This window comes from Rosa rugosa, chromosome 5 (assembly GCF_958449725.1).
Source record: "Rosa rugosa chromosome 5, drRosRugo1.1, whole genome shotgun sequence".
Classification (NCBI taxonomy): Eukaryota; Viridiplantae; Streptophyta; class Magnoliopsida; order Rosales; family Rosaceae; genus Rosa; species Rosa rugosa.
In genome coordinates this window covers 13,376,489-13,512,896 of record NC_084824.1, presented here as the reverse complement: position 1 = coordinate 13,512,896, position 136,408 = coordinate 13,376,489, and the positions used below count along the sequence as shown (strand labels likewise).

Below are 136,408 nucleotides of genomic sequence, written 5' to 3'. Positions count from 1 at the left end.
GTGATTTCGCTCTGCTCAATCTGCAATATTGAGTATCGACTTGTGAACAAGAAGAAACTTCAGCAAAGTCCTCACCACGAGGCACAAAGAATCCCACGACGAGGTTGGTGCTCTCCTCGTCTACAATCGCTTGATAGAAGTCAGGTCAAGGGACACCCCGACGACCGCACCCGAACGGTGCTGGCACGCCCGCGCAAGAAAAGAGACTGTTGACCAGCTGCAGCAAAATTGGAGCCAAACAGGTGTATCAAAATTTGTAGGGTAAAAATTCCTCCTGTGAGAACTTGTAGGAAAAGAACAAAGATACTTCTCGTTGAAGAATTTGGAGGAATTTGGCTCGTGAGAGGGTATTCTTGCCCCCCAAGTATCTTTGTTGGTTGACTAGGCATGATCTTCAATTGCAATTGAGGAGATGAAGATGTTTCAAGATCGGCTTTGTCGCCAACTACCATGTCATAGAACATGGTGTCTTCAGGATTAGCCACAGATTGGCCATTATAGACAACCACTTGCTGGTCTGAATTCTCCACATCAAGAGCTTCACTTGCTGGATAATTGTAAACAAGAGTTAACTTGTATTGATGATACTCAAATTTACAGTTGCGAAGGACAACTTGGCCACTAGAATAATTGTTCTGGCCATTCATGCAACGTGGGTTGTAGATGTGCCCTCCACATATATCAAAGCCACCGCTTGGCCTTGAAGAATATATGAAGAACTTCAAGTTGAATTGATTAATAAAGCCACAAATTGGCTTCTGTAGACCACAACTTAATTGATAATTAAGTTGGCTCTGATTTTGATCACCTTCACCAAGACGTCCAGTAGCAGAGTCACAATTAAGTTGGCTCTTGAGCGACCGATCCGCATGAAAATGAATTTATAATATGGGGTGGTTATTGCCACCCTACTGACTACTTTTTTCACCCTACAAGTTGCTGATTTATTTAAAGATTAAAATGCCCTAATATACAACTACAATAATAAAAGGACAATATCTTATTAAAAATTGCAATTTGTTTCTCTTATTACACCTTACAAACATTCTTAATCTCTTCATTCACCATTAAACCTTATGCTTTCTTAGCATTCATCATCTTCAATTGTTCTCATGTTATGCTTGTTTGGCTCCAATTTTGCTGCAGCTGATCAACAGTCTCTTTTCTTGCGCGGGCGTGCCAGCACCGTTCGGGTGCGGTCGTCGGGGATGTCCCTTGACCTGACTTCTTTTCAAGCGATTGTAGACGAGGAGAGCACCAACCTCGTCGTGGGATTCTTTGTGCCTCGTGGTGAGGACTTTGCTGAAGTTTCTTCTTGTTAACACAATCGATACTCAATATTGTAGATCGAGCAGAGCGACATCACTGGGAAATGTTGAGATCTTGCTAAAGCGTGACTTTAGCTTGGCTGGGTTGCTAGGGCTTTACCCTTGCTTGGCTGGTTCTGTAACCGTTGTGGTCGCGGCACTACCGTCGGCTCCCGAGGAGACTAGGACCGAAGCACGTTGACAGAGGGTTTGGTGGCACTGAAAGTCGGCTTCTGAGAAGACTAGGACTAGGAGTGTGATCACCGCTAAGAGAAAGAGAAGGAGAGGAGTTGCTCTTAGAGAGGTTTGCTCTAGAGAGAACTTAGATCATCTTAGAGATGTTTTGATGTTGTGAATGTGTGTTTTAGAATGAGAGGAGAAGGTGTTTATATAGGGAAGAAAAAGAAGAGCGAAATGATGAGTGGAAGAAAAATAATGAAAGTAGATCTAAGTTCACTTGTAAAATATGGAAAAGATAGAGAAAAGATGAAATGAAAGCAAAGCATGAAGGTGCAGCAACATGGAAGTGGTGATGATCTATTAAAGAGATTGTAGAAGAAAAATATATCCAAGGAAAAAGAGAAAAGCATCTAGCTTTCTTCATGTGGGTAGGAAACATGAACATGTGAATATTGAGCTGGTTTTAGGTCAGTTTCTGCCCCTTTATTCCTTCAATTATTTCTCCAACAAGACTTCATTATATGCCTTCAACTTCTTCATATGAAATGTTCCACTATGAGTGTAGATCATCCTGACAAATTTTCAGATTTTTATTCCATGTGGTTGGACCGAAAATGTTGCTGGACCTCTTACAGGTCCAGTTTTCCAGTTTTGCTTCTGTAGAAAATTGGGCTGATTGTTTGAAGGTCTTCCACTCAAAACAAGCTCTTGCACTCTTCATAAGAAATGATCCTTGGGCTGTCTAGAATGGATCTGGAAAGTTTCAGCACATTTCGATTTCATTTGGTTAGTCTGCCACCCCTCCTTCCTTGTCTAGCTCGGTTTTTCCTAGCCGAAGTAGGAAAATATGCTAAAGTTGACTTGTCATACTTCCATAGTAGGCTTTATTTAGCCTCTAAATATATATTTCGAGCTTGTCGACAATATATAGCTTGAGCCACTGATATTGGCTCAATTTCTCCAAGACGTGCCTTGTCAGGCCAAAATGTTCATTTTGGGTCCAAACAATGCTAACAAAAAAAGAATTCAAGACGCGGAGGAGGCCAGATAGAAAAAGAATTCGAGTTAACCCTTATATTAGAAAAAGGTATTTTAGATATTGTAAATGGGTTAACTAAGTAAACTTAAAATTACAAAAATATATATAGAGTGAGAAGAGAATATAGGGTGAACAGAGTAGTTAGTAGGGTAGCAATCGCCACACATTTTATAATATTGACAAAGTCTAGCATACAGGAGTCGTAGCACGTGGTTGGCACGGGTATCCAATCAAAACTTATGAAATTTGACTGTATTATGAAATTACTCCTACTTTATTAGAGTGAAATATTAAAAATACTACTTGCATGTGCACTGATTAATGAGCCGTATCAGATTTGGAAGAACTTCTCCAGAATAGTAATGCTGTTTGGCTCCAATTTTGCTGCAGCTGGTCAACAGTCTCTTTTCTGCGCGGGCGTGCCAGCACCGTTCGGGTGCGGTCGTCGGGGGTGTCCCTTGACCTGACTTCTATCAAGCGATTGTGGACGAGGAGAGCACTAACCTCGTCGTGGGATTCTTTGTGCCTCGTGGCGAGGACTTTTGCTGAGCTTCTTGAAAATCACAATTGATACTCGATGTTTGTTAATGCTCAAAGTCTGGCGGTAGCCAAACTTCCGTTTAACGCGGGTCCAACTGGCGGACCGCTACTCTGTATGCTTGATAATTCCTGCTAGCTGCCAAGTGAAAGACAGGGCGTCAGAGGGAGACCGCGTTGGGCGGTCTTCACTTCTCCGATGCCTAAGTCAGTTGATATATAGGCAGCATAGTAATAAATGAGAGTTAATGCGTAATTTAATGAAGGGAGAAGAGAGGACCTTTTATAGGTGAGGAGAGGTCTGATCTTCTCCTTGTTTTCGATGTGGGACTGAAGTGCTTCAGTTCCCAGTTTCAGTAGCTTCTGATGCCGTCTTGGCAGAGTGCGTGGCGGCGCGTCAGCGGTGATCCTGGGGAACGCTTGTGCTCAGGCCGTGGTCCGCCTGGCTGCCTATCTGTGGGTTACTCCTTTGACGATAGTTGGTACCTCTGGCGGTACGATGAGTGTGTCTGATTATAGCTAATTATGCTTTGCAACGTACATGTAGGTACAAGTCCCCCAAGTCCCCAGTCAAGGAGGGCAATCTTGGTTGGGGAGTTGACCGGCGGTATGAAGTGTTTTCTTCCGCTAGACCTTTGCAAAAGCATAATTAGCGTCAGTGCGTTGTCAACCATGGATATTACTGAGCAAACGCTTTATACCCTTTCGGGTGGGCCCCTGCTAGGCCCCCCAGGGAGTCCCCCACTCCCCGGCTAAGATGGACCTCCGGATGGTCGCAAAATTTGTTTGGTGAGGGGGAGCTGCACGGAGCAGAGGGTGTTGGGTAGCGAACCCAATCTTTAGGACCCGAGTGACGGGGGTCAACGTACCTGATCAGGGTCGTCGTAGACTGTTGACTAGTCCCCGTGTCCCGTAGGGACAATCTGACTGTAATGCCGCGTGGCGGTCATTTGTCAGAATGAGGCGTGGCCTCGGGATCCGCCGCTGGCGTGAGTCCTCCCGCTGGTTCACAGCAGTAAACAGCGTCCTGTGGACGTGTTTGGCGTTAATTTGTTGAGCGGTACCGCGCTGAACAAAGTACGCGACTTGCCAGATAAAAGAGGTTTCCGCTAGAGGTGTGTAGCGGAAGGTGCCCCGTTTGTATGATGACAAGGGAGAAGTTCCGCGGTTGGGAGACTTCGTGAATAACAGCGAGTGAAAAAGTTCCGCTGGCGAGGTTCCGCTCAGCGGAGATGGTCACTTGGAGAGAAGTTCCGCTGGCGGGGTTTCGCTCAGCGGAGACTCACTAAGAGAGGACAAGGGAGAAGTTCCGCTGGCGGGGTTTCGCTCAGCGGAGACTCACTTGGAGAGGACAAGTGAGAAGTTCCGCTGGCGGGGTTTCGCTCAGCGTAGACTCACTTGGAGAGGACAAGTGAGAAGTTCCGCTGGCGGGGTTTCGCTCAGCGTAGACTCACTTGGAGAGGACAAGTGAGAAGTTCCGCTGGCGGGGTTTCGCTCAGCGGAGACTCACTTGGAGAGGACAAGTGAGAAGTTCCGCTGGCGGGGTTTCGCTCAGCGGAGACTCACTTGGAGAGGACAAGTGAGAAGTTCCGCTGGCGGGGTTTCGCTCAGCGGAGACTCACTTGGAGAAGGGCGTACCCTGGATTGCTTTCGTGATACGCCTTGACACGTGGCAAATACTTAGAGGGTTAGCGTGTGGAGACGCGTCTCCTCAGTCCGGCCGTCTTCTCGTCATTAATGCGAGTAATGATGGATTTCGTAACCGAGGCGACGCCTCGGTTAACCCGGAGGGTTAGCGCGGACAGGGGACACGTGTACGGCTGGGGTGTGATGTCGTTTTCTAGCGGACGGCCCAAAAGCTTCTGACGTTGACATAAAAGGGGGGGAACGTATGGACAAAGGAGATCAGAAAATCCATTCGAACTGTTTGTCGTCTTCAAGCTCTGCCCAGCCGAGATTTGCAGAGAGTGCCGTGCGGTGGTGGAGTTGTCGTGGTCGGAGAGACGAAAAAGTTCCGTTGTCGGGGCACAGCGAGTAACAGCACGCCAGAGAGTTCACGACCGAGGTGAGTGTTCTGGTTATCCTTCTCTTTGGTTTCGTGCTTTTGTCGATTTATGGGTTTGGTGTTTGTGTCTGGGATTGGTGTTTGAACTGGGTTTCTTGATGCCCGTCGGGGGTGTAAGATGAAATTTGAGGGTAGGGGACGGTGTTTAACAGAGTTGTCAGTTAGGGTTTTGCTAGATGGTTGAATCTGGGTTGAGGGGGGTTTGTTCATGTTTTGGTAATTTCTGGGTAGTTGTTCGTGGTGTTTCTGATATAGGGGTAGGTTAGATCCTTCTGTGGGCTAACTGATTTGGGTTTTAGGGTTTGGGATGGCCAACGTCGTAGAGATCTCGAGCAGTGAGGACTCCGGGTCTGACGTGTCAATCAGTGCGGCGGATAGGGTTTTTATTGACTCGTTGCGTCCGTCTGCCCGTGCAGGAACCTCACTGCCGGAGCCGTTAGACATCGAGCCGCTGCAAACCATACCCTGGGAAGTTGTCATGGGCCGTACGTCGCGACCGGAGAGTTCTAGGGCGGGTGAGGAAGCTGCCGCGCAGGAGAGGAGTGAGGAGCGGCTAGCAAGTAATAGTGCCGCCAGTGGCTCCGCTGGCGGGGGAAACGTGACGGGGGAGGAAACAGAGTCAGCGTGGGTTCTCCACGATGGGACCCCCGTCGACGAGGCGGGAGGGCGGATGACTGCCGCCGCGGTCAACCGGCTGAAGCGGACATACCGTTTGCCGGGAGTGGTGAAACTTCGTCAACCGACGGCGGAAGAGAAGGCCTCTATCCTTCCAGCGGGGTTCGCCGCCGTTCACGAGGCAATATTCCGCCAGGGGGTGACGTTGCCGCTAGTGCCCAACCTGCAGATCCTGGTGTGTGAGTTCGGCCTCGCGTTTGGGCAGATCTGTCCCAACATGTGGCGGTTGATGCTGGCGATGAACTCCTTGTGGCGGCTATCCGGGTGCGAGGGGCCGACGGTGGCGGAGGTTTTGCACTTCTACGAACTGGTGTACGTTAAGTGCCAAGGTTGTAGGGGGCAAGTAAACTTGAGCCTCCGGCAGGGAGCGCCCAAGCTGATAGAAAATTTGAGGGACTCGATGTCCTACTGGCGGGGGACGTTTTGCGTGGCAACGACGGGGTGGGAGTATCAAGCGGAGTCCAACCAGGGGGAGCCGACGTTTAGGATTAAGTCGGAGTTTCAGCCAATCCGAGGTTGTCCGTCGATCTCCGCTGAACATAGTTGGCGGTTTAATGTAGATATGTTGCAATCGTTTGACTGACACCTTCTGTTGTTTTACAGCGGGACTGCGCTACAATCTGACGCGAGAGGAAGAGTGCCGGGTTGCGCGCATCAAAGGTTGTTGGAAGAACCGCAATTTGTTGGACTTCCGTCTCCTCACCGGCTGGGAGCTGTTGGTCGATCAGCAGCTGACGCGCGCTATCGGTAAGAGATTTCCGCCACCTTGTATCGCTTGATAACTTGGTTAAAGCTAACGGTTGTTTGCATGTTCTCAGAGACTCCGCCAGGCAACAAAGCGAGCCGTGACGCCTTTGACAAAGCCATGGACCGTGCGGAGATAGAAAATTTCCTGGAGACAATGTATGCTTCAGGCGAGGCGGCCCAGATGACAGTGGTGAACCCCGAGACGCTGGAGGTGAGCGCATCCGAGGTTCCGGTGACGCTGCCCATGCCGCACCACTCGCACCTAGGGGCCGACGGTCTGCCCAGCGTGCAGGTGGATGGGCAAGCGGGCGGGGGGAAAAAGGGATCCTCTGCCGGGCCGCAGAAGGAAAGAGTGGTTGCCACTCGACGCGGGCCACAGAAAGAAAAGGTCGTGGCTCCAGTGGGGGCTGCTGCCGCTGCGGTGGGGAGACAACCGCCGAAGGGGACCAGGGCTGCGCCCACTGGAGATACCCGGTCGATCCTGCGGAGGCGGCGGCAGTGTGATACGGACGGGGAGGAGGATGAGGACGAGACCCTCGAGGTCCACAGGCAAAAGAGGAGCCGACAAGACCCGTCGAAGGCTCCTGTGACGGCCGAGAGAGAGAGACCCGTGAGCGATCTGGACTCGTTCGCTGCCTTCACCGAGTTCATGACCGACAGCGAGCGGGAGTTTCTCTACCACTTGTGCGAGCGGCTGTCGTTCGGCGGTCTGGCAGGGATGACGCGGCCAACGGCGATCGAGCAGTCGCCCTTCAGCTCAGCCTTTGGGCATCTGGCGGTTGGGCTGCATGAAATGTTCTCGGCGGCCTACAAGCAACAGCGCATTGAGGGACAGCTCCGAGAGGAGGTGAAGAGGCTGGAGAGGGAGCTGGCGGAGGCCAAGGACAGGCTGGTGGATGTGGAGCGACGCCTGATGAAGGCAGACTGTGACGCGGCGGACGCTCGAGGCAAGCTAGACGTCGCCATCCAGCGGGACATAGAACGGAATGATCAAGTCTCTCAGCTGGAGCAAGACAAGGCCTTGCTGCAAGAGCGTGTGACCGCCAAGGAGAAGAAAATTGACATCCTGCAGCGGGAGTCTGCCGCCAGGCAAGGGGAAGTGAAGAGATTGGAGGGAGAGTTGACCCGGCTGAGGGATGACGGAAGCCGAGTCGCCGCCGCCGCTGTGGAGAATTTTAAGCAGTCGGCGGAATATAAAGACGCGCTGAATGAAGCGGCGAAGGCTGGCGCCCTGGCGAATGTCGAGCTGTTGCGAGCAATGGGTGCAATTGATTGGGCCAAGGCGTCCCTGCCCAAGGCGCCGCATGCAAAAAATGTAGCGCCGGCGAAGAGACCCCTGCCAGTACCCAGTCCCCCCGCAGGAGGTGGCAGCTCAGGCAGTGGGTATCAGACTCCGGCGGATGGGATCATTCAGACGCCAAGTCCCACCGCTCGAGGGACCGACCAAGCAAGCCGTGAACAGCCGTCGCAGGCCGAAGTAGGCGACACCGCGGCCAACCCCTGACATGCCGGACGTGCCCTGTTTTGACCGTGTAGCCGCTGAGGCTTTTCATATATGTACTTGTGTTTTTTTTTTTTTTTGAATGTAAGGAACAATTTTTTGGGTGGGGAGTCCCAGCCCCGAATATATGAAATATGGAACTTTTGACGCTGTGTGATGACATGTCTATACCGCTAGAGTTTGACTTAGGATTTTCTTTTGCAATCAATGAAAAATTAAAGGAATTAAGATTGGTCCAAGTGCACAACGTAGCGGACGAGGTCCGCTGACGATTGCCGGCGTTGCCAGCTGCCCTCAGTGCTAGACTTGGTAACAATGGTTTGAATAATTCCTCATTTCATTGATAACTGACTGGTCAGCGTTAACAAAAGTGGGGATGTACCCGTTGGGTAGCTTCCCTTAGCTAAATATTAAACAAAAATTTAGCTAAGTCAAGATGCTCCTGGGTAGGGACACGACTATTTGTAGTAATACCGAAGGTGTTCGGTGTTCCAAGGGTGGGTCGTAGTGACGCCATCCTTGTCCATTAAGTAGAAGGTGCCTGGGCTAACGACTTCTACTATTTTATACGGACCTTCCCAAGTTGGGCGGAGTTTTGTTGGTGCTGGAATGACTTCCTTCATTACCCAGTCCCCCAGTTGGAGGTTCCGGGCTTTGACTCTGGCGTTGTAGAAACGCGAAACTCGTTGTTTGTTTTGCAGGTTTTGCAAATGGGCCCTGTGTCGTTTTTCCTCGAGGAGGTCCAAGTCCAGGTTGATGCCATCGCCGTTAGTCTCTGGGTGGTAGCACTCGACCCGGGCGGTGGGTTGAGCTACCTCGACAGGCAGAACGGCCTCAGTTCCGAACGTCATACAAAAGGGGGTTTCACCAGTGGCGGAAGATGGAGTCGTCCTGATGGCCCAGAGTACTTCTGGAAGCTTTTCCGCCCACAAGCCCTTGGCAGTGTCGAGTTTCTTTTTTAGCAGCTTCTTGATGATCTTGTTTGCCGCCTCGACCTGGCCGTTAGTTTGTGGGTGGGCGACAGAGGCAAAGCTCATCCTGGTGCCCAGATTGGCGGTGAATGAAATGAGTTCCTCATTGTTGAACTGTGTGCCGTTGTCTGTAATGATTGTGTGTGGGACACCATAGCGGCAGTAAATGTTTTTCCAGAGGAAGTGAATGACTTTGGCGGTAGTGATGGCCGTCAGTGGCTCGGCCTCTATCCACTTGCTGTTGTAGTCGATAGCGACAATGATGTACTTGAACTGTCCCTTGGCGGTTGGGAATTTTCCCATCAAGTCGAGTCCCCATGTAGAGTGGACCCATGGACCGATGATGACTGAAAGTGGTTCAGCCGGCGCATGTGGGAGATCGGCGAACTGCTGGCATTTGTGGCAAGATTTTGACACTTGCCGGGCGTCCTCGCCAAGCGTAGGCCAAAAGTAGCCCTGTCGCATTGTACGATTGGCCAGGGATCTGGCGCCCGAGTGGTTTCCGCACTCCCCGCCGTGAATTCCTGCCAGTACGAGCTTTCCCTCCTCCGGGGTCAAACAGCGGAGGTTGGGGTGAGTGAACCCCTGGCGGTAAAGCTTGCCATTCTGGATATTGTAGCGGGTTGCTCTCCGCTGGATTTGGCGTGCCTTGACTTTATCCTCTGGTAGTGTGCCGTTGCGCTTGTATGCAGTGATTTCGTCCATCCAGCTGGGGTTGATTTCAATGTTGAAGATCTCCGCTAGGGTTTTCGTGATGCTTGGCTTATCCAGGCATTCCACCCTTGTGTCCGCTGGACTTTGATGTGGTTGGGCGGTTGCCAGTCTTGCCAGGGAATCAGCCTTGGCGTTCTTTTCCCTGGGGATTTGTGTGATGGTGTGAAAGTTGAACTTTTTGAGCAACGTTTTGACATATCCCAAGTATGCCGCCAGCTGCTGGTCCTTTGCCTGGAAGCTGTCGTTGACCTGGTTAACGACTAATTGAGAGTCGCTGAATATGTTGACGCTGTCAGCCCCCGAGTCAATGGCGAGAAGTAGACCGGCGATCAGTGCCTCGTACTCCGCCACATTGTTTGAAGCTTTGAAGTTGAATTTCAACGCGTACTCCGCGTTCAGTCCCCCGGGTCCTGTTAGGATGACTCCGGCGCCGCTGGCCTTGGTGCTGGCGGATCCGTCCACATGTAGGCTCCAATCTGACTGGAGGGGACTCGCCTCCCCGACGGTTACCACTTTCGCTCCAGGTACCATCTCTACACCGGGTTCAGGCTGACGATCGGTGAGTTCAGCGATGAAGTCCGCCACTGCCTGGCCCTTTATGGCGGTTCTTGGTTTGTATTCTATGTCGAACTCGCTGAGCTCGATGGCCCACTTGCTGAGGCGCCCCGAGTGTTCAGGGTTCTGCATTACTTGTCTCAGCGGTTGATTTGTTAACACATGGATTGTGTGGGCCTGGAAGTACTGGCGGAGGCGCCTGGCGGCAACGATAAGTGCAAGGGCCAGTTGCTCCAAGGGGGGATACCTTGTTTCTGCTCCGTTCATGCCTCTGCCGGCGTAGAACACCGGGAGCTCATCCTGGTCTTCCCTTCTAACAATTGCGCAACTTACCGCTGATGCAGATACCGCTAGATATATGAATAGGGTTTCTCCTTGGACAGGGACGGAGAGGAGAGGGACTGCCGCCAGATATTCCTTCAGGCCCTGGAACGCCGCCTGACATTCCGGATTCCAGTCGATGACCTTCTTGTGCGTTGTTTTGAGGAGTTTGAAGAATGGGGCACACTTGTCAGTGAGTCGAGAGATGAATCGAGAAAGGGCGGTTAACTTGCCCTGGAGGCACTGGACGTGCTTCTTGTATTCTGGGTCCGCCAGGTCAAGGATGGCCTGGACCTTGTCTGGGTTAGCCTCGATGCCCCGCTCGCTGACAATGTATCCCAGGAATTTGCTAGCGGTGACTGCAAAGAAACATTTTTCCGGGTTGAGGCGCATGCCGTAGGCCAGGAGAATGGTTACTATGATCCTGAGGTTTGCCACATGTCCGCCGGCCTTTATGCTCTTAACTAGCATGTCGTCCACGTAGACCTCGATGATTTTTCCCAAATGCTCCGCAAACATGGCGTTCATCAACCGCTGGTAGGTGGCACCGGCGTTCTTCAGACCGAAAGGCATGACATTGTAGCAGTAGAGGCCTTTGTCGGTCGTGAAGGTTGTGCATTCCTGGTCGCTGGGGTGCATTTTGATCTGATTGTATCCGGAGAAAGCGTCCATCATGCTGAGGAGCTCATGTCCGGCAGTGGAATCGACCAGCTGATCGATTCGGGGTAGCGGGAAACTATCCTTTGGGCACGCCTTGTTGAGGTTTTTGAAGTCAACACACATCCGCCACTTGCCGCTGGGCTTTTTGACCATTACCAAATTTGAGATCCACTGGGGATAGACGACTTGGCGGATGAATCCAATGTCCTGGAGCTTGGCGACCTCTTCTCCGATTGCCCGATATTTTTCCTCATCGAAGGCCCTCCGCTTCTGCTTGATGGGATAAAAAGAGGGTTTGATGGTCAGTTTATGAGTGATAATCTCAGGGGAGATACCTGGCATGTCCGCGTAGGACCATGCAAAGACGGAGGCGTTATGACGTAGGAATTGAATGAGCTCTGCTTCAACTTCTGGATCTAGTTGGGCGCCTATACGGACCGTCCGCTCAGGGTGCTCGTCCGAGATGCAGACAACCTTCAAGGATGTGTCTGGGTTGACTGGCTCCTTCCTCACATACTTCTCCTCCTCATCCCTAGGGTCCTCGAAGATATTTGGTGGCGGTGCCTGGTTTCCCACCGTTAGGACATCATGGCGGCGTGTTGACCGTGCCATGGTCGTTGAATAACACTCGCGCGCCAACTGCTGGCTTCCCCTCACACTGCCTGTGCCGTTAGGCGTGGGGAACTTCAGGAGAAGCATGTACCCGGCGATAATGCACTTAAGCTTGTTGAGCGCCGGTCGTCCGAGGATGGCATTATATGAGCTGAGACAATCAACGATTATAAATTCTGTATGTACCTCCGCCATACACGGACTAGTGCCAATAGTCAACCGCATGTAGTCAGAACCGAGCGGCTGTGTGACGTCACCAGAGAAGCTGAGCAGTGGCTCATGATCCTGGAGCAACTTGTTATTCCGCTTGAGATGGCTGTAGCAACCACTGAAGATGACGTTGACAGCGGACCCGCTATCTACCAATATTCTCCCTACTGAGAACCTACCAAGAATGGCATCGACCAAGAAGGGGTCATCATGGGGTAGATGCACCCCGCGCTCTTCTTCCTCAGAGAATGTGATAGGTTCCCAACCAACCTTTGGGACCTTGGCGGATCTCTCGTAACGGATGTTGCAGACTTCCTTTGGGTGATTAACGCGTGCGTAACGCTTTCTGGCCCTGTGAGACAAGCCCGTGATTGGAGCACCGCCGTCGATTGTGTTAATGCGGCCCAACGTCTCTACGTTGGCGATCACTGGTGGCGGTTGGCGCACCTTGAACTATTCCATCTTGCCTTCACGGTACAAGGTCTCAATTGCCGTCTTGAGTGCGTTGCAGCTGTTGGTATTGTGGCCGCTGTCCTCGTGGTATTTGCACCATCTGCCGGTGTTTTTGGGTTTGCCCGTCTTTGGGTATTTTGCTGGAGGAGGTGGCGGGATTTGATCCTTGCACTGATTGTATATTTCCTCATACGAGGTTGTGAGGACCGTGAAGACTGCATACCGCTGAGAAGACTCCGTTTGCTTGTTGCGGTTATCCTCCTGGGTTGGGCGGTTGCCCTTGTGGTATTGATCCTTCTGCCGCTTGTTCTGGTAGTGGCCCTGTGGCCATTCCCTCTTCTTGTCGGTTGGTGATGCGGCAGGTGCTTTGTTAACGGTTTCATGCTGACTGGAGGTGGGCTGTGTTGCCTTTGCTGGCGTTGCCGGTGGCGGTGGGACTTCTCCATATGTAATGAATTCCGCCTGGGCGTGAATGACCGCCTCACTCATGATATGGTCATATGCCGCATTTGGGTGATTGTAGTTGAGGTGATAGAGGAATGGTCCCTTGAGGAGTCCTTGCTTGAAGGCCGCCGATGCCATCGACTTGTCCAGATCGCGGCACTGAGATGCCGCCGCTCGCCACCTTGTGACGAATGCCTTGAGTGACTCATTCTCTCCCTGTTTGACGCTGAACAGCTGACTCGTGTTATGATGTCCGGCGGAGAGTAAGATGAACCGAGAGAGGAAGGTATGTGACAGTGCGTTGAATGAATCGATGGATCCTGGCGGACATTCGAAGAACCAATTCATTGCCTCTCCGTCCAATGTTTCGCTGAACAAGTGGCACAGAGTGGGGTCGTCAAATCCCTTATTGTTGGTGACCTTCTTGAAGGTGTCCATGTGGACGAAGGGGTCGGTTGCACCGCTGTAGTGCGACATCTTTGGAGTTTTGGCGTACGCGGGCCTGATAGCTTGTAGGATTTCAGCGGTGAAGGGTCCCGGTCTGGACGTGAAAAGTGGACTTTGAGTTGACGGCGCGGCGCCCGACTCCGCCCGGACCAGCCTTTGTTCCAACTGCTGCATCCTCTCCAGAATTTGGGCTGTTGCGTCGCCAGTGGGTCCGGCATATACACTCCGCTGGGTCTGCCTATGCCTTGGCGCAGGCGGACCACCCTCAGTTCTTGCCCTAATTTCCGAGCAGTTGGTGCGTGGTACCGACTCTGCTTCCTGCTCCAACATGAGTTGGGGAATGGGCGGTGGTCCCATCCCTAGTAGTTCAGGGGGGTCCAGCGGGACCTGCATCTGTACAACCGGTTCCGGTCCCAATGTACCAGCGTTGGGATGACTACGCCTTGTACTATGCGAATGCTCGCTCTGTACCGGGTTGGCGGTTCTTTCTAACGTCCTCTTCAGGTCGTCGAAACGTGACATCAGCGCGGCCACCTGTTTTTGGGCCTCGGACTTCTCTCTGCGCTCCTCTTCACGTTCTCTGTTTGCCTTGTGAAGGTCTGCCAGTGCCAACTCGTACATGGCGGCGAGGTCCTGGCCTGGTGGGCGGCTGCCGCCTGGATCCGTCTCACCGCCGGGGTTGGTTGGGGTATTGAATAGTGCGCGGTTAACCCCTACCGCTGGATTGGATGGTTGGGGGATGACGGACTGGTCTGCCTGCTCATCAGCGTTTCCCCCGCTACCGCTAGTCATGGTAGTTGTGATGGGATGACCTCTTGTTCAAGGGTTCCCACAGACGGCGCCAATGTTAATGCTCAAAGTCTGGCGGTAGCCAAACTTCCGTTTAACGCGGGTCCGACTGGCGGACCGCTACTCTGTATGCTTGATAATTCCTGCTAGCTGCCAAGTGAAAGACAGGGCGTCAGAGGGAGACCGCGTTGGGCGGTCTTCACTTCTCCGATGCCTAAGTCAGTTGATATATAGGCAGCATAGTAATAAATGAGAGTTAATGCGTAATTTAATGAAGGGAGAAGAGAGGACATTTTATAGGTGAGGAGAGGTCTGATCTTCTCCTTGTTTTCGATGTGGGACTGAAGTGCTTCAGTTCCCAGTTTCAGTAGCTTCTGATGCCGTCTTGGCAGAGTGCGTGGCGGCGCGTCAGCGGTGATCCTGGGGAACGCTTGTGCTCAGGCCGTGGTCCGCCTGGCTGCCTATCTGTGGGTTACTCCTTTGACGATAGTTGGTACCTCTGGCGGTACGATGAGTGTGTCTGATTATAGCTAATTATGCTTTGCAACGTACATGTAGGTACAATGTTGTAGATCGAGCAGAGCGAGAACCACTGGGAAGTGAGGAGAACTTACTAAAGCGTGACTTTAGCTTGGCTGGGTTGCTAGGGCGTTACCCTTGCTTGGCTGGTTCTGTAACCGTTGTGGTCGCGGCACTACCGTCGGCTCCCGAGGAGACTAGGACCGAAGTACGTTGACAGAGGGTTTGGTGGCACTGAAAGTCTGCTTCTGAGAAGACTAGGACTAGGAGTGTGATCACCGCTAAGAGAAAGAGAAGGAGAGGAGTTGCTCTTAGAGAGGTTTGCTCTAGAGAGAACTTAGATCATCTTAGAGATGTTGTTGTTGTATGTGAATGGGTGTGTTTTAGAATGAGAGGAGAAGGTGTTTATATAGGGAAGAAAAAGAAGAGTGAAATGATGAGTGGAAGAAAAATAATGAAAGTGGAGCATGAAAGTGATTTGTAAAATATGGAAAAGATAGAGAAATGATGAAATGAAAGCAAAGCATGAAGGTGCAAAAACATGGAAGTGATGATGATCTATTAAATAGATTGTAGTAGGAAAATATATCCAAGGAAAAAAAGAAAAGCATCTAGCTTTCTTCATGTGGGTAGGAAACATGAACATGTGAATATTGAGCTGGTTTTAGGTCAGTTTCTGCCCCTTTATTCCTTCAATTATTTCTCCAACAAGACTTCAGAATGAGCCTTCGACTTCTTCATAAAAAATGTTCCACTATGAGTGTAGATCATCCTGACAAATTTTCAGAGCTTTATTCCATGCGGTTAGGCTGGAAATGCTGCTGGACCTCTTACAGGTCCAGTTTTCCAGTTTTGCTTCTGTAGAAAATTGGACTGATTGTTTGAAGGCCTTCCACTCTGAAAAATCTCTGGAACTCTTCATAAGAAATGATCCTTGGGCTGTCTAGAATGGATCTGCAGAGTTTCAGCTCATTTCAAGTTCATTTGGTCAGGCGGCCGCCCCTCCTTCCTTGTTTAGCTCGGTTTCTCCTAGCCGAAGTAGGAAAATGTGCTAAAGTTGACTTTTCATGCTTCCATGCTTCCACAGTAGGCTTGCTTTAGCCTCTAAATATATATTTCGAACTTGTCGACAATATATAGCCTGAGCCAGTAAGATTGGCTCAATTTCTCCAACACATGCCTTGTTAGGCCAAAATGTTCATTTTGGGTCCAAACAAATGCCTCATATGGTTCGTGAAGTAGAAATTTTGTTGGCAGTGCAGACATGATCGAATGAAGTTGAAGTTAAACGACCTACAAGTCTACAACTTTTACAAAGATGATTTTTTTGTGATCAATTCAGGAAATTTGATAAGAAAAAAGCAACGGGGGCCAAACAGCTGAACCGCACATACCAGCTTTGGCCAAGTTGAAAATAACCCGACCTGCAGGGAGCAGTGTGTAATTAAGCACCCTCGAGCCTGCTCCCAAAACGACGCCGCTGCCCGGCTCTTCTTCAAGTTGCTGCTGCCCTTGTTCGACTTCGAGTTCGAGCTTCAGCAAAGCAAAGCAAGCCAAGATGGACGCAATCAGCCAATTACAAGAACAGGTGAACAAAATCGCGACCATTGCTTTCACCACCATCGGAACCCTACAGAGGGACGCCCCACCCGTCCGAATCTCCCCCAATTACCCCGAATCCGAGTCAGCACCACCACCCAACCCAAACCCGAACCCGAATCCGACTGACGATGCCACCGATTTCGCGATGCAGCCCAAGCTCATGAGCGCGGATCTAGTCAAAGCAGCCAAGCAGGTCCTCAACCTTTAATTAATTGGATTTGGGTGACATGCAAAATTTTTTTTTTTTTTTTTTTTTCAAAATTAGTTTAAATTGATTTCCCATGGTTGATTTGGTGCAGTTTGATGCATTGGTTTCGGCACTTCCGCTGTCGGAGGGAGGCGAGGAAGCTCAGATGAAGAGGATTGCGGAGCTTCAGGCCGAAAACAGCCTTGTAGGCCAACAACTTGAGAAGCAACTTGAAGCTGCAGGTCAGTGTTCGAGCCTAAATATGCAAATAGAAGCACATTTTGATTTTACATTGCAAAATTAGCTCCCTTTTGATGTGGGATGAGTCCTAATTTACAATCTTTTGGGAGGTTTTACGCGAAAATTTGGAACTCAGGCTTTACGTAAGGCTTTTTTTTTGTGTAATGCCATTTCCAAGCACTGTTTGCCATTTTTGATTCATAAATGTGCTAGTTTTGAAATGTCAAATTGGAAAGGTGCTACTAGCTTATTGTTTGTTTGTTCATTTGGTGTGATCATTGTATTTAGTATTTCAGCTAAATGGTATTCTCGAGCTAACTGTTTCAGTGATTTTGGACTTGATGGTGACAGAGAGAGAACTGGAAGAGGTCAGAGAGTTGTTTGGCCAAGCAGCAGATCACTGTTTGAACCTGAAGAAACCAGAATGAAGATGGTTACTAGCTAGCATTCCTAATGAACCGAGGAGACTCTAATTGGTAGAAAAGATCAGTGTATTCATAACATAGATCTTGTGTAATTCTGTGACTAATAGATTTCGTCCAATCAATTTGCGGAGGATGATATCAGAATATGGACCACGGTTTCAACTTCAACATCATCATTTAGTTAATCCTTTTGGGAAATGTATAATGCAGAATTCTATTTTTGTCAAAGATATGCTTGCTATCCTGTTACTACTAAATCACCTTTCATTTGCGCCACCTACAGTTTTATCCAAGAGATTATAGCTGAAACACCTAAACACTTCTTGTAAATGAGCTTTGGGGATACTCTCAAGAGTTCTTTTCGTCAATCCAATTAGCCCTTGAAGCAGGATGATCTAAACTCTGCTTTCAAAACCAGGGTACTGCACTTCCAACCTCCTTCAGATTGAAGCACATTGGCAAAACCTTGAACAATCTGATACTAATCATCGCTACCACACAAGAAACAATTCTTGCATGGCCAGACTAAGATCCTTTCACAAGGTCAACAATATCATTCAAAAAAGTCAAGTGGTAGTCAGTCACTCCTCTAATCTTGTCTTGGTGAACACAAAAAGTGGATAAAACAGTATCAGTAACTTCCCAGTTCAAGGGAAATGTTCTAGACAAACCAAATAAATCATCCTTGAACAAATAAGACATGTAGTCCATGTATTTCCAACATAAACTAGCTGTACCATCTGAATGTCTAAGCTGACAAAAGTGAACACATGAAAACTAGGATCTTATTCAATGGATCCTATCTCTTTTTCTTCCCATGCTTCCCAGATTTGGAAGGCCCAGCAGTAGACGTTGATGCTGGCTCCTGCTTCTTGGTCCTACCAGGATGTCTAGGAACCAACTCAGCAACTCGAAGCATCAGCTGTTTCCCTAAAATACAGTCACAATGAAAACCAAATGTGAATAGATGAAACAAAAAGCACGTGACGTTTAAACTAAAAAATAAGAAAGTTCGAGTCCAAAACTGTGGCAACATGCTTTCCAGGATTAATGAGACAGTCGGACAATAACAGACAGTTCTATGAAGTAAGACTTACTAGTAGCAATGGCTGGATTAAATGGAGTTCCATCTTCCTTTTTGAGCAATACCCTCACTCGCCCTCTTTGAAAGAAATCACGTGGATAAGCCTTATCTATCTACGACACCCAAACACAAAACCAATAGATCAGTACAACTCACACCCACTAGTAGGCTCAATCTGCACAAAGCATGACACAAAAATAGTTGAATAGTAATACTAACAAACCTCAATAGCAAATGGAACTTTGAAATGGCTGCAGCAATCCCCAATCTCAGCACAAGTCGGATTCTCACATGCTTTCTCAAGAGCTATTCTCCTCCCTTCAGCCACAGTTTTCTTAGAATTGATGTAAACTGGATACAGCACAACCCATTTCTTGATACTGGGGAGGTCTTTGTCCATCTCTCAAATACGAAAAAAAAAATCCTACAAAACATAATTCAACAATCCAAAACCAACCCATTACATTGCTTGTCATCTTAAACAAAATCTATGAGTACAACAAACAATCCCAAACAAACTGCAATACCGATAAATTAACAAACTTTACAGACATAACCCTACATATTCTGTTCAATGCCCAAGAATTCAGATCAAAATCAAAGTGAGCATCCAAGGAGATAAAATTAAAACCCAATTGACACCCTAATCGCTCTACATCACCCACAAAAATAACCAAAGATGCAAAATTTCTTCGATTTTATAGATCATAGAAAACCCTAAACCAACAAAATTCAGATTCAGAGAGATGAAAATAGAAAGATATACGAATTAGAAAAGCAATTCGAGCTGTGAAAATTGAAAGTGTGATCTGAAATTACCAGGGGCTTCAGAAAGTGACTAGTCTGAGCGTCCGAGGCTGCAAATCTAGCTTTTGAGTTTAGACGACGAAGATTGAGTTTTGAGCCTTCAACTCGGGTCGGAGGAGGTAAGGCCCAAACTTTCAAGCCCACGTATGTTTTACATTATGGGGAGGGTAGGGTAAGGGGAAGTCACCATCCCCATCCCCTTGCCCGCCCCAATCCCCGTAATAAGATACTGGGGATTCCCCGTCCCCATCTCCATTGAGGATTAGGTCCCTGTACCCGCCCCAATCCTCGTTAATAATATTACTAATTTATTATATAAAAATTTATACAAATAATTATGGATTGTAAAATACGAAGTTAAAATCAAACATCAAAATAAAATAAATTTCTTATTTCAATCAAGAAAAATTGACATGTTGATAAAGATCTTTTATCAAAAGAATCTTCCTTTTTTTTGAACATATTTATTAACAGAATTTAAATATTGACAAAAAGATGAAGTTTACATAAATATTTATTTATAAATAATATCAAAAATATATATATATATATATATATATAATAAATAATATATATATATATATATATATATATATATATATTTCATATAATTCTTATTGGGTCGGTATAGGGATGAGAATCAAAATACCATCCTCGCCCCGTACCTGATTTCATAATTCGAATACTGGCGTTTGGACCCAAAATGAACATTTTGGCCTGACAAGGCGTGTCTTGGAGAAATTGAGCCAATGTCAGTGGCTCAAGCTATATATTGTCGACAAGTTCGAAATATATATTTAGAGGCTAAATAAAGCCTACTATGAAAGCATGGAAGCATGGAAACATGAAAAGTCAACTTTAGCACATTTTTCTACTTCGGCTAGGAGAAACCGAGCTAAACAAGGAAGGAGGGGCGGCAGACTGACCAAATGAACTTGAGATGAGCTGAAACTCTGCAGATCCATTCTAGACAGCCCAAGGATCATTTCTTATGAAGAGTGCCAGAGCTTTTTTTGAGTGGAAGGCCTTCAAACAATCAGCCCAAATTTCTACAGAAGCAAAACTGGAAAACTGGACCTGTAAGAGGTCCAGCAGCATTTCCAGCCCAACCGCATGGAATAAAGCTCTGAAAATTTGTCACGATGATCTACACTCATAGTGGAACATTTTTTATGAAGAAGTCGAAGGCTCATTCTGAAGGCTTGTTGGAGAAATAATTGAAGGAATAAAGGGGCAGAAACTGACCTAAAACCAGCTCAATATTCACATGTTCATGTTTCCTACCCACATGAAGAAAGCTAGATGCTTTTCTCTTTTTCCTTGGATATATTTTTCTTCTACAATCTCTTTAATAGATCATCACCACTTCCATGTTGCTGCACCTTCATGCTTTGCTTTCATTTCATCTTTTCTCTATCTTTTCCATATTTTACAAGTGAACTTAGATCTACTTTCATTATTTTTCTTCCACTCATCATTTCACTCTTCTTTTTCTTCCCTATATAAACACCTTCTCTTCTCATTCTAATTCACACATTCACATTCAACAACAACATCTCTAAGATGATCAAAGTTCTCTCTAGAGCAAACCTCTCTAAGAGTAACTCCTCTCCTTCTCTTTCTCTTACCGGTGATCATACTCCTAGTCCTAGTCTTCTCAGAAGCCGACTTTCAGTGCCACCAAACCCTCTGTCAACGTGCTTCGGTCCTAGTCTCCTCGGGAGCCGACGGTAGTGCCGCGACCACAACGGTTACAGAACCAGCCAAGCAAGGGTAACGCCCTAGCAACCCAGCCAAGCTAAAGTCACGCTTTAGCAAGTTCTCTCTACTTCCCGGTGGTTCTCGCTCTGCTCGATCTACAACATCGAGTATCGATTTGGTGACGCAAGAAGATTAGCAAAAGTCCTCACCACGAGGCACAAAGAATCCCACGACGAGGTTGGTGCTCTCCTCGTCCACAATTGCTTGAAAGAAGTCAGGTCAAGGGACACCCCCGACGACCGCACCCGAACGGTGCTGGCACGCCCGCGCAGAAAAGAGACTGTTGACCAGCTGCAACAAAATTGGAGCCAAACAACTGGGGATCCCCATCCCCGTTACCCGATTCCCCTGAATTTCTCTCCATTAGGATCGAATACCCGATGGGTACCCTACCCGATGGGGATTTTTGTCATCCCTAGTTTTGCAAGGGTGAGGCTATTTCCAGTTTTCCACTTTATTACTTTCTCATTCCACCCTACATTTGAATTTTTATTCAAAATTTCCACTTTTATCCTCATATTAAATTTAAAGAAAAAACAATCTGAATAGGAGGAAAAAAAGAAAGAAAAAGAAAATGTGAGAGAGAGTCCGCCTCAAACTACCGCATCAATGGTTCAATATATGCCCACCAAACCATAACTAACTTAGAGCAACCTGCACATGGCGACATATAAAAGATCCGTGAGCAATAAATGAATTCGTTTCGATTAAATCAATTGATATTAAGGCGGATCAACATAATTAAATCAATTGACTTGAGTAAAATCAAGTATTAAATGTTGTCTACTAATTAGATATCAATTGAGTTAAATTAATTGGTCAAATTCAGACATTAAATTACTTGATCAAATTCCTTAATAGTTATGATTAAATCAATTAATTAAGGCTGATTGACTAAATTATATTACGAAGGAAATACAATTAATATTGTGTCATCAATGCATTTGAAATTAGGAGAGGGGACTACAGTCAAAGAGAATAAATCACTCCTAAAATCAGAAGTCTTCAAGCTCGTGAAGAACCCTAAAGCTGCAAAATATAGTTGGTCCCTCACCAACCTCAAGTCAAAACACTCATCACGTGTCAACCCTCGTGACCATCGCGCGACTCAAGATCAAGCGTCAATCGCCTTTGAGTTAAACATACCATCAAAGATAGAATTAAAGGATTACTAAAAAATTGTAACTTGCACTTAAATTATTAATAAATTATTATATTTTTGTACACGTATCTGCATTCTATTTGTTTTTAGATTTTCGTGTTTACACTTCTCTTTCTCTTCTTCTCTTTTTCATTCGTCTCTTTGTTTTCTTCTCTCTTGTAGTGATGGAGATGAGAAACAGGATTGCATCATGCTCGGAGGAAATTTCAATTCAAGTTTAGAGAGAAAAAAGTGAGATTGACTTCTTATTGAGATTTTATCATTTTAGAGCAAGTCCACCGGTGTAGTTTTGACCGGGCACCAGCAAGGATTAATGAGGTGTAGATCGGGCAAAGAGAAAATCATCCCTCCACCGGCCCAAACTTGCCCAGCCAAGGTTTGCCTTTTCATGATCGAGGCCAAGAAAAAAGGCAAAACCTTGACATATTTCCTGACCCAGGCTCGCTGGCTGCCAGCTCGGTAGGTACCTATCGTGGCTGACGTCAGCGTGTTGTGTGGAGAGAGAGAGACGCGACGAAGGACGATGATCGGATTGGGTCTGATTTGCTCTGCCTGGGGTTGCTTCGATCTCGGCCTAGGGGCAACGGATGGGCGGGCTGACGCCACGGAACGGCTGGGCCACCTCGGGGGCGCCGGGACCGTGGCCGGAAGACGCCGGAGGAGGGAGAAAAATCCGGGTCGGGTCAGAAGAGCCGGGTCTGGGGGAGCGCGAGAGAGAGAGAGAGAGAACCAAGGGGGGAATGAAAAAAAGAAAAAATTTCGTCCTTTGAAACAAAAGGGAATTTTTTTTTGGGCTATTTATAGAAAATTTCCAGATTTCAAAAATTCATAATAAATTCATACGAACTCCGAATATTGCGTTCCATATATGAACGAGATCGTATTGACGAGCTCTACAACTTTGATGAAGAAAGTTTTCCTAAATTCCGAACGTATAAAAATTCAATTTTCACGACCTCCTAAATAACGTTTGTTTCGAAAATAAAAATCGATTAGAAACCGAATTTCTCGTACAACAACTAAATAACGTTGTATTGTACTTATTCCTAGTTTTTCATTTATGTAAGAAAAAATCGATGAACAGTTATGAACAGTCTTGACTGGTCAAGAAAAAAAACGGGTGGAAACCCATGTCCAGTGGCAGTGAACAGTTACTTGACTGGTCGACGCCTTGACTTTTTGACCTTGACATTTCTTGACTACGGGTGAACTTGCTCTTAGTAGCGGGGACCTATTCAAGATAGCCGCCGGTCATGGAGAAGTGCAGTTATTGTCGACAGGGATGCTGCAGTCACAGTTGGATTGCTGGGGTATTTTTGTTATTTTTCTTTTCCTATCTTTTAAATTTTTTTTTTTCTTTATAAGGACCCTAAAACCGAACATTTAAGGGTGAAAAATTGAATTAAAGTGCAACATGAGAAATTCGTAGGGCGACAATAACGTCCTCCTCCCTTTTACAATTTGGGCTTGAATGGAGGTTCTGTGTTGCATCTTCCTTGTAGTTCCCGCCATGGAATGCACCTACCACGGCTGGTGAGAGACACGTGGCATGACATGCGGCACAATGATAGATTCTGGGCCAATGGGCCAGCGCGTGTGGGGGTCCCGAATTGTAAATGCGCGTGCGGGCCACCGTCTAATACTCTAATCCAATAACCCCAGAGTAGGCGAGGTTGATGCTACTATATGCCAGCACACGCTACTGTCAACTATATCGTCAATCCTAATCGACTTTCATCACCACCAGCCAGAGATCAGACCCGACCCGAGTCAGAGGAAGCGTGATCGGAGGGGCCCGAAATGGCGCGGAAGAAGATCAGAGAGTACGATTCGAAGAGACTGCTGAAGCAGCACTTGAAGCGAGTAGCCGGAATTGACCTCCAGATCAACTCGGCTCAGGTGACGGAGGCGACCGACTTCACCGAATTGGCCAACAACGAGACATGGCTTTCGTCGACCAGACTCGTCGTCAAGCCGGACATGCTTTTCGGGAAGCGCGGGAAGAGTGGCCTCGTCGCGCTCAATTTGGACATGGCTCAGGTCGCCGACTTCGTCAAGCAGCGTCTCGGTAAGGAGGTAAATCATCATCATCATCTATTGATCCGATCAATTTTTCGTTTCGCGGTGAATTTGAACTTTGGAATTTGGAATTCGGAATTGAATTTTTTGTGCGTGTTGTGTTGTGGGAGAAAGGTTGAGATGGGAGGGTGTAAGGCGCCTATAACGACGTTTATAGTGGAGCCGTTTATGCCTCATGATCAAGAGTTTTACCTCTCGATTGTATCCGAAAGGCTCGGGAGCACGATAAGCTTTTCGGAGTGTGGAGGTATTGAGATTGAAGAGAATTGGGACAAGGTATTGCATTTCTGTTTGCTCAATTTGTTCTATTTTTTTTTTTTTTGGTTTGGATGTTACTGTGTAGGTGTTAATTGGTGATTGTTTGTATGTTTTTGATGTTTTGTAGGTCAAGACTATTTTTCTTCCATCCGAGAAGTCTCTCACGAATGAGGCTTGTGCTCCGCTGATTGCTACTCTTCCACTGGAGGTGTGTCTCTCATTGTTAAGCTTGAAATTCTGTTGTAAAATGAGTTAGTGATCATACTAGAATGTGGACTGTTGAGTGTCAAGGCCAAACCAAAACCGTACTGCTTCAAATTTTACCTTTTGCACAGTCTTTTAATTAAGATATCGTTTTATGTTGAAGTCTAATAGAGTAAAGCACCGAAATTTTTAGGTATATTGCTTGTTCTTTCATCATGTTAGTGTATTTCTCTCTGATATCAGCATTTTATTTCCCCCATACATTGTCTGAATCAAACTTTTTGGTTGTTATTAAGACATCTGCCTAACGTATACTGCTGGTACAGGTCAAGGAGAAAATTGGAGATTTCATAAAAGCCGTATTTGCTGTATTTCAGGGTATGCGATGTCTAGAGATAGAAATTGATTGGTTTCATTCAGTGTAATACTATGCTTATTTCAGGGTAATGTGCCGGCACTCCCGATTTTCTGATTTTCTTTTTGTTCTCTCTGCAGATTTGGATTTTAGCTTCCTGGAAATGAACCCGTTTACCTTGGTTAATGGTGAACCTTTTCCATTAGATATGAGGGGGGAGCTAGATGACACTGCGGCTTTCAAGAACTTCAACAAGTATGCTTCTGTAGAAGATTTTAAAATCATTTAATTCTACCTGTTTCTAGTTACTATTTTTCGTTACTATGCTTTGTGTTTTGACTATTTTTCTTACACATGTGTAATGCTTTTTCAGATGGGGTAATGTGGAGTTTCCACTGCCTTTTGGCAGAGTTTTAAGTCCAACAGAAACATTTATTCATACTTTGGATGAAAAGGTGCAAGTTTGATATGTCTTTGGATGAGAATTTTTGCTGCATTAGATATTATGATCTGGTTCAATTTTCACTGTAAGCGTTATGTGCTACTAATGCTAGGTCGCACATATATATTGCAGACAAGTGCGTCCTTAAAATTCACAGTGCTGAATCCAAAAGGACGCATCTGGACCATGGTAGCTGGAGGTGGTGCAAGCGTTATTTATGCTGATACTGTGAGTAGCTTGTTATGCTTTAGAGTGTGATTTCTGAATGAAAGGATGAACTCATCACTCATGGCTCTTTCTTACATCTGTTATTTGAAATTTTGAATATTGGGAACCATTGTGCTTATCTCGTAGTCCTAACCTAATATTCTGGTTTTATATCTTAATTAGGTTGGAGATTTGGGTTATGCATCAGAACTTGGAAACTATGCAGAGTATAGTGGAGCTCCAAATGAAGAAGAGGTGTTGCAATATGCAAGAGTAGTGATTGATGTGAGAAGCTCTCTCTCTCTCTCAACTTGATGAGTTGCAACCATTATATGCATTATGTCACATATTTGCTAACTGGCAATTTAATTCTCTTGTATTGCAGTGTGCAACAGCAAATCCAGATGGTCGTAAAAGAGCTCTTCTGATTGGAGGTGGTATAGCTAATTTCACAGATGTTGCTGCTACATTTAATGGAATTATTAGAGCGCTGAGGGAGAAGGTAATGGCACATTTATATATCAAAGATCTATTTTGTTGGTTTCATTTTATTCAGTATATGAGTATATGCCTAGATCTCAGTTTATCTCTATTTCTGACATCAAAGGAATCCAAGCTCAAAGCGTCGAGAATGCATATTTATGTAAGAAGGGGTGGTCCAAACTATCAAACTGGTTTGGCAAAGATGCGTGCATTAGGAGATGAACTTGGTGTTCCTCTTGAGGTATGCGATGGGCTTCTGGTTTCGGCATAGGATATCACTTCTAATATTAATATCTTTATTTGGTGAAGTGATGATAATTTACAAGCTCTCAACTGCAAGCATGATATTGTTTCTGAATGAGCAGCTAAACGGACGTTTCTTTTTTCTTAATGCAGGTTTATGGGCCTGAGGCAACTATGACAGGAATTTGTAAGGAAGCAATTGATTGCATCATGAGTGAATCATAAGAAGCTTCTTTTGTGAATCTTTGTAAGAAAATTGTGTATTGTGGTTGGGAAAAAATAAAAATTGTGTGTTCTGAGTTTGTCTTGGAATATGGGACTGCAAGTGAATAATCTCAACTTTCCAAGACATGCATTTCACAGATTTCCTTATGCTACTTTCATTATTTGAGGATCAAGACTCAGAAAATTGCACAAGCAGTCAATTACCATGTTTTAAATGTATTGTTTGAATAAATGGTTGCATTCCCACTCCCTCTAGTATTTCATGAAGTGCGAGTGTCACTAATTGGCTAAACCAATTCCGGTCCCGTTCCCCTGGGATTATTTGCTCAACAACCGTCCGATTTCAATCGGACGGTTGACATGTATTTAAATTTTTTAGAGATGATACATGTCAACCGTCCGATTGAAATCGGACGGTTGTTGAGCAAATAATCCCTGGTCAGCAGCTGACCAGGGGAACATCACTGAACCAATTCTATGGTTAAATTTAATTTTTTTTTTACTTTGTGGTGGCGCCGCACAAGTATCAGATCTGAAGCTTGTTGTCCCACGTTGGAGTGTGACTTTGCTAGAGTGTATAGGGGTTTGATCAGCATTTTCACCTATATTGCTAATTTTTTTAGGTGGGATGCCTAAATTTCTTCATCATATCATTGATTACATTTAGGCCATGTTTGGTTCGCGGAATCAGAGCCTTGGGAAAGGAAAGCCGTTCATTTTCTTTGTTTGGGACAGCAAAGAAACGGAAAATGGTTCCCAAAGGAAAGGAAAATAGGGGGAAAATGGTTCCCCCCACCCACCCTAGGATTCACTTTCCCTCCCAGTTTCCTGTATTTATTACGAAAATATATGATCATATTCCTGCCATTTCCAAAGTTCATAATCAAATTGAAAACGGTCTCTCTCTCTTTCGAGAACACTAAGCTTGCGGCGGCAGAGGCAGCTCTGGCCAGCCCTCGTCCGGTGGCTCTCCGGCGTCGCCTTGATGTCGTGGTGATGCTGCCGGACGGGCGACACATGGTGTAGCCCTTTGGGATCTTTGCTTATGGTTTTGATAGGTAGTTGGGCCTATTCAGATTGAGACAGCTTGGGGCTGGATGTTTCGTGCGGCGGCGGCTGGGTTTCATCATGGCGGCAGCTGGGTTTCGATCCGGAAGGCAGCGGCTGGGTTTCGCTCCAAATGGCAGTGAGTGTGCGACCCATACCGGGTTAGGGTTAAGTTCAATCTGTGGTGCGGATCGTCCCTTTCTTTTGGGTTGGGCGCGAGATCGGAGGCGGTGGCGGCGAGGCGAGGCGGGGTCACGGCGGCGTTCTGGAGCTTGAAGGCTTGGGGCTGTGGAGAGAAGATGGGTTGGGCTTCGCTGTTGGGCCTTGGCAGGATATCCTTTAGGGCTGCTGTTTATTGCCCTGGGCCTTCACTTTGTCTTTTTGGGCTAAGTGTTTGGACCTAGGGCTATAGATTGTTAGTAGTCTTTGCTTTCAATTACCCTTTTCTAGGGACTATGCTTGTTAGTTTTTCTTTCGGGAGCTAATGAGTATAGTTTTACTCGGTCTATTACTATGTCCTAGGTTATCGTAGTAATAGGCTTGCTTTTATAAGTGAGCACTGGTTGTCTAATGAATGGTCTAGTCCCTATGTACCATGTGGTACCCCCACAACCTCTTGTCTATCTGCAAATGGTAGCGGAGGGGTATGTAATGGCCATTCTGGCCTGAGATTTATTAATGACAATCATTTATCGATTGATTAAAAAAAAAAAAAATTTCCTGCCATTTCCAAACATTGGAAAGGAAAATTGATGGGAATTGCAATTTCCCATGCCCGTGTGAAAAGAACAAGGAATTGATTTTTTTTTTCCTTTTTTTTCCGCGAACCAAACGAGGCCTTAGAGTATGAATGACAAAAGACACACATTTGTCCACGAATAAAAGACTCCCATAGATATACATCTTCGCCAGTATATATATGTTGTTTTTTCTCGGTTACTTGGGCTTAAATTAAGTCCAATCATATCTGGTTACTTGTTAATCAAGAAACCTCATTAGGACTCCCTTACTGTTCCAAATCTTCCTAGCTTTATTCTATTTGAAAACTTTCAGTTAGGTTTCATTTATTCTCTCTGATTTTTTTAAAGCTTTTTCCGGCCGAGTTCCAGTCCTGCAATGGCTTCCTCGAAGGTTGTTTCAAGGTTATCGTCCCGATCATCACAAAGCCTCGGGCACAATCTTATCAAGACATAGACGGACTCCTCCAAATTCTCTTCACTCAAATCGAGCTTTCACTCGGAGGCATGCTCTACAGTTCGACCTGTTGCTCCCACCTCAAGGTTATCGATCTCCTTCTCTTTCACATGAATTCACATCTTTTGTATATCCAAGAAGGATTAGGAAACGTTTTTGATGTTATATCTTTTATTTTATTTTATTTTATTTTAGGGTTTATCATTTGTCTTAACTGATTAGGTTACCAGTAGAACTGAGCAGCATAAGATCAATGATGCCATTACAAAGTTCTGCGGCTCTGGCACGATGGATAAGTTTTTGCAGTGACAGCAGGGAATTAGTTCCTCAAGGTGAGCAGCTAGAAATGCAGGCAATGTTTGAGATTTTTTTTTGTTCCCCTTTGATCTTGTGTTGTCTTGATTCACTTGCAGGCCCGCTAGTTTCACGCTCATCTTCGGCTAACCCTCCAAAACACTTCAGTATGAAAGTAGAGTCGTTTTCGTTACTACAGAAAACAATGGATAGATATGAATCAAAGGAGTTTGAGGCTGGAGGATACAAGTGGTAACTAATATAAATTTAAGCATGAAAACAGTGACCTATTTTCTGTGCATATATACTTTTCCAAATAGTCATTTCACAAACTATCAAAATTAAAAAAAAAAGGAAAAATAGTTCTCAATCAATTTTATTTTTTGGGGAAATGTTTTGAATCAAAATTTGATGTATCAAGTTAAACACAGGAAACTAGTGCTCTTCCCAAATGGAAACAGGGTGAGAAATGGGAAAGACCATATTTCCCTCTACCTTGAAATGGCTGGATTAGAGGCAATTAAGGCCACACTGCATGTATTGGTTGATTTCAAGTTCTTTTTGCTTAATCAGTATAAGAAGAACTACTTGGTTCTTGAAGGTACTAAATATATATATATACACACACTCTCTTGATCCTCTCTCTATATATGTGTGTGTGTGAGAGCGCGCGCACGCAAATTAATCAACTAAGGCACACATATCATGTCTTATTAATACAATACTTATAATTAACATTTTATTGATTGCTTCATTTAGAGGAGAAAAAAAAAGGAGAGGTACTGTTTCTATCGGACGATTGTTGGTGGTATGGCCGGTTTTGATCAACTTATCTCTTTGAAAGATTTTACAAATGGTTATCTCTATGATGACACATGTGAGTTTCGAGTGGAGGTCTTTGTTTCTGAAGAAACAAGAAGAGATAGATTAGGGCTTGTATCCATGTTCGATAATGGTGTTATGTACAAGCATGTTTGGAAAATTCCTAACTTTTCCAAATTAGATGGTCCATGTCATTCTTCAGAACCGTTCCCTGCTGGAGATCAGAAATATTGCGCGTGGTACTATACTACATCTTAAACTATATATACACATATATGCCTTCTTAGTACATCTTAAATTTCTCTTGAAGATAAACCCATCAAAGTACCTTTATCAAGCTATATAAAGGAGGTAACTAATTAAATAATATTAATTGGTTTTATATGTTGGTTAATGTTGCAGGAAACTAATGCTGTATCCCAAGGGTACTAGCACCAGTAGTGATTATCTTTCTCTGTTCTTGGTATTGGATAATCCAGCTGTCCTTCCTCCTGGCTCTGAAGTATTTGCAGAGTTTACATTGCGAATTCTAGATCTGAACTGCGGCAAACATCATTCTCTTAAAAGTAAAGTTGTCCTATAGCTAGTTCTGAGATCGATCAGCTATAATACTATTTAGGATGGCATTTCTTTCTTTGTTTTCTCAATGAATTGGCATTAACTGATAACTGCTACTTTTGTTCCGGTTGATGTAGGTGAACAGTGGTTCAGTGCCTCGAGTTGGTCTTGGGGATGGGATGAGTTCCTTACACAGAGGGCCAAGTTTTTCAAGAAAGATCAATGCATTGTGGAGGCAGAAATCACTATTAAAGGAATTTCTAGTTAACCCAGCTAGATATATAGATTTGAAGCCGTTGGCAACTTGGCATAACTTTCACTGCGTCTCATAATAATTTCGACTTGTGGTTTACTGGAAGCTTTCTGGTGTTATAATTTAGTTCCAACCTCTCGTTCTAATCAGTCTCTCCTCTTTTAAGATGAAAAATTCACTAAACTAAACTCAGATTTCTCTATGAAAGTTGCATGTAATTAATGTATTTCCTGTTGTAATTTTTTCTGTGGTTAATTTGGACTTTGGAGTTGTGTCTAAGACATATTTATATATCTAGGTTGACTTGGGTGGATGATAGCGTGGGATAAATTAGAATTTGGTAGAAATTTCTCAACGGCGGTCTGTAGCTTTTCCTTTCACGTTTTCCTCAAGTTAAACAGATGTAAGTAAATGAAGAATTTGTTAAGGAATTTTGTCTTGTAGTTTCATTGTTGTAAGTTGTTTATTGAAAAAAAAAAAAAAAAGAGAGTATAAGAATGACAATAATGCGACACATGCACTAATTGGGTTGGTTAAGTTGGTATGTGTTTATGGTTAAAGCCCTAATTTAAGTTCGATCTCGACTGTTAGCAGTCCTGTTTTGAGTACGTGTCCTACGTCAATCCTTTAGAAAATCTTGAAAACAAGTTGAAGGCCAAAGTGAACATTTGGTAAAAATGTAAAAGTGTGGACTGTAATTAGCAATTACTTGGGTCTTTTTTTCTCTTTTTCACCTTAGTAAACTCAGTCTTTTACCTATCGATCAAAGGCTATGGAGCAGTGCACTGGTAACAGCAAAAGCTCCAAAGCAATGAAACCCAAAATTGAAATCTTGAAATTGAAGAACTGAAGAAGAAGCTCAAAAATGGCGCACCAAATGTGCTTCGACTGCCTCCAGCGCCGGATTGAGTCGGAGTTCTCCGGCAAACTCGTCTTCATCCACGGACTCTCCGATTCCGCTTTTCCGTTCGGCTCAAACGCCGTCGTTCAGGTCCAAGTTCAATTCTTTACCCCTCTCTCTCTCTCTCTCTCATCCCTGTGCATTAAGTACCTTCAAAAGTTGAGTGCTTTTTTGATTTGTTGAGAAAGTTGAGCACTCAAATTTACTTGGGTCTTTGCAGTTGTCTAGTTCAAGTGGAGAAGCTGCTTCAGCTCCTCAATTCTTGCTCAAGTATCTACCCAGTCATCACCAGGATTGCTTGACCAAATTTGTGTAAGACCCTCATCAATTTTTCAGCTTTAATCTCATTTTAACTGTTCAATTTCTAAAACAATTTTAGAATAATAGTGTTTAAGATGACGTTGCTACCACATTGCTTGTGCATAGTTGTGAATGAAATTCTTTGTCTAGTATTAGATGTTTAAGGATGAGAACCGATTTGGATTTTCGGATTTTTGCCGTTTTCTTTTCAGGGATGAGTATATACTGGATGATGCTGGTGTAAATCGAGATGGAGAAGAAGTCAGTTCTGAAATATGCACTGATGAAAAGCCGAAATTGGGTTCTTTACCGACTGAGTCGCGGTGTTTATCAAATGGTGGGAAAGCATTGCCACAGAGTTCTAATTGTAACCATTCGACTAGGTTTTCTTGCTCAAGGGTAATCAGTGCGTTGGCACCGGTTACTGAAGTTGGCCTTTCTTCAGACTCCATCGAAGAGCTTGCTTCCAGCTTTTTGTCTGGGTCTATGGAAGATCACATATTGAACTCATTTAGTCTCTTCATTGAAGGGAAAGCTTCGGGAAGAGATAGTGTCAACTTTCTTAATTTACTTGGGGTACCATCATTTGATGAGAATCCGTTTCCTGGCTCCTTGAGGCATCCGAATATCGCTCCCATACTCGGGATGGGTAAGACATCTGGTTATATTGATGTAGTTCTTCCCAAAGCTCCATACACCTTGGAAAACATTCTCCATTATAGCCCTGATGCCCTAAAGTCTGATTGGCATATAAGGTTTCTAGTGTATCAGTTGCTCTCAGCTCTAGCTTATATTCATGGTTTAGGGGTTGCTCATGGCAATATATGTCCGTCCAGTGTAATGCTTTCTGAGTCATGCTGGTCTTGGCTGTGTGTATGTGATAAGCCTGGGTTAGGGTTTAATTCAAGTTCAAGAGGTAATGGGAATACAATTACTGCACCTGAAAAGGTTGGTTGCTCTGTACCAGGTTGTCCTTCTCAAGGTCTTTATGCTGATTTGAAGCTTTCCCCGTCTATAGACTGGCATTGGGACTTCAATCAGTGGTGGAGGGGTGAGATTAGTAATTTTGAATATCTACTCATCTTGAATAGATTAGCTGGGAGAAGGTGGGGTGATCACACATTTCATACAGTGATGCCATGGGTAATAGATTTTAGTACAAAACCTGATGAGAATTCTGACGCAGGGTGGCGGGATTTGAGTAAGAGTAAATGGAGGTTGGCTAAAGGTGATGAGCAGTTGGACTTCACCTATTCAACCTCAGAATTCCCACATCATGTTTCTGATGAATGTCTTTCTGAATTGGCTGTCTGCAGCTATAAAGCAAGGAGGTTGCCTTTGAGTGTTCTACGTATGGCTGTTCGCTCAGTCTATGAACCTAATGAATATCCTTCTACAATGCAAAGACTCTATCAATGGACCCCTGATGAATGCATTCCGGAGTTTTACTGCGATCCCCAAGTTTTCAATTCACTTCATGCTGGTATGACCGACTTAGCTGTACCTTCATGGGCAGGTGGTCCTGAGGAATTCATCAAATTGCATCGTGAAGCATTAGAAAGCGATCGGGTTTCCCGCCAACTTCATCACTGGATTGATATCACCTTTGGTTACAAGATGTCAGGTCAGGCAGCTGTTGCAGCAAAGAATGTAATGCTCCCTTCTTCAGAGTCCATGATGCCAAGGTCAGTGGGACGCCGTCAGCTTTTTACTGAACCTCATCCTATGCGTCGATGTGCAATATGGAAGCCATGTGATAGCACCAATGAGTCAGCTTCATATCAAGGAGAAATGAATGAATTAAGGAGCGAAAGTTTTGTCCTATCTGACATGGCTTATTTGCAACTATTAGAAGATGCATCAGCCTTTTGCGAACATGCTATGGAATTGAGTGCCCTCTATGGGTACCATCTCGAATTTGGCAAGGACATTGCTCCTGTAGAAGAACAATCGAGTGAGAATGTTAAGAAAAGCATACCTCGATCATCTGACACTAAGAAACACCAGTGGTTGCCATTACAAATTGATACAAACGATCTTCTTGAGCATATTAAGGTGGAGGATGAAGGCTCCACTGGATATCAAGAGCTATTGCTTTGGAAGCAGAAATCATCTTGTTTGAAGACATTTACTGAAGATGTTGCAAGGGACATATTTTCTATTGGTTGTCTCTTAGCAGAACTTTATTTGAGGAGGCCACTTTTCGATCCAGCCTCACTGACCATGTACTTGGACAGTGGTCTCTTACCTGGACTAATGCATGAACTTCCTCCTCACACCAAATTACTGGTTGAAGCATGCATTCAAAAGGATTGCATGAGGTATTAGTTCTCATTTGTCTGTTTCAAATATGATAAAATATATTACTCGGAATTGTGAATACAAAGTATCGGGCTCATACTCTATTTGTCTGTGATTATATTAGGAGGCCATCAGCGAAGTCTCTTTTGGAATCACCTTACTTTCCTTCTACAGTCAAGGCATCCTACTTGTTTCTTGCCCCACTCCATCTTCGGGCTAAAGATGGATCCTGCCTCCATTATGCTGCAAACTATGCAAAGCAAGGAGTCCTCAAGGCAATGGGAACATTTGCAGCTGAAATGTGTGCTCCTTTTTGCTTATCACTTGTGGTGATTCCTTTGTCAGATACTGAAGCAGAATGGGCTTATACACTACTAAAAGAATTTATTAAAAGTTTGACACCTAAAGCAGTAAAGACAATAGTCTTGCCTGCTATCCAGAGGATTTTACAGGCTAGTTTTTGAGCTTTATTTTGTTCACTTTTGTGGAACTTTCTTTTTAAACTTCTTGTTGCTTATGGAGGTCTTTGTTTCAGACTACAGGTTATTCACATCTAAAGGTTTCTATTCTGCAAGACTCATTTGTACAAGAGATATGGAATCGGGTTGGCAAACAAGCATATCTCGAAACCGTACATCCTCTAGTAATAGTGAACTTGAATGCTGCTGCTCATAAGAGTTCAGCAGCTGCTGCTTCCGTGCTGCTGCTCGGCTCAAGTGAAGAGCTTGGTATTCCTATTACTATTCATCAGGTTAAACTTCATCCCAGAATTTGTGTGTTGTGACTTAATAGAATAAACATTAAAATTTCCCATGCATCTGTCTTAACACAGACAAACAAACACTTCAGAAAAGTATTTTTCGCTGGGATTATCATGCTAACCATCAGTCTTTCCCCAGACAATCTTACCATTGATCCAGTGCTTTGGGAAAGGTCTAAGTACTGATGGAATTGATGTGCTGATCCGAATCGGTATGCTTATTCAATATAATATGATATGACGTTTCCTGGAATTCATGTTCTTCTTGTAAGCCTTTTATGTTTTCAAAATTCAGGTGGTCTATTGGGGGAAAGCTTCATAGTCAGACAAATGCTACCATTGCTAAAACATGTAGTTCGTTCGTGCATTGACATTTCACGTATGAATAAGCCTGAGCCTGTCCACAGCTGGAGTGCTTTCGCTCTTATTGATTCTTTAATGACAATAGATGGCCTGGTTGCATTCTTGCCAAGGGAGGTGGTTGTAAAGGAGCTAATTGAAGTATGGAATTTGATTCTTGTATAAATTTAATTTGCAAACATAGGGGTGTTCTCCGAAATAATAGAATCTTGTATTATGCAGGATAGAAGTTGCCTGCATGTTCTGGTTCTTATGCAAACAAGTTTGGAATATAAAGTGGTTCAGGTGATGCACGTGCATGCAAACACAGTTATTTCAAAACATAACCCCCTCCAAATTTACCCTCCATGCATCACATATTAGCTAGTTTGTTTTAATTTCCAATTACGCTAATAGGTCTCTATTTTTTAGGTTGCTGCCACAACCCTTATGGTTGTTTGTCAGCGGATAGGACCAGATTTGACGGCATTACATGTTTTGCCACAACTGAAGGAGCTATTCGATGAGCTTGCTTTCTCACCAGAAACTGCTAATACATCTACTTCCCCCGGCAGAAGGTCGAAGATTTCAAAGCTAAAAGACGGGGCTCTGATTGAAAGTCGTATGGACCTTGCGTGAGTGCCTTTCACCGTTCATGTCACCTTGTTAATAACCAATGCTGGAATTTAAGTCGTAAATTCTTGTCTTCCTTAAATATATGTTGAACTTGTGAGGATGTTGACAGGTTGCTTCTGTATCCTTCTTTTGCATCCCTTCTTGGGATAGAGAAGCTTCGTCAGTGTTGTGCAACATGGTTATTACTTGAGCGATATCTTCTACAATTTCATAATTGGAAGGTACTCTAGGATTATGCTCTTAACTATGGTGTTTAGTATTTACAGTTTTTCTTTCCCATGTATTCTCTCTCTTCCTTCTCTCTCAACTTCCTCCCAACAGACACAGATACACACACAGACACTGACATATAAGCACCCGACACAATACCCACACCTTTTGGACTTCATATTCTGAACCTGTCATGATTCAGTGGGAACACACAGGAGAATTGTCGCGAAGTGGTTCAGACACTATACTCAATAAAAGAGCATACAGAAAGGGCTCAACTCCTGAATACAGTCCTGCTAAGCTGTTGCTTAATGGGGTTGGATGGTCAATTCCGCAATCTCAAGGAACTAGAGGTGCCAAAAACTTGATGCCTCAGAAACGGTTTCATGCAGTGCATCAGAGTCCAACAGAAATGCATGCAGCAGCAGCATCAAATTATAAATATGAGCCCTGGTTTTGGTTCCCTAGTCCAGCTGCTAGCTGGGATGGACCTGATTTTCTTGGGCGTGCTGGGGGTGTGAAAGATGAACATCCATGGAAGATCAGAGCATCTGTTATACACTCCGTCCGTGCTCATCCTGGAGCCTTAAGATATTTAGCCATCTGTCCGGATGAATCCACGGTTTTTACTGCAGGGATTGGTGCAGGCTTCAGAGGAACTGTTCAGAAGTGGGAGCTGAGTAGAATTAATTGTGTATCTGGATACTACGGCCATGAAGAGGTTTGCTTATCCTATTATTTTACACTTTGTTGTCTTATTTTTATTATTTTTTTAATTTTTAATTTTTCTTTTTTGCTGTTGCACTTAAATTGAAAGTTTGAAACCTTCTGACTGTATGATTACTAGTATTCACACTGAAAATTGTTCTCTTGCCATGGCACTATCAGGTTCTGAAGTGCATGATTAAGACCCGAGTTCTTTTAAGGCTTTGGATACTTGGGGTTATTCTCAAGTCTATTATCCTTTTTTCTTTTTGAATTTTTTTTTTGTGTGTGACTCTTAGGTTGTGAACGATATTTGCATCTTGTCGTCTAGTGGAAGAGTTGCTTCCTGTGACGGAACAATACATGTCTGGAATAGCCGAACAGGGAAATTAATTTCAGTATTTTCCGAACCATCAGTGGATTCTGCACATATTGCAAGCCCTCCATCTTCTTCTTCTAGGGCCAGTGTTGACCAGAGTAATATTCTCAGTCCCAATACAATGTCCAGTGGAATATTGACTGGTGCATTTGATGGGAGCCTGTATACTTGTATGCATCAAACTGAATTTGGTGAAACGCTTGTTGCTGGCACTGGAGATGGTTCTCTGAGGTAGATACATAGTGTTGCACCGTTATCCCATTACATGCTGATGTAGATGAGAAAATGTTAATGCAGTTTGGGTTTCTAATGTTTTCCTGAATCATACAGGTTCATTGATGTTGTCCGAGGGGAAAAGCTGCATCTTTGGAAGGGGAATTATCTGGAGTCAGGCTTTCCTTCTATTGTTTCTACCTTATGCTCTTGTGGGTCTGACAAAATGCAACCAGATGGAGCTTCTTCACCATCTTGGATTGCAGCTGGAATGAGTTCTGGCCATTGTAGGTTATTTGATGCAAGGAGTGGAAATGTTATTGCCTCTTGGCGGGCTCATGATGGATATGTTACAAAGGTATTTCAAAAACACTGGAAAAAAGCTTCGCTTCTGCTTAAAAGTACTCGATACTAATATACCATATATTTTTTCAGTTGGCTGCACCAGAAGACTATTTGCTTGTATCGAGCTCTCTTGACAAGACTTTAAGGATTTGGGACTTGAGGAGGTATTTGCAGAAATTTCTTTACTATAATAGCTTATTTGTTGATACAACATTTTGGTCATACTAGTCGCATTATCCAGCTTCCCGGAAATGCTATTGCAATCAAGGTCTGATTGAACTTACGAATGCCTTGTGCAGGAATGTGCCGTCTCAGCCCACAATTCTTAGAGGTCATACAGATGGTGTATCTGCTTTCTCTGTATGGGGCCAAGATGTTATTTCAATTGCCAGAAATAAAATTGGACTGTCTTCTTTATCTAAATCCCCTGATGATGTAAACAACAGCAAACTCATCACCATTTCATTCAAATTATATTCCTCTTTTCACTTGCAAGTACTCACTTCCATTTCAACAGGATGGACAGCAGGCCGTTACATGTCAAAGGCTCTACATGGCAGACGACGGAGCAAGAAGCTTTTCAGTGTTATCAAGCATAAGCATTTTACCCTTCTCGAGGTTGTTCCTTGTTGGGACAGAAGATGGTTACCTAAGAATATGTTGTTAATCCCACTTTGCCAAAGATGACCTTTGATATTATCCAAAAAAAAAAAAAAAAAAAGATGACCTTTGATATTATTAAAAACTATACTGTAAATTCTCTATCCATTGTATTGATTCATTGTGATTTTGCTTCCTAGGTGGGAGTGAGTGAAGGGGTGAGGGAATCTAGAACACTAGATACACATTGTAAATTTGTAACTCATCGATTGTAGTTAGAAACCGGGAAGTAATTCTTTATGTATACTTCCTCCAAAGCCAAGTTTTATAAATCTAATTGAGATTTAGTTCATTGGTATTTACCTCTATCAATCCTGTTTCACGGCTTCTTTTTTGCCCTCAGAGTTTGTTTGAGATTGCTTCGATCCAAAAGCGCTTTTGAAGTCATTAACAAACAAAAGAATTTGCAAAGAAATAGAATATTTGTTGAGTGAGTTTCATGAACCATCCCAAATATATGCAGCAAGTAATTTTTAAAGAAATGTAAAGAAAATAGGAGACTAAACGACTTGAGCATAAAAAACTGGTGTAATTATGGCAATGTCTGCCAAATGAGTGTTGGTTAGATGGTAAGTTGGTAATTGGTATAACAAACACTATTCGGGGCAGGTACGGGTATGGAGAATCCCAAATAGAATATATCGGGGAGAATGACTTCGGAGACGGGAATGGTATTTTGATCCCTAGCCCCTACCCTCCTCATTGTCATCTCAGGTTGGGGAAAAAAAAAAAAAAAAAAAATTGATGCAAAACGACGTCGTGGCACGCGAAATCATTGAAAAACAAAAAACCCTTTAAAAGGGTAGGGTAGGAGTCTGAGTCGAGAAGAAGGCCCCAATCAACTGTAACTAGTAATGGCTCACGGAGATTCGAGCCTGGGTGCTTTAAGCTCTTCTCAAATTTCCAAAGAAAAACAACCCACTGATCCCACCTACAGCAATGGAGACGACGACGCTGGTGGCGTGCAGATCACGTGCTTCACTGAGCTTGTCCATGATTCTACTACCCTCCACTTCCAAATCATCCGCCTTCCAAAGCAGGTAGTTGCTTCTTCTGCTTCAATTTCTTTTTCTTTTCTTTTTTTTACATCGAAATTGGATATCTGCCCAAGTCAAATTTAGGCAATTTAGATGATCAAGTTGTTGACTTTATTGACTAGGAATTGCAAAACTAATGTGTGTGAAGTTCTGGGTCAAGAAAAAAATCAAGGAAATTTTGCAGTTATGGTGAAATTTTCTCATTGTTTTTGAGTGTAGATATATGCATGGATTGGTTGCAGCTCTGGAAAATTGGGGCATTTGTATGCAGCAGCACCCACTCGACCTGTAAGTTGGTAATTTTGTTACATATATTTTACCGTTTCGGACCAAACTTTTTACTGTAAGTAATTAGTAATCATTGTCTTGCTGATTGATGACCTGCACAACAACAGAGTACAGTGAGTGTGACATCCATACTCGGTGGGAGTTCTGATAATACAGGGTCGGGCATTGCTCGGAGATTGGGTAAGTTATCGATCTAAGATAAAGTTGGGTTTGATTTTTTATAACTTTTTATCCCGGCTACAAGGGCCTGACAGTCCGAGTTCTTTTTTCGCAGTGTCGAGGACTGGACTAAACATAATTCTGGCTTGCAACATTCCTAAGAATAATCCCATGATTGAGGTTTGTGCCCTTTCTATCTCACACACATTCAGAAACACATTTGAGCATGAGACTATCTGTGTGTGTTTTATTTGTCCATCTGCACATATGCAAGACTAGACTATTTACGATACGCTTTGCTGTATTTGTTTAACTGGATCAGTTTTGCCCTTCTTTTTGGGATTTCAGTTGGATGCTGAGAAGTTGTTGGTTCAGAAGCTACTCAATCTTGGGTACATAAGACCAAAGTCACAAGGATTGTAAACCTGTACGGATGCTATTGTAAACCGACTATTTGCAGAGTAATGTTGTCCTTGAACAAGTACTAGTTAAGGATCAAATTTTTTGTTGCTAATAGATAAGTGTTTCAGCCAAATAGTATGGCATTGTGATATCTACCAGGAATGCAATGATGCACACAGTTTTGCAATATTTGGTGATTTGGTTCTGAAGTTGTAGATTCTTATCTTGATTGCAAGGTATTTGAGAAAGCAAGTCAACTTGTGAGACTTTGATCATTTGCGATTGGATACTGGTTGTTTGGGATTTGTCTTGGTTGCAAATTATATTCAGGAACCCTATTCCTACAAGGGCTTTAGCTCCTATATAATACACGCTCGCTATAACCCTTCTTCGATTGCTTCAAACTTTCAACCCAGAGAGAACTAATTCTTGGTGCCACCGTTGGTGTTACTGCCGAAAGATTGAAACCCTTCTTCGATTGTTTCAACCTAGCTAGATCGAGAGAACAAAGTCTTGGTGCCACCATTGGTGGTACTGCTGAAAGCCCTCAAAAACTAGTTAAAGGTAATGCAGGGTTTTAGCTTATAGAACCCGTAAATGTTTATGGAGATGTAGTTGTTGTAAATCACGTAATCATGAGAGTTAGGCTCGAAAAATTCGATCTCCGTAAAAATACCTCTAATTCTTATAATGTCAGGTTACTTGGTAATCAAGAATTCTCATTAGAGGAACTCCTAACTCTATAGTGATTCTAAGATTATTTATTTTTCACCTGCAGGTATCTATATATTTTCCTCTATAAAAATACATACCTCTCGAGTCTCCATACCTAAAATTCTTTTCAGGGTTTGTTCTTTGTTTTACTATATATATTCCAAGAGTCATTGGTCGGCACCGCCATTATTTGAGACCTTCGAGTTTTAACCACAGACCCTTCGAGTTCTCGATCGTTTCTTGCCATGGCTATCGTAGTCTCTGACCAAGATGCAGGTAAGATACTCTCTCAACCTAAAGGAAATTTTATGACTACGGAGTGTACGTAAGGGTCAACTCCGCAGACTTAAACGCCATATATGAAATTTTAGAGTATCACTCCGTAGTCATAAAAATTTTACTCTAGTTAAATCTGATCAGGTAAGATACTCTCTCACCTAAAGGAAATTTTAGATGCAGGAGTTTTCAGATCGTTTTCAGAATCAACACCATTTAGTTACATTCTAAAGGTAGAGTCCTTTTCATTGCTGGCGGATGATTCAATTGCGGAGACAAATGTTAAATGTGAATCAGGGGTCTTCGGAGCCGGAGGATACAATTGGTAATTATATATATTCTATCAATTATTGTACTATCGCTTCTCCCTGTCTCTCAAGACCATATGTCGAGAACAATACTATGTATATTATAGAAGTTAAGTACTTACGAATAAACAGTTGAATTAAATTGCTCGGTGGTCGGAAAGGTGGAAGTTGGTAAAATTTAATAGAGCTAAAATCATTTACTATCTTAAACTTTACACTTAAAATCCGTTGTGCCCTCAAACTTCTAATTTGATCGCATGTGTCCTTATATTTTCCAATTTGATCTATTATAACCAATCCTTCACTAATCCATCAATTTATTCATAGGATTAATTTCAGTTTACATACTCCAACTTTAGGCCAATTTTCATGTTAGTCCCTATTTTTCTAATTTTATCAAGACTACCCCTGTGCTCTCAATTTTAATCAGCCGTGTCCAATTCTCGAAACTCATCCAAATCTTCCGTCAAGTGATGACATGGCAAGTGATGACGGCGGGATAAGCCTGGACTTCCCAACTTTAGATTGCGCTGATCTGTTTTCTTGGTCTGTTATTTTTTCTTGTTGATTAGATGCGTTGAGGAGTTGGCGTAATTATCTTCCCTCCTCTTTTGTTGTATTTTCTACTACTGCCTTTTAAAAAAAATTGGGGTTTGGGGAAGCTTGCTGCTCTCACCCATCTTCCCGTTTTCATCAAAAAAAAAAAAAAAAAAACACTTTGATGGTGTTTACTTAATTATTTCCTTTTTATATGCTTGCGGCACACAGGAAACTTGTGTTCTACCCAAATGGAAACAAGAAGAAGAATGTAAAAGACCACATCTCTCTCTACTTGGTAATGGCGGGGGAGAACTCACTCCAGCCTGGTGAGGAAGTATATGTTGATTTCAGGTTATTTTTGCTTGATCAGATAAAGAGCAAGTACTTGGTTGTTGAAGGTATGTATGAATCATATATTATACTTTAGTTACACATGTTAACTTTCATGATGCAAAGTGCATAGCTTATATATGTTCAATTTATTTATTGATCTTTTTGTGTTGCAATCCTCAGATGCTTTTACAAGGAACTTTTGCTTTCAAAGGGAGATGTCTGGTGCGGTCGGTTTTGATAAACTTGTCTCTCTAAGGGACTTTACTGATGCCTCCAGTGGTTATCTAATTGATGATAAATGTGTGTTTGGAGCTGAGGTCTTTGTTTGTAATGGAAGAAGACCCGTACCCCAAGCAGATTGTCTATCAATAAGGAAGACTACTTCACAGAAGTACAAGCATACTTGGAAGGTTAGGAACTTTTCAAGCTTAGCCGCTCAATGCTATGAAGAACGATTTACGGCTGGAGGCCAGAAATGGTACTTATTATTAATACCCTTCTCTCTCTTTCTTTCTTCTTTTGTGTGACAATTCAATAAATACTTCTCTTACTCTTATTTAGTTAGTGAAGCTTATGATAAGAAAAGAAAAAAAAAAAAAACCAAAGGAGCTAGCTAGTGTGTCTTAAGGTTTGATGTCACGTTACATGTTCTTCGATCCATGAGCGCAATAAAATTTTCCAAGTTAATACTTGTTAAAAGTTCACTTCAAATGCTCTTGTTCATGTGTACGTTACTTGTTGCAGGAAGATAACTCTCTATCCCGCGGGGAATGGTGGTGGAGCGGGTACTCATCTCAGTCTTTTTCTGGCATTAGCTGATCCAGAAAATCTTCCTGATGGCACCAAAATATCTACCAATTATTGCCTGCGCGTTGTAGATCAAATACATGGGCCTTGTATTAAACATAGTGCGTAAGCTTTGGTCGTTATTTCTATTGATAATATATATATATATCAATCAAATGCTTGCTTACGAAAATAAAATCATTCCCCCTCTCCTGCTTGTAGGTGTAAGTGGTCGTATTTTCAGTGGCACTGATAAGAGTTGGGGTTGGCAACATTTCATTACACTGGACCATTTCAGACGGGAAGACAAAGGGTTTTTGAGGAGGGATACTTGCATAGTGGAGGCAGAGCTCACGATCAATGGAACTGCTATGGTACTACGTACCTCAGGCGAAAATGACACTAACAATCGGAAAGATGTCAATGTCGAAAGATTTGCTGAGGGATCACGCACTTTGTGTAAAAAGAAAACTCTTATGAACTACATTTTAACTTGGTTCAATCAGATGTAAATAGTATAAAATGGATGTGGCAACTTTATTGCTATTGTACTAAATTTGGTTAAATTATATTGCAATTTTGGTTCAGTTAGATGTAAAATGAATGTATGATAAACATCACACTACTATAGACAACCCAATCAAATCTACTCTCCCTCCCCCATATCTATTTAGGTGCAGATCTGTGCTAACTATATGAGTGAAAAACTAAATATATGAGTCAAAAACAATCATACTCTATTAGGTTACCTAATAGTCAAGAAATAATTCATGATTTTTTTTTTTTTGGATCTAATCGAGATTACACAGTTCCTCAAAGGCTTCCTAGACCAAGAGACTAATCCATGCGGGGGGATCATGTCAGAACACTTCCCCTGGCCACTAAGAATAGATTGGGATTTTAACTCCAATCAGCATTGGCGGGATTCGAACCCGGGTGTGGGAGTTCCACACCACCCCCACACTTAGAGGCTATAGAAACATGGAATCTATTGCCAGTTTTCAAAAGTTTTGTTAGCTGATTTTCTTTTGCTCTATTTTGATTTGCAGAAAAAAAAAAACACTCCTAACCCTAGAGAGCCAAAAGAAAAAGAAAGGAAGAATCCTTCGGCGGCGCGCACTCCCTTGTGGCGTCGTCGTCGGACGGGTTAAGGTGGACCTAATGTCTAGTGTTGATTGTTCATGGAATAAGCACAGTCCGAGTGGAGGATGCGTGCATGGTGGCTTCGTTGTCGAAAACAAGAGGAGGTTCTGCCGAGGAAGATCATAGCAGGTTCAGCGGTTGGTGGGTGGGGCTGGGATAGATCTCACAGCACGCGGTAGGTGGACAGCGAGAGTTGACATCTGGGGTTACCCGAGTTGGTTTGGGTCTTTTGAAGTCGCATTGTGGAGTGAGGGTGGCGGTGATGCGTGTTGGGGAGGGCGGAGAGATGGGGGGACAGCCTGAGGTTGCTCGGTGTAGTGGGTTGGCCGCCGGTGGGTGGACGGCGTCGCTTTGGGTGCCAGCAGCAGCCTACTCTATTGGATTGGGCTAAATGGGTTTTGGGCCTGGGCTTGGGCTCTGGGCCCAAGCTCCATTTATTTTATGCTTTATTGTTTTTTATTGTTATTTGTTAAATGTGCCTTTATGCCGGCAATAAGTTCTTACCACTCTATGGTAGGGCGACGTGGGCTTGGTCCTAGTATGCACACTTTGTGTGCCTTGTCTGGCCTAGCGATGCGACGAGCTGTTTGTTTGATTAAATGGACTTAACCTCCAGTGGCAGAATGAAATTGAGTGCCGCCAGATTTATTTTTGTGTGGCAACATAGTGGGAAAGATGTGCTATTTATAATGATGTTTCTTCGTTATAGAGTTATCTTTCCGGTATGTCACCGCTATATCAAAGCAAATGGAGTAGTCATTCGTGCACTCTTTGCTAATTGGTGCTTGATAAAATACATAGATTTTGTAGAGAATTTTGGTATTATTTCAGGATGTTCTCTTTATGCTTATTGTAATATGGGGTTCAGGCTCTACGTACCCCCCCCCCCAAAATGTATTATGTAATTTCATTAATCAAGGCTTGAGAGCAGCCGCACTAGCCCCATTTCAAAAAAATAAAAATAATAATAATAATCTTTTCTCTCATGATTTATGAATAATCAATGTGTCATTCTTTCCGAGCTGAAATCTTGCCATTAAGAAGTTTCTAGTATACAATCCCCTCCTTGGCTTCCTTGGCTTTCATTCTCAGCCATTGATTAATTAAAAGTCTAATGGTGCAATTGACTATTAAATATTCAAATAATGCCTTTTACAACCTAACGCCGTTTAACTTCCTTCCAAATTTGATGTTAACACTAAAAAACGACGATACCGCAGGCCGAATCCTATTGTCGTCCTATGACCTTCCATCTCTTCTGGCGGCCTCTTCTCCTTCTCTGTTTCACGATCTGAGATCGGCACACAGTGGGTGGCGGAAGAGAACGACCAGATCCATTCACCAGCGTCAGCAAGAACATGATTGATACAATCAAGAAGTACAAATTGGTGGGCAGCATGTGGTAATTCTCAACTTGCAGCATTGAGTCATTAGCAAATAACAAACCATAGAATGAAAAACAGAGCAATTTCTATGGTGATGGGCATGAATAAAATTGCCAAAACAATTCTCAGTACTTTCATATTCTATGCTTTGCAATTTTCATAAACAATTGATAAAAAGAGACATCTATCAAGTGGGTGATTGTCTAATCCTGTAAGAGAATTAAGGCCGTGCGATTTTGTCTATAAATTGTAGTTTTGCTGCAAACGGGTTTTGAGGAGTGATCACTGGTCATAGAAAAGGTATTTGATGGGATTTCAGTCCTTATTTGAGGAGTGATCACTGGACATATATAGAAAAGGTGGGATTTCAATCCTTAGTGAAGGCAGAAATTGGTCTTCGAATACTCTCATGGGTTTTTAGTACTGAGAATTAGTCTTTGGCATATATTCTCATGTCGGTGCTGTCAGAGCTAAATCAAATGGGTTGAATGATGGTTTTTTCTCTGGGTATTCGATTCGCTGTACCAGGGTATGGGTTGAAAACTGAATGTGGAGCTTGCAAGCCCGAGGAAGATGGTGGGGAAAGAAAGGAGGAGATTTATTTGTAAATGGCGTTTATGTGTTGTTAACAGTAGAATTCTAAGTTAAATGCATTTAATGTCTGTTTTGCTGATGTGGAGTTTTACTGGCCTTTGGATTATTATGTAATCTACGGTTGAGGTTGAAAGTCAAGTCAATTATGCATTGACTCTTCCATCACTTTTTTTTTTCCCCGGCATCAACACCTTGAAGGCTTGACGGAGCCAATACGTCGTCCTGTTCCAAACCAAAACCAACTCCAATGAATTTGCAACCTGTATCAGTTCTTCTACAAAGCTGGAAGCCTCCAATGACGTACGGCTCGCCGTTTATGCCTAGGTCATCGTCCCAATTGCAACCCTTAAATAAGCACACGCTCACCATGACGTACGTTGCCGGCGGCCTCCGAACTCTCTCCACGCAAACGGAGCCTTAAGTACTCGCATCTGTCACCAGTTCCTGCTCGGCACATAGCTCCTGTTAGCGCAGCCAGGTTATCAAATAGTTCCTCTACCTAAACAGAACAAAAATAAAAATTTGCTTGTTCTCCCATTCTTGATTTTTTTTTTTCTTCTTGTACTACGGATTTTAATCTATACTGCTAGGTTGCCATTGCAATGGAGCTGCTTGGAATCACTTGTCCCAGTACTCAGCGCAGCAGCTTGGGCAGTCCAGCTGATATCGAGCTTGCTCATGTTCTTCAGGGAGTCTCAAAGCCCTAGATTATTAGACCAAAGACAAAGTAGCGGCTTAGTTCCGCAAGGTGAGTCTTCTAGCACTTGTAAATTAATTAATGGCTGCATCAAGTGGGTTGATACTTGATAGAGATTTTTGCTTGTTCTTTAGTTACTTACGGGTCATTGTATGTGTAAATCACTATTTGATTTCAGAGGTAGGGAAATCAGGGATGTGCAAACCATTTCTAGATGCTACTCCAACTCATTACACTGTAAAAATAGAGTTATTTTCAAGGCTAAAGAATTTTTGTGAAGAGGATCCATATGAATCAAGAGAGTTTGAAGCTGGAGGATACAAATGGTAATATTATCATCTTCTACACCACATGTACTTTCTTAACTGCATTTTAATTTCTTTTTCTATTTCTACATGCATTAATTATTAATTAGACATTATTCTTACATATGTATGTGCTTGCACACATAGGAAACTGGTACTCTACCCAGATGGAAACAAGAGAAGAAATGTGGAAGGTCACATCTCTCTCTACTTGGAAATAGCTGGAACAAATTTATTTCAGCCTGGTTGGGAGGTACATGTTGATTTTAGATTGTTCTTGCTTGATCAGCATAAAAGAGTCTACTTGGTTTTTGAAGGTATTATCTGCTTCAGTGTAACTGAATTCTCATCCAGCACGAATGTGAACCGCTTATATACTTTTTTCATATGTATGCAAAGACCATTGCTCATTTTCTTATTTTTGGTTTTGGTGATGCTTTTAATAGATGCTTCTACACAGAAAATGTGCTTCAATGGAGATATGCCTTGTGCGCACTACAACAAATTTCCCCAAAGCACACTGATTTGAATTAGTCCCTATTGGGACAAAGCACACTGAAAACAGTGGCTAATGGCATTAGCCACTATGCAGCAACTAATGAGATATCAGTCCCCTCTATTGCAGGTGCTAATGGGACTAAGCACACTGTTAAATTATCAGTGGGATGCCTTTAACCAAGGCAAAATTGCATCCAAATCAGTGCCAAAGCAACTGATCCAAATATCAGTGGCTTCTGAATTCCACTGATATCAGTGGCAAAATCATTAAACTGGAATAAAAAAAATAGGTGCCAAATACTAGCAAATACTAGTATTTGGCACCTCTACATTTCATGTACTGTATACTATATTAAAAAAAATGCATCATACAACAAATTCGCCTACTAAAAATAATTCATTACATCCAGAGACAACAAAATTTCTTCTCCACAACTGCAACCCTTCTTTGATATGGATAAACTCTTGTGCTCACAGTACCTGATGAGCAAAAGTGAATGAATCTGCAGATAATGTTCATGAATCTGCTATAGGCAAAAGTGAATGAAAAAAATGAATTTCGTATCTGAGTCAATATTCATTGAACTCAAACATTTAAACAAAAAACATTACTGAAATGAAAGCTAAAACATTCTGAGCTAAAGGTTGGTCAGAATTTCTTGTTAAGGCAACTCATGAGTCCTTTACGATTCAAATGTCACAGAAGGTCAGAAAATCAAGTGACTAATTCATGTCAACATTCATTGCTGAGGATGAAATCTATTGCCTAAACCTCAAACTATCATTGATCAACACTATTGATACGATTAATATGTTGTAGAGTACAAACAAATAGAAATGTTATAAATTCATGAATAAAAGCCTTTACCTGTAGCTTCATTTATCTTTGACAGTGAACAGATGAAGCTATTGTTTGATTTTTTCCTCTTGCTCAGTGATTTCCAGTTGTGAAACAAAGCTGATGCTGCACAAAATAATTTTGAAAATATTATGTGAGTAGAAATTTTGATAATAGCATTAGTTTGCTATACAGTGCAACAAATGTAAATATCAGAATTCTTTGATGATCAAATTGATAGGGGAATAGCAGAACACAGGTTACTTATGCAGTTTCTTAAGTATCTAATAGTGCAATACAGGTTACTCTCAGCCTTTCAAGATCACAAATTCACAACCATCATAGGTAATAAGATAAACAGATATTACCTAACTCATTCTCCCATATTCGCCCATATCAAACCAAATTTTGCAAAGCTTAAATTTTGTCTTGAACCAAAGCCTCTGCACAACAAGACGGAAAGAAACAAGGAAATTAGATGATTTGGCCCAGTGGTACTGATTCTTCTTATTAACCTAAAATTCATAGCCTCAAGGCGATTGTGATGCATTGCAAACCAGAACCGGAAGAGTACATGACAAATCAAGCTTATATCACCAATCAATTGACAAAACCAGAGATTCCATTGATCTAAGAACTATTTGTTCCTCATATCTATTGTTTAATGGCATTAATAATAAACCAAAAGCTGAAGCATGTGTAACAAGCATATCATAAACTCATAAGCCTTTTCAGAGCACAGATTAAACTCAATTTTCAGCTACAAATTGGCATCACAAAGAACGGAGTAAGCATCAAAACAAAAGTCAACATCAGGAGCTCAATTGCAACAGCAACACTCACCAGCTAAATCACAACCTATTTCATGCGTCTGAATATTCGTACCTACAACATCATGTGTCTGAGATTTGCCCCAAATTGAATTCAACATCAGTCCTTAATCCTAAAATTTGTCCTTATGCAACCTGACACAACATTGAAATTCAATCACCGTTAAAAAAGTGGACTGACTATAGTAAGTTATCAGTGAGAAAGTTAAAAGAAGCGGATATACCATATATCCCTACATATACATAGAAGTCAACTTTTAAACATAATTCTCCACTGACATCACAGCTACCAAATCAAGAGCAGCTTCCTGCCAAAAAGAAAAAATGTAGATTAAATCACATATCAGTTCCTAATAAAAGAACTTAAAATTAAACGAGATGACATCCTATATCTGGAGAAATTAAGCAATATATCTATAATCTAAATATAGTAGCCAACTTCTCCCTTCCAGAGGCAATAAGCTCTGTTATGTTTTTACCCTCAACTTCCTTGAGAAGAAACTGAAGCCTGTCATCATCTGCTTCAGCACCAACTGTGAAAAAGATAAATGTGTTAGCACTATGAACATTAAAACCCGACCCTCTACATGCACAGTTCTACTCAATCAACTGATCAAAATACACATAACAATCCCGATTTACAATATTAATTGCTCTAAGATTCATTGCAGATAGATAATGCAAATACTAGAAACACTTGGGAAAAAGAAAAACTACAAAGTTCAATATGTTGTAATAACAATGGCAAATGAGTGAAAAATGTACACGAACAAAAGTGCTTCTAAATACAAGTCATGTTAATCCTAAAGCAGATTTTAGCGACTCAAAAAGCATAGCATTTAAACCCAATTCCTCAAGCCCCAATCCTTTGTAGTAAGTAATAAACCATTTTCATTGGACTGAGTCTTAAGTAATAACAAACAAAACGCTACAGTAGAGTTACAGAATAGAAAACGCTATTGCTAAGTCTCAAAATTGAAAACCCACATGGTAAAGTAGGAATACAGAACATGAATTTCGAAATCAACAACACTAATCGATCAGAAAGACACAAATTTTGGGCATATGTTTAACAACACAATGCGTAAATGAAGCAAAGAGATCAAAAAGAGGTACCGGCGCCAAGGATGCTCTTGATGTCTTCGGTTCTGGTCTTGCCCCCCAACACAGCGAGCAAATAAACAGCGATCACCTTCATCTCTGTTTTCGCGAGTTACAAAACAGTATCATATCAATCAGAACCGAACAGGGAGAGAGAGACAAATCTAACGCCTTATACAGATACAGAGAGATAGAGAGAAAGAGAGAGTACTTGAGAGAGAGAATGAGAGAGAGAGAGAGAGGCTGTGGATCTGCAGAGTATGAAGAAGGGTGAGTTACCGCGAGCAACCCAACCTCCAGGCTCAGGCCCCCCACTGCCCTTCCCCATCGAAGGCCTTTGAGACCTTGTAGATCCAAATCATCGTCGTTGTTGGAGAACGTAACTACAAATCCGCCGGTCCACCTAACCCAACCTCGAATCACCAAAGCCTCGAGGTTGCTTTAGGCCCAACAATAACATGGCTTTTGAAACTCTTATCCAGAAAATCGAGCGATTCTAGTTTTTCACTCACAAAATTGCATGATAACGAGAGAGAGACCGGAGAGAGAGGCAGAGAGCAGGCTAGGGTTTTTAGTCGAAGCAAGTGAATATATAGTAAAGAGGAGAGGTTTGCTGTCTCGACACCACACCATAAGAGTTCTCAAGAACTCAGCCCAAAATAGGAACCCTGGAGCCCACTTATATTATAATTATAATGCATTTGGCACTGTTTCAGTACCAGCATAACCTCTATTCACCCATTAGGCACTGATGTACAGTGGAAGACAAAAAAGTCACACTGATTTTTTAAATCAGTGTGATACTGTTCTCTTAAGGACTGATGAGTTTTTAGTGGCTACAAAAGAGGTGCTATTGGGGAAATTTGTAGTAGTGGCGGCCGGTTTTGATAAGCTTATCAGTGTTAAAGATTTTACTGATGACTCCAACGGATATCTAGTTGATGACACGTGCGTGTTTGGTGCTGAGGTCTTTGTCTGTAAAGAAAGGAGAACAGGCAAAGGAGAGTGTCTATCAAGGATCCAGAATCCTTCAACGTACAAGTATGTTTGGAAAATTGATAATTTTTTAAAGACAGATGCCGTATGCCATTGTTCAGAAGCATTCAGTGCTGGAAATCAGAAATGGTATATTTGTTAAGCCCTCTTAATTCTTCTTTAATTTCAATATATTGTGAAATCCCATCTCCCTCTTCTCTCACCATGTAGAAGTTGAGCTTATTAATTACACCAACAAAATCAAAAGAATTAATAAGCTCAACTTCTACATGGTGAGAGAAGAGGGAGATGGGATTTCACAATATAATTAATAAAAATGAAACAAAATGAAATTTTGCTCCGAGTTTTGAAGCATAGCTGCGCAATTTGAATTATGACGAAGTGCTGAAAATATAGTTTTCGTTTTTCAAAAAAAAAAAAAAAAAAATATAGTTTTCGTAATTGGTTGCTCGTTGGTTGATAGAAGTTACAAGTTTACATATTCTTGTTAACCTCATATCTTTTCATTGGTTGTTGCAGGAAGATAGAACTCTATCCCAAGGGAATTAATAAAGGAAAGGGTAGTCATGTTTCTCTGTTTTTTAAACTGGCTAATCCGGAAACCCTTCCTCCTGGCTCTAAAATATATGCAGACTATACTCTACGCATCCAAGATCAAATTCATTTCAAGCATGATCATGGAAGAGGTGAAAAAAGCGGCCAATTTATGTGGCAATGTTGAGACATGCACATGTTTGCGTAGTTACAATATCAGCTTGTATAATTTTATGGCTGTATATTACTAATAATCAATCGGTTTTTTTCTTTTTTTCCTGCTTGTAGGTAGTGCCAGTTTCCACGCTACAGACACATCTTGGGGTTGGTTTAAATTCATCAACAAGACACTTTCAGTCAAGCTGGCAATGGGTTTTTGGTGAATGATACTTGCATAGTGGAGGCAGAGGTCACTGTACGTGGAATAACCAGAGCTCTTTAGAAAGAGGCACCGACTTTTATTTGAAGTATGAATGAAAGGGATGCGTCCACCGAATGGTTGTACACTTGTACTCTTCATGAAGGGATATACTTGTGTTTCTTGATGACATAGTCCATTATTACAAAATTATTCTATTCCATATTACTACAAGAAACATTGGTTCGTATTCAATTACGTTTGAAGATGCACAATTCATGTGCCTACGAGTTATACTATTTAATTAGAGTTCTGCCTCAAGGAACTTTCCCTTTAAACTTCTTCGGGAAATTAATGGACACACCAAGTTCACCTCCGACTCATTTTTATCTCAGGTCCGAGTCTCTAGTCTCTACCCTTATCAAATCGAGAGAGAAAGAATCATAAACTCCCGGTACTGTCAGAGTAATTACTAACAACAAGTGGATAATATTATCCACATCCATTAATATCATCATTGGCTTGAATATGTTACCCTCTTCAAGGAGGGTAAAACCGAAACTAGATAGGAGGAACAGCAATGAGGAAAGAAACCGCTGCCACTTATTGTTAGGATCGATGACAACGACAGATAATTCACGATGGGAAGAGACTCCAAGACATCTGAGTAGACTTGGGTGAGAACAGAATCCTCTAAATTTGGCACAGAGGCGCTTCTTCTTTTCTGAGAGGAACGTACGTATAGAAATATAATATCACTTTTTTGAGAATTAGAAATATAATATCACTTCAACACAGAAAATTTGGAAGGAGAAGAATAATTGAAAATTTAGAGCTGGTCCTAGGGGTATGCATGGGATCTTTTTATTTTATATTATATTTTTTATGATACAAGAACATAAGAAAAGATACATCGTTATATACTCATGTTAAGAGACTAGTATACCATTATATACACAAACAAATATATCAATTGTCATATACGTGAATTAAACCACTCTGATACCATGATACAATGAAATGAGCATCACACTCAAAATCAATTGGTGTGAAGGCCCAGGCATTTTGAGGACTGGCTTGGTGCGTTGTGCGGTTTGTTCTGGTCGGGATTGGGTCGGAAGGGTATGCATGCAAGTGCGTTGTCTTGGGTGGTGGCGTCAACGAGATATTGTTGGTGGCTCTGGAATGGTGGCGACGGTGGTCATGGCCGGTATTGTGATCGTGGTTCTGGTGGTGGTAGGGGTTGGGCCGGGTCAGCCTTGTTGGGCTTGGTCTTAGGCAGTTAATCTCATTCGAGCCATGCTGGGCTGTTTTTCTTTTCTGTCTATATTACTTTTTGTATGTCCTAGTTTAGTGTATAGTCTAGTTGAGTTTCGTGTACGTATAGTGTAGTTGACTAGTCTGTTCTAGCCGAAACTCTTCTATGTGTCTTCTTAGAAGTGTTACCTATGTCTCATACCAGAAATGCGTGCTCGGCAAGTGTAAGTAATGGCTTATATTTTCCTTCGATGGCAAAGTGCATTTGCTAGTATAGAGTTTGCACTCTATTGATTGAGAAGTAGTGTGTGTACCAATTTAAGCGTAGATCTATGCCTTTTTTGGTGTATGTACTATTTCAACCATTGTGGTTGTTTCATTAACTGAATCGCTCTATCTATCAAAATAAAAATTAGTATGGAGGCCCAAATCCTCATAAACATTAAGCTTTAGAAAATCGATTAAAATCTCATATTCAAAAAAGATTTTCACATAATTTCTTTTAAACTCATTAAATTCTATTCAATGTCTATTACTGAGAAAATAACTCTTTCAATTCGTTTCCGTTTATATTTCTAATTGATTGCTTAGTTTTGGAAAGTTTCATATTCTTGATTATCACGATATGTAAGAATTACACAGTAATGAGTAAGCACGGGGGTTTGAAGCCTATAGCTTCCAGGCGTTTGGGTTTCTGTAGATAAAGCAGTCTATTAGTTTCTTTGTTTTCTTTTATTTCGATCTTAAGACCATGGCTAGTCTTGACATCGACCGTAATGGTAAAGATTGATCATTTCCATCTCTATTTCTGTGCAGTATAATTTATATATATAACTGAATGTGCGCGCGCATATATATCACCATTGATGTATGTTTTTGTACTTGTTGCCATGATTAACTTTCAGGCCTGGTATTGAGATCAGTTTCAAAGAAACCTCCGAAAGACTACACGATGAAAATAGTGTCGTTCTCATCTTTAAAATCAGAGGACAGATATGAATCAGGGGAATTTGAGATTGAAGGATACAAATGGTAAGTTATCCTCTTCAACCATTCTGCTAATTCGCGATGTTTTTAGGTTTATGTTTCCCCAACAATTTTTTTTCATAGAATTCCCACCAAATCTCGTGGATTTACCTAGGTCAGGTTACAAAACAATAACTGATTTTTGTATTCGAAACCCATTCGAAAGAGGGGGCAATGTACGAGATAAAAGTTTATTGGTAGCATATTCAGCCAAACGTGTGATTTTTTCACCTACTACGGATCCCATACTACCCCCCATAAACTGAAAATCCATAACCCCAATTGCTACGAGAATGCCATTTAATTGATCTGTGCCTGTTTGAACAGCCTCAGTTAATCCTGTATTTTTTTGATTCTTTATAAGGTTCCTCCTCTGAATGAAATTGAATGGAATCCAGAGAGACCATGTCTTCATTCATAGGATCCCAAGTACCTGGTTTGATTGATCAATCGAACTTTCAATTCTATCGAAACTACTCATTTTCAAATGACATCCACACTGTGTACAAATACTCATTTTGGATATAAAAAATTTCTTATAATTTAATCCATAACCATTTTCGCATTGAATCCACAAATGCATGTATTTTTGAGTTAGCTCGCCAAAAGAAATGTCACTAGCTCGAACGCGTGTTTGTACATTTATATTAGTTCATCTTCAAGATGCTTAGTTAATAGGCAAGATGCATGTTTAAACGTTTACTGCAGGAAACTAGTGCTCTTCCCGAGTGGAAACAAGAAGCATAATGTTAATGACCACATCTCTCTCTACCTGGAAATGGGTGGACAAAAAGCAATAGAGACGGGGAGTATTGTAACGGTTGACTACAAGTTTTTTTTGCTTAATCGGCAAAAGGAGAAGAAGACCTACCTGGTTCTTGAAGGTATATATTAATATAGATCTACTTCATTATGTACATTTTATATGAACAACAAGAGAAGTCTTTTTTTTTTCTTTTTTTGTCGAACAATTTTTGAAGATATGTAACTACTTTTTATGTATTGGATGTCAATGCAGATGCCAATAAAAAGGAGAAGAAGTATTGTTTTTATAGGACAATAGTTGGTGGTTTGGCTGGATTTGATCGATTTATCTCTATTGAAGATTTTACTGATGCCTTCAATGGTTATCTCATTGATGATACATGTGAGTTTGGAGCGGATGTATTTGTATCTAAATCGAGAAGAAAAGGCAAAGGAGAGCGTGTTTCAATGAATCTCAATACCATTATGTACAAACACACTTGGAAAGTTACTGATTTTTCGAAGTTGGACACACCATCTTGTTCACAACCATTCACCGCTGCAGATCAAAAATATTGCACATGGTATTATATCTTTAGTCGATGAAGCTTGAAGATCCTTAATTGCAAATGACACACACGCATATGCAGGTAATCCAATTAAAAATGTTGTCATGTGTTTGTTAATGTTGCAGGAAATTGGTGCTCTATCCCAGGGGTCTAGGCATCGGAAAGGGTAGTCATCTTTCTGTTTTTCTGCATGTATATGAACCGGAAAACCAGCTTCCTATTGGATCTAAGATACTTGCGGAGTATACCATACGCATTATGGATCAAATCCATGGCAAGCATCGTTCTATTAAAGGTAAGATTTACTGGGGATGTAGTGCATAATAACTATTTAGTTAGTATAAACCCCCTGTTTCTTTTTTTTGCAGGTAAAAAGTGGTTCAGTGCCCCGTTTTGGAGTTGGGGTCACTATCAGTTCATTACACAAGAAGCCAACGCGGCGTGCCTTAAGAAAGATAGTTGTATATTGGAGGTCGAAATCTGTATCTTAGGACTTTCCATTCCTGGAATTTCTACGTCATAAATGGGAGTTGCATCATTGAGGCATAATTCAGTATCCTAGGAATTTCTACGCCTAGTCCAAGTTTTTAAAGGAAGCTTTTGCATCTTGAATACAAAAAATATGATAGCTAGCTTTTGGTCTGATGTTAGAAATGTGAGCAGGTTGAAGCTGTCGCCTTTTGGCATGATAATTATTATTACCTTAATTTCGACAATGTTTTGTTATGCATTTTTTTTTCCCGTTATCAATAAAATATAAATAAGGGACCCCTTCTCCCTTTAGGTTGAGGAAGGGATTTGTGCCCGACAATGATGAGATCATCTCTCGCCTAATTCCTTTAATGAACATACCTATAATTTCTGTATTATAGGGAAGCAAAAATAAAAGGTTTAGCCTATTTTTCTTCTAAATTCCAACAAATTCTATATTTTACAGCAATCTTTAAAATCTCCATAATTCTTCCTTAACGGTGCGTTTGGATGAGAAAATTATAAAATCCGTAGGAATTTATAAATAATGGAATCTTTAACTCCATGTCTCCATCAATCTAAAATTCCATTAATTGCAATTTCTATTGTTTGGTTGCATCTATTTAGGATTTGAAATGTGTAATAAATTAAGAAAGTTTAAAACAAATAAAAAGATAAAATAGAAAAAAGTCTTGTTTTGGAAATAAAAATTGAATATTGCAAAGGAATTCGTAAATGACACATATTTTGGTGGAAATTGAAGTGAGGAATTTAAATAACGAATTCCTTCGTTTTTCCATAGAGAAATTTAAAATTCCAATCTGATAATGCCAAACGATGCTGGTGTTTGGTGTACGGAGGATGGAGAGCTTGAAAAAATTGTTCTGGAGTATTTTCAATCACTGTTTGCATCCTCTCAGCCACATGGCACGCATGAAGTAGCATCAGTGCTACCAAGTTGTATTACACAGGAGATGAATGAGTTACTTTCAAAAGACGTCACAAATGATGAAATCTATGGAGCTCTCAAACAAATGCATCCGGCCAAGTCTCCGGGGCCGGACGAGTTTGCTCCGTGTTTCTATCAACACTTTTGGCAGTTAGTTGGGATAGATGTCTCGAATGTTGTTCGGTGCTTTTTGGATTCTGATGATCTAATGAGACAGGTAAACTGTACAAATGTGACGCTAGTGCCCAAGGTGAAAACTATGAGCCATCTACGTCCAATAAGCCTTTGCAATGTTATTTATAAGATTGGTTCCAAGGTACTAGCAAATCGCTTGAAACCTTTACTAGATGATATTATTTCACCATTTCAAAGTGCCTTTGTTCCGGGAAGTTTGATCTCGGATAATTCTTCGGCAACATTCAAAATTTCTCACTTCTTAAAACGTCGGAGGAGGGGTAATGTGGGTTTTGAAGCATTGAAACTAGACATGAGTAAGGCATATGATAAGGTTGAATGGTGTTTTTTGGAGATTGTTCTACAGAGGCTGGGGTTCAGTTCTATTTGGATTACATGGGTTATGAGGTGTTGACGCACAGTCTCTTATTCTTTCATTGTGAATGGGGTGCCTCGGGGCCGTGTTGTTCCTACTAGAAGCCTACGACAGGGGGATGCCATATCCCTGTATCTATTTATACTCTGTGCTGAATCTCTCTCCAGGTTGATATTGAGGACAGAAGAGTTACAACAGATTCTTGGGGTTCAAATTTTCTCTGGTGCTCCCTCGATATCACATCTTTTTTTCTCCGACGACTCCTTCATCTTTTTCAAAGCAGAGAGTGAAGAGTGTATGGCCCTCAAAAATATTTTCATGAGGTACGAGCAAGCTTCTGAACAAGTCATTCATTATCAAAAGAGCTCCATTGCTTTTAGTAAGAATGTGAAGCTGTGGAAATAAGATGAGTTGGTTGCCCTACTAGAAGTGGAGAGAGTAGACAAACATGATAAATACCTTGGCTTACCCATTGAGATCAGATATTCGAAGACTGAAGCCTTTAATTTTTTGACAGAGAAGGTTCGAAAACGCACTTCTGGTTGGAGGTACAAGACATTGAGCACCGCCGGAAAGGAGGTAATGATAAAAGTTGTTGCACAATCTATTCCTACTTATGTAATGAGCTGTTTTGAATTGCCCAAGCATCGATCTTTGTCATGAAATGCATAGTTTGATAGCCAAATTTTGGTGGGGTGAGAAGGGTGACGAGAAGAAGATACATTGGTTGGCATGGGATAAGCTATGTGTTCCTAAGTCGGAAGGTGGGTTGGGTTATTTCCGAAATATGGTGCACTTCAACCAAGCCTTGCTTGCGGAACAAGGGTGGAGGATTCTATAAAATCCTAACTCTTTGATTGCGAGGTTATATAAAACTCGTTACTTTCCGGATCGAAACCGGTTTTTACTTAGGGCACAGTTGATGGGAGGAGGCTCATATGCATGGCATAGTATTTTACATGGAGTGGAGCTTTTACGTAAAGACCTACGTTATCAAGTTGGCAAAGGTAATGTTCTTTCTGTTGGAAATCTGGTCGATGGATGCTACTTCCGTCACCAGATTTTGATTCTCCTACAAAATCACACAAATACAATATATATTAATAATAAATAATTATCATTATTTTATTGTCATATAGATTAAAATAACAAGAATTATAAGACTTATCTCTTCAATTGTAGGCTTCCAAGGAACACATCATTCAAAAAGAGTTTAAGGTTGAGGCGTGTAAACACTGCCCTTAAGAGTAGATTTCGCCCCTCGGAGACAATGTCTCGGTGTAGCAGGTTTGTGGCGCCCTACCCTCCAGGGTACAACAACCTCGATCCTTGTAGGTGTACACTCACAATACTTGGATCGTGTCGAACAGCTTGAAACTTTCTTTTGGTGGATTTAAAGGAAACACATGAATACTTTGATCTCGGAAAGGAAAACAAAGGAGATTGAATTTTGTTGTGTGTTTTTATTTGGAAAGCTAGGGATTATATATATGGCAAGAATGATCAATGCGAAGACAATTTAACAATAGCACTTAAGCTATGTAACTCATGTAACCGAAATGAATATTATGACATTGATTAGGAAGAATCAAAACGTCAAAATAGGAAGGACATTTAAACTCTGTAACTTATGTAACAGAAATGTAATATATATATCTTGACATTGATGAGTAAACCAAAATGGAAGAAAGCAATAAAGAACCACCATAATTGCAGACTTTGAACAAATGAATGATATATGAGTAAACTGATGAAATCTTTGTGTCAATTACAATCAAAGAGAGTTAATGACTATTGCCATCTGCAATTAATGAAGCTTTCAAATTAGCTGGTATTTTGAAATATTCTAACTAAATTCCAACATTTCTGTCTGGAATGATCCATGGCTTCCATTACCACATACTTTTCGTCCGTTTTCATTACCTATGGAGGGTTGGGAGGACATAATGGTCGTCGCTTGAAGAGCCTTTTCTCACCTATGGAGGCGGGGCTGATTGCTCGTATTCCGTTGAGCACTAGATAGGCAGATGATAGCTTAGTATGCATGGCACTTTGATACGAACGGTAGGTATTCTGTTAAGAATGGTTACCATGTTGCTAGAAGAGCAGTGGGTTTGACTAATTATGCCTCGAGTTCTTTGGGTCATGTGGGAGCAAAAGGAAGATACTGGAAGCATCTTTGGGCTGCAAGAATTCCTCCAAAAGTGTGGTCTTTTGCATGGAGGTTATTGCGTGGGATTCTACCTTTGAAGAAAGCTTTGGCTAATAAGCTTAGCTACCCATGCATGGTTATTTAATGTGTGTTTTCTGTGGCTGTGAATTAGAAGATGCCATGCATGTTTCAAGGCATGAAACGGGACCCAATGCTTATGGTCATTTGGAAAGCTTGGCATGAAGGCTATTAAGGTGCATGAGAATTTTCTAGAAGATTGGGTGTTCAATGTTATGGATGTGCTTACTGTGCATGAGGGTGAATGGTTCTTTATGTACTTGTGGGCTTTGTGGTGTGAGCGCAAAATATTTTATGGAAGGGGACCCAATTTGATGCTCAGAATACTGCTGTGAGTGCTTGTAGACTCTTGGAGGACTATATCACCTGGTTCACCCGGATGGAAATGTACGTGAAGAGGAAGAGGACCCCATCTAAGTGGGCCAATCCTCCGAGTAGCCAGTTGAAGATCAATGTTGACGGAAGTTTTCACTCTGATTCTGGAGATGGAGGTATAGGAGTGGTAATCAGGAATGATAGTGGTACTTGTGTGGCAGCTTTGGCTATGTACTTCCCCCATGCACTCTCTGCTCTACATATGGAGGCAGAGGCATTTCGGGCAGGGCTACTCTTGGCTATCCACCAAGATTATTCGGAGGTTGAATTAGAGAGTGATTGCTCACTCGTAATTGAAGTCATGACACATGACAAAGAAGACCTATCTGACGTTGGGCTTATTATCGACGATTGTAAGTCATATTTGACGTTCTTTCACTCAACTAAGGTTAGACATATTTTTCGTGAAGCAAACGGTGTTGCTCATAGATTAGCACACCTTGTTAGCTTTAATTTTCTAAATAATGTTTGGTTAGATGATGCTCCTGTTATTATTCAGGATGTACTCTATGAGGATGTTTGTAATATTGCTAGAGGTCAAGGCTCTATGTCCCTTTCTATGCATCATTTTCATTATAATATAATAAGTCAGGCTATAATAAGTCAGGCGTGGGGATGAGTCTCCCAACTTAGCTGAATTTCAAATAATAATAATAATGATCTTTCAGGAGGGATGGTTTAAGGGTGAAACCTTTTTTGGGCTATACATTACATACTGTTCAAAACACTTGCAAGTGAACTAAATATTACAATTCAAGTAATGATTACCGTCCAGAAGAAAAATTGTACTCGTAAACTAAACAAATTCTTGAGATTTTTTAAGATATATTACATATATCTTTAAAAACCAACTAATCAACTGATCTCTTCTGAAATCCAAATTTTACACCCCCTAGAAATTAGGAAGTACGTAGGTTGGTGAGTTGTACAGGACACTACTTCCGTAAGCTAGCTGCTATACTATTCTTATCTTTACTTTATTTTTCCTCAAATCTATATCCGACTTTTGATGCATTATCTTATAGAAATTTTAAAACATCTCCAACACTTACATCTCCAACACTTATTATATATGTTGTCAATTCGTCTTGGTTGCTTTTGTCGCAAACCTGTATCCATCGAATAATTTGGCTATTCAATTTCACTAACTGCAATGGCTATTCTTGACAGCTTTTTTCGGTGTTTTGGCGGGTCAAAGCCAATAGAAAAGGCTACTACTCTTCAGCCTCTGGATTTACATGATGACTTTAATGGTAAGATGATTAAATATCTTTCTCTTTCTTTTCATTTTGGTTATAATTTATACAACTTCATCTCTTAACTGTTGCCAATAATACTTGCAGCAGGCCTGGTTTTGAGATCAACATCAGATGAACGACCGATTCACCACACCGTAAAAATACGATCCTTTTCTTTGCTAAGAAATTTAATGGATAGATGCGAAGTAGGGGACTTTAAAGCTGGAGGATACAGATGGTAATTAGTGCAGTAGAAAATAATAATCAATGGAACCCTAAAATTCGTATAGTGTCATTATATACCTTGTGAATGGGTTCATCATGCATATGATTCTCATCTTCAACATATATACATCCTTTAATTGGCTGATAATTAATACATGTTTGATTGCACATGGACGCAGGAAACTAGTGCTCTGCCCGAATGGAAACAAGAAGAGGAATGTGGAAGGCCACATCTCTCTCTACTTGGAAATGGCTGAAGAAAAACCAATTGAGCCTGACCAGATCGTAGCAATTGATTTTAGATTGTTTTTGCTTAATCAGAAGAAGAGCAACTACTTGGTTCTAGAGGGTACGTATTAAAATAGATCTAGCTATACTACTACACACACACAGATCATATCTAGAGCGGAGCTCCGCTTTGAAATTAAAGTGCGCATTTAGAGTTTAGGGTCACTTTTCGGTCGCATATCCACATCTCGACCGTTTAGTTTTTAGGTACTAATGAATAATTCATCTCTGCAAAATTTCAGCTAAATTGATGGTTGTTAAGGTATTGGTAACTGCTTTAAAGCCAGTACGGTTCAGGTTGGACATATTCAGTTCGTCCATTAGTTTAAGCAAGTAAGATGCCTTAAAGATCATCAATTTGGCTGAAATTTTGCAGAGATGATCTATACATTAGTACCTAAAAACTAAACGGTCGAGACGTGGATATGCGACCGAAAAGTGACCCTAAATCCTAACCTTGCTCTGGATAGGATCTATATATATATATATATATATATATATATATATATATATATATATATTACGTATATATTACATGAGGGAGGATCAAGAGAGGACATCATTACTTTATTTGAGGATTTTCACTATTTTACACTAGTATATGACCTAATTCAATGATTTCAACCGTTGATCCTTTAGATTCCCATGCAATAATTGTGTCTACAAAAAACAACCAAATCCATGATCATTTGGTCACTCAAAAGTTTGTAAACAAATGTCATCCGTTAGATAAAATTAAAACGAACATTGTGCTAATCAAATGGTTAAACGTTTTCCGATTTGGCTAATTTTTTGTAGGATTCATTTGTATAGGTAACTAGATAATGAATGGTGTGATTATTAAAATATATGCTAAAAATAAAAACATTCTCACTTTAAGAGTTTAAGGACATCCTCTCTTGATCCTCCATATATATATATATATATATATATATATATATAAGTGTGGGCTCTAATAAGAACCATTATAATGAGAATTTCAAGAAAATTTTCTAAGTAATGATTAATTATGAGACCCACTTTTCGATTACATTTCGGCAAATTAGTCGTTACACATTTAGATATTCGTTACACATATAGATATTCATCGTTAGATCATATTTGCAAATTTTCAACCAAACTAAGATAAAACATTCATAATCGTGATTTATCATTTATGAACATGAAGGGTTCAAATTTGACAAATTTAGTTCGTCCATTTATTTGATCTAATTTCAATACTTTAACGATTTTCAATTTGGTTAAAAATTTACATAAGTGGTATATTCATGAATATCTAAATATCTAACGGTTGATTTACCGAAATGTAATCGAAAATTGGATATATCACAACACTTAATTTAAAAATCCTCGTGAAGTCATCATTTTAAAGGTTTTCATTAGTGCATCTGCCTACACACACAATAATCTTCTGATCAACGTTCCTTTAATTGTTAACCTAGCTAGTTTGTACATGATTAATTTAGATGCCAATAAAAAGGAGAAGAAGTATGTCTTTTATAGGACGATTGTCGGTGGTTCGGCTGGTTTCGATCAGTTTCTTCCTCTTGAAGAATTTACTGACGCCTCCAACGGTTATCTAATTGATGACACTTGTGAATTTGGCGCGGAGGTCTTTGTTTCTAAACAAGTAAGAACAGGAAAAGGAGAGTGTCTAGTGTCTATGATCAAAGATGTCACCAAGTACAAGCGTGCTTGGAGCATTTCCAACTTTTCACAGTTGGCTGATGAACGCTATACCTCAAATCCGTTCTTTTTGACAGACCACAAATATTGCGAATGGTAAGTATCTTAAATTGATAATTCAGCCTGGTAGTTGTTGATTATATATCCTCTCCTCTCCAAAATGGAGTTACTCAAATATATTCTCTGTAGCTCATCAACACTGTACCAAAGGCTAGGGCTTCTTGTATGGTTTGGGCTAGGGGTTCCGGTATATGTTATATCTATACTTGGTTAAAGAATTAACATATGTTCTATTTGTTGGTCATTTGCAGGAATCTACGACTCTATCCCAATGGAAATAAGTTGGGAAATGGTAGTGGTCATATTTCTGTTTATGTGGAATTGGCCAATTTAAAATCTCTTCCTCCAGGCTCTAAAATATTGGCAGAGTTTACCATACAAATCCTAGATCAAATCAATGGGAAGCATCATTCTACCAAAGGTAAACATCGGCTGTATCAAAGTTGTCTTTTTATTTCACCAGTATATATATATATATATACTTCTCAATTTAACTTGTTCTCTCTATACCTGTTTTAGCGTGTAAACGCTGGTTCGGTGCCAGTCCCTCGACCTCGGTTTGGGGTTGGGCTCAATTCATCAGACAGGACTTGTTCAGTAACTCGGAGAAAGGATTGTTAGTGAGTGATTGTTGCATCGTGGAAACAGACATTACAATCTGTGCGGTAGAACTCACAATTGGTTAGCCTATCTATGCTCGTGGTAACATCAGAGAGATGCGAACTAGTTTTATTAAAGCTGTTGGCATTGTTACATATCTTTGTTACTGAAGAGACTATGTGGCCGGCTCGTTAAGACAACATTTTGGTTAGTAGTTTTCATTTAAGTTTCTGAACTGCAATCCGATGATCAATTAAAGAACTCGAACTTAATTTATCCAACTTGTGGCTACGGATGCATGTCGATCAACTTCTTGATCTTTTTATCTATGTATTTGTTTTTTGGATTGAGACTTTTGTGCATGTGAATCGTATTACTTAATTGGTGACCTTTTCTTGCCATCTTCAGGTCTGTTGTTGGTAAATCCCGTAGCAATATTACCCACTTGAAGTGAAACTAACACATACGATTCTAGCTTAACAAGTTTAGTAGATCTAACGTAACAAGTTTCAATAACATCACGAGTTTTTGGCCTAATGGTATTCGTCTTTCCTCATTCTCAATGTCAACCAAGGTCTCATGCATGTTTCAATCCCTCAATCTTAAGATAAACAAGAGTGTTAATAATTGATGGGCTAAGCTAATGCCTCAAAATACCTAATTTTCTCGTCTTTGAAAATAAGATGTACATTAGCAGATGAATGATATAGGATTGCTTCCATATATATTATTCAATGGTGGTATCACTACTGACCTTGGTGATATATATTTCTAGACTCTGATACTTATCATTTTGAGTACTGAATGTAATAATACTTATAATAGCATGTGAAAATACGAAAAGAGTTCGGATGATAGGACACCATATTTTACATATTTTGTTACACATCTTGTGAGCCATCAGATTTTAAAACGTTTAATGGTATGAATTTATTGTTTTTAATAATGTCAACACAACACCAAATGATGTGTACAATGATATGGCATTACATATATATTTTCATCACAAATTATAATTAGATTAAACTTTTCTTCATTAAAAGAAAAAACAAAATCAACTTTCAAAAGAAAAAGAAGAAGGAGAAGAATAACATAATAACAAGGACGCCAATCGCTTCCATGGATCTACGCCATCTTAATTGATCTTACAACATCTTTTTATAAGAATCCATGGGTTTCATATTTAAACTGGGTCTCTAGTCTCTCTTCCTTGCAATACCGAGGTTTGGGATTACTGAACCTTAGCAAGGCAACAACTAATTGACTACATGTTGTTAATATGCTCCCTTCACTGCTAGAGTTGCACTTGCGTGCCTGTGAATTACATCGCCTTCTTCAATCAATTCCACATTAAATTTTACATCACTGTTGTTCGTAGACCTCTCAACCAACGACTTTATCTCTTCACTGTCTCAATGGCTATTCAATACCAGTAGTTCAGTACCTTGTGAGAGTAGATGTCTCTACCTCTCAACTTACTGGCTCCACTTCTGAAATTATATGGGGAGATGTTTGCAGCCTACAAACTTTAGATCGATCTATCATCCAATTATCTAAGTGGGGAAATAAAGCAATTTCTTGATGCTTTGTCTGGGGTGCAGTAATAGTAACTGTTGAGCAAAAATTGTAAATTAATATACCCAACACAATTTCACTCTATCTTATTGAAAATAGAGCTTTTATTATGTCAGGTTCGACCCATTCAAGATAACAATAATCTCTTAATTACAATCCCCCACTTTAAGGGAAAACCCTTTGATTCCAAGTACAAAGTCAACATATGGAGATGTGTGTGTTTGTGAAAAATTACGGCTGCACCTGGGTTGTTTTACAGGCTGCCTATGTACCCCGGGAGAGATCAAGCCAGTCGTAGTTCAAATTTTTGTGGCTTTGGGGTTTCAACAGGTAGATGACCTGTCGAAAAATTTTGGCTAGGTATTTGAGTGAATTTGGTTTTGAAAGAACCAGGGATTCGATTTAAGTTGTGGTTGCATCCAGATTTAAATCCAGATTGCCTACATACCCTGTGAAGGGATCAAACCATTGTAGTTCATAAATTTTTGGCAATTTGGGCTCTTTCTTGGTTTTATACCAAAATGATACTTTTTTAGGTTCCGAAGTATTTTTAACGAAACCAAAGCTTGGGTATTTGGCAATGGACACCCATAGCGTCATGCTTTGCCGAATTCTTCCAACGGGCCCGAATTTGAACATGGGCTTCTTTTGTATCCTCGTGAATCATGTTCCTCGAGCTTTTTCGGCCCCAAATTTAATACGGGGACCTTCAATGTAACGAGCGGACTCCGAGCTTCAATTTTTCTTGTATAGAATTCGGAGGCATGCTTCAAACTTTTATTTTGGGCATCGGAAAGACTTTTCAAAGGCCCAGACACCCATCAAACTTTTCATAGGCCCAATCTTCCCGGAGTCCCAAATTTGATAAAGAAACTCAGCCGTAATTTCATTTCCTTTTTTTCTTTACTTTCAATTCTCCTCCTCCTCTTTTTGTTGTTGTTTTTTTTTTATTCCTTTTTCTCTCCAGACATATCGCTCCGTCTTATCCCAAACCAGGTAGAACACGAGCTCAATACTGATCTTCTGCGAGGTCGAATTGGAGATGGATTTGAGGACAGAGGCCAAATTGGAGATGGAAATATACATGGGTCTTCAACGAAAAGTCCCACAGTGTTGGAAGCTTGAAACTCGGCGCCTTGTCAGCTTCTACCATTGCCTTGGGCACCTTGTTAATTAAGCTTTTGTCTTATGCATATAGCTTAATTAAATGATCTTGTGGTCTGCAACATCACCAGAATACTCGTTCTTTGTTTTTTTTTTTTTATATTGCTTTGTGCTTTTATGGATTTCTGGGATTGCTTTGTTGACATTGACCACGACTTGGGTTAAAGCTTCATCTCTATACAAGGATGCCACCGCCAGAGACTTTTGTTATTTTTTTTTTTATGTCGGCACCGCTTCGATCTCTTGCATCAAAAACTTGCTGCAGCCCCTGGAAGAAATTGAAATTGGCTTTAATATATGCCTTGCACTTCAACACATCTCTGACAAACAGAGTGCCAATTTGTCTTGTGCACTTAATTAGAGCTTCAAGTTTTTATTTTTTCATTCCACCACTAAGCTTTCAACTTTCTTTCTTCTCTTGACACGCTGCACCCACGAACACATACTTGTCATTTGCTTTTGTCAGTCTCGTTATATTTGCACAATTTCTCGTTGTATTAGCACAATTTGATTGAACATCATTCTTGCTCCATTTTCCCTTACTGTTGTACTTTGGTAACTCCTGCAATTGTCATTTGATCTTGATAGAATCCATTTGTTTCATTGCGAGCATGAAGACATTGCCTTTCATTTGCATTACCAACTGCTGCAATTTCAAGGCTCTTGTAAATCTGAACCTTATTACTCTTTAATGCAGGTAAGTACGCGAGCTGTGGTGGCATAAATTCCAGAGTTACAGAATTTGATTCAACGGTGAGTCTTCCGTCCTTTTCTTTTAGTTTCTTTGCACCAAAAACAATTTCTTTGTGCTTTGACAACTCCTATTGCTGCAACTTTAAGGATTTTAAATTTGATAAACCCTTTTGTGCAGGTATAAAAGGCGAGGACAGCAACTGCAGTTAAGACTCCAGAGTTTCAATTTGAGGGTGAGTCTGACTACTTAGACTTTGTTTATTATTTTTTTTTTTGTGTTATTTGAGTTGGTGCTCTTGGGAAGAAAGCATGGAATTTGGGGACATGCTATATGGTATGGTGGTTTGAAAAAGAGACGAGGGAGGAGGGAAATTGCTCGTATTGGTGTTTCAAAAGGCAGGTCCTTTTTAATTTGAGGGACTGTTCTATTTGTAGACCATCGGAGACGCTGCCCGGCATGTTCATCGGAGACGCTGCTCCGGCATGTTTTCCTTTTGCAAAAACTTGTGAACACAAAGAAAGTGAAGATCATGGAAGAGAGGGAGTCTCCACCTTTGTGATAAACGCACGCTGTTGAATTCTTCTTGCTTTTTGCTTGCAGCAGGGTCTCGGCTATCTTCTTCTCTTTTTATGTGTCCTCCGCGTCAATATGGCTAGCTTTATATAGTGGACTGATTAGAGAGAATAACGTGAATGTTGTTGACTCCCACATGAAACGAAATAGCTAGAGTCTCATCTCTTCAAGGCTCTTAGAGATGATTTGTCCTTATCTTTGATTGAGACGCTCTCTCCTGCTACTCCTATTCTTTCTCTCTTTTTTTTTCATCATTATTTGGCTGGAACTTTATCTTGTATAATAAAGACAGCTACCAGCAAAGTGTAGCACGGCATTATGGAATTTTGCTCCTCTCTTTGGCCTCATATGTACATTATCTATTATTATTATTATTTTATTTAACAGTAACTTAGAAAAGTTAAGTGTCGCTTCGCTTCAAATAATATAAATGGCCTAATGCCTTTAAATGATTGGGGCCAACTCCATACCACCTTTTATCCTCTATAGAACTTTTTGTTTTTCTTCTACCATTCTCATCCTTCTTTTAGAGTTGTTTTAGTCCACTAACCAATATTATCAAAGCTTAAGGAGAAAAGTATAGATAAATTATATTGTTCATCCCAATGAATTTTAGATGAGATTTACAGATAAATTATAGATAGACAATATTCATTTATTTTCGACAAGAAATAATAAACTTTACGGTAAAAAATCAAATAGAGTTCATTGGGCTATAATTCATGATAGCTAACTGGGCTAGCCAGCTATCATGGACTCTAGCCCAATATGATAGCTTTCTAACAATGGTTTGGAAATGGAAGGGAGCACGTCGACCCTAAAACCCAAAACCCAAAGGGAAGCAACTATCAGGGTTCTTCCCCTTCTCTATCTGTGGTCGTATCTGGGTCTTCACCTCTCAGGCACAAGAACCCATTTTGAGGGCAGTTTTCCTGAAACAAAATTCACCGGCTGTCAATTATGGGTAGCCATGGATGTGACCAAAATGGTAAGACATAATTTCTCTTACATATTGGGTGTCCTAAAAATTAAAATAAGCTTGTCTAAATATGTGAGAATTCGACAAGCATTCTCGAGTGGTGACATTAATTAATTATATGGTTTGATTAGGGGTTCTGAGATCCTATTCAGGTTCATCACCAAGCCATTACAGTCTCAAAGTAGACTCATTTTCATTCATGACTGAAAATTCAGTGGAAGGTTATGAAGCAGAGGAGTTTGCAGCTGGAGGGCACAAATGGTATTTACTTTCATCCTCTACTTCTAGTTCTGATAACCCATGTCTTCAATCTGTATTCTATCATTCTTTTCTCTGTATATTAGTTGTACCCTTTGAATGGACTATGGACATATGTAAGCTAGCTATATGCATTTGCCTACTATAATATGTATGTGTTTGTTCATAGGAAATTGGTGATATACCCAAATGGAAACAAGAAAAGAAATGTGGAAGGCCACGTCTCTCTCTACTTGGAAATGGCTGGAGAATATTCACTTCAGGGTGATTGGGAGATATATGTGGATTTTAGGTTGTTTTTACTTGATCAGAAAAGGGGCAAGTACTTGGTTCTTGAAGGTATTGATCATGTTCATTAGTTTAATTAATTTTGATCAATGGATAGAATTATGTGGACCGGTTACAATTTGTGATTGTTTTTTTCTTTTGGTGTGGCGCCATGACTTAGATGCTTTCGCAAAGGAAAATTGCTTTCATCGGGAAATGCTGCGCTTGCCTGGTTTTGATAGGCTCATGCCTCTTGAAGAGTTTACTAATGCCTCCAATGGATATGTAGTTGATGACACCTGCGTGTTTGGTGCTGAGGTCTTTGTTTGTAAAGAAAGAACAAAAGGCAAAAGAGAGCGTTTATTAACGACAAACAATGCAGTTATGTACAAGCAGGTTTGGAAGGTTGAGAACTTTTCAAAGCTAGATGATCCATTCTATAAGTCAGAACCATTCGTTGCTGGAAACCAGAAATGGTATCTCTGTTTAGCCTTCTTATCAATGTCCTTCTTTTCAGCAATAACAAAGTAGATGCTTAAGTTTTGAAATATTATTCTGCACTAACTGCCGACAACACGTACAGTTAAGTTTCCAATGGAAAAAATAGAGTTCTTGTAATTGAACTTTTGACTTGCAGGCAGGGTGAATTTAATTGTTCTTCATGTGTTGATTGCAGGTAGATACAGTTCTATCCCAAGGGAATTGCCCACGGAATGGGGACTCATCTTTCTCTTTACTTGGCATTATTTGATTTTAAACCAACTCCTCCTGTGTTCAAGATATTTGCAGAGTTTTGTGTTGGACCGACAAAGGTGGCAGACAACCCCGAAAGGCTGGCAGACAACCCCGAAAGGCTGACTTAAATCATGCCTTATATTAGGAATATTGTTTTTTGTAATAATAGAGTTTTTTGTAGATGTATATATATGCTCTGTTAGTAGAGATCAAAATAAACAACATTCCCAAAACATTCTCGTTCATTCTGATATGGTATCAGAGCAGAGATCCAATTTGGAATCTGTTCCGCTGTGTTTTTTTTCTTTTGTTTCTCGGGTTCTTTTGAGTTCTTTTGGGTTCTTTTGTTTAATACAGATTGGTTAATACTGACACTCTAGCCAATTCTTTTCTTCTGATCAAACACTATCTGAAACCCATAAACCCATAACCTGTTTTTGATCTCCAGTCCTTGGTATCTCATCTGATCACCTCTGATCGCATCCATCCCAGATCGGCGTCATCCATCCCAGATCGGCGTCATCCATCACAGCGGCCCCTGCAAGCCAGCAACGCACGCCAGCTCCACCGCAGCCTCCAGTCTCCACCCACCGCCGCTGTTGCAACACCCAAGTCGGCAAAACTGCGCCTGCCCACGAGCGCAGTCCACTCGGCCCCGCCTGCGCAGATCCCGGCCCCGCGCGGCTCCAAGCCTCCTGTCACCCTCCGCCTCACGCCTAGCACCTGCAAGAGAAAAAGAGAGGGAGACAGAACAGAAAGAGAGAGAGAAAAGAGAGAAAGAGACAGAAAAAGAAAAAAAAAAAAAAGGAGGGAGACAGAACGAAAGGGAGACATTTATCACAGGTCTAGTGATTCTGCTTGAATTTATTTATTAAAAAAAAAAAAAAAAAGAAAAAAAAAAAAAAAAAAAAGTAAGTAAGTAAGATGGTGGATTTGATCGTAAGTGATCCTCAGGCTACAGGAGCTACATCTACATCTGTGGCTCGTGAAGTTGTGATTGTTCAAAATGTAACAGATAACTCAAGCTTTGGCGTCAAGCTTGATGGCACAAATTATCAGTTATGGCACAGGCTTATGAAGATCCATATTCAAGGGATTGGAAAGTGGAGTTATGTTATTGGTAGCACTGCAAGACCTGCTGCAGGACCAAAAGCTGATGAATGGGACACAGCAAATACTAACGTGATGGGAATTCTTCTAAAAGCAATGACTCCAGAGGTAATGCAGTTATTTGCTAATTTTGATTCTCCCAGAGCAATTTGGGACTCTGTTGCTGCTACTTATTATGATGGAAGTGACTTTGCCCGTGTTCATGAATTAAATGTCAAAGCTTTCAAAATAACTCAAAGTGGACAGCCTGTTGCAACATTTTATGCAAATTTGAAGACAATCTGGCAGGAGCTTGATCAAAGAAATCCTAATCCTATGACTTGTGAAGCAGACATCACTACCTACAGGAGTGAGCAAGATAAGATGCGTGTTCATGTCTTTCTTGCTGGTCTCGATCCTCATTTCGAAGGGGCAAAGAATGAGTTATTGCGTCTTGCAACTCCTCCAACGTTGGAGCAAGCCTTTGCTTATATTCGAAAAGATGAAGCCAACAAAGTTGCTGCCAAGGGTCTTCATACTGACATTTCAGTTTTAGCAGTCCAGGCTAGATCACCTCAATCTTTGTCTCCTCAGTATGGGAGTTCATCTCATGTCCCATCTCTAAGTCACTATCGACCTCGGAGCCAGGTGTACCAACAGAATCAGAATTATAGCCGAGGGCTGGCTCCGGTTAATAACCAAATGACTTGCAACTATTGTAAGGAAGTTGGTCATTTCAAGAATGAATGCCCTAAGCTACGAAGGTTTAATTCGAACAATTCCGGTTGGAGAGGAGGAAGTAATACTGGAGGAAGTAGAGGTCAGAGAGGCAAAGCAGCAATCCAAATGGTGCCAGAACCTGATTTCTATGGTGTCGAAGGGCGAGACCTCTCTAAGGGTAATGTTTCCTTGACTAAGGAAACTCGAGGTAAAATTGGTATTGCTTTACATATTTCTGACTTTACTGGTAGTGATACATGGATAATTGATTCTGGTGCGTCCGATCATATGACCTACGACAAGTCTTTCTTTGTGTCTATGTCATCTCCTTCTATATCTCATGTCTCTAATGCAAATGGTGTGTCTTTTCCGGTCTTAGGTATTGGGTCTATTCAAGTTACACCATCCATTGTTTTACATGATGTCCTTTATGTGCCCTCGTTGTCTCATCATCTGTTATCTGTATCTCAATTGAATTCACAGAATAAGTGCTCAGTAACCTTTTATCCAATGTATGTTGTTTTTCAGAATCTGTGCAATCGGGTGATCATGGGCAAGGGAGACCTGAGGGGGAGACTGTTTCATTTGGATTGCATGTACGCAGGACAAACACAAGAACCAGAACAACCTTTAGCCCTGACATCAAGTTCTGATCGACTGAGTGAGTTATGGTTGTGGCACAGGCGTTTGGGTCACCCATCTTTTGGAGTTATGAAAAAGTCCATGCCTTCGTTATTTTTGGGAATAAGTGATTCTAGCTTGCATTGTGAAACTTGTGCTTTGGCTAAGAGTCATAGGTCTAGTTATCCTTCGAGCTTTCATTCTAGTACTATGCCTTTTGAGTTAATTCATTCAGACTTGTGGGGTCCTTCTAAACATTCTACCCTTTCTGGAATGCGATATTTTGTGTTATTCATCGATGACTTTACCCGATTATCTTGGGTGGTTCTACTTAAGTCCAAAGATTCTGTCTTCTCTGCCTTTACAGCATTTCATAGTCTTGTTCGTACTCAATATGATGCTCATGTTAAGGTTTTTCGTTCCGATAATGGGGGTGAGTTTATTAATCATTCTTTTCATGAATATTTCCAACACCATGGCATAATCCATCAAACTTCCTGTCCACAGACACCAGAGCAAAATGGGGTGTCTGAACGGAAAAATCGTCACCTTTTGGATATGGCTCGATCTCTTTTGCTTAGTGCTAACATGCCTAAGTACCTCTGGGGAGAAGCTGTTTTGTGTGCTTCTCATCTTATCAATCGCCTTCCATCTGCTCCTCTTCAAGGTTGTGTCCCACTTGAGGTCTTGTCTAACTATGTTTCTATCCCATCATCTAATACCCTTCCTGCTCGTGTCTTTGGTTGTGTTGCCTATGTTCATTTGTATAAAAATCAAAGGACAAAATTGGATGCTAGAGCCCTTAAGTGTGTATTTGTTGGGTATGGGTCTCATCAGAAAGGTTACAAATGTTATCACCCTCAATCCCAGAAGTTTTATGTCACCATGGATGTTACTTTCAGTGAAGATGTTTGTTATTTCTTGCCTCCTGTGACTCCTAGTAAGGGGGAGAAGTCTTGTTATTATGAAGATTTGTCTAATAGGCAAAATGAGTGTCTGGCATATGAGTTCTCAGAGTTGGAGGACCCATCGTCTACTATTGAGAAGGAAAATAGGGAAAACAGGGGTTCATCCAGAGAAGAAGCTTTGAGCAATGTATTACCAACTGGTCAACCGGATCAGTCTGACCAGTCGGCTGGGGAGACAATTTTTGATCAAGTGGAGGATGAGGTTCTACCGTCTTCAGATGGTGTTTTAGACAATGCTTCAGTCTCTCCCTCCTCTTCAGCGGTCTCACCTGCTCAATCATCACCCGAGGTATGTCCCAATCCTTCCTTGTCTAAAAGTCCTTTTGTGTCAGGTAGTGTTCCTACCAAAACCTTACCCAGTCGTTCAACCCGTGGTCAACCTCCGAAACACTATGAACCTACTCTAAGTGCTAAGACTAAATACCCTGTTGCTAATTATGTGTCGACCCATAGGTTATCTAAACCATATGTAGCCTTTGTGAATCAATTATCTTCTGTGTCTCTTCCTAGTAAAGTGCAGGATGCCATGAAGGATGAGAAGTGGATGAAAGCAATGACAGTCGAGATGGATGCTCTTGAGAAGAATTGTACGTGGGAGTTGGTGTCATTACCACCAGGGAAGAAGACAGTTGGTTGTCGGTGGGTGTATACAGTGAAACATAATTCGGATGGTTCAGTGGATCGGTACAAGGCGAGATTAGTGGCTAAAGGGTATACTCAGAAGTATGGAGTGGATTATGATGAGACATTTGCACCAGTGGCCAAAATTAACACAATTCGGGTACTTCTCTCATTAGCTGCTAATCTTGATTGGCCTTTGCAACAGTTTGATGTTAAGAATGCATTCTTGCATGGTGATCTGCATGAAGAAGTTTATATGGATTTGCCTCCTGGATATGGTACTTCCACTGGAGAGCAGGTGGTGTGCAAATTGAAGAAGTCGCTTTATGGCTTGAAGCAGTCTCCCAGAGCTTGGTTTGGCCGGTTCACCAAGTTCATGAAGAAAATTGGGTATCGACAGAGCAATTCAGATCATACCTTGTTTCTTAAACATCGGTGTGGTAAAGTGACTGCCTTGATTATCTATGTTGATGACATGGTTGTGACAGGTGATGACATTGAGGAAATTCAAAGGTTACAAGGTCAGTTGTCCTCTGAATTTGAGATGAAAGATTTGGGTAATTTGAAATATTTCTTAGGAATTGAAGTTGCTCGTGGCAAGGATTGTATTGTGTTGAGTCAGAGAAAGTATGTCCTAGACTTGCTGGCAGAAACAGGTATGCTTGATTGTAAACCGGCTGCTACTCCTATCGAGCAGAACCATCGGTTAGCAGAGTATATAGATCAAGTACCTACAAATAAAGGGAGATACCAGAGGTTAGTTGGACGGTTGATTTATTTATCCCACACTAGACCAGATTTAGCATATGCAGTTAGTGTGGTGAGTCAGTTTATGCATAATCCCAGTGAAGCCCATATGGATGCTGTATTTCGTATTTTGCAGTATTTAAAGTCTGCTCCAGGGAAGGGATTAATTTTTTCAAAATACAGTCACTTGGATGTTTCCGGATATACAGATGCAGACTGGGCAGGTAATATTACAGATCGCAGGTCTACTTCGGGCTACTTCACATTTGTGGGTGGTAATTTGGTTACTTGGAAGAGCAAGAAACAAAAGGTGGTGGCTCGCTCCAGTGCAGAAGCAGAATATAGAGGAATGGCCCGAGGACTTTGTGAGATGTTGTGGTTGAGAAATTTGTTGAGAGATTTGGGGTTCATGCAAAAAAAGGCTATGCCGCTTTATTGTGATAATAAGGCTGCAATTGAAATTGCTCATAATCCAGTTCAACATGATCGTACGAAACATGTAGAGGTAGATCGACACTTCATTAAAGAGAAGCTGGATGCACAGGTCATTTTGTTTCCCTTCGTTCCTACTGAAGAGCAATTGGCGGATATTCTTACAAAGGCTCTATCGAGTAAAGCCTTTTATGACTCACTTGACAAGTTGGGCATCCGTGATCTGTATGCACCAACTTGAGGGGGAGTGTTGGACCGACAAAGGTGGCAGACAACCCCGAAAGGCTGGCAGACAACCCCGAAAGGCTGACTTAAATCATGCCTTATATTAGGAATATTGTTTTTTGTAATAATAGAGTTTTTTGTAGATGTATATATATGCTCTGTTAGTAGAGATCAAAATAAACAACATTCCCAAAACATTCTCGTTCATTCTGATATTTTGCCTGCGCATTGTAGATCAAAAGCATGCCAATCATAAGACATGGTCAGGTAATTATTGACCTTTTTCTTTGTGTGCAACTCTATATAATGCCCTATAATCATTACAGTATAGCTGCAGTGTCTTTCCATTCTCTATGCAGGAAGTGACTATATTTTTTTGTTCTGCTTGCAGGTAAACACTGTTTCAGTGCCACGTCTTCCTCTTGGGGTTTACCTAAATTCATTAGTTTAAGCACTTTCAGTGAAGCGGACAAGGGGATGTTGATCAAGAATACTTGCATTCTGGAGGCAGAGGTCACTGCCCATGGAATTGCTAGAGTACTATAGCCTTAAAAACTTGTCCTGAATCCTAATGTCGGGGTGTTTTGTGTCTTATACTGTGTTAGAAAACGACTCTTTCTTGTCATCAACGCTAGTATTTTGAAAATGTTTCTTGCTGATCAAGAATTGAAAGAATCATTTTTGTATATTTTGGCTGGTTCACTACCTCCAACCAGATAGTAGGTTGCGCGACATTAGTTTGCACTGCATTTAATTGTGCAGCCAAAGAAGGGTATATGGTGAATGACTGAATGGTGATTCTAACTTGTATAGGGACAGTTTTTTTATGAACGTTTTTCATTATTTCTGTTTTATAGCTTTAACTTATTATGTGATCAATTTTACTGATATGTCTGCTAAGACATATCTTTGACTTTCGGTATATATATTTATGATCCATCACACCTTGTCTTCTCCCCATATATTCGGTTCAACACAGTTTTAGATCTGCATTACAATTTTCCTTCACCAGAAACTCTTCCCAAGAAGAGAGATCTGAAGAACGCAGGCTTATATTTGGAGTGATGTTATACAAGAAAGAACCTGAAACTTCAATTTAAAGTCTCTGTATTGTACGTTATGGTAATCTATCAGAACTGGGAATAGGTGGAGTAGGCAACAAATTTCCTTTTGTTTCTTGCATAATTGTAATATTTTGGTATTTGTATAGATTAATAGTACTACGCTCATTCTCCTATTGACTTTATATCTGTTACAAATGTTCTGCTGTTGAAGGAATATCGATTTAGTGTGTCTTATCAAACTAGGAGTAGCAATAGGAGAGAAGGTTCTAGATTTCCCAATCCTACACGGATTGGTATTCCTTGTAACATTAGAACTAGTACTTTGTAATCCCTATATATAGGGCTCCTATTCTCAATAATAATACACATCTCTCTCCACAATTCTCTCTCGAATCTATTTTACTTAAACACGTTATCAGCACGACTCTAGCCACAAAAACAGAAAACCAAAAACCCTAAAAAGTTCTTCTCACCGAAATCTGCCGCAAGCACTTGCCTGCAATTTTCTGCCTACATGCGTGCCTACTGCCCCTGCAGCACCTAGCCCCTTGCTAGCCCGCCTGCTCCTGCAGCCCTCTCGGCCTGCCTACCTGCCAGCGCGCCCCCGCGCCCAGTTCGCTGCCCTGCAGCCCCGCGCCCGTGCGTCCACCCCACACTGCCCCTGCAGCGTCCCTGCAACTCTGCTGCTCGTCTGCGCCCCCGTGCGCCTACTGCTTCCCCGCGCACACCTGCGCACGCTGCTGCCCCGCCTACGCACCCGTGCACCTGCAGCCCTACACCTCTGCTGCTGCCCTTGCAGTTTGCCTCCGCTGCTCCTGCACCACTACTACCACCGCAGCCCCTGCTCCTGCATTACTACCACCGCAGCCCCTGCTGCCCCGCATTCGCTGCACGACTCTACTCGGATTGCTTCGCTCCATCACGCCTGCATCGACACGCGCGTGATCCAAATACATGTAAGTATTCAAAAGAGTAAGTTTTGAAGTTCCTATAATTCAGAATTTATATTTCTTCTTCTTTTCTTGGGGACTTGAAAACCCCCCTTCTTCTACATCCCACCTTTCTTATAACGTGGGTTCGATCATTGAAAAGCGGAATCGTGGGGATTCACGCAATTAACGAACTAAGAGCGTTCGTAAGACTTCGGACTAAGAACGTCCGTAAGCATCGATTTACGACCATACAAACATCATTGTTTCGGTCTAATCCAATCATTCTTGGAAATCGATTTCTTGGTAGCATAGCTCGGAAATCTTATTAGTTTTTGTAGAAGCATTGACTCCGAAACTAACTTGTCCTTGTTTCATCTTTCAGGATGTCAAACATGAACAAACTCGATTTTGTTCCATTGGATTATGCAGGCAAAAGGTACTTAATTTGGGTCACTGATGTCGAGATCCACCATATTGCCCGTGATTTATTGCATACAATCCAAGAGCTTTGTCCTATAGAAACAGCTCCAGACCCTCAAACTGAGAAAGATAATTCCAAGGCACTTGCCTTCATGAAACGTCACATGGATAGTGACCTACAGTTTGAGTTCATAAATGAGGATAGCGCCATAAAGCTTTGGCATGCGCTTCGCGAACGATATGGCAATGTTCGTGACTCCATACTTCCGAATACAGAAGCAGAATGGAAAGATCTTCGCTTCTCTGAATTTGACACTGTCATGCAATTTTATTCGGAAGCTCTCAGCATCAGAGCAATGATGCGTCTTTGTGGAAAAACAATCACAGAAGACCAGTTGATTGAGAAAACCCTCAATACCTTCCCCGTCTGTGCTATGAGGTCCTCTGACTTATTCCGGACTCATGTAAATGCAAGACGGATCACAAGTTTTCAACAGCTTATTGAAGCTATGGCCACTACTGAAAGACATGGCAATGAACTTGTGAAAAGAAGATTTGATAGGCTTCAAGATAGCTATCAAGAGCATCGTCCTATGGCTAGAGAAAGTCGCCATCGACGTCATGATCCATACGATCGAAATGCTCAAGAAGGTAATCGCTCAAGGCGACAATCCCACGACGGTAGGAGGCGTGATTTTGAGGGACATAGGGTTGGAAACCATGGAGCCAACGTTGGCCATGGGCACCACTTTCCAACGCCACCAGTCCTAGGGACTATGCATATTGCGCCAATGCGCCTCAATCAAGGGAGAATCCTCTTTATGGTGTCTATTTCTGATATGGAACGTCTGATCAATGGACCTGAATTTGCAATGTACCTACGAAGGTAGTCGCATCAGGGTGATCAAGACATCGTGTTCACAAAGACTTTAAATCTGGCGATGAAGACAAAATGCCACAGATTTTTATAGTCTTTATTATTTCCAAGAATCATGTAATGGCAATTATGCCTTAAATCAATAAAATGACTTATTGTATTAACTCTTTCCCTCTAGGCGTACTCAAGAGTAATTGTGATGTCTAGGCAAGGTTTGATCTGAGAGAACGGTTTTAAAAGTGAGCAACGCTCCACCAAAATCTCGCCTTACCTTCCCTGGTCACAACCAAATTGAAATTACCGAACGGATTGAGTGACTACGATTTGTCTACGGTTTGATTTTTATGCTGGATTAGATTTTGGTCAAGAAACTTTGATGTAATCATTGGCTATTATTAATAAAGTATCGATTTATTTTTCATGTCATGGACATATTTTTTCGAACTTTATTACTTAAAAGATATAAGAGCCAATGGTTTTCATGTGGAAACACATTGTGAGAATGGACAAGAGTTCCTTTGCATCACCTCTAATGACTACGGAAATAACCGCGTATTAGAGAAACTTATGTGTCGATCTAGTGAGTTGTATGCAACCACTATTCGAATAATTGAATCCAACCATGTCATGAGAGATGATTTATGGGATTCTGACACATATAGGCTTTGGCATGACCGTTTGGGACACCCAGGTCGTGATATGATAATCCGTATATTAAAGACTTCACACGGACATCCATTTTTCAGAACGAAAAGAAGTAAAAATCGGATTTTGGACACCGAAAGAGCACCTGCGCCTCACGGGGCCGTTCACCCCCAATACCGGCCATCCTTGGCCGGCGCCGCCGTCCCCCTACGGCCTCAATGTGGCATTGACGCCACCTATGCTCTTTCCCATCCAAAATTTTACTTCTCAAGTCTTTTGTGACTTCGTGGCTCAACCAAAATCCTCATTGGTTGTTTCTAAAGCCCATATTTCGTTCTGCAAAGCCTGCTCTTTAGCAAAATTAGGATCGAGACCATCCTATGCAAAGGACACTAAAGAAAATATATCATTCTTGCAAAGAATTCAAGGTGATATTTGTGGACCTATTCAACCACCATGCGGACCATTTCGATATTTTATGGTGTTGGTTGATGCATCGACACGCTGGTCACATGTCATGCTATTGTCCACTAGGAACGCTGCATTTGCTAAACTCCTAGCACAGATTATTAAGTTAAGGGCTCACCACCCTGATCATCCTATTAAGTCTATAAGGTTAGACAATGCTGGGGAGTTTACATCAAAGACTTTTGATGATTATTGCATGTCCATTGGGATTGAAGTTGAACATCCAGTTCTTCATGTTCACACCCAAAATGGTCTTGCAGAAGCCGCTATTAAACGACTATAAATGGTCGCTAGGGCATTGGTAATGCGCACCAATCTCCCTATTTCTGCTTGGGGCTATGCAATATTGCATGCAGCTGTGCTTATTCGTCTGAGGCCTACTGCCACTCAACCCTTTTTTGCGTCCCAGATGGTGATTGGGTATGAGCCTAATGTCTCACACTTACGCATATTTGGGTGTGCAGTTTATGTGCCAATTGCGCCGCCACAGCGCACCAAAATGGGTCCTCAAAGACGATTAGGTGTTTATGTTGGATATGACTCTCCAACTATTGTCCGCTACATAGAACCCTTGACAGGCGATCTCTTTACCGCTAGATTTGCGGATTGTCACTTCGATGAGACAGTCTTCCCGTCGTTAGGGGGAGATAAGAACATCAATGTTCAACAGGAATGACAGGAGTTGTCGTGGTCTGTCCCCACTCTGTCTCATCTTGATCCCCGAACCGCACAGTCCGAAATTGAAGTGCGGAGAATTCTCGATCTTCAGAACGTAGCAGAATCGATGCCTGATGCGTTTTATGATATCGCTAAAGTGACGAGATCACACATACCTGCTGCAAACGTGCCTGCAAGGATTGATGTCCCTAAAATCAGAGGACATGACGCCATCTCAAGGGCAATTGAGCATGGCGCCAACGTCCCCTCTCACAGTGATGGTGACGTTGTGGCTAGGCCCATGGCTCTTGCCAGGAAACGCGGGAGGCCCATAGGTTCGATGGATTCTCGCCCAAGAAAGAAAGCGAGTTTGGCATAGAATAATCCATTAATCATAGATATAAATAATCCATCTCATGAGAATATTCCGGATTATGGTTATGTCCAAGAGACATCATTGGGGGACGCTCCAATGTCAGAACCAACTCCAGAGAATAAAGAGATCTCCATAAATTACACTAGTGTACATGAGATGATGGATAGAAATTCTATGGCGATTGATGATGCATTTGCATATCATATTGCAAAAAGGAATTATAGAATATGATGATATCGAACCTCGCTCTGTTGAAGAATGTCAACGAAGAGCAGATTGGCCTAAATGGAAAGATGTGATCCAGGTTGAATTGGATTCACTAACAAAGAGACAGGTATTTGGGCCTGTAATGCAGACACCCCCAAATGTAAAGCCTGTTGGCCATAAATGGGTCTTTGTTAGAAAGCGTAATGAGAAAAATGAGGTGGTAAGATATAAAGCCCGCCTTGTGGCGCAAGGTTTCTCACAACGCCCTGGAATCGACTACGAGGAGACATATTCTCCCGTAATGGACGTTATAACGTTCCGCTACCTTGTCAGTTTGGTAGTTTCCGAAAAACTTGACATGCAGCTTATGGATGTGGTTACAGCATATCTCTATGGGGATCTAGATTCAGATATATATATATATGAAGGTTCCAGATGGACTTCAATTACCTAAATCAAGTGGCTCTAAACCACGGAGCGCGTTTTCAATAAGATTAAAACGCTCACTATATGGATTAAAACAATCCGGACGGATGTGGTATAACCGTCTAAGTGACTACTTGATTGGGAAGGGATATATTAACAATGAAATATGCCCATGCGTGTTCATTAAGAGAACAAGTTCCGGATTTGCAATCGTAGCAGTTTATGTCGATGACATGAACCTAATTGGAACTCTAGATGAGTTGAAGGAAACTGCTAAATATTTGAAATCCGAATGTGAGATGAAAGATCTTGGGAAAACACGGTTTTGTCTCGGTTTAGAACTCGAGCACCGTAGTGATGGGATTTTGATCCATCAGTCTGCATATACTCAGAAGATCCTAAGGCGCTTTAATGAAGATAAAGCAAAGCCTGTGAGTACTCCCATGATTGGTCGTAGTCTTGAGCCAGGAAAAGATCCGTTTCGTCCAAAGGATGAGGACGAAGAACCATTAGAGGCCGAAGTGCCCTATTTGAGTGCAATAGGCGCATTATTGTACTTAGCTCAATGCACAAGACCAGACATCTCCTTTGCAGTGAACTTGTTAGCTAGACATAGCTCTGCGCCAACATGCCGCCATTGGATTGGTGTAAAGACAATCTTTCGATACCTAGGAGGTACGATTGATATGAGCCTATATTATCCCTACAGAGAGAAGAGGAATGACGAAAGAATGGGATTGGACCCCATTAGGCATGGAGCCATCGTCCACCATGACAAAGTGGCCGGCCATATTGCCGCCAACGCCGCCACCACCACCAAGGGTGGCCGGCCTCACCCTATTCCCCTCCATCAAAACAACAATGATGTTTTGATGGGATTTGCTGATGCAGGGTACCTCTCTGACCCTCACAAAGGTCGCTCCCAAACAGGTTATGTCTTTACCATGGGAAGCACTGCGATATCTTGGAGGTCTACAAAACAGACCCTTGTTGCTACTTCCTCGAATCATGCAGAGATTATTGCTCTACATAAAGCCGTTCGTGAATGTATATGGCTAAGGTCTGTAATTAGACATATTCAAGGAAGTTGTGGTTTGAAGTCTACCATAGATGAACCTACATGCATTTATGAGGATAATGCAGCTTGTATTGAACAAATGAAGTTAGGTTTCATCAAGGGCGACAACACCAAGCATATATCGCCTAAGTTCTTTTATAATCAGCAACAACAATCACTTCTAAAGATTGAAGTGAATCAAATCCGATCAGAGGATAATGTAGCGGACTTATTCACTAAGTCGTTACCTAAATCCACCTTCGAGAAACATGTGAAGAGCATCGGATTGAGAAAGTTATCCGAACTCCCACGATTATAGTAATCAGGGGGAGATATCGACATTAGGGGGAGTTATGATGTCTACATGTTCGATCTCGAAGAGTGAAGGACGTGTTGTGCTCTTTTTGTCCTTCGACCAGGGTTATTTTTATCCCACAGGGTTTTTGTTACCTGGCAAGGTTTTTAACGAGGCAACGGATGAAGCGTCACCACCAAGTTTGAAGCAGCACAAGGGGGAGTGTTGAAGGAATATCGATTTAGTGTGTCTTATCAAACTAGGAGTAGCAATAGGAGAGAATGTTCTAGATTTCCCAATCCTACACGGATTGGTATTCCTTGTAACATTAGAACTAGTACTTTGTAATCCCTATATATAGGGCTCCTATTCTCAATAATAATACACATCTCTCTCCACAATTCTCTCTCGAATCTATTTTACTTAAACATCTGCTTTTTATTTTGTTATTAAACCTTTTTTTTCGTTTGGTGTTTCATTGTTGCTGGTTTTAGTATACTTGTATCCTCCAATATATCCAAGTTGTGGTGCTGCCAATTCCATTTGGATGGTGTTGAAACAAGTGCGAAAGCTTCATGTGTGCTGCATCTATACATTGGAGTGAAATTGGATGATACACATAAAGTAATCGATCAACTTTGTACTGAGATATGTTGGACGATTTCTAAGATAAGCACAAGCTTCATTAATTTTCAATTGTTATGAATTTGCTTCAAAAGGAGACAAAGTAAAGTCTGTCAAAATAACATTAGAAATCATTGATTGATGGATTAGATTTATAATCTTTCGGTTTACTTGTCCCAAACTAACTTTGTAGCCATTTTGCTAAATCTTGCAAAATTGGCACCGAAGTAGATTGGGGCACATTGTGGCCGGTCATACCCCCTCTTGTGGATTCTGATGCCTCCATTGGATTTCTAACTGGTTACAGTTTGGAGTAAGGAGCCGCGAATGCTTTTAAAAATAAAAGTTGGCAAAGGACTTGATATTTAAAGATCAGGAATGCTGGATTATAAAAGCATGTTTGGAAGCAAGGTAAGCTCTTTTGAAAATTGGTTAATGACTGTTTAAGTTCGTTCAATTTGCATAGCTCATGTGTTGAATAAGAATATGCTTCAGATCACCTGCTGGCTAGCACGTTATGGATACCTTTTCCTTAAAATAAAGACAATCCTTTAGAGGCAAAGCATATTGGTTCTATCCTTAATTCCTTATAAAGGTTTCAAGTTTGGAATAACACCTTTAGTCTCCCCTTTATAAACAGAAAACCCATTTTGATCCTAACACAACAAACCCATACTAATTCTTGTAACCTGTCATCAAATTCTCAGCAACTTAAATTCGGTGGTCCAGCTTATTTTCATGACTAGTCTCAACTTCAATGACCAAGACGGTAAGAAGCTCTCTCTGTCTGTGTTTGTGTTGAAAGCAGTAGCTAATGTTACTTGCAGGTGTTTTGAGATCGATTACGGATGCTCCGCCAACTCATTACACACTAAAAATAGAGTCACTTTCGATGCTGACCAAAAATTCACTGGAGAAATATGAATCAGGGGAATTCGGAGCTGGAGGATACAAATGGTATAATTCTGTCTCTCTTTAGCTAAACACAAAGATCTAACACCTGTGTATATTCTCATAAACTTTTGCCTTTTTGCTACAGGAAACTTGTTTTTTATCCAAATGGAAACAAGAGCAAGAATGTTAAAGACCACATTTCTCTCTACCTGGTAATGGCCGGAGCAAATACTTCCCAGATTCACTGGGGTGTACATGCTGTTTTCAGGTTGTTTTTGCTTGATCAGAATACCGGCAACTACTTCGTTTTTCAGGGTACAATTTCTTTCATTTCACTCTTATAGACCCCAGCAGGGGATGTACAAATGAGCAGTTCTCATTTTCTGACGGTCCTGTGCATTGCTTAGAACAAAAGGAGAGGCGCTTTCATGCAATGAAGCTTGATTGGGGTTTCGATCAGTTTCTCTCCCTCAAAGATTTTACTGAAGCTTCCAATGGATTTCTCATGGATGATACCTGTGTGTTTGGGGCAGAGGTCTTTGTTTCTAAGGAAAGAAGCACGGGCAAAGGAGAGTGTCTGTCTATGGTGAAGGACGCGGTTATGTACAAACATGTTTGGAAGATTGACAGCTTCTCAAAGATAAACACAGACTGCCATGACTCCAAGACTTTCAGTTCTGGAGACCAGAAATGGTATCACTACATAAGCTTTCTTATCAAAGATTATACACTTCATATTCGGAGGTGATTTAAAAATAATCGTAATCTAAACTTTCTTTGGTTTTGGCAGGAAGATACAACTCTATCCCAAGGGAAAAGGCATTGGAACGGGTAGTCATCTTTCCCTTTATTTGGCATTGGCTGATCCTACTTCTCTACCTCCTGGTACTAAAATATATACAGAGTTTACCCTGCGCATCCTTGAACAAAAATTTCAATGGCATAAGTATAATAAAGGTAAATATTTGTCCAATTTTGGTCGGACTGTATGTAGTCGAAACACTTTGTACAGTCGAAACAGTTCATTTGTGTTTTATAGAGTTAGTAACAACTTTTTCTTTCTTATTTTCTTTTGCTTGCAGGTAGTTTCTGGTTTAGTGCCTCAAATCCAGATTGGGGTTGGCAGAAATTCATTATACTAGAGTATCTCGGTAATACAGGCTTGGGGTATCTGGTGAAGGATACTTGCACTGTGGAGGCAGAGGTCACTGTCCGTGGAATTTCTAATGCACTATAGTAAAAGTCAGCACCTACTGAATGAAGGTGTAAATGTGTAATGTTATCAAAATATGGAGTTAAATTGTTAATAAGATAAGAATGCCTAATCTCCATTACTATCAGTATCTTCATTACTTTCTTCAGTGTCTGCTCCTCCTTCATGTGTAGCCCTATCATTTCTATATCTTGCATAGTCTAGTAGTAGCATGGAAATATTCCAAGCTCAAAGAAAGAGCACGCAGGGAAAAGCACAAAGAATGATTACAAGTTTTCTAAATAATTAAGCATGGTGACTCCGTGGTGATGGAGGAGCATGATGACTCCGTTCGCGGGGTCGTGTTTCCAAATAAGCAGGTTTTTCCGGCCTTGCTTCTCGGTTTCTGATCGCCCGAAGCGATCGAGATTTTTTTCCTTCATTCCAGCCGTCAAGATGTCCGTCGGCGCTGCGGGAGACCGTCGGGCAGGACTAGATCTCCGGGTTATGTCGTCGGAGGTGGTGGTCAGGTGCTGCTGCAGGAGACGACCTGATGTCGTGGTTGGGTGCTGCTACTGTGGTCTGGGTCTGGGTTCGGGTTCGTAGCCTCGTCTTTTCCGGCGTCATCGACCTGTGCGGTCGTGCAGTGCCGAGCAGGTCGACGGGGGTGCTGCGCTCCATGGCAGGGCGCCGGTGAAAGGGACCAAAGCACGGGTCTGTGTGCCCAGAGCAATTTTTTTTGGGCTTGGGTCTGGTAGGCCCTTTGTGGGCTGATTCTCTTAGGCCCACCCATTTGTGGGCCCGCATTTGGGACCCTTGTGGCTTTTGTATTACAACAAGGGATCCGGGTAGTTTTCATGTTCGGGTTGTTTTCTTGTTCTGGGGAAGCTCCCTTTGAGTAGGCTGTAGGGTGGTCATGGAGGCTTATGAATAAATTAGGGTTTGCACTTGACTGGCTCTGTTCATTCCCTAATAATGTCAGGTTACTTGGGTACTTTAATTTCATCTATGTCCAAGGCGTCCTTACTTAGGGTTCTAGGTTTTCTAGGTGTCTAGGTAGTAGCTTGATTCTAACGGGCCCTTTATGAGTGGGTTACTGTGTATTTGTATGTCTCTCTATACTTATTTAATGGATTGACCCCCTTGTTCAAAAAAAAAAAAAAAACAAAACTTAATATGTGATCAATTTTACTGATATGTCAGCTAAGACATATCTTTGACTTTCGGTAAATATAATTTTTGATTCGTCACAGCTGTCTTCTCCCATATATTCGGTTCAACACTTTTTTTTTTTAATCTGCATTACAATTTACCTTCACCAGAAACTCTTCTCGGTAAGAGAGATGTGAGGAACGCAAAATGATTTTATACAAGAAAGAACCTGAAACTTCAATTTAAAGTCTCTGTATTCTACGTTATGGTAATCAATCAGAACTAGGAGTAGGTGGAGTAGACAACAAATTTTCTTTTGTTTTCTCACTAGTCCTCACTTTAGTGGTCCCCATTAGAAGGGCTCCCTTCTTGCATAACTGTAAAATTTTGGTATTTGTAGAGATTAATAGTACTCCTCTCATTCTCCTATTGACTTTATATCTATTACAAATGTCTGCCTTTTATCTTGTTATTAAATAACCTTTTTTTGTTTTGGTGTTTCATATATTGTTGCTGGTTTTAGTATAGTTGTATCCTCCAATATATCCAAGTTGTGGTGCTGCCAATTCTATTTGGATGATGTTGAAACAAGTTCGAAAGCTTCATGTGTGCTGCTTCTATACATTGGAGAGAAATTGGATGATACATATAAAGTAATCGATCATCTTTGTACTGAGATAGGGTTGGACGATTTCTAAAGCACCAGCTTCGTTAATTTTCAGTTGTTATGAATTTGCTTCAAAAGGAGACAAAGTAAAGTTTGTCAAAATAACATTAGAAATCATTGATTGATGGATTAGATTTATAAACAAGTAAACCAAAAGCCCCAAACTAACTTTGTAGCCATTTTGCTAAATCCTGCAAATTGGCACCAGAGTAGATTGGGGCACATTGTGGCCCCAAACTAACTTTGTAGCCATTTTGCTACATCCTGCAAAATTGACACCAGAGTAGATTGGGGCACATTGTGGCCGGTCATACCCCTCTTGTGAATTCTGATGCCTCCATTGGATATCTAACTGGTTACAGTTTGGAGTTTGGAGCTGAATGTTTTTAAATAAAAATTGGCAAAGGACTTGTCATTCAAAGATCAGGAATGCTGGATTATATAAAAGCATGTTTGGAAGAATGATAAGTTCTTTTGAAAATTGGTTAATGACTGTTTAAGTAGTTTCAATTTGCATAGCTCATGTCCTGAATAAGAATATGCTTCAGATCACCTGCTAGCTAGCAGGTTATGGATACCTCTTTCGCTTGAACTAAAGACAATCCTTTAGAGGCAAAGCATATTGGTTCTATCTTTATAAAGGTTTCAAGTTTGGAATAACACCTTTAATCTCCCCTTTATAAACAGAAAGCCCATTTTGATTCTAACACAACAAAGCCATACTAATTCTTGTAACCTGTCATCAAATTCTCAGCAACCTAAATTCGGTGGTCCAGCTTATTTTCATGGCTAGTCTTAACTTCGATGACCAAGACGGTAAGAAGCTCTCTCTATCTGTGTTTGTGTTTGTGCTTGCGTTGAAAGCAGTAGCTAATGTTACTTGCAGGTGTTTTGAGATCGATTAGGGATGCTCCGCCAACTCATTACACACTAAAAATAGAGTCACTTTCGATGCTGACCAAAAATTCATTGGAGAAATATGAATCAGGGGAATTCGAAGCTGGAGGATACAAATGGTATAATTCTGTCTCTCTTTAGCTAATCACAAAGATCTAACACCCGTGTATATTCTCATAAACTTTTGCATTTTTGCTGCAGGAAACTTGTTTTCTATCCAAATGGAAACAAGAGCAAGAATGTTAAAGACCACATTTCTCTCTACCTGGTAATGGCTGGAGCAAATACTTCCCAGATTCACTGGGGTGTACATGCTGTTTTCCGGTTGTTTTTGCTTGATCAGAATACCAGCAACTACCTCGTTTTTCAGGGTACAATTTCTTTCATTTCACTCTTATAGACCCCGGCAGGGGATGTACAAATTAGTAGTTCTCATTTTCTGACTGTCATGTGCATTGCTTAGAACAAAAGGAGAGGCGCTTTCATGCAATGAAGCTTGATTGGGGTTTCGATCAGTTTCTCTCCCTCAAAGACTTTTCTGAAGCTTCCAATGGATTTCTCATGGATGATACCTGTGTGTTTGGGGCAGAGGTCTTTGTTTCTAAGGAAAGAAGCACGGGCAAAGGAGAGTGTCTATCTATGGTGAAGGACGCTGTTATGTACAAACATGTTTGGAAGATTGACAGCTTCTCAAAGATAAACACAGACTGCCATGACTCCAAAACTTTCAGTTCTGGAGACCAAAACTGGTATCACTACATAACCTTTCTTTCTTGTCAAAGATTATACACTTCATATTCGGAGGTAATTTAAAAATGATCATAATCCACATTTTTTGGTTTTGGCAGGAAGATACAACTCTATCCCAAGGGTAAAGGCATTGGAACGGGTAGTCATCTTTCCCTTTATTTGGCATTGGCTGATCCTACTTCTCTACCTCCTGGTACTAAAATATATACCGAGTTTACCCTGCGCATCCTTGAACAAACGCATCAAAGGCATCAGCATGGTAAAGGTAAATATTTGTCCAATTTTTGTCAGACTGTATGCAGCCGAAACAGTTCATTCGTGTTTTATAGAGTTACTAACTGAGAACTTTTCCTTTCTTATTTTCTTTTGCTTGCAGCTAGTTTCTGGTTTAGTGCTTCAGATCCAGAAAGGGGTTGGCAGAAATTCATTACACTAGGCTTTGTCAGTCAGACAACCATGGGGTTTCTGTTGAAGGATACTTGCATTGTGGAGGCAGAGGTGACTGTCCATGGAATTTCCAATGCGCTATAGTAAAAGTGAGCACCTACTGAATGAATGAAGGTGTAATGTTTTCAAAATTTGGTGGTAATAAGACAAGAATGCCTAATCTCCATTACTATCAGTATCTTCATTACTTTCTTCAGTGTCTGCTTTTCTCCTTCATGTGTAGCCTTATCATTTCTATATCTTGCATAGTCTAGTAGTAGTATGGAAATATTCCAAGCTCAAAAAGACAGAGCACACGCGGTGAAAAGCACAAAGAATGATCACAAGTTTTCTTGTGAAAGCCACCAATGTGATGGATGTATTAATTGAGTAATGGGAAAGATAATATAGCATTATTATTACAGGTTATGAACTTTACAGAAAAGAGAAGAAATTAAAATATACAAGGAACATGAAATTACAGGGCCACACAGGCGTCTGTGTTCAGAACAAGTGAGAATGATAAATACTTACAAGTATGTACTATTATTAGATAATTAGAAATGATTAGCCAAAGGTTTTCTCGCTGCTGTAACACATATACAGAAATCCATCATCTTCCTTGTAACTTTCGTAAATGGAATCCATACGACTTGCTGTACAGGAAAACCACAAAAGAATGTGTTAGCAAGTCCTCCTTATGAGATATTATCTATTGAAGTAGCCTTAGTAAATGAAAAAAGCTCTTTACCTGTTTGAGGTAGTGTGTTCTTCACAAATACAAAAAGCGCTTTCCCAGGAGTCAGTTGAAGCCGGCTGCTTAAAATATGGATAAACTGGCCAACAGATATATCTCTAGGAACCACGTACCTAGAAGAAACAAGGAAACACAGCATAAGGTTAGAATTCAAAAAGAATTGGCTGAAATTATGAAAAGGTTTCAATATGTGCAACTAACTTTTGGATCTTCACCAAACTGCAGATAAATGAAATTCATCTAAGCATGCATCAATTTATTTAAAGCACAGAAAACCAAGCAAATGATCCTAAAAACAGGGAGCAAATAACATGTGCAAAGTTCTCTATTTTAAAAAAAATAATTAGTTACATATGACGAAGAGGCTGATAAGATCAACTGAAATGTCGTCGTATTCATAGAACAAGTACAGAAAAGAAATCAGGGAAGACCTGAAAGTTGGAAATTTTATGGACCAATAAGGAAATAGATTAAGAAGTACGGATCCTAAAATTGTTATTAACACGTAATTAACGTTTTAAACATATGACACTCAGATTTAATATGACAATTAAGTCCGTCCTTAACAGAAGAAACTTTGAAAACATAACTGTGACAACTAGAACATACTTTTTCTTTTCCATTTCAAGCAGGTCTGTCCTCGAATATCTTTCAATGATAACCTGCAGAAATACATTAAAGAAAACTCAAACCAGCTGTGGAAGTTTATGCACTCCGACAACAGTGCTTCCATTAGAGTTACATTACTTCTAGTAAGGTTAAGCCTTATGATTGTGTATGTGCAATAAAAATAAAAGAGCTCAGTTATCAAACTCCTCCTTGCTTTTGCCAGATCTGCAAAACGTAACACAATGATAAAAGCATGTGTAATCACACACAACTCTGTAAGGTGCCAATGTACTATAGCCTTAAACTTGTCCAAAATCCTAATGTCAGGGTGTTATCTGTCTTGTACTGTGTTAGAAGATGACTCATGAATATGAAATCTTGTCATCAATGCTTAGTATTTTAAAAGTGTTTCTTGCTCATCAAGAATCAATGAAACATTTTTGTATATTCTGGCTAAGGCTTCTTACTCAAGTTTTTGGTGTATATAATTAATATCTTACCATGGTTTATGGGATGCGCTATTTAGTTATATCAGCTTTTCTATTTTCTGATTATGCTTTTTCCTTCTGGATTGGTTATTTTGTCATTTTGATTAACCTCGGTGAATGGTGATTCTCACTAAGAGATGTTTCAAGGTCTCAAACACTTGTATATGGACAGTTTGTGTGAATGTTTTTCATTATTTCTGTTCTATGGCTATAACTTAATATGTGATCAATTTTACTGATATGTCTTAGCAGACATATCTTTTACAATTTCCTTTTTTTTTTTTCTTGTATAACTGTAAAAAATATTTGGTATGTGTATAGAGTAATAGTACTATCATTCTCTCATTGACCTTTTATCTGTTACAAATGTTCTTCTTTTTATCATGTTATTAAACCTTTTTTCTTTTCTCTTTTGGTGTTTGATTGTTGCTGGTTTTGGTACACTTGTTTCTTCAAATATATCCAAGTTGTGGTGTTGCTGATTCCAGTTGGATGGTTTTTGAACAAGTTCGAAAGCTTTTTGTCTGCCACCTCTATACATTGGAGAGAAATTGGATGATACATACAAAGTAATCGATCATCTTTGTACTGAGATAGGGTTGGACGATTTCTAAGATAAGCACCAGCTTCATAATTTTCAATTGTTATGAATTTTGCTTCAAAAGGAGACAAAGTAAAGTATGTCAAAATAGCATTAGAAATCCTTGATTGATGGATTAGATTTATAATCAAGTAAACCCAAAGTCCCAAACTAACTTTGTAGCCATTTTGTTAAGTCCTGCAAAATTGGCACCGGATCAGTAGATTTGGGCACATTGTGGCCGATCATGTCCCTCTCGAGGATTCTGATGCCTCCAATGGATTTCTAACTGGTTACAGTTTGGAGCTGAATGTCTTTAAATAAAAATTGGCAAAGGATTTGTCGTTCAAAGATCAGGAATGTTGGATTATATAAAAGCATGTTTGGAAGAATGACAAGTTCTTTTGAAAATTGGTAAATGACTGTTTAAGTAGTTTCAACTTGCATAGCTCATGTGTAGAATAAGAATATGCTTCAGGTCACCTGCTAGCTAGCAGGTTATGGATACCTTTTCCTTGAAATAAAGACAATCATTTAGAAGCAAAGCATATTGGTTCTATCCTTAAAAAAGTTTCAAGTTTGGAATAACACCTTTAATCTCCCCTTTATAAACAGAAAACAATTTTGATTCTACCACAACAAACCCATACTAATTCTTGTAACCTGTAATCAATTCTCAGCAACTTAAATTCGGTGGTCCAGCTTATTTTCATGACTAGTCTTAACTTCGATGACCAAGACGGTAAGAAGCTCTCTCTACCTGTGTTTGTGTTTGTGCTGCTCTCTCTATCTGTGTTTGTGCTTGTGCATGTGTTGAAAGCAGTAGCTAATGTTACTTGCAGGTGTTTTGAGATCGATTACGGATGCACCGCCAACTCATTACACACTAAAAATAGAGTCACTTTCGGTGCTGAACAAAAATTCATTGGAGAAATATGAATCAGGGGAATTCGGAGCTGGAGGATACAAATGGTATAATTCTGTCTCTCTCTAGCAAAACACAAAGATCTAACACCTGTGTATATTCTCATAAACTTTTGCGTTTTTACAGGAAACTTGTTTTCTATCCAAATGGAAACAAGAGAAAGAATGTTAAAGACCACATTTCCCTCTACCTGGTAATGGCTGGAGCAAATACTTCCCAGATACATTGGGGTGTACATGCTGTTTTCAGACTGTTTTTGCTGGATCAGAATACCGGCAACTACTTAGTTTTTCAGGGTATGATGTCTTTCATTTCACTCTTAAATATCCCAGCAGGGGATGTGCAAATCAGCAGTTCTCATTTTCTGATGGTCATGTGCATTGCTTAGAACAAAAGGAGAGGCGCTTTCATGCAATGAAGCTTGATTGGGGTTTCGATCAGTTTCTCTCCCTCAAAGACTTTTCTGAAGCTTCCAATGGATTTCTCATGGATGATACCTGTGTGTTTGGGGCAGAGGTCTTTGTTTCTAAGGAAAGAAGCACGGGCAAAGGAGAGTGTCTATCTATGGTGAAGGACGCTGTTATGTACAAACATGTTTGGAAGATTGACAGCTTCTCAAAGATAAACACAGACTGCCATGACTCCAAAACTTTCAGTTCTGGAGACCAAAACTGGTATCACTACATAACCTTTCTTGTCAAAGATTATACACTTCATATTCGGAGGTAATTTAAAAATGATCATAATCCACATTTTTTGGTTTTGGCAGGAAGATACAACTCTATCCCAAGGGTAAAGGCATTGGAACGGGTAGTCATCTTTCCCTTTATTTGGCATTGGCTGATCCTACTTCTCTACCTCCTGGTACTAAAATATATACCGAGTTTACCCTGCGCATCCTTGAACAAACGCATCAAAGGCATCAGTTTGGTAAAGGTAAATATTTGTCCAATTTTGGTCAAGACTGTATGCAGCCGAAACAGTTCATTTGTGTTTTATAGAGTTACTAACTGAGAACTTTTCCTTTCTTATTTTCTTTTCCTTGCAGCTAGTTTATGGTTTAGTGCCTCAAATCCAGAAAGGGGTTGGCAGAAATTCATTACACTAGGCTTTCTCAGTCAGACAACCATGGGGTTTCTGTTGAAGGATACATGCATTGTGGAGGCAGAGGTCACCGTCCATGGAATTTCTAATGCACTATAGTAAAAGTCAGCACCTACTGAATGAAGGTGTAATGTTTATAAAATTTGGTGTTAATAAGACAAGAATGTCAGAAATTCATTACACTAGGCTTTGTCAGTCAGACAACCATGGGGTTTCTGTTGAAGGACACATGCATTGTGGAGGCAGAGGTCACTGTCCATGGAATTTCTAATGCACTATAGTAAAACTCAGCACCTACTGAATGAAGGTGTAATTTTATAAATTTTGGTGTTAATAAGACGAAGAATGCCTAATCTCCATTACTATCAGTATCTTCATTACTTTCTTCACTGTCTGCTTTTTTCCTTCATGTGTAGCCTTATCATTTCTATATCTTGCATAGTCTAGTAGTAGTACGGAAATATTCCAAGCTCAAAAAGACAGAGCACACGCAGGGAAAAGCACAAAGAATGATCACAAGTTTTCTTGTGAAAGCCACCAATGTGATGGATGTATTAATTGAGTAATGGGAAAGATAATATGGCATTATTATTACAGGTTATGAGCTTTACAGAAAAGGGAAGAAATTAAAATATACAAGGAACATGAAATTACAGGGCCACACAGGCGTCTGTGTTCAGAACAAGTGAGAATGATAAATACTTACAGGTATGAACTATTAAATAATTAGAAATGATTAGCCAAAGGTTTTCTCGCTGCTGTAACACATATACAGAAATCCATCATCTTCCTTGTAACTTTCGTAAATGGAATCCATACGACTTGCTGTGCAGGAAAAAGACTCTGTTAGCAAGTCCTCATCATGAGATTTTATCTATTTAATAAATGAAAAAAGCTCTTTACCTGTTTGAGGTAATGTGTTCTTCACAAATACAAAAAGCGCTTTCCCAGGAGTCAGTTGAAGCCGGCTGCTTAAAATATGGATAAACTGGCCAACAGACATATCTCTGGGAACCAGGTATCTAGAAGAAACAAGGAAACACGGCATAAAGTTAGAATGCAAAAAGAATTGGCTGAAATTATGAAAAGGTTTCAATATGTGCAACTAACTTTTGGATCTTCACCAAACTGCAGATAAATGAAATTCATCCAAGCATACATCAGTTTATTTAAAGCACAGTAAAGCAAGCAAATGATCCTTAAAACAGGGAGCAAATAACATATGCAGAGTTCGCTAAAATTAGTTACATATGACGAAGAGGCTCATTAGATCAACTGCAATGGCGTCATATTCATAAACCAAGTACAGTAAAGAAATCAGGAAAGACCGGAAAGATTTTAACTTTATGGACCAATAAGGAAATAGATAAAGAAGTATGGATCCTAAAATTGCTATTAACACGTAATTAACGTTCTAAACATTTGACAATCAGATTTATTATGGCAACTAAGTTCGTCCTAAACAGAAGAAACTTTGAAAACATAACTGTGACAACTAGAACATACTTTTTCTTTTCCATTTCAGGCAGGTCTGTCCTCGAATATCTTTCAATGATAACCTGCAGAAATACATTAACGAAAACACAAATCAGCTGTGGAAGTTTATGCGCACTCTGACGACAGTGCTTCCATTAGAGTTCCATTACTTCTAGTACGGTTTAGCCTTATGATTGTGTATGTGCAATAAAAATAAAAGAGCTCAGTTATCAAACTCCTCCTTACTTTTGCCAGATCTCTAAAACGTAACGCAATGATAAAAGCATGTGTAATCACACACAACTCTCTAAGGTGCCAATGTTAATCACACGAATAATGTGATTCCTTGGTACGAAAGTTGAAAGTTGAAAGTTGAAAGTTGAAACTGCCTGATGAAAGTGAATTTCAAACAAACTGTAAGATCTTCTGCAAAGCTAGAGTTTCATCACTAATCAAGAGCAATGCCAGTCAAAATTTGTTGCACAAAGCAAACCACAAATTTCCCATTTCAAAGTCAACAGCCATAAAAGGGTCTCCAGCCATAGAAACATTATCACATCTTAACCAATCAAACATTGCAATAAACTAAGCCTTACCACAGATGCTCATTAATCAAAACATCACCAACAAGACCAAATCTTCATATTTCCAATTTCCAAGGGCATTCCAGAAAACACAACCTCATGTAAAGCAATAAACTTTGTACAAACGCTACATCTTCAAGGCAAGATATGAGATTTCAATCAGGGGAAAATCAAAACTTACTGGAACTCGATCTGGGTATTTTCCAATGATGTTCTTTGATTCTTCAAGACGCTCATCTAAATCAACAACCACCAAAAACAACAAAAACCAATGAGCACCACATAAATTACAATATTTATTTTGTTTAATATGATTTCAATCATGGAAAAGAAAAACAGGGTCTGGGAACCAACCGAAAGAGAACTCCTGCTTGAAAGACTTGATCTTGCCCATAAAGTCGTTTGCTTTTTTCTTGAGAGAGAGAGAGTACAAGAAGAAAACCAATGAAGGGGAAAATGAGGGAATTATTGTTTACGTGTATTTAATGGGAGGGAAAAAGACGTGTCGAGGTGAAGAAAGCTACAAGTGTTACGTAGATTAGTCACAAACACACCTCACAAGTCGTTTTCTGTTGCTTTAAGCTTGTACTTATCCACCGACACGTTTGATGACTTCTTACTACGGGCCTCGTAATTTGGGCTTTGACTCCTGACTTTCAGTGGGCTTCGCTGGCGGGTCGGGTCGGGTTTGCTAATAATGACAAAACAAGCACACACATATAGGGCAGAAATCGTGCTCACGAGTCACGACAATTTTGGTGTGTCTTTCTTTATAGAAGAGAAATCATGAGTTAATAATAGCATGTTACTGGTATCCTCTCAGCATATGCTTTGCTCTCAAAACATTATGTTTATACGATCTCAATTTATAATTCAATCACTGCAATGATAAAGTCTATCTCATGCGCATTTTTTCATGATATTGCACATCCAACACTAACAACATGTTTGAGACTATGTTTCTGTAATTTGATAAAAACGTTTTTAAACAAGTAAGGACTTGAAAAGTAATTCTCAAAACCATTTTCAAATGCTTTTAAAATCACCCAACATATTTTCTACACTTTTTGCAATTTTTTATATTCATAATTTTTTTTTATTAATTCAAAAGCGCTTCTTTTCTTTTTCAAAATCAATCTTTGACATGCTCTATATTAATCTCTTTTAAACAAAGGGGAAATGATCATTTACCCAATTTTAGCTTAAAAAGTGTCCACTTACCCAAACACTCTAAGGGATTGCCCACTTACCCAAACACTCTAAGAGATTATTTCCCTAATACCCAATTAAGTATTTTTTAATTCATTTTTATTTATTTTTGAGACAATTTTGTCCTCTCCTTTTTTGTCACTTAGAGGAATAAGTCATTGGAGACCTTGCTTCACTCCGGTGGCGGACTCCGGCGACTGGTGACCCGACTCCGACGACCGGTGACCGGAATCCGGCAACCGATGACCGAAATCCGGCGATCGGAATCCGGCTACCGGACTAGTGATCGGATTCCAGCGTCTGAATTTATTGCCCCCTAATAATACCCAGTAACTATATTATTGCCCCCCAGTAATCATATTATTGCCCCCCAATACTCATATTATTGTTTCCCAATAATCATATTATTGCCTCCAATAATCATATTATTGCCCTCCAGTGAATTGCATAAACTCCCAAAACCAAAATGATACACTACAGGCACAATTGATCAATTTATATGCATATTATTGCCCCCCACTACTCATATTATTGCCTCCCAATAATCATATTATTGCCTCTAATAATCTTATTATTGCCCCACAATAGACATGTATAACTACTCAATAAAACTTTTTTTTTCATTCTTCTTTCTTCTTTCCTTATAAGCCTTCTGCCAAATTTACCAAAAAAAAAAAAAAAAAACAGAACGACGTCGTCCAAAAGAGTGACGTCGTCCGAGCCCTGCCAGCGAAGCCCAGACCCGATTTCGGTGTGGAGCTTCAGAGCTTCCCGGACGTCTGACAAACAAAACTGGCGTCGTCTGTCCAGATCGCCTCTGTCCGGGAAAGGAAAGCCACAAGGGAAAAGCTCGTCGTCGTCTTCGATTTCACTCTCGCATAGCTTCGAGGACGTTGAAGACTCTCACCTACATTTATCCGATTCTGATTCTGATTTGGTTTCGGGTCATATCCACATTGAGAGCAGCGTCGTCGGCGTCACTCAGCCTCACCGTGTTGCCGCTGTCTCCGTCGCCATCAGGATCCGAACCTGCGCAGGAGAAATCGATGGGGATGTTCCTCGTCGAAAAGAGATGAGAGAGAGAGAGAGAGAGAGAGAGAGATCGGTCAGCAGCTGCAGAGAGAGATAGAGGAGAGAGAGTGAACCTGTAATTTTTTAATTAATTGAAGGTTGAAATTGTCATTTAACACTGAATTTGGTAAATGGGGTTAAAAAACTCTTAGTAGAGTAATCGGGCAATTTTGAAGCTGAAATTGGGTAAGTGGTCACGGCCCCTTAAACAAAATAAAATACATTAGAAATAATACTTTCCTTAATTCTTTAAAATACCGCGACTTTTACTCCCCCATCTCTCGCGCTGCTACGGTTAGGGTTTTGAGTTTCTCGAGTTGTGCTGCGTCCCATTTTCATGGTTGCTGCTATTGCCTCCATGACGGCCAGACTTGTGACCAAATTGTCGCTCAAGGAAGGAGAAGAACCGGTGGATTTGGGGAATCTTAGGGTTCCAGAGAAGGAGTTTTTGGCCCGCAATTTCTACTTGGTGGGTCGGGTCAACACTTACTGGGCGGTGGTGCTAGACTCACTCCGGAGTGCAGTAAGATTGATGTGGAGGTTGACGGGGACTGTGGAGGTCCAACCACGGGGTGATCGTTTCCTGTTTATGTTCACTCATAAACGGGATGTCGCTCAAGTGAAGAAGGGTAGCCCTTGGGATTTTCAGCGAGCCGTGATCCTCTTGAATGATTACGATGGCTTCTCGGCGATCTCTGAGGTGAAGTTGGACTTTGTTTGGATCTGGGCTGTGCTGCAGGGTATTCCACCGGGCATCTTGACGGAACCTACAGTCTGATTGGTGGGTGGGACAATTGGAATGGTCCAGGAGGTGGACCGCTTGCGCTAAGACGGGGGGAAGCTCGCGTCCGGCTCGTGTTGTCCAGCAATGAGCCGGTGCGCCTGGATAGTAGGGTTAGGGTTTCTTCAGTTGATGTCCTAGCGCTTCGATTCTGGTATAAGAGACTTCTAGGTTGCTATCGCTCATGTACCTTGCTGAATCATGGTGGCCAGTGTTGCCCTAGGAAGGAAGAATCGGAGACAGATCTCGCGGTGGAGGTGGGGTCACAGCCGGCGGCGGGGCCTATCATTCCAACCCTAGTATTTAGGGCAAATGTTTAGCCTTCTATCTCTTCTTCTATGCTCTTTGCTTTTTAGGGTTCCCAATTTGCTGAAGAAGAAATCGGTGCAGACTCGATCGCTTCCGAAGCTAGCGACGTCACCAGGGACTGAGGGGACCTCTGCTCAAGCTCCGGTGGTGGGGTGCGTCGTCCACGTGAGGAGGATGACCCTGAAGATGGCAAGGGAACCAAACACAGCTTGGCTCTCATTCCGATTAATTTGCAGTCGAAAAATCTTGGCCTGGATTTCTCTTCTGAAGGACTGGTAGATGTGAAGGTGACCTCGGCTCCTAAGGTCTACAAGAAGAAGGGCAGGCCTCGTGGTCGGAGAAACAATCCTAAAAGCTCACCGGCGACGTCTGTCTGTGGAGGAACTGAATCCATGGTGTCGGGTTCTACGGAGGTAGGGCCTGAAGGATTGCATGGGATGCATGATGGGCCTGCAGGTTTGGAGCCCGCTTCCTAGTCCAGGTAGGAGATGTCTCTCTACGTCACCGAGGGTGTGATGTGTCTTGATTGATTATGGCGACGTACACCAGGAGGGTCTTAGGCGTCAAAATGATCAAGGAAGTGTCTCACTTTAGGAGGCGTAGGGTTTCACATTTTATTTTATTGCTTTTTGCTTTGTAGTTTTCATTGTTTTGGACTTTAGTTTTTTTTGGATTTCCTTTCGGTTTTGGCACTCTAATGAGCTTGTATTGTAATATGAGGGGTGTTTGTACCCTTCATGCTTGACCGAGTGAGGTCGTTTGATTTATATCAATGGATCAGTCTTCCGTTGTTCTAAAAAAAAAAAATGAAATTAGTAACAGTCCATTTTAATAAATGAGTTTTATATTTTATTTACGACACTATTTTCATACCTACCATTACACATCAACCAAAAGACCAAAGTGCTAGTTATGCACTATGGAAGCACCGTGGTATCCATTTCTCAACACGACGGGTCCGCAACTCGCATGACCCGCAGACCCGGCATCGACAAGTCATTTTACTACCCCTATTTTGAAGGAAGCATTTCGTACCTTAGATGATTCTCTAGCAAGGGCTTCAACTTGTCTATGTAACAACATTAACATGATTAACAACTCAAACAATGACAAGAAATGTCCCCCTGTATCTATCATGTAAATGAATTATTGAAACGTCTAGTTGTGTTGTCGGTGTGACCGAAATTTTACAATGATGTTATGCTCTTATGTTTAATGAAGCTCGATTGATGCATAAGATCTATTCAAGTAATAAGCCAAAACACAATTAATTGATAGACAATACAATATGGTGCAGCATCACCATGTCCGATCTACATTGAACAAGTTCACTTGTCAGCACCAAACCCGTCGAAGTGACTTTCACGTTAGAGCTTTTATTGAGAAGCAATTTCATTTCTCCATTTAATTAAGCATGTTCCATTTAATATCTAGTTAACATTATTGCTTCAGAATACAGTAATAGTTTATGCCGGAGAGGTCATGAGCACTTGTGGTCCTCGTCGGAGAAATTTAAGTGCGAATGTCGATCAAGGGATCAACTATAATTGGAGAGAGGCCGATGAAGGATGAGCATAGCTTCACGAAAGATATGGCAAATGAAGAACAAGCACATCATGAAAAGAGTCTAAGTCAAACTTTCTTAAACAGCTTCAAATTTAGGTAGTTTGTGTTTGGTTTTCACTGAATTTTCTTTTTTGGTAAGCTGCTTTTGACTGATCTTAATTGGTAGGTTGCTGGTAGTGGTACCATATAGATTGGAGAAGACGATGTAAGACCAAATCACCAACTCACCAACCCATTCATATCCTATGATTTAGTGATAGACCAACTGAAAATCTTCCACCATAATTCTTACCGAACTATTCATAAAGTCAGGTTAAGTTTGCATATATATTTATATATACGCGTACATATGAAGGGTTTTCACCTTTTGAATGATTTGGGAGCGGAACGAGTTGGTGTCCAGGTACTCAGTTAATGATGCATTGATAACTTGTATACGTACTATGGGTCTCTCTCTCTTCTCGTAAAGTGATAACTAGGAAATATCTCATACTCAATTCTTTAGATGTTGATGACGATGAGATTACCTGCACCAAGAGAAGTTTGACATATACAACGATTGTAGCAAATAAAAAATAAAAATTCCAAACTAAAATTAAGAAAAGACCCAATTCTTGTGAAGAGGATTAATATTGTTAATTCTTGTTAAGCCAAATGATATTTTTAGCCATCTTATTTTATTCAATCTTCGATCACAGCCGAATCAATCTTATCATTATCAAAGTTAAAGTTTATGTTCGTGTGGATTATTCAGTGTTCTGATTGTGGAAATCAACATGCTCAATTAGAATCCTTCCTCGCACGTCGACCAACACTAATAGTGTTAGTTAAAGGGATATGTGATATATAATTCGGAAACAAAATTAAAGAAGTATCGATGGGTCAAAGTAAAGCATGGTTTTAGTTCTTTTATTTTTTTTTCATGTGAAATGCCGCCCCTAATTAATCAAAGCATGCCAAACACGGTACCAAAAACCAAATTTGGGTAAAAATTCTAATTTAAAATGATAGAAAAACTCAAATCACGGAAAAAAACACATACACAAACTTACCTAACAACAAAATCATTCACTTCAAATAACTACCCCTCTTTTTACATCTGATTTTTTTTAGGAATCCTCCTTTTACACCTGATGGGTGTGTGGACATGTGAAGTATTAAATAATTAAACATACTACTGCTCCAATTTGATGCTAATTAAACTAAACCACCAAAATTCAATGTGGCAAGTTAATGGATAAACTAGCAGATGGCCTCAATGCGAAAACTCAGGCCGTAAGAGCTGGTCTACGAGCAGCTTCTATTTATGGCATCAAAGAATTTGCAAGTAGAAGGAGACTCAAAACTAGTCATTAACAGCATTAATGGGATAATCCAACCTCTCTGGAGAGTTCGAATCATCATTAAAGATATAATCAAAATCCCAATATCCTTTGAAGCTATTACCTTCAAACACATCTAGCAGGAAGCAAACTTTCTTGCTGACTCTATAACTCACCTTGGTCATTTAATTCCTGTTGCAAGTTGGAATGGCTCCTTGCCGGCTTCCTCAACTCATGCTTTTCATTTTGATTTTTCAGAATTAGGTTGTTTTAGGAGAGCTATTTTGTAGCTGTTGTTGTTTTTCTTTTATTGAGAAAAAAAGTTAATGGATAAATTATGTAACTACCAAACTTCACTGGTTCAGTAACCAATGACCATTTTGTGTAGCAGAACTTTTCGTCATTGGGAAGCAAATTGTCCGAAACGATATTATCATTGGGCAGCTTACATTTCCTTTAAAATATTATCTTTGTACTATGTATCAAAAGTGCAAATCTATGCACAAGGTTATGAAAAAAGAGTAAGGTAGTTTTAACATTGTTGCTAATCAAAAGGTAGAAAATGTTGACTATAAATAAGGCATATAAATGTGAAATAAATGTCTAATAAAATTCTAGGACGGACAAACTTTGACTAACACCATAATCATTTCTATATAAAAGGTATGCAAAAACTTCTTACCAAGTCTGTAATAAAGGTAGTTGCTGTCACATTAGTAAGACATAAAATGAACCAATTAAGAAGGGAGAAGCCACACATTTGGGAGAAAAAGAAAGAAACAAAGAAATGAGAAGTATGTCTTGAAAAAAAAAAAGAATGGAAGGAGAGGAAGAAAGGTAATTCAATAGGAAAAAGAAGGAAAACAAAATAAGTAGTAAAAAGAAGGAAATAGAAATAAGATTGTTGGGTGCTTGAACTAATATATAAGGAGCTTTTAAAAGTTTAATGCACTAATTATTAACTTTAATTAAAAAATAAATTTAGGTGCAAGTAAAAAAAAACCCTAGGAGAGCTTTTCTCTCAACCCTAGTTGCCTACGGCCTCCTAGCCTCCCTCACCACTCTCTACCTCCTTCCACCTACTCTCTCTCTCTACCTATGGCATCCATTGACGCGGTAACGACGAGTTTTGCTGCCTCGCTTGCCCTTGCCGAAGGGGGACGCGCCCCTGACCTGGGGAAGATCGGCGGAGGTCCCGTGCGGAAGTCCTTCCAATCTTTTCTTCTTGGAAAGCCTTTGACTCGGAAACCTATCGACCCAAAGGCATTCATGTCTCACTTCAATCGAACCTGGATGGTGGATAAGGAATTTAGGGTTCAAGAGCGACCTGGGGACCTGTTCTTGTTCTCTTTCGCTGCTGCACGTGATCGGAACAAGGTTCTTCGAGGGGGAGTATGGTGTTTTGACCGAGCCCCTGTCTGTTTTGAAGTGTATGATGGAGTCAAGCCTCTGCATGCAATTCAGTTTAAACATCTGCGGATCTGGACTAGGGTTTCTGGCATACCTCCTTTGTATGAAGAGCCCGAGAATCTCACCTTGATTGGCAACCTTTTGGGCGGTTTTTTGGAGTATGACAAGAAGGAATTTAAGAAGGGGGTGATTAGGGTTTTATTCATCCATGACATATCTAAACCGATCCTGATGGAAAGAAGAGTCTTCCTAGATACTGGGGTTGAACCCATGTTGCAGTTTCAGTTTGAGCATCTGCGGGGGAGATGCACTCAATGTGGTTTGATCACACATGCTGGACTTGCTTGTGAGGAACCCACTGCAGTAAACCCTACACCTAGGGTTTTACACTTTCCAGGAGCTTCGACCTCAGGGACTTCCTTTGCTTTCTCTGCGAAGCATAAGGGAGACTTTCTCTCTACTTCCCCTTCCGTCCCAAGGAAGAAGCGCCCTGTTTTTCGTCGAGTGGAGCGTCCGACCTCGGAGTCTTCTTCTCCCATTGAGCCGGCTCCAACAGTAGTTAGTACTGGGGTGGCAGACATTGCTTTGGCGCACAGTTTGGAGAGTAACGAAAGTCTAGGTGAGGTTCCTGAACTGGCTGTTTCTGGCGACATTGTTCTTACTCCAGGTACGCAGAAGCAACAGACTGTTTTACCGTCCAAAAAGCGGGAGCGTGGTGGTGCTTGCCATCCTAGTCCCAAGAAATTTAAAACCATCTTGGGTGGCAAGATTCCAACACTGCATGCTGAGGCACTTGGTCTCATTGAGGAGGATGGCGACCTCACTTTGGTCACACTGAAAAGAAGTCTGGTAGGCCTCTTGGAAGCAAGAATAAGACTCAACGTGCTAACAAGAAGCTAGATGGTACTCCCCTGAAGATTACTTATCCTACTAGCACTGAAACTGGTCCTAGCCCTAGGGACAAGGGCAAAGGAAAGGTTTAATCTTTCCAGCTTCCTTTGCCTTTCACTAGAAGTTGAATTTCTACTACTTGCATCTTAGTTTCTCTAGTTGTACACCAATTACGGTCTCTAGGCGACTAGGCTACTATTACATGAGAGGTTAGTAGGGTGGTTTTATTTCTTGTGTTTAGGCTCAATAATTGAGCGCTAACAGTGAAGGTAGCCTGTTCTTTGTCTGGTAGCTTATACCATTTATGAGTTTGGTGTAAGACAGTTTTGGATGTATGAGCCTTCTGGCCCTTGATATCTGAATGAAGTTATCTCCTTTTCTAAAAAAAAAAAAACTTTAATTAAAAAACAGTAATTTTAGGAAACCTTGTTTAGAAAATAAATTGAATTTGTTATTTCTTGAAATCTTGGTTGATCTTCATTAATTATGTCAATTAGAATGATAATCTATTGAATTTTTTTACAAAAGAGTATAATAGGAATGCAAAAATATACAAATAATTGGACAAAATTGAAAAAGAAAGAAATCATATCCGACAGAAGAGTCATAGAACCGCATTTAACAAAAATGTCGTGTGGATTGCATCTAACATGGAGGATGAATTTTAAACTTAAAATGAATTTTGTCTTTAACAGATATCATATCAAAGTTAGGGCTTACGTTCGTGTAGATTACTCTGTATTTGATTGCAGAAATTAACCTGCTCAATCAAAGACATTCTCGCATGTCGACCAACACTGTTAGTTAACACATATGTGATCGATGATTTGGAAGAGACCTAACGAAGTGTCAATGAAAAACGTGGTTTTAATTATCTTGACCGTTCTTCGTGTGATAATCATTGCATACCGAACACGGTACCCATAAGCCAAACTGGGTACTATGCAACCAAACTCTCAAACAAACAGAGTTAATCACTCCGTTAATGAGAGTCCAAGTGTCGTGTCTGCCCAGAAAAGATAACACAGCCTGGGGTAGGTGGGTTGTTTACAGTTAATTCTTTATTACCAAAAGCGCGGTAAACGCGTCCTCCCCAGATCTCAGATCGCCACCTCTCCCTCTCTCTCACCCACCGACTCACCCTCCCCACCGACGGCCGAGATTTACCCCCACCCCACCCAAGCCCCTTGATTTTCACTGCCACGTGATCATGAATCTTCCCCAACTTTTGATACTTGGGGGTGACCAGCAGCGTGAAATCCTCATCCTCATTTCCCTATAAATTCCGACCTCAAACACCATACTTCCTCGAACCGCTTGAGCAGGAGAACAGACCAACTCTTCAAAGGTCCATTCTTTTTCTCCGCTCAAGCTAGACCCAACTCTCCCTCTCTATCTCTCAGGTGCGCTTCCGCTCCTTTTTGAAGTTGTTAGTTTCCGGGTTCATTTCGATTTTGCTTGGATCGACTTTATTGAACTTATGTTGACACTATGACTTTGTGATGAAAACTCTTTAAAATTGGAAAATTGGATCTGGGTTTTGTTACTGATGGTAGATCTGAAATTGGGTGTTTGAAAATTTTGAATCTTTAGACTATGAATCTCTGTCACTCAGATCTGATAGATGATGCACACAACACACAATCTGTTTGTTGATATGACCAAACTATGTGTTCGAATTGCTTATGAGATTTGTGATATCTTGCTGCAGATTGTAAGAAATGGCTCTTGAGACCTTCTTGTTCACCTCTGAGTCCGTCAATGAGGGTCACCCAGACAAGCTCTGCGACCAGATCTCCGACGCCGTGCTCGACGCCTGCCTAGCTCAGGACGCCGACAGCAAGGTGGCTTGCGAGACCTGCACCAAGACCAACATGGTCATGGTGTTCGGTGAGATCACCACCAAGGCTAATGTGGACTACGAGAAGATCGTCCGTGACACTTGCCGCAACATTGGGTTCGTGTCGGCCGACGTGGGTCTTGATGCTGACAACTGCAAGGTGCTCGTCAACATTGAGCAGCAGAGCCCTGATATTGCCCAAGGTGTCCATGGCCATTTGACCAAGAGGCCTGAGGAGATTGGAGCTGGTGACCAAGGTCACATGTTTGGCTATGCCACTGATGAGACCCCAGAGTTGATGCCTCTCAGCCATGTGCTCGCAACCAAGCTCGGTGCTAAGCTCACCGAAGTTCGCAAGAATGGTACCTGCGCATGGTTGAGGCCTGATGGCAAGACCCAAGTCACCGTTGAGTACTTCAATGAGAACGGTGCTATGGTTCCAATCCGTGTCCACACTGTCCTAATTTCGACCCAGCATGATGAAACCGTCACCAACGATGAGATTGCTGCTGATCTGAAGGAGCATGTGATCAAGCCTGTGATACCAGAGAAGTACCTTGATGAGAAGACCATCTTCCACTTGAACCCATCTGGCCGATTCGTCATTGGAGGACCTCATGGTGATGCTGGTCTCACCGGCCGCAAGATCATCATCGACACCTACGGAGGCTGGGGTGCTCACGGAGGTGGTGCCTTCTCCGGCAAGGACCCAACCAAGGTCGACAGGAGTGGAGCCTACATTGTGAGGCAGGCAGCCAAGTCCATTGTTGCCAGTGGACTTGCAAGGAGGTGCATTGTGCAAGTTTCTTATGCCATTGGTGTGGCTGAGCCACTGTCCGTGTTTGTTGACTCTTACGGCACCGGAAAGATTCCCGACAAGGAGATCCTCAAGATTGTGAAGGAGAACTTTGATTTCAGGCCTGGAATGATTGCCATCAATCTTGATCTCAAGAGGGGCAATGGAAGATTTTTGAAGACCGCTGCTTATGGGCATTTTGGAAGGGATGATGCTGACTTCACCTGGGAGGTGGTGAAGCCACTCAAGTGGGATAAGGTTCAAGCTTGAATTCAACATTGAATTAATTTGAAGCATGTGCTGCTGATGCTCTCTATACTGGCATTTTGCCATTCTATTTTTTCTTATTGATTGTTACTTTTATTTTTGTGTTCTTTCAAGAATGTGTTTGTAGCTTACTATGTATTCACAGAGGCTGTAATTGTATGCTATTGCTACTCCCAAAGTTTAATAAAGAAAAATTGATGAGAGTAGTTTTGCTGTGGAGTAGCAACAATGTTAAATTGTTTTTTTTTTAGGAGAACAATGTTAAATTGTTGTTACACATGGCAAGTGGCATTTTTATAACAGTATTTCTGCCTCATCTCTGATGGTATTTTTGGGTTTCATCAGTCTTGCCATTACTGTTATTTTTGTGGAAGGCACTATATTTTTGAGACTTTTTGGCTGTAAAGAGCAAAGAGAGACAAGTTAGAAAGAGTTGATGACAGGCTGGTGATCAACCTTGAAGACTCTACTGGTTTATTTGATCTACAAGAAGCTTGTTTTCCCACTTGAGTAGTGTCACTGAATGGTTTTATGTATCAAAAAAGTAGTGGGGAGGCTCTTCTACAAGAGCAATCAAACCAGATTTGAGGGAGAAGCAGTTCATTGATCATCAGTGTGACTGTCCACTTGGCTTTTCCATAGAGCACATGCACTGAAATATAGGCTTGTACTGCCACATCCCACACTTACAGGTCACATGTGTCATTGTCGTGCTCAAATATAGGACAGTAACTTGTGCTTGTTGATATTAAGGGGTGCAATCATGTCCCACATTGAATAAAGATGAATGAATGTGATACTAAGAAGAGAAGCACATATGACAGTTGTAATACACAAGAGTAGCACAAAATGGTGAAAATTCTTATTTCAAAGTACAGCATTTTTTGTGTATTCTATGTTACTGTAACTTTGGCTCTGGTTTATTCTCCTCGGAAACAAAAAAAAAACCCTCTCTTTTCCATAATTCTTAGTTTTAGATCAAGTCCCTTTTCTGTCCCATGATAGTTGGCAAGAGCAAAGATGTGCATCTACATCTACATATGCACATAATAATTCATCAGTGATGGACCCAAACAGGGATAAAGTATCAAAGCGAAATTTTTTATTTCCATCCACTACTAAATAGGAATAGTCACCCATTACATCAGATCATACTCTCAGGGCAATAAACTATATATTTAGGCATTTAGCTAGGAAAGCACAAAGTACTTGCTAGCTAGCTCCTCTAGTAGCATCTATACTGCACCCCATCTCAGATCAGAACAGATCAGATCAGATCCTTATTCACTTATATGCTAATAGCATGTTCTCTATTCTGGAGGGTAGGTGCAGTTTCCTACAGCTGCAATCAAAGACAAAAAGTTGCATCAGAAAAACTCTTCCAAGTTATAGAAGCTTTGGTTTTAAGCTAATTAATCTGTAACATTCTAGAAAGAGCACTCATTCTATTTAGGTTTGACTACTCACTAGGATTTTCATAAACAATCATTCCACTGCCATTGAAATGGCAAGCATTTGGTCGTCTGTCCTTCTGGTTGGAAATAGAGGTTCATGACCATCGATGCAGATGATACCTTGTTAGAAGGGTTGTAAGTTGTAACAGGAACTTCCCGGTCGGAATGCGGAGCAGTCAATCTTGTGGTACCTTTGACTTTCGCAGGCATACTGGATATTCATTTCAAGCTGAGCATCAGGAGTAGAAGGCTTAGCAATGCACCACTTTCTGTCGTTTGCCTCCTGCCAACAAAAGAGCAACATTGATCATTCGTCATCATCGATCAAAACTTATGTGACGACTGTCGTTTTAACTTGAAAGGCAATGAATTGAAAAAAATGTGAAGTACTGTCAGAACTGACTATATTTACCCGCTCCTTTTCACTTTTGACTTCCCTGGCCTCTGCAAAAGGTTGCCATAAAAAATACTTGGTGCATGGTTAAAGCCTTAAAGGAATGTGAATTAATGATGCAGATAACAAAAGTTATAGCGCAGCAATATAGAAAAAACATACAGAAGAATAATGCTCAGCAGCTCAGCTCAGGTATTTACTTGTTTTTCTAATGCAAAGAAAATACCAAATTGTATGATAAGAGTATATTACAAGTGAAAATGTATAGCAACCCACCAGTGCTTGTATTGAAACATAAGAAAAGAGCAATGGTTAGAACAGAGAACACAAATGACAATTTCAGCATTGCAGACATTGCTGTAAATCCAAATGACAGAGTAATTCAAAGAACACAAAGAGGGAGAGAATGATAGAGAAGGACTTTTTGAGAATCGATATGAAATCTGAATTGCATTGCTAATCTCTTCTGCTACTTGTATAGGGATTGAGGGTTCGTAATGTCTACTATGCAACCTAGCTTTTAGTCCTCTTTGATGATACTATTGATAGTGATGGACAAGTTTGACGAATTAATGATGTGATGAAAACAGCTTTTGCGCTTAGTTTCCAAGCTGAGATTTTCACTTGGACAAGGCGTCGGGATTCAATTATATTTGGCAATTAGCGAGTACTAAAAACTAAAAAGGCTTCCAACTTTTAGAATTCATGGTTTCTTGATTAAAACAGCTTGTTTAGACTTGAATATACGAAAATTTAATCTTTTTAAGTTTTTGTGCTTCTTTCAAAATCTTACTTGCTATTTGCTAAGGAATGAAACTCTCGAATTAAGGGAGTAGTTTCATTGTGATCCTAGTCAAAATGAAAAGAATTAGCTTGTTTTTTTCTGATTATTCTTAGGAATCTTAGCTGTAATCTCTTACAATGCTTTCTTAACAGCCCAGGAGACCCATTCAAGGAATGAAACGTAATTTGAATGTGACATGGAAATGACAAAGCTCCACTTGAATTTCTCCATCTCTTCTTCCATGTCACTTCAAGTTGCCCGGCTTAATTTCCGACGAGGGGCCGGGGATCGAAACACTAAAGCGGCAAACATACCCACGACATCGTCTTTTTTTTTTTTTTTTTTTGAAAGGATACTGATTTCATTAAATTCAATAGTCATAAGCAAGGGCTAGAGTCTAACATGCATTTGAATAGAAAACTGACAAGAATCCCGAACTCTATCAAGCATATGCAAATCCATTACAGATATGTTTTGAGCTCGCTGCTACAAAGAACAACTCCGTATCTTTTAGGGCAAAATCATCTTCTAGCCTCCCATTAGCCAATCACACCATTGTGGTACCAACAAAATGTCACTTCCTAGCAAACAAATAGAAGCAACTCCTTGTCTGCAAGCCGCTTGAAGCCAATCTTATTCCAAATAATTATCAACTCCCGTAGCAGTCATGATCCGGAAACGATTGGTCGTGGACTATATATCGACCCAAATAACCAAGAAGGTCCACCTCTCAGCCCCGGCTCGCCTTCATCACTAAGTGATAAATAAGGGTGGCAAAGCACCCTCCCAAGAGGCCCACAGGCTAGAGCCAAGCAGCCCACATTCAAGCTCAGGCCCAAAGGCCCAACCCAGAACCGGTCAAAATAAACAAAAATAAAATGGAATAAAATAGATAGTATCCGAAAAAACATATACCTTGTATTTCAATATTGAGATTTGTGATTAATTTTTCTTACGGGACACTTTAGCTGACGAAAGTTTGGTCGGAAAATGTGTGTCCACTTTTAATTTTCATGGCTGTCTTTTGTTAACTCACTTATCAAAGAAGAAGAAGAAGACAATGGATGGAGTGCCCCAAACCCTTATAAGCCCATAGATAAGGTTATATTTTTCCAATGTGAGAGTTATATTTTCACATTCTCAACAATAAGAATAATTAGCACACATTCATTGATCATATTTTTCTTTTGTTTTTTCATGACTGATTAGTGCGCATTGCATTTCAACTAGTTTTTTCAGAGCTTGTCAAAGAGAAGTCTAAAGTCTAATTTAGTAGAGACATGGCTTGAAAGTTTTCCACAGACATTTTAAAGAAATTTTTCACCATAAGAAACGTAGATACTCTGCCTAAATGAAAATCTTTAGCACCTCTTAAGATTTTAGTTCATTCCTTGACATAATTAAACTAGATGCATGGGAACATGCACGGGACTTCAATGCCCCTTTGGTGGACAATGAAACCCAAAAAGTCACCTGCTTGAACTCCGAACATGCACTTGGTAGGATTCATTTTAAGTTTGTGTAGCCGCATGCGTTCGAAGACCTTTCTGAGGTCCGCAATGTGGTCCCCTCGTTGTTTGGACTTCACAACCAAATCTTCTATGTAAACCTCTAAGATCTTCCCAAGTATGTCATGGAAGATCAGGTTCATGGCTCTCTGATACGTCGCTCCAGCGTTCTTTAGACCAAAGGGCATGACCACATATTCGAAAACTCCCGCGAAACCTGGGCAACAAAATGCAGTCTTGTGCCTATCCTCCTCCACGACTGGAATCTGGTGGTACCCTACAGTTCCGTCCATGAAGGACAACAATTCATGTCCTGCTACTGCATCTACCAACATATCCGCGACCGGCATGGGGTAGACGTCTTTGGGAGTAGCCATATTAAGGTCTCTGTAATCTACGCAGACCCTCATTTTGCCATTTTTCTTGCGAACAGGCACTATATTAGATAGCCACTGATTGTACTTGGCCACCCTGATGATGCCTGACTTGTGCATCTTTTCGACCTCCTCTTTGACCAGAACTTGGGTCTCCGAGTTCATCCTTCGCGGCTCTTGTTTCACAGGCCTCTTATCAGGCAACGTTGGCAGCTGGTGGCAAATCAAGTCTGGTGATAGGCCTGGCATGTCTTCGTACTTTTCCGCGAAACAATCCTTGTATTCCAATAACAAGTCAATGAGCCTTTGCTTCACGCTAGGCTCTAAGTAGGTGCTGATAGCCACTTCCATGGGCTCGTCAGTTGTGCCCAGGTTGACCTTCTCAGTAGGGTCCCTAACCTTTGGAGGCGTGTCATCCAATGTCGCTAGGGCGAGATGAATTTCATCCTCCTCTTCATGGTCAGAGAACTTTTCATTCACAACTTCCAGTGTCGCAACACGTTCGTAGGCCTCTTTCTCCACCAGGAACAATGACAGCCTATCGTACAAAGAGTGGAGGGCATCTACCCCTTCGTCTGGAGGGGCATAATCCATTAAACAACCTGAGAGTGGGGCACAGCGTGGCCAGGCCTTACCAGGTCCTCTTTCGCGAGTGTAAGCCCCCACTGTGCCAATTCAGAGGCAGTCACCTCTGTGGGGCGGCCTTTGTTGTCGATGCCACTGACCTACAATGGAAAATGGGCTCCAAATAGTACTTGACATCTACATAATTTGCAGAAACAAGGAATAGGCGAGGATCAGCCTTAATCACCTCAGCCTTGTTGGTAACCCTATTCCACATAATCAGTTCCTGGTAAAGAGTAGACGGAACACAATAGCTCCAGTGAATCCAGTCCTGGCCTAGAATGGCGCTGTAGGCTGCGTAACAATCTGTTACAAAGAAGGCATAGACCCCTTTTGCGGGACCGACTTTGAGATGCAGGAACAGTAAGCACAATGTCTTTGTTACAGTCCCCGCGAAGTTTTTGATCGTGAGGGATGTGGACTGGATCTTCTCTTTCTTGATCCCTAACAACTGCATGGTCCTTGTAGTAATGACATTGACCGCGGCTCCAGTATCGACCATGATTTTGCTAACCTTGGTGCCGCCAATCTCTGCCGTGATATACAAAGGCCTCATGTGTTGTACCATAGCAGGAGTTGGTCTTGTAAAGCTCATGAACAAGCCCTTGCTATTAGCATCTTCGGTCTTGAGGAACACTGCTTCTTCCATAGGCGTTGTTGCTGCTGAAGTGATTTAAAGTGGCTGCTCGTTGTTTTCCTCAACCTCAACACATTCCTGCGCGGTGACCGGAAGAACGTACCTGGCGGGTAGCACATACACCATGTTACAGGAAGTGTCAACCATTTCTGTCTCGTCCACGTCATCGTCGAGGTTGAGCTTGGGTTCATCAACTAGGATTTCGGTGTTGAATTGTTTGGCTACCATGGCAACCAACGACTCCTATGTAATCATCTCATCCTGCTTGTGTTCCTGTGCCATGGAAGCCTACTTTGATGGGCTCGGATTCTGTTCCGTTGCTGGGACCTCTTTTGGAGTCGTGACCACTATGCTCTAGACTTTCTTAGGCCCTCCACTGCAAGGATTCTGAAGTTTTGTCCTTGCCCCCCAGTCTCTCAAAAACGGAAGGTTTGGCTTCAGGTTCTTTGCAAAACAGCCTGCGCCGGACACTTGGTCTCCTAGTTGGCGAACTTTCCTTCCTAGCTGGCGGTGGTGTCCTTTCTTTGGTAATCCTGCAGAAAATACTGGGCTTGGACGTCCCTGACGCCGAGCTTGCTTGTTTTTGAAAGTTACGGGGAGTCACCAAAGGCTTAGCGACTAGCGCCTCCATCTCTTTCTGATATTGTTCAGGAGATTTGACCAATTGCGAAGGCTTGATCAGGCCCTGATCTAGGGCCTCTAATGTTCTCTTGGCTTCTCCAAACCTGCGCTGCAACTTTCTTTTCTTAGAAGGGCTGATCTCTACCGCTTTCCCTTTTTCTCTGCTGTACCACTTGCCTTCCTTGATAGAGGATGTTGAAGAAGGCGGTATATATGGTTTAGTCAGGATATCTTGGCGCTCGCCCTATCTCTTATCAACTTGTTTCCTTTCATCCGCGGCGACCTTCAACTTCCTGAACAAGTTGGAATCCTTTGGGGACGGCGGCGATTCTGTCCTGTCTTTCGCTCTAGGGCTGGAAGGCTGAAAATTTCGCGAAGGCGAAGCCCACTTGATTGGCGGGAACGAGCCAAAACGAAATGTTTGCTCGACCTCTTCATGTGACACTTGGATGGCACATTCCTCTTTGCATCGCGAGCATAGGACCACTGGTGAAGCTTCGCTGATAGGTCTGGCCTTCTTCTTTGTTGGGGCCTCTTCCTCCTCGTTCGTCTCCCCCCTGACTCCTGGTAGTCAGATCAAGGGTTGGTTTCCTATGGCTTTTCCTGGTCCAAGTCACATCAACCATGTTGATTTCGGTATCGGGGAAAGGGTTCAGATCCACCAGTGATGCCGCGGTCGCCGGAGATTCCACCTGCAAACTACCATTATTGAGCCATACCTGAATTTGATCCTTCAGCTTCACAGAGTCAGCAATGTTATGATTCCACAGGTTGTGGAACTTGCAATATTTCTTCCCTTTTAGCTGCTCTGGTCTGGGGAAGGGTCCAAAGTCTGTCTTCACCATCTTCGCGGCTATCATCTCATCCAAAATCTCATGTGCCTTATTGGCATCGTATGTATACGTTGTGAACTCAGGTTTGGTGAAGGCTACAAATTTGAGCTTGATCGGTTCCTTGGTTAACTTCAAATGTTTCAGGGCCGAGTTTTTTCTTCCAGTTAGCTCAAAAGTGGAGACATCATTCTCCTCCTCTTCATCCTCGTCCTGGAAAGCTTCTTCACCTTGATAATAAGGATAATAGGTGGCTGGCTGGTAGTTCAAAGTGGCCATTGTATGGTGTTTCCCGGGGATATACGTCCCTTTGGACGCGTTCTTCCTGGCATCCGTTTCTCTGAGAAGATGCTCAAAACTACCCACTTCCGTAATAAGCTCTCCCATGGACTTGATCATGCTGCCGTGCTGTTTCTTGCGTTGACGTGGCTCTAAGCCCTTGATTTCCAACTTGACTAGTTCTTTCTCTAGCAAGATCATGTTCAGCTTGGCCTTCTAAATCTGGAAGCACTGAAGATAAGCAACAACAGACTCGGTGGGTTGTTAGGCCGTCTGAGTAAGGGAAGCCAAATCAACCTCAGGCTCTATGGCTCCGAAAGTTTCTCAGAAGAGCTTTTCCATTGCTGGCCAATTTTCAACTGACCCTGGTCGAAGCTTGGAGAACCACCTAAAGGCGGCTCCAGAGAGAGAAGTGCCAAAGATTTTGCACTTGAGGCTGTCATCATTCTGATACTGGCCACATTGTACCTTAAACCTGGCCAAATGAGTCGCCGCGTTCTCAGCATCCTCTCCTGAAAAAGTACAAAATATGATATTCTTATAGCCTCTAGGAAAAGGCGCGAGCATTATATGTGGCGGGAAAGGCCCCTCATACACCTCATCAAGATGGGCCCTAGGATTAGTCAACCTGATCATCTCCTCCACCTCATCGCGTCTCACATAATCTGGACTAGGAGGAGGAAGTGTAGCCACAGTCTGGTGAGCGGTTTGCAAAGTAGGTGCAGCCTGGGTAGCGGTCACTGATCCTTCCCCTAGGCGAATATTCCGGGTAAAACTGGGTTGTTGAAGAGTAACCGCTGGAGCGGAAAAATCTTTTACCAAAGCTGTTATCTTGATCGGATTGCCCGCCTGATCAATCCCATAGTAATTCCCTGGAAGCTCTTGGTACACGTTCTCTGCTCCATCGCTATCATATTGAGTAAACACGACAGGATCAGCAGGGGTGCCTTCACCGAATTTCAAAGTTTTGCTCTTCTGCGCTACCGGAGGTGTGGACTTCTCTTTGCCGCCAATTACAAGAGCTTTTTCCTTACTTTTAGTAGTTGATGAGACAGTAACGACTGCAGAGGGCGTAGCAGTGCTGCTACTAGCCTTCTCCCGAGCATTCGGTGGTACATACTTGCCAGATCCGGAGGGCTGACCAAGAGAACCTAGAATGGCGTTGGGGCCTCCCAATGCTTTATTCAAAACCTCTTTAGCCTGGTTTAGTTCAGCTCTTTGTATGGCAACCTGGGTCGCGAGATTGGACCTATCATTGCGAATAGCCGCGACATCTGTTGCAATGTGTTTGCTCTGAACAGCCTGGGCATCTATCAGAGTCACGAGCTGCGCGTGGTTTTTCTTGTTTTGCTGGGTCATACGTATCCTTTTGAATAAGATGATTCTTATTTTGGGTTCTCAAGAGTAAGAGACCCGCAGTGTTTTTAATCTCATATTTGAGGTTTTCACTGCGTAACCAAAATCTGGTGTTCTGTGTGTTATTTTAGTTTCTGCTGCCCCAGTAAGGATTGATCCATAGCTTGCAATCCCCGTTTTCCAGAAAACAGTTTCTGTCCTTGTATTTTCATTTGGCATCAGAGCAAGTTCTAAAGTTTTTTTTAGTTGATCCGTGGTCAAGAATGGAACGTGAACGTGACAGAGCCTCTAGTTCTATAAATTGCCCGCCTTTGTTTGATGGTGAAGACTATTCACAATGGAAGATTATGATGAGGGCTTTTCTCTACTCTCAGGACGAAAACATGTGGAATATAGTTGAGAATGGATGGGAACACCCAACCAAGGCAGAAGAATCAAAGAAAGTAGAAGGGTCATCTGCAAGAGTTCTTAAGCCTAGGAAGGAATGGACATAAGAGGAGGTTCGGAATAGAAGTTGTGATTTCAAGGCACGGAATTCCTTATACACAGTTTTATCCAAGAAGGAGAGGGTGAGAATCAGCCATTGTGACACGGCTAAACAAGCATGGGATCTTCTTTAGGTCACTTATGAAGGAAATAAAAAGGTTAGAGGTCAGAAGCTTCAGAGACTTGTCTTGGAATTTGAGAACATGCAAATGGGGGAGGATGAATCAATAGATGACTTTCATGCTCGTCTTATGTACGTGACAAGTCAGTGTCACAGTCTTGGTGATCCTTTTGAAAAGCATCGGATTGTCAAGAAAATTCTTAGGTCCCTTTCATCAAAGTTTCAATCCAAACAGACAGTTATAGAGGAGACTCAAGACCTGGACACCTATTCTCTTGACGAACTGATAGGTAATCTCAAAACCTTTGAGATGAGGATCAAGCCCGAGAAAAAGGTAAAAAATATTGCTTTCTCTTCTGTTATAAAGAAAGATGATGTTGATGATGATTATGTGGATTTATCGTTGTTGACAAAAGAGTTCAAAAATTTTCTGAAAAACAAAAAATCCTTTGGAAACTCTTCGAAAATTTTTCCTAACAAACCTAAATGTTTTTAGTGTGGTGGAATTGGACATCTTGCTGTCGATTGTGGCAACAAGAGGTATAATTTGGGTGGAAATAAGGCTTTAAAGTCTACTTGGAGTGACAGTGATGAAGGCTCTCAATTTGATGGCGAAGAGGTAAATCTTGCTCTTACTTCCTCTTTTAATTAGGAGTTATCTGATGTTTCGGATTTAGAAGATGACACATTTGATGAAGAAACTAATGAAAAATGCAAGCAATTGTATAATGCCTCAAGAATTGTTCTTAGGAAAAATAATAAACTTGAAGAAGAGGTCAAATCCCTAAGAAGTGAGAAAGAAAAATTTTGAAATATCTTTGAAAGAATGGGAAGAAGAGCGTGCTAACCTTGTTGATAAGATCAAAGTTTTGCACGGTAAGGCCGGGTCTCAAGATTGGGACAAGGAACATGATGAGCTCACTAACAAAATCAAAGTTTTGCAGGTTGAAATAAAAGCTCAATCTAATCTAAATGTTTCACTAACCCTTGAAAATGAGAAGTTGCAGGATGAATTATTGAGGGTCAAGGAAAGCTTGAACAAGTTCTCTATAGGGTCTGAAAAAGTCTAAAAATGATTGGATTAGGCAAAGCTCATTGCAACAAAGAGGGATTAGGATACAATGGTGAGACCTGCAAGCCTTTAAGGTTTGTAAAAGGTATGGAATGTGAAAGCTCATCAAGTCAGCCACAAAGTTCTTGTGAAAATGGGTCTGGTTCCAAGTTGCTTGCAAAATCAGAACCACGTGTGGCTCACCAAACACTTCAGAAAAGCTCATCGGTAAGTCCTGACAAACTTTGTCAGCTTAGGTATATTCACAACCCCAAAAACTTCATTCCTAGTTGTCATTATTGTGGAAAATTAGGACACATACGTCCTAGGTGCAAGATGTTTCGCAGGGCTACTCAAAATCAGAGGAAAACGTTGAGAATTAACTCACCTGCCTCGTTGCAAGCTGAGTTGAAAGAGGGTCTGAATCTGATCACCAGGATTGCAAAGCTGGCTTCAATCCCCGTGGATCTGGAAACAAAAACAAAGCAGAAGCAAATCTGGATTAAAAAATGTTCAAATAATCATTTTTCTGCTCATACAGATAATCTTGATAATATGCTTGAGCTTGCTTTCGTTCCTACTGAACACAAATTGGCTAATTCGTTTACTAGGCCATTAGACAGAACTCAATTTGAATCACTTAGAAGCACCGTTGGTGGATGCTCTAAGTATTGATACTCTCACTTCATTTGATCCATTTTGCATGCATTCATGGTGTATGTCTTCATGATAGTGTAGGTGCATTATCTTTACGCTTCTGCATTGTTAGGTTCAGTTTCTGGAAATTCAGAATTGAAAAATAGTGGTTTGTATCCCCGAGTGTCTGACCGATTATTTTGAACTTAGATTGACAAGGGCCATACTCTTTTCCTTAAATCTGTGTGCAATGAGGTGCCTGACATGTTTTGAATCTATTCTTACATCACTTTGTATTTGTGAGTATGAACAACATATTCTCTATCACTTTGGTTCATCACATGCACACATACTCTAAGTGGTGGTAAGTCATATTTGTTCGTTGGCCTGTTCTCAATACTCTTGTACGAAATATTTCCTTATTTTTGCTGCTCCTTAAAAAAAAAAAATGAATGATTTATGGAGCATGGCCAGGCTATTCCCAAAGTAAACAGGCCTCGGTCTTGACGAACGATATGAGGATTGGGAAGAAACGGGAATGATTTGGTCACCCCGGTGGATTGTGAAACTATTGACTCGAGTAGATGTGCTCTTTGGGATGTCCTTGTTACATCTAGTACCCTAAAGTCATCTGACTTGGGAGTTGCTAGCATAATACTCGTTACATGGGTCGTAGTCTTCTTGAGCAAAAATGTTACTTTGTGTGAAAGGCCAAAAGAAAAATTCAAAATCATGCCTACACGGTGTTATAAGGGGGAATATAGTTTACGTGCTTAAATTTGTTTCGTATGTGAGCCGTGCTTTTCAGGTTTCCACAAATATTACACACCCCATCTTGAGATATGTTCACTCTTCACAACAAGAGGTATAGAATACTCGATCAACCTCTATCTTACCTTGTGATTGTCGGAATCAATTCACTCGTGTGAACTTAATTTGTTGCACTCTTGTTTATGGTTAAGTGGTATTGCTCTTGTTGGGAAAGCTATGCGAATTAAATCTGTTCTTAGCATTTGGATACAACTCACTAATTGTGTGTTTGCATTTCATTCTTGCATCTCTCATAACATGATCTCACTTAGGGGGAGTATTAATACTTGGACTATCTTCCTCTGATTGATTCGACTTGGGCCAGTGTCTATTTGTGATCCTCCTTCTACATTGCTTCCGCTACGTAAGTTACCTTTGTCATTCCTATTCAAAAAGGGGGAGAAAGCAGATTCATAACTGTGATAACGTTATTCTATCTTATGCATTTTACCAATGTGTGTTAAGTGTTTCAGGAAAAGTATGGATTGTGATTCTCTCCTCCTGTACTTGTTGAGGGGGAGTTTGCGTTGCTTAGATGTGTTTTGTATAGGAATGCCAAATGGGGAGATTGTAGGTACAATTCTTGTACATGTAGTGTTGGCATTCCCATACAAAGTTGTGACAAAATCCCTTTACTGATCTTGGAGAATCACAGGTAAATGCATCTGCATATGCATGGGATTGCAACGTGTGTTGCAATCCCCGAGTCAACAGTCAGTTTTATGTGGAGTCCGATTTTGGAAAGTAGGTTTTAGGTTTTATGTATTTATGTCTTTAAAAGATTTTTCTGAGTGTTAAAATCGTGGTGTTGATGCCCTAGGGTTTTTAGGACTTGTCTATTCCTAATTGATTTTCCTTAAGATTTGTTGAATTTCTTATATGGAAAGTTTCTTTCATAATTAAATGAGAATTAGGTTAGAATCTTTAGGTCAGAGGTTTTTGCCGTTGGTACTGAATATATTTGAGAAATTTACACGGCAGAATGGTGGGTATCTAGAGAGGCAAGAATATTGATAAAGTCTTGCATGTTTACTTGAGTTTGAGTCTTCACAAAGTGTCGATACGCTTGGTCCATGTATAAGTGTTATTGATCATGCTTTCATATGCATAAAAACTCTCTTGAGATCAGTAGAGAGATTGTGAAGAAAGAAGAGCAAGGTTTTGTGATCGTTCAAGTGAAGGAGTTCAAGAAGATAGACAAACTTTGTGTTAACTTTTGTCTAAACATTGTAGCCGAGCTAGTGCTATTCAAGTTTGTAAAAGAACGTATCATTTTGAATAAGATGATTCTTATTTTGGGTTCTCAAGAGTAAGAGCCCCGCAGTGTTTTTAATCTCATATTTGAGATTTTCATTGCGTAACCAAAATCTGGTGTTCTGTGTGTTATTTTAGTTTCTGCTGCCCAGTAAGGATTGATCCATAGCTTGCAATCCCCGTTTTCCAGAAAACAGTTTCTGTCCTTGTATTTTCATATATCCATGGTTGTAACTTTGATTGTTGAGAATTGAACATGGTAGAACCATGCTTCAACTCGATCTTTACCAAAAATGTCCGAATCATTCAGCTATTTGACTAGTAGTTAATGAAATCCAAAGGTAAAGAGCAACATGAAAGCAAACCTCCATTTCAGCATTTCTTGCTTAGTCAAATCTTAGTTCAAATAAGAATGCCAAAGATCTAATAAAGACCTGAAACAGAGTAACAGAAGGTACACAAAAATCTGTCTGAGCCTGAACCAGTAAATATTTTTATTTTTACTTTGAACCTTTTCTTTGGTCAATTTATGACTGAACCAGACAGAGTAGAGCTTATGTTCTCGTCAGACTTACCAACCGTCAGTGTCAGCATCTTTGACTGAAAATTTTCAGCTTTGCTTTGGATTTTGAAACTACCTCCTTTTATTCCGTCCATTTTGTTCTTCAAGGTTTCATCTTTACCATTAGTCTCCCATCGCTCGATCTGTCTTTTTCTTATTCCCACCATTCTGTTCTCTCCTACTGTATGTTTTCCACTCGATCTCTACCTTTCTCATTTCTTAACCCACTAATTGTCATGCCTCCGTCACCACACAAGCTATGTCTTCTTCATCTTCAGAAACTACTCTTCATCATCAGCTCGGGCGACACTGTTGTCTTGCAAATCATACAATCCGTCTTGCTGGAAAGGCATGGTTTTGGAATGGTGTTAATTAAGTTGGGATCACAAGTTAGCAGATTTCTAATGGCCGGAATTGTGAGTCCGGGGCCATCCACACCTGAGGAACAGCTTTCTTGACATCTACAATCGTAGCACCTTCTCTGGGAATGATTGATCACAACTAGTCAGTGCAATCATTTCACTCGATGGGTTAATGCATGCGATTCTAAAGTGGATAAGTTTCGTGATGGTCAGTAGAGGATGATGACAATCAAAAGGAGTATGGACTTGATTACATAAAAATTGCGGTTTCTATATCATCATTTATGCTTTTAAATTGGAGTCATCTTGCTAGGAAATTTAATTGATTAGTGGTATGAGTGGAAATGTAGTTTGCCCTCGGCCTCTTACTTCTTTGTAATTTCAAAGGAAATATATATATATATATAGTTGAAAATCTGAATGTTAAGTACAACTCACATTTTTTCTCTTAATTTGATTCATGCTTGCTGGTATATATAGGATCTAGCTATTGCCATGACTCTAAAGCATGAAGAACTTTATCGAAGCTGTCTTGTTTCCCTATGTTAATTGAAGAGTTAAACCAGTAATTGCTATTTGCTAGCTTGGTATAGCTCCACAATATTACCAACATAAGGTGTGATCTGTTGGTAAGTTATAAATTCAACATTATAAAGACCATTGATTCAATTCTCATTGGAATATGTAAGGGGTTGGGTGTTTTTTTTTTTTTTTTTTTTTTTTTGAGCTTAGGGATTAAGGGTTACTTGTGTAAATTCAAACATTTGCAACCGTTTGAAATTTGTGCTATCATAAGTTCCTAACTTGAGCAAATTCTACGCAACAGGATTTTCTGTGCTAGCAAATCTAAGATACAAATGCATTTCATTTTAGTCTGCATCAATTTACACAAGGATTAATTATGAGAATCCTGCCATTGAAATAGCAAATGTGCGGCGACTATGGCTCAGCTTTGGAAGAAAGCTCGCGACCACCATTGCAGTTGTGACTTAATGCACAATAATAAAAATCTTTTTTGCATGCATGAATCTTGATAGAAAGCTTGTCGCATACATTATGGTGTCGCAAAAAGGATCTTATGATATCTTTGATGTATCATTGACTATGGTATTTGGTATCAGCCTACATATAAGACAAAGTTGGTTGGATATGATTCAGAACTGTTTGGCTACACAAACAGTGAATGGGCTGGATCAATGGATGACATGAAAAGTACTTCAGGCAGTGCATTCACAATTGGGTCTGGCATATTCTCATGGTCTTCAAGAAAACAAGATACAATAGTTTTGTCATCAGTTGAAGCAGAGTTTGTAGCAGCGCAAGCTCAGGATGTCAAGCAATATGGTTAAGAAGAATATTTGAAGACATGGGAGTGCACCAAGCAAATGCTACAAGAATATTCAGCGACAACAAGTCAGTTATTGCAATGACGAAGAATCCGGTGTTTCATAACAAAACAAACCACATCAATATCGAGCATCACTTCTTAAGAGAAGCATCAACCAACAAAGAAATTGAGCTCCAATACTGCAAGACAAAGTTACAACTAGCAGATATTATCACTAAGGCACTCACAAGGGCAAGATTTGAAATGCTACAAAGCATGCTTGGAGTATCATCAATGCGCATTAAGGAGGATTGTTAATACAGTAATGCACATTGGGAACTTTCTAAACTATTCTCTAGTTATCTAGATTAATCAAGAACTTGTATAATTCTAGCTAGAACATGTCTAGAATGATCATGTAAATAATCTATATCTAGTGAGTTCTAGTTTTGTGTTCTAATGTGTGGTTAACAATTAACCACATGAAAGGTCGTTGGAGTTGAGTTGGCGGAGGTCGGTTAGCTTGTTCTATAAATATGTATATAGACATGTACAAAGTAATTAAGCAACAATCAATACAACTCCTCTGTTTTAACACCGTCTAATCTTTTTGACCTATGTTTAAGAAACTATGAGTAATCACATAATGAATTGAACGCATTTGTTTTTCTCAATTGAGTACATGAGCTTCTGAGATTTAGTTGTTAGACATATCTTTTGGGATCTGCAGCCACGTTCAAGCTTATACAAAATTTACACCGGCCATGGTACAAACTAACTATAAAGATATTCGTGTTCATCCACCTCTAATTATACACGGAATCCATTACATTAATATCAGTGCAGTATTAGCATGACATAAAAGTACAAGTAGCAATTACTGATATATATTATCATGTATCCAAATTCGAATTACCCAATCACAGAACTCAGAGCAGCATGCACTCCCTTTTATTAAGTTTTAAGCTAATGTGATCACCGTTCCATGAGTAAATGCCATCTTTAATTTGCGCTATAAATGAATTTTTGATCGATCAGGAGGCATAGGCTCACTGTTGCTGCTATGAGCGAGACTTTGATCAGGAGGCATAGGCTCACTGCATGCTGCTATGATCGAGACTTTGATCAGGAGGCATAAGCTCACTGTTGCTGCTATGAATGAGACTTTGATCAGGCGGCATAGGCTCACTGTTTTTGCTGGGAATGCGGCTTTGATGGCTCACTGGTTATCCTATGAATGGGAGGCGGCTTTATAGGTTCGGTATTTGTGCCCTGCTTGTGATCACTAGGACGTGTAATCGAGTCTCTCTTTGCACCTGAGAGCTCATTTGGTCCGACCTGCAGAGGCGCTTGAGTAACAATAATGACTACCTAGTAATAACTTTTCACTGTAAAGGCACGTGTGGATTACGGTCATCAGGTGAAAAGTCTAGCCACAATGAGAAATTAGTCTTTTTTTGGAGTTTGACCAAAAGAAGTATCAAAATTAACCAACTTTACCTGCTTTTCTTGATTTGTCACCACCCTAATTGCCTCTGCAAAAATTTACCATACATTGAGTGGAAAAACTAAAGTGAATTAGACAAAAACTACGATGCAATATTATAATAGAGAACGGCAATCAAATTGAATTCACTTACCATTGTATTTGTAGGACGAGATTTTAGCCAATTTCAACAAAAAATTTCAAAAAGAAAGAAACGTCTTCACATTAAAAATAATAATTTGAATATTAGAAAGTAGTATTCTTCAAATAGGTTTCTTAATGATGAAATTAATTATAAATTACTCTTTTGGACATATCGGGATTCTCGAGCAAAATCTTGATTGGGATTCCAAACGTAATATTTTTTAGTATCTAGGATTCTATTTCCGGTTTTTATTTAATCAGGTTTCCTAGTTTTAGTCTACAATAAATTGTTCTTTATGTTTTGTAGTTGTATTAGGTTTATGCTATGTGCCCTTTATAAGACATCTCTTAGATTGTAATTTTCATTCAAGTTATCAATAATAAAAAAAAAATATTAGAGAAGTTTTTCTATGTTTCTTACTGCTGTGTCCGTAATTACTAGTGAATTCTAGCTCATCTCATATGGCTTTCGACACTTGATAGAGCCTCTTACTATTGTGTTCACGCTTCCCGCATCATTTGGTATCAGAGCGGGTATCGCCCGCTCTTTAGCAGACGACGATCCAAGGGAGAAGCTCACTACCACCAACCTCAACGACTGATGTATGACGAGAATGGGCCTGGTTTAGCCGGAAAACTAGAAAAATAAAGAAGCGGCGTAGAATCAAGAAGAGTGATTGGAAAATAGGTAACTTACGCATAATGAGGTTACTAGCCGCTAGAATATTCAAGAAGATTTGGTTTTGGACTTTTCGGATTTCTCATGCAAAGAGTCAAGTTCTGGATTGTGAATCAGATTTGAGTAAATTTTAGCCAGAATGTCCGTTTGAGACGCATGATACCATTCTGGAATGGGAACGACATCTTCAAGACTCACTTAAGTGAGCCCTAACAGATTTAGGCCAAAATATATCGTTTCAATTATCCGATTCGGGATTTAATATTTTTAGGCTTGTTTTACATTTGTTTTAGGATTCTTTTTATTTTAGGATTTTAGTTTCCTTTTTAATTTGGATTCTTTAGGATTTATTGATAGGTTATGATTTAAAATTAGGGTTTTAGATGCCTATATAAGCACCATTATGCTTTGTACTAGAATCAGTTTTGATATCAAATTGAATAAAAATTAGAGATTTTTCTCTCTTTCTCTGGTGGATTCCAGAACTATGTCTTTTAAGGTTTATCGCTTGTAAACCCAGGTTACTTCCGACTGCGTCAACGACGCTGGTCGTAGAGTATCTATCAAAGAAAGTTTCGTTGAAGAGGAACATGCCAAGAGATTCACCCTAGGACAACCTCATCAATCCAAAAAAAAAAAAAAAAGAAGAAACATGGAACGTTGAATATTCACAACGCCGGATTACGACGACTTCCGAACTACATGTATCATCAAAGACAAGATATGCTCTGTAATAATTGACAGTGGTCTACGAAAGAACTTTGTAGCAAAACAAAGTTGTGGATTATTTTCAATTACCGACAGTGAAGCTGAGGGATCCATACTGGATTTCATTTGGAGATGATGAATATGCACAAGTAACAGAGGTTTGTAAAGTTCCTGTCTCTATGGGAAAATTTTATAAAGAAGAGATTCCTTGTCATGTGATTGACATGGACGACACTAATGTGCTTTTTGGAAGACTATGGCATGAAAGCGTCAAAGGTGGTTATTGCAAAGACAACACATATTTATTTAGGTGGGAGTCGCACAAAATTAAAATCAAGCCTGGAAGGAAGAACACCCAAGAATGACCATCCTGAGGTGTGTGAAAAGTAACATGAAGAAGCCACTTTGAAGATTAAAGAGAAACCCATTAAGGACAAGGAAGCTGATTCATTCATCACATCGATATCCATGTCATGCATGCCTAATTGTGTTCAAGATCAACCCAAGGAGAAGTCAATGCCCATTCCTTTTCAAGTGGAGGAGTTCAAGTTTCAAGATGCTTATTCTAAATTCCTACTAATAATCGAGTTGCATACAAGAGGAACTCGAGGTCGAGTTCTTTTCAAGTGGAAGAGACTGATGTAGGACGATATTTTAGCCAATTTCAACAAAAAATCTCGAAAAGAAAGAAGCGTCTTCACATTAAGAAGAATAATTTGAATATTGAAAAGTGGTATTCAAATGGGCTTCATAATGATGGAATTAATCATAAATTACTCTTTTGGATATATCGGAATTCTCGAGCAAAATCTTGATTGAGATTCCAAGCGTAATATTCTTTAGTATCTAGGATTCTATTTCCGATTTTTATTTAATCAGGTTTAATTAGGTTTCCTAGTTTTAGTCTACAATAAATTATTCTTTATGTTTTCTAGTTGTATTAGGTTTATGCTATGTGCCCTTTATAAGGCACCTCTTAGATTGTAATTTTCATTATTGATAAAAAGATAAATATTAGAGAAGTTTCTCTATGTTTCTTACGGCTGTGTCCGTAATTGCTAGTGGGATTCTAGCTCATCTCATATGGCTTTCGACGCTTGACGGAGCCTCTTACTATTGTGTTCACGCTTCCCGCATCATTGAAACACATGAAAATCCCAACGATGAAAACAAACCACCATTTCAGCATTGCCATGATCCAGGATGCCAAAACTAGGGGGAGAGAGGACTTTCTGAAAAGATAAAGATTGTATGAATCTTAATGTCTAGCTTGTCTGTATACAAAATTTGGCGGGTTGTAACACGTACTAATAAGCAATGTAGTAATAGTAGTTTTAGTTTTCAGTCACTTGACTGCGTGCATTAGCTATATAGGAGGGGGAAAAAAAGGATGCAACACGTAAAGATAATGAACTTTGGCACAAGATTGCATTTAAAGAAAGAATGCACACAAAGATAACCAAAAAATTATTCCAAGGATCTTTCTGATCGATATACTAAGATAACACATATTATTTTTGCAACCTAAAGACATCAACCCTTTATTGAAAATAAAACTATTTAAACATTACAAAGCTCTACTGTAACAGTAGGTAGAAGAAAATCAGGAGCAGAAAAATAAAACCGAAACTCTCTAAGAGCACAAGCTCTAGTAGCCAGCTGATGGGCTACCATGTTTCCTCTTTGACCAACATGACTCACCCTCAAATTGGGTTGGTCCCCCAAGAGTACCCAACATCCTCAAACATCCTGCCCAACACAGAAGTACTGGTGGAACTGTGGAAGGTTGAGCATTAAGTTGACGCTGCACCTCCGTAGCATCGGTTTCCAAAATAGCTGGAATTAAACCATGATCCCGAGTGAACTCCAACGCATGCTTGCATGCCAACACCTCCCCATGTTCTGGAGATAACAAACTAGACAAAGGCCCAACTCCCCCTCTGCCAACATATTTCCCCATTCATCCCTAACCACAAACCCCAGGTCGCTTGCCCGTGTGATACGATGTAAGGTTCCATCCACATTAATCTTTAGAAAACCCATCTGAGGAGCTACTCACCGAACAACTCTAGCACTTCTAGATTTAACACGGGTTTGTTTCATATTGTGAAAGCGAAATTCCGACAATCTTGAAACCAATCCCAACCTCACATCACAAGCGACCCTACACTTTTGGTTCCAGACCCTGTCGTTCCTTTCCTTCCATATTCCCCAAAGCAGAAAAAGTAGCTCCCCAAACTGAGTTAGAGAAAGAACATGTGCACAATGTTTTAACCAAGTAAGAACATCACCGTGCACAATTTGAGGACTATAGCATACTTGTTGAAGAAGAGCATTTGATTGAATCACCGAATTGGTGAAGGGACACTCTCTGCAAAGATGGAGTGTAGTCCCACTGTGTACCTCACATAACACGCACAATTGAGAATCTATATTGTTAACATATTAAACCAACCACAATTGGAAATTAATTGTATTTCCTAAACACATAAATATAAAGGGTGCAACTATTGTCACCTTACCCAATACTTTGTTTAGAAAATTACATAATAGCACATGACCAAAGATGTAAACACAGAAAACCCACTTTCAAAAAGATTTATACAACCTAACCACCGGAGAGAAACCCTAAGCGCCGCCTGCCTTGTGCGACGCCACCCAAACTAACCACTGGAGATCCTCACGCTCCACGATGTTGCAAGGCAACATCTTGGTCTGGAATTGCCGAGGGATAGTAAACTATGAATCACAAAGAGCCCTTCTTGATATTGTACAAGCAAAGAAACCTAGTCTTATCTTCCTTTCTGAAACACTTGCGCAGAAAGAACATATCAATGCCCTAACGAGAAGATTAGGCTTCACTGACAATATCACCTTCCCACAAGAGAGAGAATCACAGGGGGTTGCCCTGTTGTGGAATGACGACACTCATGCGGAACTCCGTTCGAGATCTCCAAACCATATCGATGTAATCATTGGGAAACCAGATGATGCAACCAAATGGAGATTCACTGGAATTTATGGGGTAGCTGCGCGGGGAGGAAGACACTGCACTTGGTCTCTTCTCAGAAACCTTGCACTGGAGAACTACACTCTACCTTGGCTGGTCGCCGGGGATTTTAACGAAATCATGTCCAACCGGGACAAGTCAGGAGGAAGACCAAGAGAGGCAGCACCCATGGCCACTTTTTGCCGAACTATGGCAGAGTGTAACTTAATCGATATGGGATTCGTTGGCAGTCGCTTTACATGGAGCAACAGATTCACAAAAGAACGACTTGATCGGAGCTTTCATTGTCCCTCATGGAGGGCTAAATTCCCGTACAGTAGGGTTGTTACATTGAACCCCAGCGACTCTGACCATTGTCCACTCTTGATTATGGTTAGTATGGAAAAGCTACGGTTCAACAAAAGTCCGAAGCTATTTCGGTTTGAGGAAGGGTGGCATGATCATCCCAACTGTGGAGCTATTATTCAACGATCGTGGACAAGACCATCCACTAGCAATGCCCTAAACCAGATAGCTGCAAAGATCAAAGATACAGGACAAAGACTCATGCAATGGCATGTTGCAGACTTTAACAATCAAAAAGCTGAGTTGCGTGTCATTCAAGAAAAGTTGAACGATCTCATGAAATTACCTTTCTCCCCGGAGCAGTATGAAGAGCAACGTGTGTTGCATGTTAAACAGAGTCAAATTTTGATGCAACAAGAAAAATACTGGAAGCAGAGATCGCGAACATTGTGGCTAAAGGAGGGTGATCGGAATTCCGCCTACTTCCATAGAAAAGCAAGCAACAGACGAAACAAAAACCTTATCCGAGGATTACTTGATGCACAAGGACAATGGCAGGTAGACCCTGATGACATACAAAGATTACTATTGAATTACTTTCAGGGCATCTTCTCCTCGGAAGATATAAGCCAAACAGCCCTAAGTGCAATCGTAGCGGCCACACCAACGAAAGTAACACCTGCAATGAACGAAATCCTATTACAACCATACTCTGATGAAGAGATCAGAACTGCACTCTTTCAGATGCACCCCTCCAAGAGTCCTGGACCTGACGGTATGTCACCTTTCTTTTATCAGAAATATTGGCACATTGTCAGTTTGGATGTATGTCTTGCAGTTCGTAGTTTTCTAGAAACTGGAGCTATGGAACTGGCCACCAATTACACATATTTGTGTTTGATCCCAAAGATCAAAAATCCCACAGAAGCTGCCCACTTCAGGCCTATTGCTCTCAGTAATATTATTTGCCGAATATGCTCCAAAATGGTTGCAAACAGACTTAAACAATGGCTACCTGACATTGTATCACCATTACAAAGTGCCTATGTGCCAGGACGTATTATTTCGGACAACACCTTAGTTGCCAATGAAGCAACCCATTTTATGCACAAGCTACGACATCAAGAGGAAGGTTTCTTCTCTCTCAAGTTAGATATCAGCAAGGCATATGATAGACTTGAATGGCCTTAATTACTTGCAGGCAATTCTTACAAAATTGGGCTTTCATCCTGCTTGGGTTAGTATGGTAATGAATAATGTGACTACTGTCAGTTACTCTATCCTGGTACAAGGAGAGCCTTCTCCTCCCATCACTCCCACACGAGGTATAAGACAAGGAGACCCCCTGTCACCATACTTATTTATTCTATGTGCTGAAGGTTTATCTGCTCTCATTACACATGCAGTTCATAGTAACATCGTGCAGGGTCTAACCATGTGTCCTCAGGCGCCTACCTTGAGTCATCTTTTCTTTGCGGATGACAGTTTAATATTTGGTTTTGCTACTGGCAATGAATGTACTGTCTTCAAACAAATTCTCGACCTGTATGAAAAAGCCTCTGGTCAGCAAGTCAACTTTCAGAAAAGTAGTGTGGTATTCAGTAGGAATGTGGATTTGAGGCTCCAGAATGAGTTGGCTTCTATTCTTGCAGTAAAACGTGTGAATGAGCATGATAAATACCTTGGACTACCTTTGCGTGTTGGGCGATCCAAGACAGCCAAATTTGCTTATATTAAAGAGAAATTGTCCAAGAAGTTAATCAACTGGAAAAGTAAAATTCTTAGTTGTGCCGGAAAAGAAATTCTCATTAAAGCAGTTGCCCAAACAATGCCTCTGTATGCCATGAGCTGCTATTTGCTGCCTAAAAGTCTTTGTGATGATATACATCAACTTTGTGCCTCCTTCTTTTGGGGTGATACGAATGAAAAAAAAGAAAATCCACTGGCGCAGCTGGGAAAGGCTCTGCTTAACTAAACAAGAGAGAGGCATGGGGTTTAAAAATATATTTGCCTACAATATTGCTATGCTTGCTAAACAGGGATGGCGAATTCTTTCCAACCCTCAATCTTTGATTGCCAGGCTATATAAGGCTAAATACTTCCCAAATTGTTCCTTTTGGGAAGCAGAAGTTGGGGACTCACCTTCCTTTTCATGGAGAAGTATTCTGCAAGGTAGGTCGGTTCTCAAGGCAGGAGTGCAGTGGAAGATTGGAGATGGGAAATCTGTTAACATATGGCATGACAATTGGTTGCCAATTCAGGGTTCTCCCATCATTCACCAACCACCAAACTCAACCCCAAGTATTGTGGATGAACTGATTGATTCAACCACTCGGCAATGGAAATCTAACATTGTGTATAGCCTATTCCCAAAAGAGGTTGCGGGTCGCATTTTATGCATTCCAATTAGTAGACAGCCTACACTAGATAGGCTTATTTGGAATCCGGAAAAACGAGGTTTCTACTCGGTTAAATCTGCTTATTGGATTGCCCGCAATGAGGTAATGCACAATGTCCTAGTCTCAACATCTAATGGAGACCCCTATAAGGATTTGTGGCGCAGTCTTTGGAGGGCTAAAGTTCCTGGTAAGGTTAGCATTTGTGTTTGGCGTGCCTGCCTGAACCTTTTACCTACACGTGATCGTCTTTTTACTAAAGGTTATGAGGGGCCTATGAGATGTGTGATCTGCAACAATCAAGTTGAAGATGTTGTTCATGTGTTCTGTATGTGTCCGGTAGCTTCTGAGATTCTACATGCTTCACCATTTAACTTACAGCACACCATCCTTCCTGCCCTTAACTTTAAGGAATGGATGCTAGAGAGAGCAACCACTATGCAGCCTCATCTCTTTGCTCAACTACTCATGATTATCTGGGCCATATGGAAGAATCGAAATCAGTGTTTGTGGAATGAAACTCAACAATCGGCACAGGATATCTCGTTGAGTTGTCTTGCATGGCTTGCTGACTTCCAAACAGCCAGAAGTAAAGCCACAGTCCCCACTACTACAAGTAGTAAGCAAGCTTGGAAGCCAGCTGAGAATGGAGCCTTGAAACTCAACGTGGATGCTGCTTTTCTGCCTCACACCACACTAGGAGGTATTGGGGGTGTACTCCGGGATGCTGCTGGCAATTTTGTGGCGGCGTTTGCTGGACCAATTGCGCACACGGCCTCCCCGAAGCAATGTGAGCTGCTTGCCCTTCGTGCAGGTTTGGACCTCTTAAACTCCCTTCACATTCAGCACGTTGTCGTAGAAAGCGACTGCATGCAAGCTATTGCTGAAGTCAAATGTAGGGAGCATGCACTACTTGCTAATGGTGGTCTTATTGATGATATTAAGAGAGCTGCTGCATGGATTCCATCATTTCAATTAACTCATACACCAAGGTCTGCAAACATGGTAGCTCATAGGCTTGTTGCAGTTGGTTTTGAAGCACAATTCCACACTATTTGGCTAGATAGGATGTCAGAGTGTATCACTGATGTAATCAACTTTGATCAAAGGCACCTCCATTGAGGTCTGCCCTTAATGAAATTCTCTTCTTTGTATCAAAAAAAAATATATATTTATACAAATAAGGACATGAGTCATGCCCAAAAGTCAAATGATGCAAGCCTGACTCCCAATTTTAATGAAAAATGACCAAAATGCTCGAGTTTCATCACAATTTACGGGCATTGCCACTGACCCATATCCAATACCCAAAAACGGACCGAGCGACGGAGCCAAAACAGAAAATCCAAAACCCTAGTGACGAAACCAACGTAGTAGCAGCTAGGATTCAAATCATCCGTGCTCAGCTCGAATCTGGCTTCAATGGAGGTCGATAAGGTAAGCCCTTACTCCAATTTCACTGCCTTCGTTTATGTTTCTTCGAATTAGGATGTGAAAAGATGAGGTGCTAATGAGACTAGAGTGGAGATGACTTATTGGGTTGGTTTCGGAGAAAATGGAGGAAGCGAAGCAAGAGTGAAAGAGTGAGAGGAGGTTGGAGTAGTAGGAGTAGGTGTAGAGTTACTTATTGGGTTGGTTTCGGGTAGTTGTGTTGGATGTGAAGATTTGAGTTGCAATCTTTGAGTTGGGTTTTGGTTTCCAGCTGCATTTGGTAGTTTCAGAGTGGAAATTTGCTTGATTTTGCTCTTTTTCTTTTGTGGATACTTTCAATGGTGTCTAGAACCTTCATGGTACGTATACTGAACTTTGTATGTCTTACTAGGAAAGTGGTTAATTTTTTTTATCTATAACAAAAGACTTCATTTTCTCGAGAACAATTGCACTTGCTCATGTTTAATCTCTGCATGTATAATCGATCGTGTATTAATTATCCATACGCTTGATTGGATTTTAGATAGACTAGGTGGGTGAGGAAGGTTTGGTTCAGTAAAGTGGACTTGCATATTAATGCTTTAGGACTCAGTACCGCACCATTGACACTACATGTCAGTTTTGTTCTGTTCATCTATTTCAGTTCTACTATTTTATTCCTATTTCTTAACAATCTTGTTTTGCATTTAGTCATAGTAGCATGACTTTCTACTTTATGGTATTGGATTAGTATGAATTTGGTTTATCAAGAATTACTATAGTTGATAGGCTTGAATTTTGTACTTCCTGAGTTGTTGTCTAAGTTGAAGACTCGAAATTTCCATTGGTAAGAAAACCCAGAACACCCTGTATGTTCTTGAAGGCAATCAAGACCTGAGTTTGAAATGAAAATTGTTAGCCTAACATGTTAGTCATGAGTGTTTAGGATATTTCTGTCTGTGTTTTGTTGGGTTTGAGTATTCTGGTAATAATATGAATGTCCTGTATGCTCTAGTATGATGGCAATCAAGACTGGAACTTGCAATGAGAATAGTACTCTTATAGTATATTCATGAGTGTCTAGCATAAGTTAGACAAACTTTTTATTTTGTTTGAGTAGTTTGATAATACCATGGAAATCCTCATAGGCTCTAGTTTGACATGTTTGCTACTTATCTAGCCTAAACTTGAAATATCTTTGTTGTGATTTGTGAAATATCGATGCTGCAAGCATTTTTTCAGAAAGAGTTTTTCTTGACCCGCTCTCCTCGCCTCTTTATCCCTTTCCTATCTCTTATCTTCATTTATACATTTTGGATATGATCAATTGTTGTAGGGTATACCTAACATTGATGTGCCCTTTTGTGAGATGTGATATATTCATTTCTTTCGAGGGTACTTTCAATGGTGTCTACAACCTCTGTGCTAATGCTATCTCTTGGAAGAAACCCCCTGAAAGCACTGCAAATCAAATGTTTATGGGGTAAGATTGTGATTCATCATAGGGATTGAATCAAAGAAAAGAGAAAATAAGAGGAGGAAAGGTGAAATGAAGGTAAATGTTTAGAGTTGAGAGATTCATGTGAAGAGATCAGACACTGAAAAACATGAATGTTTTGACCGAAGTTTATTAAGTTCATTGTCACCCACTCTCAAACCCATATATTTGGAGAAGAGATATCGTTTGAAATAGTTGAGAACTAAAATGGGCAAAAGGTCCTGACGGATTGAGCATTGAGGGCTGAGATGCAAAAGTTGACTGATTATTGACAATTTGTTGATATTGTTGTATGTTATTATTGTTTTCACTATGCTTGCTTCAAAAATGAGTACATATGACATTCTGTATTTGCTGGAAAATGAGAATATATGAGATTACAAAGTTTATTGATATGCTACTGTTCAAATTGAATTAATATGCTATTATTGATCTGCTACTGTTCAAATCAAATTGAATTGATATTCATTGTTTATGGTTCAAATTGATATTCAGCCGGAGGCTTCAATTTCATTCATGGATTGACAGATCTAATTGCTTCTACTACTGCTCTTGCTCCTGCTCCTGCTCCTGCTCCTGATACTGCTACTGCAAATGAAGCTGTTACTAAACCAAGGACACATTTAGCAATAAATAAGAAAAAGAAGTTTGACGAAGAGATCTAAGATTCTCTCTCTTAGCAACGTGCAAAAGGAAGAGATTTTTTTTTTTTTTTTTTTTGAGAAGTAACATAAAGAGAATTATTCGTAGGAAAAAAAATAACATAAAGGGATTATTCTCAGAAAAAAAAAAAAAAAGTAACATAAAGGGATTAGAGGTCAAAAGA

At 40.9% G+C, this 136,408-nt stretch overlaps 17 protein-coding genes and 3 long non-coding RNA genes across 21 annotated transcripts; 16 read left to right on the top strand and 4 right to left on the bottom strand.

The window, feature by feature from the left end:
- The first annotated feature begins 16,144 nt into the window (after window positions 1-16,144).
- On the top strand, window positions 16,145-17,447 carry LOC133709476 (mediator of RNA polymerase II transcription subunit 21-like). The gene is made up of 3 exons (XM_062135237.1): window positions 16,145-16,541; window positions 16,648-16,777; window positions 17,127-17,447. Exons 1-3 carry the CDS (start codon window positions 16,305-16,307, stop codon window positions 17,201-17,203), a joined length of 444 nt encoding a protein of 147 aa, XP_061991221.1. The 5' UTR covers window positions 16,145-16,304; the 3' UTR covers window positions 17,204-17,447.
- Window positions 17,448-17,817: 370 nt separating this feature from the next.
- LOC133709477 (signal recognition particle 19 kDa protein) lies at window positions 17,818-19,254 on the bottom strand. Its single transcript, XM_062135239.1, has 4 exons — window positions 19,104-19,254; window positions 18,508-18,708; window positions 18,298-18,397; window positions 17,818-18,130 (listed from the first exon to the last, which is right to left on the bottom strand). Exons 2-4 carry the CDS (start codon window positions 18,682-18,684, stop codon window positions 18,000-18,002), a joined length of 408 nt encoding a protein of 135 aa, XP_061991223.1. The 5' UTR covers window positions 18,685-18,708; window positions 19,104-19,254; the 3' UTR covers window positions 17,818-17,999.
- A 4,437-nt stretch (window positions 19,255-23,691) lies between these two features.
- On the top strand, window positions 23,692-26,759 carry LOC133710723 (ATP-citrate synthase alpha chain protein 3). Its single transcript, XM_062136859.1, has 11 exons — window positions 23,692-24,090; window positions 24,208-24,369; window positions 24,479-24,559; window positions 24,882-24,933; window positions 25,051-25,165; window positions 25,284-25,365; window positions 25,485-25,580; window positions 25,743-25,844; window positions 25,945-26,061; window positions 26,167-26,283; window positions 26,439-26,759. Exons 1-11 carry the CDS (start codon window positions 23,815-23,817, stop codon window positions 26,508-26,510), a joined length of 1,272 nt encoding a protein of 423 aa, XP_061992843.1. The 5' UTR covers window positions 23,692-23,814; the 3' UTR covers window positions 26,511-26,759.
- Window positions 26,760-28,979: 2,220 nt separating this feature from the next.
- On the top strand, window positions 28,980-30,693 carry LOC133711224 (uncharacterized). The gene is made up of 6 exons (XM_062137380.1): window positions 28,980-29,083; window positions 29,165-29,297; window positions 29,477-29,646; window positions 29,890-30,106; window positions 30,270-30,433; window positions 30,563-30,693. Exons 1-6 carry the CDS (start codon window positions 29,005-29,007, stop codon window positions 30,691-30,693), a joined length of 894 nt encoding a protein of 297 aa, XP_061993364.1. The 5' UTR covers window positions 28,980-29,004.
- A 744-nt stretch (window positions 30,694-31,437) lies between these two features.
- On the top strand, window positions 31,438-38,501 carry LOC133708793 (protein GFS12). The gene is made up of 16 exons (XM_062134317.1): window positions 31,438-31,669; window positions 31,800-31,891; window positions 32,092-34,200; window positions 34,305-34,632; window positions 34,716-34,931; window positions 35,080-35,152; window positions 35,236-35,441; window positions 35,523-35,585; window positions 35,712-35,914; window positions 36,025-36,136; window positions 36,328-36,846; window positions 37,130-37,440; window positions 37,540-37,780; window positions 37,858-37,931; window positions 38,067-38,202; window positions 38,285-38,501. Exons 1-16 carry the CDS (start codon window positions 31,544-31,546, stop codon window positions 38,432-38,434), a joined length of 4,959 nt encoding a protein of 1,652 aa, XP_061990301.1. The 5' UTR covers window positions 31,438-31,543; the 3' UTR covers window positions 38,435-38,501.
- Window positions 38,502-39,247: 746 nt separating this feature from the next.
- On the top strand, window positions 39,248-40,579 carry LOC133712982 (uncharacterized). Its single transcript, XM_062139093.1, has 5 exons — window positions 39,248-39,467; window positions 39,684-39,752; window positions 39,860-39,932; window positions 40,027-40,091; window positions 40,260-40,579. The coding sequence occupies exons 1-5, from the start codon at window positions 39,282-39,284 to the stop codon at window positions 40,332-40,334; spliced, it is 468 nt and encodes a 155-aa protein (XP_061995077.1). The 5' UTR covers window positions 39,248-39,281; the 3' UTR covers window positions 40,335-40,579.
- A 1,870-nt stretch (window positions 40,580-42,449) lies between these two features.
- On the top strand, window positions 42,450-43,782 carry LOC133711223 (MATH domain and coiled-coil domain-containing protein At3g58220-like). The gene is made up of 4 exons (XM_062137378.1): window positions 42,450-42,549; window positions 42,665-42,962; window positions 43,229-43,380; window positions 43,493-43,782. Exons 1-4 carry the CDS (start codon window positions 42,450-42,452, stop codon window positions 43,780-43,782), a joined length of 840 nt encoding a protein of 279 aa, XP_061993362.1.
- Window positions 43,783-47,170: 3,388 nt separating this feature from the next.
- On the top strand, window positions 47,171-52,574 carry LOC133711222 (uncharacterized). Its single transcript, XM_062137377.1, has 5 exons — window positions 47,171-47,415; window positions 47,542-47,755; window positions 51,458-51,786; window positions 52,177-52,343; window positions 52,480-52,574. The coding sequence occupies exons 1-5, from the start codon at window positions 47,171-47,173 to the stop codon at window positions 52,572-52,574; spliced, it is 1,050 nt and encodes a 349-aa protein (XP_061993361.1).
- On the bottom strand, window positions 48,400-51,193 carry LOC133712983 (uncharacterized). The gene is made up of 7 exons (XR_009847688.1): window positions 50,873-51,193; window positions 50,677-50,760; window positions 50,040-50,093; window positions 49,785-49,868; window positions 49,616-49,695; window positions 49,099-49,173; window positions 48,400-48,856 (listed from the first exon to the last, which is right to left on the bottom strand). It is a non-coding gene; the product is annotated as an uncharacterized LOC133712983 (long non-coding RNA).
- Window positions 52,575-54,295: 1,721 nt separating the features above from the next.
- Window positions 54,296-56,926, top strand: LOC133712981 (uncharacterized). Its single transcript, XM_062139091.1, has 6 exons — window positions 54,296-54,585; window positions 54,712-54,838; window positions 55,541-55,716; window positions 55,851-56,160; window positions 56,271-56,440; window positions 56,514-56,926. The coding sequence occupies exons 1-6, from the start codon at window positions 54,558-54,560 to the stop codon at window positions 56,666-56,668; spliced, it is 966 nt and encodes a 321-aa protein (XP_061995075.1). The 5' UTR covers window positions 54,296-54,557; the 3' UTR covers window positions 56,669-56,926.
- A 4,947-nt stretch (window positions 56,927-61,873) lies between these two features.
- On the top strand, window positions 61,874-64,903 carry LOC133711221 (uncharacterized). Its single transcript, XM_062137376.1, has 6 exons — window positions 61,874-61,973; window positions 62,064-62,196; window positions 62,363-62,532; window positions 63,938-64,253; window positions 64,469-64,638; window positions 64,737-64,903. Exons 1-6 carry the CDS (start codon window positions 61,874-61,876, stop codon window positions 64,901-64,903), a joined length of 1,056 nt encoding a protein of 351 aa, XP_061993360.1.
- A 2,410-nt stretch (window positions 64,904-67,313) lies between these two features.
- Window positions 67,314-69,174, top strand: LOC133710188 (uncharacterized). The gene is made up of 3 exons (XR_009846557.1): window positions 67,314-68,309; window positions 68,428-68,482; window positions 68,685-69,174. It is a non-coding gene; the product is annotated as an uncharacterized LOC133710188 (long non-coding RNA).
- Window positions 69,175-69,604: 430 nt separating this feature from the next.
- LOC133708368 (ubiquitin C-terminal hydrolase 12-like) lies at window positions 69,605-71,872 on the top strand. Of its 2 annotated transcripts, XM_062133826.1 has the most exons (5): window positions 69,605-69,811; window positions 69,934-70,063; window positions 70,230-70,399; window positions 70,509-70,803; window positions 71,004-71,872. In XM_062133826.1, exons 1-5 carry the CDS (start codon window positions 69,784-69,786, stop codon window positions 71,005-71,007), a joined length of 627 nt encoding a protein of 208 aa, XP_061989810.1. In that variant the 5' UTR covers window positions 69,605-69,783; the 3' UTR covers window positions 71,008-71,872. The 2 variants fall into 2 exon arrangements, with proteins under 2 accessions (XP_061989810.1, XP_061989808.1); XM_062133824.1 differs by having other exon boundaries at window positions 70,509-71,872.
- A 13,273-nt stretch (window positions 71,873-85,145) lies between these two features.
- LOC133711541 (uncharacterized) lies at window positions 85,146-87,559 on the top strand. Its single transcript, XM_062137646.1, has 6 exons — window positions 85,146-85,302; window positions 85,361-85,490; window positions 85,573-85,742; window positions 85,835-86,120; window positions 86,218-86,384; window positions 86,510-87,559. The coding sequence occupies exons 1-6, from the start codon at window positions 85,272-85,274 to the stop codon at window positions 86,662-86,664; spliced, it is 939 nt and encodes a 312-aa protein (XP_061993630.1). The 5' UTR covers window positions 85,146-85,271; the 3' UTR covers window positions 86,665-87,559.
- A 1,575-nt stretch (window positions 87,560-89,134) lies between these two features.
- Window positions 89,135-90,707, top strand: LOC133710863 (uncharacterized). Its single transcript, XM_062136996.1, has 6 exons — window positions 89,135-89,254; window positions 89,325-89,454; window positions 89,537-89,706; window positions 89,799-90,084; window positions 90,184-90,350; window positions 90,462-90,707. Exons 1-6 carry the CDS (start codon window positions 89,224-89,226, stop codon window positions 90,614-90,616), a joined length of 939 nt encoding a protein of 312 aa, XP_061992980.1. The 5' UTR covers window positions 89,135-89,223; the 3' UTR covers window positions 90,617-90,707.
- A 121-nt stretch (window positions 90,708-90,828) lies between these two features.
- Window positions 90,829-93,194, bottom strand: LOC133711220 (autophagy-related protein 8i-like). The gene is made up of 6 exons (XM_062137375.1): window positions 93,122-93,194; window positions 92,932-93,021; window positions 92,011-92,102; window positions 91,878-91,930; window positions 91,263-91,381; window positions 90,829-91,167 (listed from the first exon to the last, which is right to left on the bottom strand). The coding sequence occupies exons 1-6, from the start codon at window positions 93,192-93,194 to the stop codon at window positions 91,079-91,081; spliced, it is 516 nt and encodes a 171-aa protein (XP_061993359.1). The 3' UTR covers window positions 90,829-91,078.
- Window positions 93,195-93,493: 299 nt separating this feature from the next.
- LOC133712168 (uncharacterized) lies at window positions 93,494-95,333 on the top strand. The gene is made up of 6 exons (XM_062138251.1): window positions 93,494-93,687; window positions 93,788-93,917; window positions 93,997-94,166; window positions 94,259-94,544; window positions 94,640-94,806; window positions 94,919-95,333. The coding sequence occupies exons 1-6, from the start codon at window positions 93,657-93,659 to the stop codon at window positions 95,071-95,073; spliced, it is 939 nt and encodes a 312-aa protein (XP_061994235.1). The 5' UTR covers window positions 93,494-93,656; the 3' UTR covers window positions 95,074-95,333.
- A 140-nt stretch (window positions 95,334-95,473) lies between these two features.
- On the bottom strand, window positions 95,474-97,525 carry LOC133712169 (autophagy-related protein 8i-like). The gene is made up of 5 exons (XM_062138252.1): window positions 97,389-97,525; window positions 97,216-97,271; window positions 96,481-96,533; window positions 95,878-95,996; window positions 95,474-95,799 (listed from the first exon to the last, which is right to left on the bottom strand). The coding sequence occupies exons 1-5, from the start codon at window positions 97,426-97,428 to the stop codon at window positions 95,711-95,713; spliced, it is 357 nt and encodes a 118-aa protein (XP_061994236.1). The 5' UTR covers window positions 97,429-97,525; the 3' UTR covers window positions 95,474-95,710.
- Window positions 97,526-106,837: 9,312 nt separating this feature from the next.
- Window positions 106,838-108,835, top strand: LOC133708322 (S-adenosylmethionine synthase 5-like). The gene is made up of 2 exons (XM_062133791.1): window positions 106,838-106,996; window positions 107,305-108,835. Exon 2 carries the CDS (start codon window positions 107,315-107,317, stop codon window positions 108,497-108,499), a length of 1,185 nt encoding a protein of 394 aa, XP_061989775.1. The 5' UTR covers window positions 106,838-106,996; window positions 107,305-107,314; the 3' UTR covers window positions 108,500-108,835.
- A 25,165-nt stretch (window positions 108,836-134,000) lies between these two features.
- LOC133713111 (uncharacterized) lies at window positions 134,001-135,975 on the top strand. The gene is made up of 2 exons (XR_009847786.1): window positions 134,001-134,111; window positions 135,421-135,975. It is a non-coding gene; the product is annotated as an uncharacterized LOC133713111 (long non-coding RNA).
- The last annotated feature ends 433 nt before the right edge of the window (window positions 135,976-136,408 follow it).

Excerpts from the sequence above, each read along its gene's own strand:
- LOC133709476 (XM_062135237.1), top strand. The coding sequence starts at position 16,305 with ATGGACGCAATCAGCCAATTACAAGAACAGGTGAACAAAATCGCGACC. Across the intron at positions 16,542-16,647 it reads TAGTCAAAGCAGCCAAGCAG|TTTGATGCATTGGTTTCGGC; the intron begins GTCCTCAACCTT and ends GATTTGGTGCAG. Across the intron at positions 16,778-17,126 it reads GAAGCAACTTGAAGCTGCAG|AGAGAGAACTGGAAGAGGTC; the intron begins GTCAGTGTTCGA and ends TGATGGTGACAG.
- LOC133709477 (XM_062135239.1), bottom strand. The coding sequence starts at position 18,684 with ATGGACAAAGACCTCCCCAGTATCAAGAAATGGGTTGTGCTGTATCCA. Across the intron at positions 18,398-18,507 it reads AAGTTCCATTTGCTATTGAG|ATAGATAAGGCTTATCCACG; the intron begins GTTTGTTAGTAT and ends TGGGTGTCGTAG. Across the intron at positions 18,131-18,297 it reads TAATCCAGCCATTGCTACTA|GGAAACAGCTGATGCTTCGA; the intron begins GTAAGTCTTACT and ends ACTGTATTTTAG.
- LOC133710723 (XM_062136859.1), top strand. The coding sequence starts at position 23,815 with ATGGCGCGGAAGAAGATCAGAGAGTACGATTCGAAGAGACTGCTGAAG. Across the intron at positions 24,091-24,207 it reads AGCAGCGTCTCGGTAAGGAG|GTTGAGATGGGAGGGTGTAA; the intron begins GTAAATCATCAT and ends TGTGGGAGAAAG. Across the intron at positions 25,366-25,484 it reads TTCATACTTTGGATGAAAAG|ACAAGTGCGTCCTTAAAATT; the intron begins GTGCAAGTTTGA and ends TATATATTGCAG.
- LOC133711224 (XM_062137380.1), top strand. The coding sequence starts at position 29,005 with ATGATGCCATTACAAAGTTCTGCGGCTCTGGCACGATGGATAAGTTTT. Across the intron at positions 29,298-29,476 it reads GAGGCTGGAGGATACAAGTG|GAAACTAGTGCTCTTCCCAA; the intron begins GTAACTAATATA and ends AGTTAAACACAG. Across the intron at positions 30,107-30,269 it reads GATCAGAAATATTGCGCGTG|GAAACTAATGCTGTATCCCA; the intron begins GTACTATACTAC and ends TTAATGTTGCAG.
- LOC133708793 (XM_062134317.1), top strand. The coding sequence starts at position 31,544 with ATGGCGCACCAAATGTGCTTCGACTGCCTCCAGCGCCGGATTGAGTCG. Across the intron at positions 31,892-32,091 it reads GATTGCTTGACCAAATTTGT|GGATGAGTATATACTGGATG; the intron begins GTAAGACCCTCA and ends TTTTCTTTTCAG. Across the intron at positions 37,441-37,539 it reads ACTGGAGATGGTTCTCTGAG|GTTCATTGATGTTGTCCGAG; the intron begins GTAGATACATAG and ends TGAATCATACAG.
- LOC133712982 (XM_062139093.1), top strand. The coding sequence starts at position 39,282 with ATGGCTCACGGAGATTCGAGCCTGGGTGCTTTAAGCTCTTCTCAAATT. Across the intron at positions 39,468-39,683 it reads TCATCCGCCTTCCAAAGCAG|ATATATGCATGGATTGGTTG; the intron begins GTAGTTGCTTCT and ends TTTTGAGTGTAG. Across the intron at positions 40,092-40,259 it reads AGAATAATCCCATGATTGAG|TTGGATGCTGAGAAGTTGTT; the intron begins GTTTGTGCCCTT and ends TTGGGATTTCAG.
- LOC133711223 (XM_062137378.1), top strand. The coding sequence starts at position 42,450 with ATGGCGGGGGAGAACTCACTCCAGCCTGGTGAGGAAGTATATGTTGAT. Across the intron at positions 42,550-42,664 it reads CAAGTACTTGGTTGTTGAAG|ATGCTTTTACAAGGAACTTT; the intron begins GTATGTATGAAT and ends TGCAATCCTCAG. Across the intron at positions 43,381-43,492 it reads AGATCAAATACATGGGCCTT|GTGTAAGTGGTCGTATTTTC; the intron begins GTATTAAACATA and ends TCCTGCTTGTAG.
- LOC133711222 (XM_062137377.1), top strand. The coding sequence starts at position 47,171 with ATGGCTGCATCAAGTGGGTTGATACTTGATAGAGATTTTTGCTTGTTC. Across the intron at positions 47,756-51,457 it reads AATTCTCATCCAGCACGAAT|TGTGATACTGTTCTCTTAAG; the intron begins GTGAACCGCTTA and ends TTTTTAAATCAG. Across the intron at positions 52,344-52,479 it reads CAAGCATGATCATGGAAGAG|GTAGTGCCAGTTTCCACGCT; the intron begins GTGAAAAAAGCG and ends TCCTGCTTGTAG.
- LOC133712981 (XM_062139091.1), top strand. The coding sequence starts at position 54,558 with ATGGCTAGTCTTGACATCGACCGTAATG. Across the intron at positions 54,586-54,711 it reads TCTTGACATCGACCGTAATG|GCCTGGTATTGAGATCAGTT; the intron begins GTAAAGATTGAT and ends ATTAACTTTCAG. Across the intron at positions 55,717-55,850 it reads GACCTACCTGGTTCTTGAAG|ATGCCAATAAAAAGGAGAAG; the intron begins GTATATATTAAT and ends ATGTCAATGCAG.
- LOC133711221 (XM_062137376.1), top strand. The coding sequence starts at position 61,874 with ATGGCTATTCTTGACAGCTTTTTTCGGTGTTTTGGCGGGTCAAAGCCA. Across the intron at positions 62,197-62,362 it reads AAAGCTGGAGGATACAGATG|GAAACTAGTGCTCTGCCCGA; the intron begins GTAATTAGTGCA and ends ACATGGACGCAG. Across the intron at positions 64,639-64,736 it reads GAAGCATCATTCTACCAAAG|CGTGTAAACGCTGGTTCGGT; the intron begins GTAAACATCGGC and ends TACCTGTTTTAG.
- LOC133708368 (XM_062133824.1), top strand. The coding sequence starts at position 69,784 with ATGGGTAGCCATGGATGTGACCAAAATG. Across the intron at positions 70,064-70,229 it reads GCAGCTGGAGGGCACAAATG|GAAATTGGTGATATACCCAA; the intron begins GTATTTACTTTC and ends GTTTGTTCATAG. Across the intron at positions 70,400-70,508 it reads CAAGTACTTGGTTCTTGAAG|ATGCTTTCGCAAAGGAAAAT; the intron begins GTATTGATCATG and ends GCCATGACTTAG.
- LOC133711541 (XM_062137646.1), top strand. The coding sequence starts at position 85,272 with ATGACTAGTCTCAACTTCAATGACCAAGACG. Across the intron at positions 85,303-85,360 it reads CAACTTCAATGACCAAGACG|GTGTTTTGAGATCGATTACG; the intron begins GTAAGAAGCTCT and ends TGTTACTTGCAG. Across the intron at positions 86,385-86,509 it reads ATGGCATAAGTATAATAAAG|GTAGTTTCTGGTTTAGTGCC; the intron begins GTAAATATTTGT and ends TTTTGCTTGCAG.
- LOC133710863 (XM_062136996.1), top strand. The coding sequence starts at position 89,224 with ATGGCTAGTCTTAACTTCGATGACCAAGACG. Across the intron at positions 89,455-89,536 it reads GAAGCTGGAGGATACAAATG|GAAACTTGTTTTCTATCCAA; the intron begins GTATAATTCTGT and ends TTTTTGCTGCAG. Across the intron at positions 90,085-90,183 it reads AGTTCTGGAGACCAAAACTG|GAAGATACAACTCTATCCCA; the intron begins GTATCACTACAT and ends TGGTTTTGGCAG.
- LOC133711220 (XM_062137375.1), bottom strand. The coding sequence starts at position 93,194 with ATGATCGGCCACAATGTGCCCAAATCTACTGATCCGGTGCCAATTTTG. Across the intron at positions 91,931-92,010 it reads TTAACCTTACTAGAAGTAAT|GTTATCATTGAAAGATATTC; the intron begins GTAACTCTAATG and ends GTATTTCTGCAG. Across the intron at positions 91,382-91,877 it reads CTTGAAATGGAAAAGAAAAA|GTACGTGGTTCCTAGAGATA; the intron begins GTATGTTCTAGT and ends TGTTTCTTCTAG.
- LOC133712168 (XM_062138251.1), top strand. The coding sequence starts at position 93,657 with ATGACTAGTCTTAACTTCGATGACCAAGACG. Across the intron at positions 94,167-94,258 it reads CAACTACTTAGTTTTTCAGG|AACAAAAGGAGAGGCGCTTT; the intron begins GTATGATGTCTT and ends TGCATTGCTTAG. Across the intron at positions 94,807-94,918 it reads AAGGCATCAGTTTGGTAAAG|CTAGTTTATGGTTTAGTGCC; the intron begins GTAAATATTTGT and ends TTTTCCTTGCAG.
- LOC133712169 (XM_062138252.1), bottom strand. The coding sequence starts at position 97,428 with ATGGGCAAGATCAAGTCTTTCAAGCAGGAGTTCTCTTTCG. Across the intron at positions 96,534-97,215 it reads AATACCCAGATCGAGTTCCA|GTTATCATTGAAAGATATTC; the intron begins GTAAGTTTTGAT and ends GTATTTCTGCAG. Across the intron at positions 95,800-95,877 it reads GAACACATTACCTCAAACAG|CAAGTCGTATGGATTCCATT; the intron begins GTAAAGAGCTTT and ends TTTCCTGCACAG.
- LOC133708322 (XM_062133791.1), top strand. The coding sequence starts at position 107,315 with ATGGCTCTTGAGACCTTCTTGTTCACCTCTGAGTCCGTCAATGAGGGT.